The 144,179-nt window shown below is 41.1% G+C and overlaps 1 protein-coding gene and 1 long non-coding RNA gene across 3 annotated transcripts; one reads left to right on the top strand and one right to left on the bottom strand.

The window, feature by feature from the left end:
* Positions 1–33,421: 33,421 nt before the first annotated feature.
* LOC132711070 (uncharacterized) lies at positions 33,422–110,909 on the bottom strand. Of its 2 annotated transcripts, XR_015733794.1 has the most exons (4): positions 110,705–110,863; positions 40,199–40,392; positions 36,269–36,627; positions 34,727–35,953 (listed from the first exon to the last, which is right to left on the bottom strand). It is a non-coding gene; the product is annotated as an uncharacterized LOC132711070 (long non-coding RNA). The 2 variants fall into 2 exon arrangements; XR_015733793.1 differs by lacking the exon at positions 40,199–40,392 and having other exon boundaries at positions 33,422–36,627; positions 110,705–110,909.
* Positions 54,684–55,854, top strand: LOC148116779 (uncharacterized). Its single transcript, XM_087881268.1, has one exon. It carries the CDS (start codon positions 55,069–55,071, stop codon positions 55,852–55,854), a length of 786 nt encoding a protein of 261 aa, XP_087737394.1. The 5' UTR covers positions 54,684–55,068.
* Positions 110,910–144,179: the final 33,270 nt, after the last annotated feature.

The raw sequence follows: 144,179 nt of genomic DNA on the forward strand, positions 1-144,179 counted from the left end.
AAAAAAAACAATGTCCTATATAAACAGCTATATAAATATATGAAGTAACAGTATCTCTACCTGATGCAGAAATTTCTATTAATTTTAATATGTGGTCCATATGAATCAGTGGCATACTGAAAGATATTCCTTCATTGTCTCTGAAATTCATAAATCAAACTTGATATTAAAAAAAAGAAAGAAAGAAAGATAAATTTCTAGTAATCTGGCGACATTATATTCAGGTTAACTAGGAATGGAATTTTTCAAGTGCCTTTTTTCCTTAAATGAATTGAAAATCAATTTTGTTAAGTAGAATTCTGACATACTTAATACAAATATGGATTTTTACCCCCTCTCCCAGTATATATTTAGCACTTTTCTAGAGATGTTTACATTTTATTGCACAAATTATTCTCGCTTCCTGAAACTGGTGGCCTCCTTCCCCTTCATAAATCCTTGTGATAACTGTCAACATTTCACTCGTTCATAATGTATGAACAATATAAAAAAAACTCAGGGCGGCTTACAATGCGTTAAGCAATAGCCTTCATACTTTTTGTATATTTATACAAAGTCAGCTTATTGCCCCCACAAACTGGGTCCTCAATTTACCTACCTTAGAAAGGATGGAAGGCTGAGTCAACCTTGAGCCTGGTGAGATTCGAACTTACAGTAATTGCAGACAGCAGATAGAGAAGACATTTGAAAATTAAGGCAAGAGGATCCTGAAAATACTCTAAATGCAAAAATCTAGGGGTCTCAAGAATGGGTCCCCTTCCTCATAATTGATGTCTCAAGCTGATTACAGAGAGTTGCATTTGCCAATATGTATTGTCTATAGTTGACATCTAAGATTCATGTAAATTTGAGATGGTTTTATATATAAATATTTTTTGCGTTGGATTGTTTTCTTTGATTTTACTGCAGACATTTTATTACAAATTACTGATTGTAACCTGCTGAGAGTTGACTGATTGTGGCAGGCTAAAATCCAATCCAATCAATAAATTATAGACACAGTGAAAAACACTGGGGTGGTTTGTACCTGTGGACAGATGTGTGAGAATCATTAAAGCAGCAGACTCTGGTTCCAACCTCTCAAATTGATATCCATCAAAGTAAATTTTGTGGAAAGCCATTTCAATAATCATGCATAAAGTACCTGCAGTCCTTTAATAAGTTTCTGGCTTTTTTTGGAATACCCATAACATTAAGCATACATATGCAGAATTTGGGGACAAAAATGTAGTGAAAATACTCTTCCCTCCATTGAAAAACTACTCCTGGTCTTTGCATGAGCCCTAATGTTAATAACAAAAAACACTATTCATTGGATTTTGCTTCAGAATTCCCTGTATGCAATTATGCATGTAACAGGACCCATCTGGTATAGAAGTTGTATTTGCATTAATTGCCAAGAACAGAAAGCTATTATATCTAATACAAATAGCAGGTCCTGATTTTAGATTTCCCTTTTCTCTACTTAGCTGCAGAATAGCAAAAAGCACATACACTTTTCTATTTAGTGAAAATAAATGAAATTCTTTCAAATGGTCAGAAAGTGTCTTGGACCAAACTAAGAAGCTATTTGCTTTAAACTAGGGTCGTGGCATAGACAGTTGAGTTTTCCCCAGATTCTGGGCATGCCATCTGGAATCTACTTGACCTGCTAGTTGGTACAGATTTCCAGCTGTTGCTGTTTTTAAATAATAAGCCTCTGGTTGCTATTAGAATATACAGAAGTAATATATATTTCATTTCAGCAGTCTGCTTGGTTGCATCTTTCTGAAAGGCAGTGAGATTGGCACATGAAGAAAGGTTTACTATTTCACTGCCTGGTTCTTACTTTCATGTACTGATCAGAAAATCATAAAGCACACACCATTTATGAACATCCTGTCCGAAGTTTTGCTTTTACCTGGATTGTGATACAGTATTTCAATGGTATTTTGCTTAATTTTGCTCTTCCTAATTTAAATATACATCATTTTCTGGAATTATTCCCATACTCATCTTCAAGAGGGGTGAAAATAAAACATCTGCTGATGTAGCCACAAATTTTTTCCCTATCACCTTTGATGCAAATCCTCCATCTTGCTCAGATTCACAGGAGTGGAGATCCATAAGCACTCAGTATTTAAATGAAAGCTAAGCTAGTTTAATATTTTTCCCCACAGTGCCACTTGGTGGAGAATGGGAAAATAAATAAAACTACAGAGTATGCAGAGAGAGGAATATTCCTTTCCTTTATTAGACCATGGACCATCTAAAATGAATGTGAATTCATCCATAGGCATGTAAATTCATGGTTTCACTTGAAATGCTTGTAGCATTTAATTACAGATGGGGATATGTGCCTATTGTGAGGAAGTGCAGCATATTCTCCCATAAGGTAGCTGCTCTTAAAGAACAAGCTTAAAATTATTCTCTAATATACTTTGAAGCCAAGAAGCAAACTATTTGTACTTGCATTTGCAAAAGGAAATGAGCACCTGAACCTTGAATGCCACTGATATCAGTAGAGCAAACAGCATCACTTAGAAAATTTTCCTTTTTTGTGAAGAACAGAAGTAGCTTCAATTGAGGTAACATTAGCAATCCATGTGATAAACTTCACTGATTCTTTAATGTAACCAATAGCATCGTAAGTAAGTTTTTAAAATATTCCTAAGGTTTCCACCACACTTGTAAAATGGAGCATTTGCAGTATTAAAACTATGTTATTTGATAACAGTCAGCAACCACAAATATTGCATTTTTTATCCATCATGATATATTTTGATATAAAGAAAGGTGTTCACTAGCAGCTTGCATTTGAAAACATGAATATTTTTATACTTTTTCATCCATAGAAAACAGTAACATAAATGCTAAGAAAAAGATAAGATAAACACAACATTTGACAAGAATCAGAGAAAGAGAATATTTTTGTGAAACTGAGATATGTGGCCTCATTTTATGCTTATTAAAATTTAAAGGATATGTGATTCAGACTTGAAGGAAGGAAGCTATCTGGTGGGTTTTCCCCCCTTTCAATGACTTATTCTCAAGATTTACATTCACTTTATTGCATTGTGAGAATTAACAACCTAAAAGAATTAAATGACATTATCAGCATTCAAAACCATGTTCTTTTAGACCATTAAAACTTTCCATTTTCCAGCTATGAAAAGACATTTCCTAACATCTGAAGCTTGGATGCCATGTGTTCAATGCACATGATTGATTGCTGTAGAATTTATTAAACAAATGTATATACTGTTACCTACCACCCATCTCCTCCCACTTATGACTGTATGACTGTAACCTTGTTGCTAGTATCCTTACGATTTATATTGACTGTTTCCTAATATGATTTGATTGCTTATTGTACTGTATGACTATCATTAAGTGTTGTACCTTATGATTCTTGATGAATGTATCTTTTCTTTTATGTACACTGAGAGCATATGCACCAAGACAAATTCCTTGTGTGTCCAATCACACTTGGCCAATAAAGAATTCTATTCTACTATGTCACAAGACCTGGGGTTGGGGCTAGGAGTTGATGCTATCTTGCTCCTACTGCAACATTTATATTTTCAAATATGGCTCACTTTCTCATGTTCTGGCTTTCCTTCAACTAAAAACAAATTAAGTCCTCATTCACTGGCCATAAAAAGCCAATGAATACAAATTCACAATACTTTGCGGATTAGCATTGCACTGGTCAAAGGTAGTTTTGTGTGGTTTTGGGCCTGCCCTTTTTACTTTCATTCATTTTCTACTACAATTTGAACCAACAAATTTCATTCTCCCTGATTCCAACCCTTTCAAACCATCAGTATCCCCAATACAGTCAGTAGCTAGCAAAATAAATACAAGGTGGAAAATATATCGGACTCTAGCAAACACTGAAGAAAATTACAATGTTTGACTGACTGACTGACTAAACCAGATTACAACTACTTAGAAAATGCATACCCTATGACTATTCTGACACATCAACAGTCATGTCCCCAGAACCTCAAACTTTGTGAAAGAAGATTCTGAAGGAGACAGTGTCATGGCTCAGGAGACACTGACTGATCTGAAAACATGGCATTAAGGAAGGAAAGATCAACTCATTCCATTCTGCCTCATAGCATTGTTTTTATGTGCATTGGAGAAGTCCTCTATATGCTGTTTTAAGTTCCTGGAGAAAAGCAAGATATTAATCTAACAAATAAATATTGTATGAATCAAGCACTCTAGTCATCTGTGGATACATTTCAACATTCCACCCATTTAGCCTTCCTAGTATATTTTCACTGCATTGGCTCATCCAGTTCACACGGGAACCATCTTTTCTTATGAAATCCATATTTTGTTGTATTTACTTCTCCACATGCTGCATAGTCTGAAATCTTCAGAACAAATCTTTTGATCCCTTGACTTTAGTTGCTTTCACTCAGTCCAACTTTTATCACACAATTTACATGGCATAAGGTCACTGTACCATGGCATTATACAGTGATTTCCATTATGCGCTACTGACAATACACTGATGGCTGTTAGAAAGAAAAATGGAAAAAGTAGAGGATACGTGTGAGCTACTGAATTTTGAATACATTTTGCACTCCCAAGTGCTGCTCAATGAGCAGGTGACAACTGTGGCTAGGATGGCCTTTGCAAAAAAATCTCTCGTGTACTGGTTGTGCCCATTCCTGGATCAGGGGCCCCTGCTCACTGACCTTAGTCACTTCCAGTTGGATTGTTGCAATGCTTTATACATTGGTCTGAGCTTGAAAAACATTTGGAAGCTTCCACTGGTCCAGAATGCAGCAGCATATGCAGTATTGGGTGCTCCAAAGTTCACCCATATGACATCCATTGTTGCACAAGTCACACTGACTCCAGTATATTTCTGGATGCAATTCAAGGTTTGGTTAGCACCTTTAAAGCTCTACATGGCACAGGGTCATTTTATTTGTCTCTTATCTCTTTCCAAAGACATCCAATTTTTAACAAGGTGGAGGGTGTAAAACTATAGAGAGAACCTAACTCTGACTAGTGATGTAGATGGATAGATTCTAGCTAGGTTAACTGTGCAATAGAAGTGAACACAGAATCAGTGCATAGCATTTTCCCAACGTAATCTTCAGTTAAATAATCAACCCGTGTTTGCTGTCTCCTTCAGTCTGGAAGCAACCTTTACAGTAATGACTATGGTTCTGTTGTTAACTGCCACAGGAGGCAAACAAGCATACTTTATGAAAAAAAAAATTAAAGAATATTAAGCATTCTATAAATTGCTATTAATTTTTCTCTGCTTCCTAAAGCACAACATGGGTAGTAATTTCACACCTTACTTTTGATCAACTCTAAAATGCCTTTAAAACAGACATTCACTTTTAAGCTTTTCAGAAATAATGATGTCACTTATCCTTAATAAGCGCCTTTGGTTTGGAAAGTTCAAATTGCCTTCATTAGTTTTAAATCCAATTGCTCACATATTTTTCCCTCCCTGGCAGGAATTTGTTCACGCAGGGAGTCCAGCTGTAAGGCCATATTATTGTAACTATTTCTCAGAACTGATAACTTCTGGAAAAGTAAGTCATTTCAAAGCCTGAAAATGCTTCTTGTAGAGAAGCACAGCTGGTAGAAATGTCTGCTGAATTCATTTTTCCCCGTTGTAAGCAGGAACTATGAGAACTTTAAAAAATCATACTAATTCTGCTTACATCTGGAAATAAGCCTACACTTTTTGAGAGTGAAACTTGATTTCCAACCTAACTATGTTACTTGTTATGTCCCAGTAAAGTGAAGCTGGGGCTCCCTTTACAATTTTCATTACGTATTATTAACCTGACCCAGAATTTCAAAAAAGGGACTTTATTGAACGCAATATCCATGACTCAAGGCAAATATCCATGGCTTTTCTCTAGCCTCTCTCTTAGTTGCTTAGAAGGACATCCTTTTATCTGGCAAGTGAGCTGACAAAATTTATTGGGGCCACATCGGATTTTAGTTGCTTGTTCCCACCAGCAAGTTTGAATGCAAGGGCCAGAAGTGAAGGTTATTTAACGGCAGGGCTCCAGTTATGTAACTTTCTCCAGGAAAAAATTGGGCAGCCAATCTTCCACTATCCTTTCTTTTGAATCATTATCAAAGGTATGCCTGCTCCCCATTTACATCCATTTAGCTGCTCTATATACCTGTTGAAGTGGAATACAGCTGACAAAAGCTAATGGCTTTTAATAACATTTGTTAGGGAAAAAAGTGTTTCCAGACTCCTGATATATTATTACCACTATTGCCTAGAGAAGAAGACCAACATACAAATTAAATAAGTGGAAGGCTAGCCCCAGTTCTCTGCCAGTCTGAATGTGCCTGCATCACCCATTCATTTTCAGACGTTGCCTAATTTGAGCAGCAAACTTTGAAAGTAGATTTCAGGGGACATAATTCAGAGATATCCTGAATTATGAATAGCCACCCTGAGTCTCCGGAGAAAGGCGGCATATAAATTGAAATAATAATAATAATAATAATAATAATAATAATAATAATAATAATAATAATAATAATATCTACTTACATTCAAGTGAGCAAAAGTAAAGACAAAACAATATTTTAATCCTTTAATACTCAAGATCTGAAGCTGTGAGGTTGAGACATAGGACATATGAGAAACATAGCATAGGGTCAATAATTGTGTGCTCATTTCCTCGCCCCCTTGGGCTGACCCAGGTGAACATCTGAAGATGGCTATGATGTCTTCTTAAGAGCTCCATCTCAAATTGTGAAGCTCCTTTGCTAAGGAATTAAGTTCTCTTCTTCTGCCACTATAATAAGCATTGAAATGTTTTGTTTTTTTAAAAAAAATAGCAAATATTTTAACAGTTTTGTATATTATTGGCTTTGAATTATCTGCTTTTCTGTTCCCCATTTTAGATAGTGATTTTGGGGTAGGGTTAAAGCACCAAGCTGGAAGCTGGGAGAGTTATGAGTTCTAGTCCCCCACTTAGGCACAAAGTGTCATACTCTCTCAGCCCTATGATAAAAGGAATGGCAAGTAACTTCCAAAAATCTTGGGAAGAATTTTTTATGGGTTAGTCTAAGGCAGTTGACAGGAGTCAAAACTGACTTGAAGACCTATGAATATAGACAAACAAACACAAATAAATACAATTCCCCATGTTCTATTCTATTCTTTATTATTTTTACTATTTATCTTTTGAATAGTTCCGTTTGAAGAAACAAGTTAAAAACTTTCTTCTAGTTTTTAAGTGTACCAAGGTGCTTACCGTCCCTGTCCTACTGTCCCTATTTATTCGTATTCATTTCCTGTATTCATAATCATGCTTATACTTCTATTTGTTATCTTATTCATGCTCGACAAATAAATAAATAAAAAAGTAGTTAGCATGAGGCATAAATCCTTCAAAAATATATATTAGTGGCTCTCACTTTCCTTTATAGTTTGCAAAAATTATAAGATATCCTTCACTTTTGTTCTTAGTATTTGGATCAAACAAAGGACAGTGGAAATTCTATCTTTGAAATTGTTTTCTAAACTGTTCTGAACTAAAACCAGTCAAAACTCCAGGAAAGAAGGGAGGAAGGACAATTTTTAAAACATTTGTAACTGCATTAAACCAACAATAAGGAATTACAATGTAAATAACTCCATTAACTTTACTTAGTGCTTATGTGCATTATTTTTTTCTGTTTCAGAAAATAACTAATTTATTTTATGGAAGTACACACATGGGTTTAGACTTTAAGCCATAGATAATTGAATGATGCTTACTTTTTACTTCCCTGCTGGGGGCCAGAGGCAGTTTATCGAGCGAGATGCATTAAATGGCTTGATAAGGACTATACAAATATTTTGACATGTGTCAAGTAAGAGTAATAGCTATATTTTCCCAGACAACATAAGGAGATTATATAGCTCCTAGATGCTCTGCAATCTTGTCACTGGGACAGGTGAATTTATATTACAAAGGATGTCACATTTTTCTGAAAATTTGTTCGCATAAAATATAAACTGGCTTTAACCACATTAGGAACCAGGCAACTTCGCTTATACTTGATAAACAGACTCGGTGATGAAACCACAATGTACAGCAGGCCATTATGGTAAAGAAATGTCTCCAAAATCTAGCAGATAACCAGATACTACCAAGAATGAAGTCTCATGAAACGTAAGAGTTAACCAATACAAAGTCTGAATACTGCCCAAGATGTGTACAACCGATTAGACTTGCCTGAAGATACAAACAAGATCTACTCTCTCATTAAAACATACCAAAATTTCACACACATAAAAACCTTAAGGCATATCAAGATCAAAGACAAGAGCGGCCAGCTGATTCAATTTGCCAGTAGAAGCAGTATTTTGAGACAATCTGCAATGAACAGTTCTCTCGTGCGCCAGTGCTTAAAGCTGACCTGTTTCCAGTCTAACATCTGACATAACTTTTGAAGAAATGGAATTGTTGTTGTTCCACTGATTGTTTCAAGTCATTTTATTACTCAACTAAATATGTGAGTTAAGTGTGGAATTTGCTCCCTGTTTATATACAATAGCTTGCCGTGACAGTTTTGGTGGAGGTGTGGTTTTCTCCTTGATAATTTCTCAGAGTATTGTATTCTGCTTGTTAGTTTTTTTTTTATTTATTATTTTTAACATTTTATATTTTAAATTACTAACATTACAAACAACATATACAAAAGAACCATCCCTTATTTGTTAAATACAATACCTACAGTCCTAGAGCAGCACCACAGAGAGCCCAATCCCAGGCTTTTTCAAACATAAGTATCTCCAGGAGTTTTGTACTGCTCTCTGTCACAGTCAATGATTTTAGGCTCAGCGCCTGTCTTTCTGGGGAAAAGGTGATTCCAGCAAAATGAATATCCTATACAGCAAATCACAATAAGGGCAAGCACGCTCATTAAAATAAGAGATAGTATAGTTATGGCTATATATGTTTGACTTCCCATTCCCTGACAAGTGGTCAGGTTTCTTTTTTCTCTCTCTAACAAATGGAACATTGTCTTTCTCCTCCAATCTTTGGCCGTATGTGGAGGATCAGCTACCAGTGTAACACCAGTAAGGCCTCTTCTGCCCCATATGTAGCCTGTCCATTGCCAGTAGGACAGTTATAGGGGGCACTTCCTCAACCGTACCACTAGAGGTCGGGCCTGGTCCTGGTCTGCCTCCCAATACTCCTCAGCAGCTGGCTTAACTCTTGTCCAGTGAATCCAAGACTTGGATTCCAATACTTTTACTGCAAGTGGAGAACACATAACCACAGTATATGGGCCCTTCCACCTAGGCTTTACATTTTTCTCCTTTCCAGTGTTTTACCATACAATCCTCCAAATCACAACTTAATCATTTCTACTTTCATCACAATATATATTTAAAAGTATTTTAATCGTTACAATTTCCCTAATTAAATTTAGAAATGTTCTAGCTGTTATCCAAGCTACAACTTAATCCTTTTTACTTTCACCACCATATACCATTAAAGGTATTTCAATTGTTACAGTTTATACTTATTCATATTTCTGAGAAAAATTAAAAAAAGAAAAACTTATCATTGTCTAGATTTCAAAAATACAAAGACAAATATTCCAATTATTATTCATTTCATTTTTACAATCATGGTTTCCCATTTATTTCTTACTACTATTTGAATATTATGACTAGAGGTGGTCAAAAACGGTGGGCTAAGGGACACACAATATTGTTGGATTTCTTGTATTTGTTTATTTAATTCTCCCATCATCTGATTCACCCACGTGGTTCCTATCTGGCTTAGGTCTCATATATGATTTTTCAAGTTAGCATTGATAACTGGGGTCTCCCAACCATTATTTCAAAAGGAGATAATCTAATTCCTTTACGTGGAGTACATTACACAGACCAAAGTGCTAGTGGTAATGCATCACCCACTTAAGGTGATTTTCAAGGCAGTACTCCGAGTGCTGTATTGTTCTTTGAGTCAACATATAAATTAAAAGGCTTCTCTAGGTTGGGAAGTCTCATGACAGAAGCCTGAGATAATTTTGACTTTAAGGTTTCAAACGCCCCTCTTTGTTCCAGGTTCCAAACAAAGGGTTCCTTTTCCCCCGTCTGTGGGTTTTAAAATTTTACCAATGGCACTACTTAATCTCTCTCTCTCTCAACATTAAGGAGAGTGGTCATCAACTGTTCCAAGTCCTGCCAGGTAGGATTGTGGTTCTTTATAATGACTTTAAACAGGTCCACAACCTCTTGAGGTTTAGCTGTCAGTGGATAATGTTGTTTCCAATTTAATAGGTCTGTTGTAGTCAACGGAACGTACTGGAACAGAGGTTGAATCTCTGCTTGGCCCTGACCATCTATGATTCTTTGATCTACTTGACGGAGTGGGGCCAAAAACTGGCTTCTGGTTCTGGGAGAAGTCCACTGGGGCGACAGAGGAGGGAATTTATGAGAAGCCCTTTCCAACTTAGGTGTCTCCCTCTGGCTATTTCACCTTGCCCCTTCTGATGTCCCTTACCATGCATCACCGCTACTGTCTTTGGCATCTTGACAGCGGCTATGAGTCTCTCGATTAGAAAGGGATGTTTAATTTCTTTTCTTGGGGCTGTTAAGAGCCCTCGCTCCTTATAAACGGCAGCATGGACATGTAAAGTGAGGAAAACATATTTAGAATCAGTCCAAATGTTTACACTTTCATTCTTTGTCCTTTCAAGTGCCTGGATCAAAGTCCATAGTTCTGCTACTTGGGCACTAGTGCCCTTTGGGAGTGGTCCACTTTCTATGACTTGGTCAAGTGAGACTACTGCATTACCCGCATAGCGTTCCCCTATTGAGATGAAGCTTGACCCATCTGTAAATAAATTATAGTCTGCTGCTTTCAGGGGAATGTCAGTTAGGTCAGGCCTACATGAGAACCGGCTTTCGATGACCTTTTTTTGTGACTGGATCCAAACTCAATTCTTTGGCTCAAATGGATGGAATGTCTCCACTGGAGGAAGCATCTGGAACCAAGTGCTCTGCTTCCACAGATTTGAGTCATCTGTGCAGGACTAAAAGACATGAGAATGAGGTCCCCTCCCCACTTTCTGGGTGAGGAAAGGCATTGCAGGAGTAGAAAAGGGTGGGGGGTAGATAGCTTGTAGGCAGAGTTTGAAAGAACAACAACACATCAGTATTTCAGTTAAGTGAACTTAAAACGTTTCCTCATAAACTTGGGCTTTTCTTAAAAGCACAGAGAAGAAAGAAAAGTTGAACTCTGTTCTTCACCTCGTCTATATGGCCAGACCAAACTGGGTGAGTCATTTTCCTTCCTCTCAGCGCCCTCAACTCTCTTCTAATAATTTAAAATTCATATCTCTAGAGATCAGGCATTTAACAGTTGCAGTTACCTTGAAGGTACACAAAGACTTAGACATACACACTAGTCATTCCCGCCTTAAATTTCAGTTGAATTAGGGAAGGCACAGATCTTAACAAAGGTACCACATAGTTGCATAGAAGACAGAGAAAGAGACAAACAAACTAAACCCCCAACATTTTCCATTTTCTTTTTTAAGGACCTTTATTTAGCCAAATTGCTTTTTCCTGTGTCATCCCTCAGCAAAGCCCATTTCCTACATCTGTTTTTCTCTCTCTTCTTCAGGCTGGCCAGGACAGGCATCTGCCTCTCGTCCCATGCCTCAAACAAGTTTCCTGAAGGGGTATCTACCACCCTCGAGCTGCAACTTCCCATGTTTCCCCTTCTGATGTGGGGTTTCACACTTTGGTTCAGCAGGGCTACACAACATCAGTTCTGCCACTGGTTTTCAGACCCCTCTTTAAAAACAGGAATTTGGGAGGACCTGCTGCCCCCCAAAATTCTTCCATCTGGGAGTACATACCACTCTCCCAGTTTATGTCCCTTCAAATCTATGGTTGCCTGGAGTTCCTCTGCTTTAGAATATCTGGGGCTCAGTCCCCTTGGCATTTCCAATGCTACACAAGCTGTTCTATTTCACTACTATTTGTCACTCATTTTCACAGAATTTCTTTAAGTCACCTGGATTGGCCTTGGGGTCTCCATAATCTCCACTGAAGCCTTTCTTAAAATTCTTCAACATACATTGAAGAGGTGTTCGGGGAACATTCCCTTTTCCACCCGTTTTCTAAGACACTGCCACTGACCTACAGTGCTGGGATATATATGTGTATGTGGGTGTGTGTAGGTGTGTTGATGTATATAGCATTTCAATTTTTAATTGCAGACCAGGGGAACAGTATTGCTTTCATACATTTTTAAATGATTGGCTTGAATCTTCACAATTCCCATTTTCTACTCAGCTGCAGTGGCATTGCATCACTGGTATAGACCCCAAACGCACCCAAAGGCAGAACAAAAAACAACAGATGGAAACTATTCAAGAAGAGAACCAACTTAGAAATGAAAAATTTCCTGACAGTTGCAACAATTAATCAGTGGAATGACTTGCCAGAAGTTGTGGGTGCTCCACAGGTTTTTAAGAAGAGATTGGACAATCATTTGTCTGAAATGGTATAGGGCAGCGGTTCTCAACCTGGGGGTCGCATGGCCATTTCACAGGGGTCGCCAAAGCCCTCTCTCGCCCCCCCACCCACGCTTTCACTCACCCTCACCCTCTGCCTCTGTTGGATCGCCGTTCGCTTACCCCGCCCACTCCCAATCTATTGCTGCCTCCTGAGTCCCAGCTGATGGCTAGAGGGAAACAAACCTTTGAAATTCTTGACGTGGGGCTTCAAAGGGCCACCCTACAGCTGATCAGTGTTAAAAGAAAACAAATGTGAAGACCAGTGCCTGCAAAAATAGAAAAAAACAGCCCCTTTCAGCTTCAGCATAGGTTAATTACCATAAGTTGATTTGATCAGCCTCCGGACTCTCAGCTGATTTGCTCTCAGCTGTTTTGCAGAGGGCTTTGTTGCTGGTTGCAAAGAGAGGAGCAGATTTTTTCCCCCTAGCTATGCTGAAAAAACAAAACTGAAGGTAAAGCAGGGTCTTTGCTGCAACGTGACAAAATGAGGCAGAGAGAGATTTCTTTTTCTTTTTCCTCACCAAAAAAGGTAGGTGCAAAACTGCAAACAATGGGAAATTTAGGGCAAAAGAGGAGGTTCAAGATTTTAAAACACAAAAGAAAAAAAGCTCTATTTAACTAGGGAATTGTAATAATTGAGATACTATTAATTGTATATTCTGTTGAAAGCAGAAATGGTTAAGTTGTGGTTTGGAGGAATATATGGGGGAAATTATTTGATTTATTATTATTGGCAAATATAATTAATTAATTTGTAAGAAATTGGATTGCATGGAAATAATTGGAATATTCATGTTCATATTGATTAATATACAAAAAAGATAGTTATATAACTACTTGATTTATATTAAAATGTTGAATTTGTATTACACAACTGTATTACATAATTACATAATTAACCAATGTGAGGATGGATATAGATGACAATGGGAAGGGGTATAATATAGAATAGAAGGGAAAAATTGAATTTGATTAAGATTAGAGATGAGGATGAAGGGTAATATTGGTTTTTTAAAAAAATAGATGAGGAATAAATATGGCAAAAAGAAAATATAGAAATTGTAAATATAATTGAAATGACTAAACACTGTTTAAATTTGTGAACCGGCCAAATATTCTGTTCAAAGAAAATACATTGTATGTTTGTATGTGTGTTTCTAATTATTGCTATTTATTCATATTTGTTCTCTTTTATTCTTTAAAGTTTAACAATTCATTCTTTATCTTAATATCTTTATATTTGTTTGGGGTTGGTTTTCTTCCCTTTCATCTTTTTTATTGTACAGCAATCTTTCTCCTCAAACCTACCACCTCTCTCTTTTCTTTCCTTCTTACTTTCTCTTCCCCCCACCCTCTTCTCCTCCCTACTTCCTCTTCCTTTCTCCTTCTCCTCTCTTCCTCCCTCTCTTACCCTCACTCCTACTCTAATTTCCCTTCCCTTCCTTCATCCCTCTCTATTGCTGTATCCTTTTGTGCACATGGACTACTCAGAGGGCTGAAAAAGTTATTTTTGACTGGTCCTCGCACTTTTGACCAGTCCTCGAATTTACGACTGTCCTCACATTTTATGTTTTTTGCCCTATCTTATCACCATGGTGAAGAGAAGCAGTGACATGGTTGTTAAGAATGCTGCATGGGCATAAATGTGAGGATGGTTATAAGTGTGAGGACCAGTCAAAAGTGCGAGGATCTGTCAGAAATGACTTTTTTCATCCCTCTGAGTAGTCCCTATACACATAGCCATGGCCACCCGGTCACATGACCAGCTAGCCACACCCACCCAGTCACATGACCTCCAAGCCACGCCCACAAAATAAGCCACGCCCACAGAACTGATAGTAAAAAGTTTTAGAATCCACCCCTGGTTGGGGGGTCACCACAACATGAGGAACTGTATTAATGGGTTGCAGCATTAGGAAGGTTAAGAAGCACTGGTATAGGGTCTCCTGTTTGAGCAGTGGGTTGGACTACAAGACCTCCAAGGTCCTCTCAACTCTGTTATTCTGTTAAGATTGCCTTGTGACAGAAAGTCTTCCTATTCATTTGCCTTGTCCTCTGCATTTTGGACTTCTTTTTTATTTCATCTGTCACTCTGCTTTTCCACTGCTGCTCTTGCACTTTACAACTTAATTTGAATTAATGTTTCTGTGAATAAAGAGTTCAACATCAAGCAGCACTATGAGACAAAGCAGCCAACCTTCAGTCAATTTAATGGGCAAAGGAAGGAAGATGAATTTCGTAAACTTAAACTGAGCCTAGAAAAATACAATTTGGCATTCTAGCAATAAAGGGTGGAATTGAAAAGAAACACACAAGCCCACAACGTGGTGTCAAAAATGATAGCAGAACACTTGAAGCCTTTCATTGATGGAGATTTTGTGAGTGTTTGATGTTAGTTATAGACATTCTGCGCCCCGAGAAAAAAGTATATTTTCAAACATCAGTTTCTCTTCAAGAACAGTTATACAACAAACAGAAGAAATGTCAGTGGATCTGAAAAATTGTTTAAAGAACTACTGAAAAAAATTCTCCACTTCTTCTCAATAAGTGCTCAGCGAGAGAAGAGATATCAAAGACATCACAAGGCTTGCAGGGTTTTTATATGGAGTAAATTCATATTTTTGAGGAGTTTCTACACCTGATACTTATTAAGCATACCACACCAGGAGCTGACATTCTAGAAGCATTGCTCAGGTATACTGAAAACATGGAGTTGGTATGTGTCAGCTCCATCAGGTAGACCAGACCAGGAATCAATATTTTTGCTTATTTTGGACTTAGATTATGTTTTTCCACTCATTGCTTTGGTAATAGATCTCATCTATCTGTCAACCCTGTTCCTTATTCTTTACAGCACACATAACACCTAATGGAGTGCCAAACAATGATTGGATAAAAGAAAGTTGGCTCTGCTTCAAAGAGATGTGGAAGGCCTCACAACTAAACAGTCTGAAAATTGTGGTAATTTTGTGGTAATGACCATTTAAGATGAGAAGGGAAGCTTTGCTTTGTGTTCATTTACATACAGGTGATTTCAGGCTGTTTGGCACTGTGTTTGACATGGACCAGAAAATGTTCAGTGGAACTTAAGTGAGACGGAGTGCAATGAAGAGTCCACATCCAAATTTCATGCAGAGAGCTTACTTTGCTGTAGGTCTACAGGAAATGTCTTAGCAAGGCAAACTGCAGGATATTGACTTTGGGTTTTTACCCTTCATAGTCATTATGGATGCAGCCCCTCTTGACTCATGCCTGGCTGGCATATGTTGATTCTTGCCAGTGGTTTTTTTGAATCTATCTGTGCAAACAAATAAATAAAGTAACATAAAAAATAAATAAATAATAATAATAAAAAAGGGGGGGAGAGTTTTCGGTCAACAAACAGCCTCTTGTGATGTAAAAATTTATATCACAGATATATATATATCTATATGTATATATTATCACAAAAAAACAAATTACATGAATAATTAATAATAATGAATAAGGGGAGTTTTCAATTAATGAGGCATATCTATTTATCAATGCGACAAATGCATACTTACCCTTGCTCTCCTCATGTCTTCAGCATCGCCAACATGTCTGACTGCGAGCTTTCCTCCGATTTGGAGCACAGTTCTGGTCCTTCTGAGGCTCTAGTTTTTCCAGGTCCTGTATGAAAAAAGTCAAAAAAGCAGAATAAGACCGGCAATGCCACCGCTCCGGCTGTCTCAACGAAATCCCGGCAGGATTTTACCGCATTCCACACAAAGTGCATCCACCATAGCAGCTTGGGCGACTCAGGCCACCATCGCTGACATCTGCAAGGCAGCAACATGGACATCGCTGAATACATTCATCCGCCACTACAAAGTTGACTCATTTGCCTCGGTTGACGCCTCCTTTGGCCGGCGGGTTCTGCAATCTGTGTGTTCTGCTCCGGTCACGCAGGTGCAGCCTTCCATCCCACCCTAATTACAACTTGCTTGGGCATGTCCCTCGGTTTTGGATTCTCCAAGCAGCGCGCTAGAGAATGGACGTTGCTTACCTAAACGTCCCTTCTAGGCGCGCTGCTGGAGAATCCAACCTGCCCAGTCAGGCTGCTGGGAATGAACCTCTCACGTCTCCTCGAACCTTTCTTCGTGAACAAAATCTGACCCTCTGACGTACAAAGGAGGCATGGCTACAAAATTTAAAGACACCTACACTCAGTACTGACTACTGAACAGATGAATAACCCTTGCTTTTGGATTCTCCAGCAGCGCGCCTAGAAGGGACGTTCAGATAAGCAATGTCCATTTTCATCCTAGCTGTATTCACCATAAGAAAACACATTTGCTTTTTTCCAGTTTCTTATTCCAGACATGCACATTTTTTTTTTTAAAAGAACAGAGTAATGTTTTTTTCAGGGATTAAAAGAAAATCCACCTATTAATGGTTGAATACCTGGTCTTTCTCTATAAGCAAGTTTGTAATGACTTCAGATTTCAACCAGAACCGGTTTTAGCCAGTATATGCTGTTTTAAATAAACATTATTGGATTCAGTCGTAGGCATTCAGAAGAGTAAAAATGTTTAGGCATCATAAGCGATTATTTAGTTGCAAAGAGGTGAATATGTAAGCAAGTAATAAAAGATAAGCTATTGTGGGGCTTTTTTTCCCCAAGACATGGAATTTATTATTTGAACTATGAAAGTCAAAATTTTTCATCCATACAGATGGTTTATGCAGTAGCTTTGGTTTATTTGGCATTGTTTTCAGCATTTCAGAGATAAAATAAGTATTATAAATGGTTGCTCTTTTCTTGTATAATAAGCAATACAAGGCTTTATAGAGGTTGCTGTTTTCTTATCACATGCCATATGGATTTAATTGTAGAAATTTGGAGACAGTCTTGCCTGGCAATGCCCTTGATAGATGATCTTGTCCAAAAGGCATCCAGCTTTTAGAAAATGAGATATTTTCACTTATACTTGGGATACTTTTTTTCCCTCCTTTTTTTCTCTCAACACCCCTCCCTCTTTTAGTTCCTTTTTCTGCAATTGCTTGATATTTTGAAAGTAAATAACAAGCCTTAATACTTTTATTACTGGATCTGTCATTCACTGAGCGGTGACAATGGGTTTTCCATTATTTCATGGGTGGAAATCTTTCTTTAAACAGTAGAATACTTATTAGGTTTTATTCTCATACTATTGCTTTGTAAATATTATCATTTCAAGGTGAAGGTTTCATAAAATCCTTCTGAACAAATTCCTCAATATCATAGCATACATGTGCAAGCTTCCACTTTATCTGAAATTCAAATATATCAGATTTCAATGAATTTGGATCCATTAAAGTTGGCTAGGCGGGTTGTTAAACAAGTATCTGCAAAAACATGGCCATTCTCTCTCTCTCTCTCTCAGAGGTGACTGGGGGTATGAGATAAGTGGCAAAACCTGCATTATGAAACCATCAAATAAAGTATCAAGGATCTCCGGAAACAGAGTTGGGTATAAGCTGAAGGAAACAGTGTATCATGACTTAGATACTTGGGTTGAATGCAAGCAGATAAGAGTAGGAGTTGCATCATGATGTCATAGTGCATGTGCAATTTTGGCTTATTGCTGGACAATTCCTGAGCTGAGAGGAGACAAGAAATGGGGAGAAGAGAAGGAGCTCTAATTGTTCTCCTTTACACTCTCTCTTTGGAGCATTTTGGCTTCAGCTGTCAGGCACAAGCAAACAGAACCATTCCATGAATAGACCCAAGTAGACTTCATTGTTGATCATCTATATCCATGATGGCGAACCTATGGCATACATCAGTAGTGGGTTTCAATTCCCGTCGTTACTGGTTTCCTTGTGGACACACACGCACAACACTTCTGTGCATGTGCAGAAGCTTCTGCGCATGCGCATAGACATCCAGATGGGTGGGCAGAATCTCCCACTGCCGCTGCTACCGGTTCGCCCAATGCAGTTACTGTTACTTTGTTTCATGACCTACAGATAAAGTCATTTGACAAATGTACACTCTTGAGAAAACATCTACAAGCATTGTGTGAACTAAGGTCGAAAGATGTGGTCATACTAAACCCTGACAAAGGCTCTGGAGCTGTTGTGCTAGACCAGGGGTGTCAAACTCGATTTCATTGAGGGCTGCATTAGGGTTGTGTTTGAACTTGAGGGCCAGGTGGGCGTGGCCAGCTCAATGTCACTAGTGTTAGGGCGCCTGTGGTGGCCCAAGCACTCTGCCAGCGAAAATGGAGCTTGGGAGGCTGCCACAGCCTCCTGACTTCCATTTTCACTGTCAGAGGGTTGCAGGAAGCCATTGCAGCCTCCCAAGCTCCATTTTCTCTGCCAGAGGCATCACAGGACAATCCTTTGCTGTTTTCAGGGTGGCCATGCAGGCCAGATCTAAGAACCCCGAGGACTGGATTCGGCCCACGGGCCTTGAGTTTGACATCCCTGTGCTAGACAAAGAAACATATATATTGAAAGTTTTTTCTATCTTGAATGACCCGACGAAGTTCCAAAAAGTCGATAAACCTGAAAGTACCAGCATGATGGAAGCTAGAATACATTCACACTTAAGAAATGATGCTCCTGTCCAAAATTATTAATGAGAAGACCTACAGTAAATTAAAATCTAATGGATCCATGATGCTGCAATTTTATGGACTACCAAAAACGCAGAAGCCTGGAATGCTGGTCAGATCCATCTAGCTATGTCGAGTTCTGCTTACCATGAAGTTGCACATTGGGTCCATGACATCTTGGTGCCTATAAGAGAGAAGCTTATTAAAACAATAGTAAAGGATTCGCGACTACAGCGAACAGGGTGAATACCAGGGCATTCACCAAGAAAATGGCAGGACGGCTGCCATCGACAGGAACCATGCAAGGAGAGGCGCCAGAGACGAGCGGCCTACTCTCCAATCCATGCATCCCAACCAGACACGACAAGGAAAGAAAAGAACCCGAAAGCCCAGCACGCGAGGGGAACAACCTAAAAGGAAAACTCCTAAAACTCATAGACTCAGCCCAGAACAACACCGACCTCATTGCGGAACTTCGGAGCCTGGTCGACGACTGCGAAGTGGCGAGTGAGGAAGATGAGGGCGAGTCAGACTACAGCGCCGAAGATGCGGTAAGAAAAGATTGCCCCTACCAGAGACCCACCGAAAAAAATTTGCGCCCTTTTCACGGTGGCCATCTTGGACGGTGACGTTACCAAAGATGGCCGACCAATCACCAATGGATTCCCGAGATTTAAATCTCATGGCGGGAATCGGGGCCTACACCGAGGCGACCACCCAGGACCACGACAATGACTGGGGCGACCAAAAACCAAAACCCACGAGCTCGCCTACCGGGCTCGAGATCGATGGGGCAATAAAACTAATTACCGCGGCCCTCGGGGACAAGATGAGGATACCGGACGCATCCTCCAGCACCACATGAAAGCCCAGAGGGACCACCGACCCAAGGGGAGCCAGCACCGACACCAACCCAGAGGGACCAACCACCGCGGTGTGGGCCCAACACCAGCCGCGACCCATAGGGGGCCCACCCATGGAAGCACCGGGACCAGGGATGGAGTACCTAAGGCGATGGGACTACTCACCCGACCGGCAACCAGGACCAAGGCCCACGGGACCATCGGCGGGCAGGGGACTCGGCCCGACCCCAGGACACAGCCTCCGCGCCAGACCGGGCCATCCGGGACTACATGCGGCCCCAACAGGACCTCCGATCTTCACGGACGACCCGCACCGCTTTCCGGGGATCCAGGCAGCGATCTGAAGGCCCTTCGAGCAAGCAATGCCAGCCAAAGAGGAACCGAAGGCCCATCCGGACGAATGGGGCCTTCACCTGGGAACTACAGGAACGAGCTCCTCACTCCATGGCTGCTGGACTGGAATGGAGCTCGGGCATGCGCAGAATCCACCTACGAGAGAAACAGAATGGAACATAGAGACAAATCGACGCAAGAACATAGAAGCAAGTCAGTACAGACTCGCAACAGTCATCCCCCTGCCTTATTGCGAGTTTCCATATGCCCAAAACCATGGACAGCGACACAATGTAAGTAATTTAACTTACAATTCAGGGACTTTGCCAAATGACTTTCCCAAACTGAGGCTAGATGGGGATAATTTCTTGGAGTGGAACCATCAACTCCAAGTCATCCTCCTGAGGGAAAACCTGTTGTTTCTAGTTACTGATCCCACAGAAAAACCATGGACTTTTGATTTAGACTGTGCACATCACAAGGCATACTACATAGTAATTGCCAACATTACCCCCAGCATTTACTCTAGCATTAGCCATCATCTAACAGCCTCAGAGGTAATACACAAAATGCACAGCCTGTTCTATAGTCAGAGCGTAGCAAGTACCACCAGGCTCTCCAGGGAGTTTTATTCAGCCAAACTCAAGGCAGAAGCTCCCATGAGCGAACACTTATTATCATTAAATGCCACCAGGGCTGAACTAACACAAAGGGAGGAAATTATAAGTGAGAGAACCATGATTAGCATCATTGTCAATTCCCTGGATTCCAGCTGGGACACATTCATCACAGAAATGAACAATCTCAGCTTAGAAAAACTCACACTGGAGACACTAACTAACAAACTCATTGCTGAGGATAGTCTAAGGAAGGACCGCTCACTAAGCCGCAGGGAGCAGAGGCCCACTAGGAGGGTGGAATCACAGAGTAGGAGCCACAACACCACAGAGTGCTTCATATGTGGCTCAAAAAACCACTATAAGAGGGATTGCCCTAGAAACACTAGAGACAGGGATAGATCACATCGGAGGGATAGGCCAGAGCAAAGAACAAGATTCACTGACAGGCATTCGCCCGACAACAGCCACAGACGTAGGGATTCCCCCAGCCCCAGAGATAGAAGAGGTTACAGGGATAGCTCCAGGGAGAGTCAAACCAGGTCGCTGTATGGACTGGGGGACCAAGAACAATACACTGATCAGGACAAGAAAGAGGGCACATGGTTACTAGACTCAGAGGCCACCAATCACACCACATACGACCAAAAATCACTGACCTCATTCACCAAAGAAAACTTCATAATAAAGGTGGCCAACCAAAATAACGTTCAGGTGACAGGGAAGGGGAACACATACATGCCAGGGATAGGAGTGATAGAGGGGGTACTACTAGTACCAAACATACCCTACAACATCCTTGCCACCCTGAAGCTGAGCAGGGACAACAAGGTTGAGGTAACATTCAAAAAAAGGGGAAGCACAGGTAACCAGAGGAGGCAAAAGTGTGGGTAAGACAGTAGTTAGAGGAGGCCTACCATACTTTCACCCAGACAGAAACACACACCCAAAGGTGAGCACCAACCTAAGGATCAAGCCAGACACCACAGATAGCGGAGACAAAGAAAGCCACAGTAAGGAAGTAGAGAGGGTTAGCCACAAACACACAACCAACGAACCAAGAGATCACGGGTCACCTGGCAAAAAGAAACCATCAGTAGGAAAGTTAGTACATGACAATTGTGCACACCTAGTGCATAGAAAATTAGGGCATATTAGCTTTCCAGTTATACAAAAAATGATGGAATGTTCCGAAGGCATAAAAATAAAAAACTGTGAGAACTATCTTGAATGTTCTGTTTGCAAATGCTCTGAACTAAAAACGAAACCCAGGCCAAAGAAATCGGTACGCACCACCAATTCTATCTTTCAACTCATACACATGGATCTAGTGGGACCACTAAGACCCTCCATTAAGTACAAAAAAAGGTTTTTCCTAACCATAGTTGACGATTTCAGCTGCTATGGCTTTGTATACACCCTAAAAGATAAAAATGAAGTGTTCCAAAAATTCAAAGAATTCTATGCAAGGGTAGAAACACAGCATAACACTGAGATCAAACAGATAATGACAGACCGTGGGTCTGAATTTCTGTCAAGCAACTTCTCACACTGGTTGAAAACACACGGGATATTACACTACACTTCTTCTCCGTTCTCTGCCTTTCAGAATGGCATCGTAGAACGAAAAAATGGAACACTGCAAACTATGATGAGGTGCGCACTAGAGGATGCGGGGTTAGGGCAACACTTCTGGTCAGAAGCGCTCATATACTCAAATTATACAATAAACAGATTGTGGTCCAGCGTGCTGAACAAAACTCCATATGAGTTATTGTACCAGGGGAAGCCACAGGTGGCACATCTACATATATTTGGGTTACAGCTGATGTACACATCCCCAGGCAATTGCGACACAAGGGCGACAAAGTATCCAGGAGATTGAGGTTTATGGGGTATGAACCGGGGACAAAGGGATTCAGGTTCATAGATAGCAACAACAAATTCGTAATATCCCGAACGGCTGTTTTCCATGAGAACGCCAACTGGTCCAAAATACACCTCAATGAGGTGTTCCCCAATAAGGACGGACCCAAAGACAGCCAGGGGGAGACAGAACACACCACAGAAGGGACCGTAGAGCAGGGAGAGGACAAACCCAAGAGACAGGAGATACAGGTCAGAGAATGGAAGGAGAACCACCCCAACATTAAGCTAGACTCACTCACAGAGAAGGAGGCTAAATACCTACATGACACTGAGACACCACCAGCCAGACCAATCAGGGCAAACAGGAGTAAAGCACCAAAAAAATTAGAGGACTATGTCCTATCTATGCACACTAACCAACTAACCCCCAACACATACGAAGACGTGTTAAGGTTACCGGAGGAAGAAAGGGCTAAGTGGGAACAGGCTATGGAACGGGAGATGAGTAGTCTAAGGGAGCTAAAGATATACACCCCTTCTGAAGTCCCAAAGGATAAGACACCCATAGGCACCAGGTGGGTCTACAAAATTAAGACATTAGAGGGTAACAAAGTCCTATACAAGGCCAGGCTAGTGGCGCAAGGGTTCGCCCAGAAGTACCCAGAGGACTACACAGAGACATACTCTCCAGTCAGAGCTGAGAGGGTGAAATGCGCCTTGGTGATAGCATCATTACTACCTAGAAGTACATCAGTTCGATGTACAGACCACCTACCTACACGCTGAGCTTGATAAGGAGATTTACGTAAGGGCCCCACCCAGCAAAAGTACAACAAGGGGAGAAACCTGGGTCCTAAACAGAAGCTTATACGGACTAAAACAGTCAGGGAAACGTTGGTACGAGTGCTTGTCTAAAACCTTGAGATCTATGGGATTCTCAGCCACTTCAGCGGACAATTGCTTCTTCATTAAGAAGGTAAACAATTCCATTGAATATGTTCTGATATATGTGGATGATATATTGTACATCAGTGACCAGGCCAGCAAATGTAATGATTTCGCTGACGAGTTGGGGAGACACTTCTTGCTAAAAATATTAGGTAAGGTTGACAAATACTTGGGGGTACAGATCATGAAGACTGACAAAGGCTTCCAGCTCTCACAAAAGGACAAAATATTGGAACTCCTGCAGAAATGCAACATGGTTAATTCCAAAACTTGTGAGACACCAATGCAACCAGACTTTCTAAAGGATATGTATAATGAGGCGGAAGCATTCAAGGACAATACACTTTATAGGTCCACCATAGGGTCACTACTGTACATTGCGAACTGGACAAGGCTCGACATCGCCTTGCCAGTTAATTTATTATCCCGACACGTAGGTAACCCCACCCTGTACCATTGGGAGGCCATCAAGAGGGTACTGAGGTATCTGAAACATAGTGCTGACGCCTACCTATCCCTAGAACCTGATGTAACCGCAAAACCCACACTAACTTGCTACGCCGACGCTGATTGGGCTGGGGACGTGAAAAGTAGGAAGAGCACATCAGGCAACATATTCTTCCTCAACAACAGCCCAGTACATTGGTACACAGATAAACAGAACCTGGTAGCCACCTCTACGACAGAGGCCGAATACATATGTCTATCCAAAGCCGCCAACAATCTGGTCTGGTTTGATGACCTACTCACCTATGTTTGGGTCGAACCCACCTACCCAATCACTATTCATGAGGACAATAAAGCTGCCATTGAAATATCGAAAGCTGATGCAGTGGGCCAGAGGTTGAGACACATCGACATAAAACACAAACATGTCAGACAATTTTCAAACATTGGGTTCATAGAGGTCATACACTGTGATACCGAAGAACAGACAGCTGACATACTAACAAAACCTTTACAAAATAAACAACATACGTACCGAACATCCAAACTGGGCATTCTCTCAAAAACAACCTCACATGTACACACGATCCATGGTCATCCAGATCAGGCATTTAGAGGGGGTTTTGTCACATATAAATGCCTGACCTCAAGCCCAGGGCTGGATGCAGGGGGGCTGGACAGATCGACTCCCAGGATCCACCCTAACCCATTGACCCCTCCTTACCTTAGCTCCGTCCCAGGGGTACTTAAGGTCCAACCATGTGGCCCAGAGCCAGTTCCAGTTCCAGAGCTGCAGCTGTAAGAATGAGATATTAGTGAATAAAGATTTCTGATTCAAAGAATACCTGTGTAATGGGGTTATTGGGCTCGATCCTTGAACACCTTTAACAAGGCAGGCAGGTAAGGCGGCTGGAGGCTGGACTCTGGAGTGAGGGTGGAAAACGTTAAACCACATGGGAGGGGCGGGAAGCCCCAAGCCGAGCCCCAGAAGCTACGGCAGGCCGGTGCTTGGGATGGCTGGTTCCGGAGGCCCCAGGGAAATTCTGGATGGCCTGCAGAAGCATGGGCAGGGGCGGGAAGGCCCAAGCCGAGCCCCAGAAGCTATGGCAGGCCGATGCTTGGGATGGCTGGTTCTGGAGGCCCCAGGGAAGCTCCGGATGGCCTGAAGAAGCGTGGGGAGGGGCGGGAAGGCCCAAGCCGAGCCCCAGAAGCTATGGCAGGCCAGTGCTTGGGATGGCTGGTTCTGGAGGCCCCAGGGAAGCTCTGGATGGCCTGAAGAAGCATGGGGAGGGGCGCGGGAAAGCACTAGCTGAGCCTTGGTGGCTATGGCTTACCTACCGGAACCAGTTCGGGGGCATGGCTAGCCAATTTTCTTACTGGTTCTCCGAACTACTCTAGATTTTTACTACCAAAAATCGAGACTTTTTTAAAATGCCGCGGGACGCAGGACAAATTGTTAAAAATCGTGACTGTCTTGCCAAAAGCGGGACGTCTGGTCACCTTAATCTACTGCTGTTCATCTTTTAACTGCTTTGTTCAAATTGTTAAAGGGGACTAACTGCTCTAATGACATTTATACTCTTCACCTGGTTCTTAAGGGGAGCTGTTTTTACCGGTCACTTAGGATGGATAAATGGTGATTTCATAAAGTTTGGGTTGTCAGAGCATGTTTCCTAATGCTAATAACTCTGTATGCATGCAACTTTTAAAATTACACTGTCCATACTTGCTGCTTCCCCCACTCGTTTTAAAAGTCAGCTGTTACAGGGGCAGGAACCCAGAGTCATTCAAACCATCCAGGCTTCTAGACGACAGTCCACAGATAGGATATATAATTCAACCTGGAGGGCATTTTGTACCTGGTGCTCTAGAGCTGGGGCGGATCCCTCAGGGGTTTCAATGGCACAGGTCCTGAAGTTCCTCCAGGAGGGATTTGACAAGGTATTAGCGCCCAACACCATCCAAAGACAGGTAGCTGCGTTGTCTTCAGTCCTTTCATGTGGGAGTTTGGAGTCATTTGCCAAACATCCCATGGTGTGCAGGTTCCTCAAGGGCGCTTCCAACATACGACCGCCTGTGGTTCACAAGTATCCCACCTGGGATCTAACTAAGGTTTTGCAGGCACTTACAGAGAGTCCCTTTGAGCCCTTAAGGTCAGTCACTCTACGGTTCATTTCCATTAAGGTGGCCTTTTTAGTTGCAATTACATCAGCCCGAAGGATTTCGGACCTGGCAGCTCTCTCTGTAAGACAGGACCTCTGCATATTACATCTGGACAGGGTAGTCTTACGTTTGGACCCTTCCTTCATTCTTAAAATCAATTCATGGTTCAATATGGCTCAGGCGTTGGTATTAACCAACCTCTGTCCTGACTCAAGACATGCCCTTGAGCAGAGATGGCATAAGTTGGATGTGAGAAGGGCTCTTTGTAACTACATCAAACGCATGTCTTCTTTTCGGAAGACGGAGTCTTTATTTATCTCATTTCAACCATCTACACTGGGACACAGGGTCACTCCTTCGACAGCGGGCCGTTGGATTAGAACTTGCATTGCTAAAGCATACGAGGTGCAACAACTGCCAACCCCGACATATAACAGCCCATTCCACCAGGAGCATGGCAATGACTGTGGCATGGGCAACACAGTCCTCTATTGAGGAGGTGTGTCGGGCAGCTACCTGGTCCTCCCCATCTCCATTTATTCAGCACTATAAGTTACTCTTTTGCCTCGGCAGAGGCAGCGTTTGGGAGGTGTTTTCTCCAGAGAGTTCTGGACTTGAGACCAGACTTCTCCCACCTGTAAGGGACAGGCCGGCTTTGGTATGTCCCATTCCTGGATGCTCTCATACAGCTCTAGGGAGAATGGGTGTTGGTCCTACCTGAACGCCATTTCTAGTAGAGCTGGAAGAGAGCATCCAGCCCCACCCTTATTAATGCCTGGTCTGCAGTCTGGAAGGAGCTTCTGTTTTACAGGTCACAAGTCTTTCATTGCTTGCCTTCACCAAACTGGGAAACACCAGACAAGGAGAGAGTGACCAGAGATGCGAATAAGATCCCGTGCTCAGTCTACATGCAGAAGATAAATCTACTAACCATTCCTGGATGCTCTCTTCCAGCGCTACTAGAAATAGCGTTCAGGTAGGACCAATGCCCATTTGCTTTGTTACTCATCAAAGCAAGCAACCGTTTCTAGAAAGTGTCGCCATTGAAGGACTTGCTGGAAAAAATAGATCCCCATTGTACTTCATTTGAAAGACTACACTGCAAGTGCTGAAACAGCAGCAAGAAACACCAAGAATTTAAGTGAGACCACTTTTACAGTAGAACCATTAACAGAATTGTAAATCCTTCATTTGTTAACTTAATGTGCACTAAGATTACTGGGGCAGTAACACATCTTGGCTTGTTATTCACTGTTGCTTTGCAAATGCCACACCAATTAGATTTGCTCGCTTTTTAGGGTTAATTGAATTACCTGGATGGTATATGTTAAAAAAAAAACAACAACAACCTTGACTGCAGCCATTGTGCATTGGAAATTGAAAGAAACAAGTTCATCATGAAGAAACTGGTAGGATTTACATCAGAGCATTTGTAACGTTAGCTGCACCTGAAAGTGTTTCAAGGGTTAAAGAGAACCTGGCTAAAGAGAAACACACATAAAACCTACGAAAAAGAAAAACATATTGTACCTTTACAGGGAGGATACATGAGATGAGGGTGTGGCTAACTGACAAGGCCTTATAAGGCCGAAATAGATCTATCTTAGTCTCCCAATGGGCAGCAAAGGATCTGCTGGCTGCCAGAAGAGAAAAAAAAAAAGCCCAGAAACTAGTGAATTGTGATTTCACTGAACTAGGGCTGCATAACATCTTGGTTTATGTAGGTAGAATCTGGCTAAAGAGAAACACACATAAAACCTGCGAAAAAGAAATATATATATTCATATATATATGAATATATATATATATGAAGCCTGACTAGAAAATAGCGAGCAATCATTTTCTTCAAGAATACAATTCCTCTCTTGGAATGTGGCAGGATGGAGAGGAAGCTGGTGCACAGACGACTATATTAAATTTTTAAACAGGTACCAAGTAATTGCCTTACAGAAGGCTTGGGTTAGCAGTGATGAGGCCCCAATTGAGCTCCTCGGGTTTAATATTTGGCAGCTGCCAGCAAAGACGATAGCTATAAAGGGAAGAGCCTCAGGAGGGTTGTGCATCTTGGTAAAAGCTGAATTAGGATGGAAGGGAAATGAGATGTGCTCGGACCCCGGCCCTTTATTTTTTCAAGCAATCCATTTGGCATATGAAGGAAAGTCAATGGTATTTGTAAATGTGTATGTTAATCCAGCAATGGGCGATCTGTGGGAGGCACTAAAGGTAAAAATATTAGATATACGTAAAAACACCGCCCTGAGTCCTTCGGGAGTAGGGCGGTATAGAAATCTAATAAATAAATAAATAAATAAATAAAAAATTATAAAAACACCTTTAATTTTGGCGGGGGTTTTTAACGCTCATGTGGGTCCCTCGTTGGAGCCTTTTATTGAAAATGGTATAATTCCAGATGGATATTTACATAACCAACAATCATGGGACTCCCAAGAAAGGAAAAAGAATAAAGATGGGGGGAAATTTCTAACAATGGTATACAACTGTAACCTTCAAATTGTAGGTCACTACTTGGAAACTAAAAGGTACTCCATAACTTTTTTTGGCCCTAAGGCATGTAGCTCTATTGATTACTTTTGTGTTTCTCACAGCTTAGTATCAGGGGCAACTTCGGTCTTGACGTTACCAAGGCCAGAAAGTGATCATCTTCCGATTGAGATGTCCCTGGCAATCCCTTCCAACTTAAGGAAAAGGAATCAAACAATTCAACAAATAGGCTTCAATTTAGAAATAGCCCATGAGAGAAGACTAACATGGAAGAGGGTTGATAGTAAAGCAGTGACAGAATTCATGAATTCACCATGTATGGAAGCTTTAGTGCATATATGCTCAAATAGTATGGGTGAACAAGAGCTTATAGTACATTTTGCGGAAATATGCCATAAATTGAAGCATTTTTTCATGATTACCAAGCCAATGGGCCAGTTTGATTCTAGTTACTCAACATGGTTTGATAATGACTGTAAGGAAAGGAAAAAACAGCTTAGAAAATCACTTAGGAGATACTTAATCAGCCCAAACATGGAACACCTTGTAGGTCCAGTAGCAGACCAAAATGGCGGCTCCGTATTGAACGCCGAGACATGGAGGGCGATGTTTGGCATTTCGAGGCCCCTAACCTGTGGGGTGCCTCAGGGGTCGGTTCTCTCCCCCCTACTCTTTAACATCTATATGAAACCGCTGGGTGAGATCATTCGTGCTTTCGGGGTGAGGTATCATCAATATGCTGATGATACTCAGTTATATATCTCCATCCCGGGCCACCCCGATGCCCTTTCTGTCATGTCCCACTGCCTGGAAGCAGTATGGGCCTGGATGGGTAGGAACAGGCTAAGACTCAACCCTTCCAAGACTGAGTGGCTATGGATGCCGGCGTCTCATGTTCTAGAAGTTCCATCACTTTTGATGGGGGGGGAGTGCTTCCTCCCATCGAGAGGGCCCGCGAACTTAGGTGTCATCCTGGATTCCTGGCTGTCTTTGGAAGACCATCTTACAGCCGTGACCAGGGGGGCTTTCACCCAGGTTCGCCAGGTGCGCCCTTTCCTAGACCGAAATGCCCTTCACACGGTCACTCATGCCCTGGTTACTTCTCGTTTGGATTACTGCAACTCCCTCTACATGGGGCTGCCCTTGGGGTGCACCCAGAAGCTCCAGCTGGTCCAGAATGCGGCTGCGCAGGTGGTTACAGGAGCTCCCCGTTACTCCCAGGTAACACCTCTCCTATGTGAGCTGCACTGGCTACCAGTGGTCCTCCGGATCCGCTTCAAGGTGCTGGTACTTAACTTTAAAGCCCTACATGGCTTAGGTCTGGGGTATTTGCAGTCTGATTCAATGTTTCTTTCAGAATGTGAGGAAGATGAACTGTTTGCCACATTTACAATGCCCACAGATTCTCAATGGCTCATATATAACAGGGGCAGCAGTGCAACCCAATTACAAGGGACACAAGAAAGTGAATTAAAAAGTGTGGTATTTAATTTGCAGACATCACTACTATATAAAAGGACTTATTTGTTAAGGGCTGTAATAAGGGCCTATCACCAAACAATAATGTGTAAGGAAGAACTCCACTTTCATGCTATAGGTTGTCAGTATTTTAAGGGTGGCTCTACATTTTCTGTAGCAAGAATAATATCTTATGGTTTGGTGTTTCTTTCAGAATGGGATGATGATGAAATGTTTCCAGTATTTACAATGCCCACAGATTCTCAATGGGCCATATATAACAGGGGTCACAGGGCAGCCCCATTACGAGGGACACAAGAGAGTAAATTAGAAGGTATAGTATTTAATTCACAGGCGTGCTGTTTGTATAAAAGATGTAATGTATTAGGGAATGCAAAGAAGGTCTGCCGCTATACAATATGTGTGGAAGGGGTTATGTTTCATGCTATAGTCAGCATTGTTTACTGTAATAAACGTGAGTACCCAGTCCTCATTGCTGTACTTTCCTTCCATAATAGTGGAACGGTCAGATGCATGCCAAATTCCCAAGGAACAGTGCTTCACAATGTGCTCAACGGGGTGGGAACCCACAACCAAGTACATTGCACGGACCTGTGGAGGAACAGCTGCAGGAAATGGAGCAGCAGCTATCCACAACATATGGACTGGAAGAAATGGAAACGCAAGGTAGGAACTGTTATTACAAGTTTTTGCCTTTTTTTCACTCTGCATTCAATATATTATTTGTACTATAAGTAAGAATCCTAACCGTTATTTATTTGTATGCCTACAGAGATGGTGATCAGTTGTTTGCAGACGTTCCAACACCTACTGTTTCACAACGAGTTCGACAGAGTATTGAACCCCAGCCGTTCACCTCCCATGACATACAAGGTTAATTAAAATGTTCAATAATTTCTAAATATGAATGTTTGTATTCATTAAACCAGGGTCATCTCCAGTTCTGCAATAGCAGGCACCTCAGCCTCTGTACCATGGTCTGTAGATTGCTTCCATTCTGCATGCCATTACATCCAGTGCTTGCCAGCTGGGTCCTGGAAGGCTACCAGTCAGCTGTGCGGGCGATAATGCTGCCATTGCCTCCCTTGCTGCCACTTCATATTACTAAACTCTTTTTAATCTCTTTGTGGGGTAAATTTGGATAGGGCACCAATCAGCTGATCACTGCTGTGGGGCTCTGCGTCAGTGGCAGAGATGGGGCCAGGGCCAACAGGGAATGATGTGCAGACTTTGGAGCCTCCAGGGCTGACACTAGAGAGGCAGAGGAACAGGAGGAGTCTGTTCCTAGTGCACGAATGAGAAGAGCTGCCAGAAGTAGTACAGTGGTTTAATGCATCCTGTAATTAACACAGCTGCCTGCAATTTCTGCAGGTTCGAATCTTACCAGGCTCAAGGTTGACTCAGCCTTCCATCCTTTCTAAGGTAGGTTAAATGAGGACCCAGTTTGTGGGGGCAATAAGCTGACTTTGTATAAATATACAAAAGTATGAAGGCTATTGCTTAACGCATTGTAAGCCGCCCTGAGTCTCCGGAGAAGGGCAGCATATAAATAAAAAAATAAAAAAAAAGGCAGGAGCAGCTAAAGCAGAGAGAATGACTCGGGAGTAGGGCCAAGAGATTATTGGCCCCTCCCTTAAGGCTTAAAAAGACCAGCAATGGCTCTTGGCCTCTTTGCCGGAAAACAACTGTTGAGAGATTTGCTTCGTGTTTGGCTGTATTTCTTTCTTGACAGCATCCTCTGTTCCTGAACTGTTGCCAAGAAAAGCCTTTGGCAGTTTGCCTAATTATCCCAAGGTCAGAGATAAACTGAAGAATGGTGTTTTGAGGACTTTGTTTTCATTTAATTTGGAATACGCTGAGAATGAGTTAATTCTCAGCTGTTTTAATAAAATCTGTTTGTTTTTTGGAACAGTTTTGCATTTAATATTAACTATGTGGGCCTGGGTCACAACAGAGGGAGACCACAGTTGCCATATAAGGATAAATACAAGAGGGATCTAAAGGCCTTGGGAATGGACATTAATGACTGGGAAACCTTGACCTCTGATTGCTCAACTTGGAAGCTAAAGACACAGCATGGCCTTCTCCAATTCAAAGAGACACTTGTTCGGCAGGCTGAGGCAAAGAGGCAGTCCTGAAACCAGCGAAACCTGGGGGCTGGGCAGGGGACAGAATATATTTGCCCTCAATGTGGAAGGGGTTGCCACTCTTGAATTGGCCTATTTAGTCACACCAGATGCTGTTTTAGGACCTCTTTCCAGAGCATGATACCATAGTCTTTTTAGACTGAAGGTTGCCATGGCCAATGAATAAGTGCCACTATACCATTGCTGACTAATCTATTAGTCCAGTAAACATGGAGCACACCAAGAAAATGCATTTGGTGTCATGTCATCAGATGGAACCGATACAAGGACGGAACTCTACGATACTACAGCTGTTAGCCGCTTGGACGATGACATGCAGACCATTCTTCAGAGAACGGATCTAAATTGAGGATGACAAGATAAAACTATACAACACAGCGCTGCAGAGGTTTCTAAGGTTGACCAGGCAAAATGACTCTGAGAAGGACATTCTGAATCTTATCCGACTTCCAGAGGATTTTAAACAACCCCCTGCTGTTCCAGAGCTGACACCCCCGCACCCACAGAAAGATCTAACAACATAGAAGATATTAGATGGGGTGAGCCCTTGATACAAGAAAAATGCTGAACTTTTGTTGAACAGAATGAAACAGCATCAAGACATTTTGGGGTAGGATGACTATGGTATGGTTTTATACAAGGTACCCTGGTTCCTGGAACTAACATTGTAGACCTGATCAAAGGGGTTTCTCAACACCAATTGTGTACTGCGAAATATTATCCTAAGGGGTGGAATGAGTTTATATCTGCCATGGCTGAGATGAACATTCCAACAGCATTGCTAGTGTCTAGCTCTGTTAAAGAGTAATTAGAAAAGCTAAAAGAGTCCAGGAGTTTTAAGGTTGTAAGTTCTACTAAATCACCTTCTGCTATATCTGCACCTGTTGAGATGCCTATGTCAAATCCTAAAAGGTGACTGGCTCCAATTGTGAATAAATAAAACACTGTAAAACATGCAATGCTTTTAACGTTTTGTGTTTATTTTATAATGACCATACATGTAACTGTTACATGTTCCGGGCCCTCTTCCCGGCTTCATATTTACTATAAACTGTTTCACCATTTGATTATTTTTGACATCTTTTTCAGAGAACAGCTTTAAAACATCTTTGTAAGATATCCCTTTAAAATGTTTTAAGTAGATAAAACAGGCAGTGCTGCCCACAGGTTATTGCCAGGGGATGCTGCAGTTGAAGAAGTTGATATGTATACTTCTTAGCTTGCAGTTGTAAAAAATTCACAATGCCAGTGGGAAAGTCAGAGTTGTCTGGAGCTCTTCCATAAAAACTCTTCCAGTAAAAAAAATCACTATTGCTTTAAATTGGAAAGTAGAATATTGGTATACCCTATGCAATTGGACATGTGATGCGACACCCAGAAAAATACAGCATCCTTCACTTAATCCTCCAGGGAAAACTTGAAGGCAAACGAGGCCCAGGCAGAAGAACTTGGTTTCAAAAACTAAGGGACTGGTTTGGACAAAACTCAGCAGAACTTTTTCATATCGCTGTTGAGAAAAATAGGATTGCCAACATGATCGCCAATGTCCGATGACGGACATGGCACAAGAAGAAGAAGAAGAATGCAATTGGCTAAGCTGAAAAGAATCTGCAGCATTTCAAAGCACCAGAAATATAAAAAAAAATCTTGCCTAGTTCATGCTAATATCCTTAACCAATGAATTATGCAACAGACCCCTTTGTTTAGCTCAAAATGCCACGGGAACATCATTAACATGCATACTTTCAAAGTGTACCTCAACATATCTTTTCTCTCCCAATCTGATCATCGTAAGAGATATAGGTTATATGCTGCAACATTTTTAGTAGCACAGATTATTAAGTGCACATGTGAAAAGTTATAGACTTCCAAAAGAACTCATAAAGGAAGAGTTATGAATATTAATTCAAAACAATATGATGGATGTTCCCTTGATGTTTCTTTTAGGAGCTACAATCTTGCTACAAAGATTTTTGTGGAGTAGAAAAGATAAAACAAAACAGAAGAACTCTGTTAAGAAGTTGCACTTGTTACTTTATACTATTATATAGTTTATTCCCTAAGGCTCGATGAAAAATGAATTTGCTTCCCTTATTATGAAACTACTTTGTTTAAAATCAAATTTCTATATGCGGATTTCTTTTTTCCATGCATGCCATTAAAAGCTTAGCATTTCTTCTCTCAAATGAAGCTTTTTATTTTTATTTTTTGTAACATCTGATAGAAATCTGGGGCTACACTGCAGTGTTTTATTTGTGAACCTTGAAATAAGACAACCAAAAATATGAAGGGTGTCAAGTATTACACTGGCTGCTTTGGGGAATACTGGTTTCTTTTATAAAAAAAAGTTATTTTCAGGAGAAAAAGGGAAGAGGGTGAATTTGGGGTTGGTGTTATTATTTGACAGGTTTTCATAATGTTTGAAGTTGTTTGATATATTTGTAAAAGTCCAGGTACTCCTTGATTTGGTCACATAGCGACCATTCAAAGTTATGATGGACCTCCCCAGGGATACTTATGGGGAGGTCTATGTTTCATTGGCCATCCATGTGATCAGATTTTGGGCACTTGGTCACTATCCCACATTTATAGCCATTTTCTGCATCCTATAGTCAAGTGGCTACAATTTACTACTTTTTTTTTGCCAGAAACCAGCATTGACTTCTAGTTTCTTGCAAAAAAAAAACCCCACCCATTGCAGGCAATGGGTTTACTTAATGACCACTGTGTCTGTTTAACAACCGCCCCCCCCAGTGGAGAGAGAGAAGAAGATCGGATGATGACTGGAGCTATTCTACAGCTGTTGGCAGTCAGACAATATAAGTTTTGAAAGAAATGTTTGGGGCTGTTGAGTTCAGAGGCCCAGGCCAGAGTAGGAGTTGGCAGGACCCCAAGGTAGTGGCCCATTCTCCGCATGAGCCCCACCATTTTGTGTGTAAAGTGTGATAGTTGTTTTTTTGAGTTCTCTGTGACTCTGTCAGGTTCCTGCTTGTTGGACCTCAGTCACATCCTGAAAAGATTGTACATTGTTGGGTGAAAACAGAGATCCCTTCCATTAGCATTAGTTCTCAGCTACAAATCACCTTTTTTTGCAGTAGTAGCCTTTAACAGGAAGGATGAAAAGGAAAAAGACTGCCCAGTTTCTTCGCCAAGAAACCAAAACTGGCACAGCCACCATCAGAATTGGCCTTGAATGATCCAAAACTGTCCCAAGCACCCCTACTTCCACCACTTGAATTTGGAGAAAGCAGCAAGTCAAGTATTGAGTCACCCAAGACAGAAATTGAAATTAATCTTTCTCACTGCTGGACATTGCAACAGCTGAGAACCTTTAAGAAAAGTATGAGGGACTGGAAGTTTCAAACAAGAAATTAGGTTGCAAGTACTGTGCGAAATATGAGTTCGTAACAGAGAGCTGTGTTGATGTGTCAATAGAATAGAAGCATTTCAAGATTGAGGCATCTGGGAAAAATAAAGAACTGCAGCAGGCGTCTCTAAGGAAGAAAATGAGAGAACATTTCATATCAAAAGCTTACACCATTTGTAGAGACAACGTAAAACAAGGGGAGCAGCATGCCATAACGAAAGCAATGGACAAGTTGCCTGAAAAAACATTTAGGCACCACTTGTAAAATGTTCAAAACTGTTTACAGCCTGGCAAAAGCATGTAGACCAATTTCAAGCATAGAAGAATTAACAGAATTACAAACTGAAAATGGAGTATATCTGGGAATAGAATTGCATTCAAGGCCAACAGTTGTGAAAATAGTTGAGTGCATTGCGAATGAAATTAAAATCAAAATGTTTACTAGCATTATTGCACAGAATCTGAAAATGTTTGATCATTGACGAAGCCTCAATGGTATCCTGCAAACCAGTTGTGATAGTTTTCGTAAAAGTTGAGGACTCAGAGAAACCACCAACATTTTCCCTCAAGCTTGTTGAATTGAAGAAACAAGATGCAGAGACAATATGTTCTTCAGTTCTGGAAAGTTTACGTAAGGTTGGGTTTACCCAGAACTACCTGCAAAAAAAATTAATAGCGTTTTGCTCTAATGGTGCCAGCGTTATGCTTGGGAGAAAATCTGGAGTGAGCAGTAGAATGGCAAGAGTTTCCAAACATCATCATATGGCTTGAACCATCGCCTCCAACTTCTTTTAGATGACTCTATAAAGGAAATAAAGCAAGTAAATCATTTTAAAATATTTATTGATAAGATATGCTCTATTTTTCACCAATCAAATAAGAACCTAATTGAACTTGACAAAATATCCAAAGAACATGACCTCATAAAGATTGGTAGAGTTTTGGGACCAAGATGGGCTGCATGTAGTTTAAGGGCAACCATAGCTGTGTGGCGTGCTTATCCAGCACTACATCAGCATTTTCATGTGAATGCAAAATACTCAGGTATGACTGTCCATCTGGAAAATATATATTTTTTAAATGATTTGGCGTTGATGATTGATATTCTGGAAGAAATCTCACTTCTTTCAACTGCACTGCAAAGCAAGTAATACAGACATCATAAGGGCTGAAAAACTGGTGAGAAGATCAATGAAAGCATTTGAATTGCTTACAAAGAGAAAGGGTCCATACAAAAGAAAAGTTGACGGACTTCAGAAACCTTCAAAAATATAAAATTTGTACAAAATCATCGATTTGTTGGACTTCATCAAGAAAGACTTTTAGAAAGCATCATAACAAATTTGCAGAAAGGACTATGAATATTTAAAAACAGGTAGCCAATTGCAAGACACCACGAATACATTACAATTTCTAAATTTTTTGGTGCCAGAGTACTGGAATATTGCAGAAGTAGTAGTTCCATGGACCGAAGCTGAGGAACAACTGCGCACATTTGGTGACATTTTCAATTACAACATTAACATCAATGACTATAGAGATTTTGTGTAGAATGTATTAAAAGATTTGAAGAACTATGCAATTTCTGACAGTATTAAAAAAGCTAAAGTTATTGTCAGAACAATTGTTGTAAGTTCTACAGAAGTGAAAAGGGGTTTTTCGAAAATGAACATATGTTCAGGGAGCAAAAGTTGCCTAACCATTTCTAATTTAACCAACCTAACTATCAGTGTTATTTTGGCCTACATCTTCCAAAATGGGACCCTATTCCTGCAGTGAAAAAGTGGTTAAGAGAGCTTTTTACCATCACACAGCCGATGATCCGAGAATAAAGATCAAGAAAAGTGGAAGTGAGGAGAGTACCAATGAAAAAACGATGTTGAAACATCTTAAAGACTACTAACACTTTTATGTAAGTATTTGTGTACCTCTTTTATTGTTTTGTGTACTTCTTTTATTCTTTTTTTTATGTATTAAATGCTTAAATATGTATATCATGATATATCTCCTTTTTGTAGGTCATTATTATCATTGGTGCAAAGAAGTGATGTTGAAGACAACACTTTTATTACTCTTATATAAGTATTTGTGTACCTCTTATTGTTTTGTATCCTTCATTTATTCTTATTTAAGTATAAAATGCATGAAATAATTGGTATATCTTCTTTTTCTAGGTCATAAAAGCAAAGAAGTGATGTCGACTTGGCCACGGCCACCCAGTCACATGACCAAGCCATGACCACCCGGTCACATGACCACCAAGCCACAAACCTACCTGTTCACATGACCGCCAAGCCAAGCCCACAGAACTGGTAGAGAAAATTGTTGAATTTCACCATTGTATTGCATCATTGCCTAAAGGGTTGATTACAAAATGAAGACCAAATGGATGGAACCAATGAAACAGACTGTCAGCCCTAGTGCCTGGCAACCCTAGTGTGCCTGGCAACCCACAAGGCTGCCATTCCGATGGGGGAAGGAAAGCCATGTGGCTGCGCACACCCACCAAGTGCCATACCTACCGGACCAACGAAACAATGCAAGGACACCAGCCGGATGGGCGAGGACAGGCCAGACCCAGTTGCCGCTGCTGAATCCACAGCTGAACAGCTGTGAAGCAGCTAAACAGCTGAGAAGTGGGGTGGGCACCTGCGCACCAGGTATGCCTAGCCATTTGAGGCTTGATATTTCCACGTGAGGGATGGGATACACACATGGATGGTTGGGTGGGGCTGGGGAGAGGCTTAAATGGTGGAGGTGGCACTGGGCAGTTAGCCCAAACTTTATTTTCACATGGTGATCGTCAGTTCATACCGGAACTATTTGTGACGAAGATAGAACAATTGCAAACCAAGACTGTATTCTTTGCTTTCTTTCTGCAAATTACAGAACCTGACAAGTCAGGGCTCTCCTTCTGTTGTGTTTAGCAGCATGGCAGGCACTGAGGCTGGCCTGGAGGCTGCTGAACTGATGAAGCCTGGAGCTATCCTGGAGGTCCTGCTTGTACCATCAGAGGCCCCTTCACAGGACGTGCATCCCAAGGAATGACCAGTCTCCAAACACCCCATAGTCAGTCAGGGAAGATGATCCAATGGTGAGCATGGCCATTAAACCTTTTTGGATTTCAGTGGTGTTGATGGCTAGTAGGCGCCAACAGTTCAAAGCTCTGATTGATAGGGTGTATCCGTTGCCTCATGAGTACTGCCACAGCAACCAGCTTAGGGATGAGGGCACAGACACTGTCATGCCCCATGCGATTTGAGCAAATGGATCAGTGGTGGGTTGCTCCCGGTTTGTACTGGTTCGCAAGAACTGGTAGTACAAGTCTTCATAGTTCGGAGAACCGGTAGTAACATCTGACTGACCATGCCCCCAAACCGGTCCCTGGCCCAGTCGCCGCTCGCTTGCCCAGCCCACCCACCTGCCTGATGGTAGCATGCTCGCTGCTCACTCACCCATTCGAACCTTGCCCCGCCCATCCAAACACTATAGAAATACCTCTTCACCACGTGGCCCACTACTCGCCTCGTGATCTCCTTGGCAGTGTTGCAGAAAAATACAGGAGTTAGATTTCGAAATTAAGAGAAACTTTTATTTTGGCCAAAAGGTTCAGACAGATAAAATAATAATCTAACATCTGAACAGGTTCTGTCTTTAAAACATGCACTCTTATACTCTTCAGTAGTAGCAAAACAGGAAATATGTGAAATCTGCCTCTTTAGCTAGCCGGCCCCCCCTCTCCCGTTGCTTAGGCAGGAAACCTGATTCATGCTGATCCATGTGGTTTAGTTCTGCATTTTGACATGGCAAGAGAAATTAGCTAACTCTGTGGTTTGACTGTTTGAACTCAGCAACTGTCTCTTACAATAACAAGTCAAGGGACCCTTTAGAGATCATCCAAGCCAACCCCATATCAATTCACTCTTATATCTAAATTTCACTTTACGTCCTACTTTACTAGGGCTCGCTTGCACCTGTGAATTCTGCTCCTGCTTGCTGAAGTGGCTTGCTGAATTCATCTGCGCAGAGCTGCTTCATCCTGCCTATAGGTAAGCTACCTTCTTGGCCACCCAACCCAAATCCCCAGCCTGCCGTAGCATCTGAGGCTCAGCTGGGACCTTCTCAGCTGCCTGCGCGCTTTTGTAGGCGGCTGGAGCTTCCCTGGGGCTTCTGGAGCTGCCCGCTCAAATCCCCAGCCTGCCGTAGCCTCTGAGAGTCAGCTGTGGCCTTCCCAGCCACCCACGCGCTTTTACAGGTGGCCAGAGATTCCCTGGGGCCTCTGGAGCCACCCGCCCTATCCACATGTTCCGCAACTGCCTCAGATTCCCCCCAGGTGGTTTAACATTTCCACCATCCCTCCAGCCCACCTTACCTGCCTGCCTTGTACAGCTTCCATCCATTCCCCAGCCAGTCATCAGTAGCTGAAGCTCGAGTGGCTTGCAGCAGACCTGCCTGGCTGGAAGTGGAAAGCATCCACCGCTGCATCCATCTCATCGGTGAGCAACTGAGCCTGCCTGCCTTGTAACATCAATTGTGTAAGTGGCTGTTGTTGTTTTTTTCTTTATCCTTTAAAAAAAATGATTGTAATAATGTTATTTTTTTCAAAATGTTATTCTTTTTAGGAAATGTTTTTTTGGGGGAAAGTTTTTCTTTTTAGGAAATGTTGTTTCATGGGAATGTTATTCTTTTTAGGAAAAAATTTTTTGGGAAAAGTCACATCAAATTTAGTAAATTTTAGCCCCTTTCATATGTTCAGATTTGTGCAAGCTTTGTGAGATTTTGTGCGTAAGTGTGATAACTGGTTTTTGAGATTGTATAATTTTTTTGGGAGAGTTATTTTTGGCCTGATTCCCCTTATCTTAATGACTGTACTTAAGGTGGCACTTTTGCCTGGGTTTTTTTTTCAAGGGGGAAGGGCTGGGTTGAATTTCTTGGCACTGTTTTCTGAGGTTTCTGGTGCAGTGAGGTTTCTGGCACTGTTCTTTTGGGGTGTACTATACTTCCCACAATGTCTTGATGACAGTTTTTAATTCCAGTGGCTTTCTTTCTTGTCCTAAGGGTTAGGGAAAAAACTGGTTTTATCTGCAGTCTTTTGGGGGACAACTGTTGTTAGTCTTTTGGTGTTTTCCTAGCACTGTCCCAGTTTTGGGGAGGGAGGGGTTATCTACACTTTAATCATAATCAAATACTAATACTATGTGCTTATCCATTTTAGTGAGCTTTCCTTATATAATTGGTGTTTTATACTTTTATATTTCTAACTTCTGTTTCCGTTAGTGAGCCATTGAAAAAACAAACCCCACATAAAAAAGTATTCAAAGCCTTCTACTTGATTTAAATTTTTACTTTATTCATCTCTGCACATTCTAATATTGTTTTTATTCATTTTGATCTCTTTGTTTTTCCACTGTTGTGCACACAGTTCTAGCAGCTGTTAACATGTGTAAAATTAAATATGTATTGTATTCCCTTTAAAATATCCAACAAAATATTTCTGGTTTTAAATCCATATCTTGCTTTACCATTGCTTCTAACCATGGTGGGATTCAATTTTTTAAACAACCGGTTCTGTGGGCGTGGCTAGTTGGTCATAGGGACTACCCAGAGGGCTGAAAAAAGTCATTTCTGACTGGTTCTCGCACTTTTGACCGGTCCTCCCACTTATGACCGGTCATCATTTATGCCCGTTGCAGCATTCTTAACAACCATGTCACTCAGTTCACAACTGCTTCTCTACAAAATAGGGTGCAAAATGTAAAATGTGAGGACAGTCATGTGAGGACATGTCAGAAGTGCGAGGACCGGTCAAAAATAATGTTTTCAGCCCTCTGAGTAGTCCCTATGCACATAGCGACTACCCAGAAGGCTGAAAAAAGTCATTTCTGACCGGTCCTCGCACTTTTGACCGGTCTTTGGGGTGGAATCTGGGGGAGGAGTAGCAAAGTGAGGCGTGCTAGGTTTAAAACGAGAAGGGAAAGCACGATAAGCTAAGACAATATTTCACTGTAATTGCACTGGGTGATTGTTGGAGCGTGCCGAATTTAGGAAGATAAAACCTTAGAACAACATCCACCCTGTTGTCTGTGATTTATTTTCTTATCCTGATTTGGAACCTGACAGGAGTCTCTAAAAGGGGGCGTGGTTATGGCCGTGGTGGTGTGAGGACGTTTTCTCCACTTTGCAGGGCATTTTACGGAAGATAAATGTGGATTAAAGTGTTTGAAATGCACCGATAAGGACCAAAATTTTCTAAATTATATTGGAAGAGCTACTGGCCCAGCAGACTGACTTTGGAATTGGTAGATTACCCTGAACCACTCAAATTTTGAAGCTTTTCATAGCGTGGGAAAGTGGAAGGAGTGAGGGGTGACCAGATAGGCAGTTGCGATTGTGTATTTGGAGCAAATAGCTGCCTTTCGTTCTCATTATTATCGCGATCTGTGTTTGTTTTTGCTGCAGGGTAAAGGCACGGAACATCAAAAGACCAGTGGAAACGGGTTTTAATTATTGGCACAGACTTGATGTCAAATCTGTTACCACTTATTTGGGCTCAGACGAAGCCAGACACCTAGCAAGGGAAATCTCCCAATCTAAGCCCGGAGACAACACCCCAATGCCAGCTTATACAGAGCTAACTTCTACTCTTAGGAACTTAATGATCCAGAATGATAGAAAAGTAGATGGGATCTCTAGAAAGTGGTTTGATGATGATTGTCATAACTTGAGGTCAAATCTAAGAGCCGCAGTTAAGAAAGTTAACCGATCCAGACAGGATGGTGATTATTCAAATATGGTTCAACTCAGGAGAGCATACAAATCCCTCCTGAAAAACAAGAAAAGTAGCTATAACACCAGATGTGGAAAGAGGTAGAAATGGCAGCGAAATCCCAATTCCCTACGATCTTTTGGCATAAGATAGCCGGTATATTAAAACAACGTTCCCCATTTATGGACACTGATATATCAGCAGTAAAATGGGAGAAGCACTATCTTGCTTTATTTGATGGTAACAATACAACAAATGTCTTGCAATTGGATATCCTCCAGCAAGAATTAAGGAAATGTCTGGAATGGACACCAGTTACCCCTACCGAAGTTAAGCATATAATTCAATCCTTAAAGGCCAGGAAGGCCCCTGGAGAGGACTTGTTGCCTCCTGAACTCTTTAGGTCCAACATTGACTTTTGGGTACCGGTGCTGGTAGCACTGTTTACTTATATCGATAAAGTAGGGATAATCCCTGAAGGGTGAAGGTTAGCTATAGTTTTTCCAATTTTTAAGAAAGGTGAGAGAGCCGCCCCATCCAACTACTGACCCATCAGTCTTCTTAATATAATTTCAAAAATGTATACGAAACATCTCCTAAATAAAATAGAGGACTGGTGCTTGGATAAGGAAATTCTGGCAAATGAGCAGGCAGGTTTTAGATCAGGTAGGTCTACCATAGACAATTGTTTTGTCCTTTCCCACTTAATTAATAAATACAAGACCCAGGGGAAAAAGCTGTATACCATCTTTATTGATCTTACTGCTGCTTTTGATTCTATAGATAGGAACCATTTGTGGAGGAAACTACAAGTTATGGGGATGGACCCCAGACTTATTTTGTTGATCAGGATTCTCTATACTAATACAGCAATTAGAGTCAGATATGCAGCAAATGGGGCCTCAACAAACAGCATACCGACAACTAGAGGAGTGAGGCAGGGCTGCCTGCTGGGCCCTACTCTTTTTAACCTTTATATAAATGATATCCCAGCGCAGCTGGATGATCTTATGATGCACAGCCCCCAAATAGGCTCTAGATTTATTAACGTATTAATGTATGCCGATGACTTAGTGTTGTTTTCTAGAACCCAAATAGGAATGAGGAGACTTCTTGACAAGCTCACACGTTACTGTGCTGCAAACCACTTGACTATAAATGTAGCTAAATCAAAAATTTTAGTCTTTGGCAACAAGAATAAAAAGCACAATTGGCAGATTAACGACACAAAAATTGAACAAGTTACCCAATATATTTATCTTGGAATTGTTTTTTCCAGTGCAGGAGGTTGGACTCCGCACCATCAATACCTTTCTCAAAAGGTTAGAGCAGGATTTGTATCTAAATTAAGTAAACGAATCCAACCAACCTCCATTTTACCTCTTCGTAAAGTCTTTCAGGCTAAACTTGTTCCGATCATGCTCTATGGTGCTGAAATTTGGGGTCTTACAGAGGCCCCCATATTAGAGAGAACTCAAAATAATCTGTTAAGGAGGATGCTTGGGGTAAACAATTCCACTTCAGCTGCAGCCGTCAGAGCTGAATTGGGACATTTCTCACTGTACACCTATACAATCACTAGGGCCGTAGCCTACTGGCTAAAAATGACCCAGATGGATGCCAGCAGACTCCCTAAAATGTGTCTAGAGGAACAGCAGATTTCAAATCCTCAAAGGTATTCCTGGCTAACCCGGCTGTCAGAAATATTGAACCGATATGGCGTAGGGTTCCGGTTGTGTGACACACTGAACCAAGTTAAACAACGGATTAAAGATATACATGGGCAAATGGATATGGCAACCTTTTCAACTAATCATTCCCTTAAACTGCTGACAGCAGTTAAAACAACTTTCACCCTGGAAAAGTATTTATATTTAGAAATGCCATCAGTGGAGAGACAGTTATTTGTTAAGTTTAGATTCGAACTTCTAGATACCAACGTTAGATTCGGCCGTTATCGGAAAATCCCGTATGACAAAAGAATATGCATATATGGGGTAAACGTCGTGGAGGACACGGCGCATATAATATTCGAATGTAGTCTCTATCAGGAAGTTAGAAATCAATATCTGTCCCCAATTATAAATAAATTTCCCCACTGGAATATAAGCCAAAAATTAGCATTTCTGTTGAGGGCTGACTCTCCTCCCCTGGTAAGAGCGATCACTCGATACCTTAAAAGGTTGATGGCAATACGAGCCAGTTATATCAAGGAAAATTTTATCGATTGTAAAAAAGATGAGCTCAGTTAGAGAGGAGCTATCCTATTTGGGTTATCTAGTCTTCTAGTCTTGGCAACTTAGCTATTGAAATTTGATATGGTAAAATTTTAATGTCATCTATCATATATTTTTAGATTGCTATTTTTGTAACTGTTTTATCTTTTTCCCTTTTCCTTTTCTGTTTTGTTTGAAAAGGCCTTCGGGCTATTCAATAAACTATACTAATACTAATTAATTAAGAATTTGAGGAAATGACAGGTTGAAAATAAATTGATCAAAATCTGAACTATTAATGAATAATAATGGTAAGGAGTGGGAGAATATGCAAGAACAACTTGGGATAAGGATTAAAAAAACATTGAACTATTTGGGCTTTCAAAGTTAAAGAAATGAAAAAACTAAATTATGATGTGGTGATGAATGAAATCGAGAAAAAGATAGATAAATATAAAATGATAAAGTTGTCTTGGTTTGGTAGAATTGCAATGTGTAAGATGATGTTGTTGCCAAAGTTTAATTTTTTATTTGAGATGTTACCGTTAAACTTGACAGAGAAAGATATTGAAGGATATCAGAAGAAATTGGATAAATTTTGCAATGGTGGGAAAAGACCTAGATTAGTGAAGAAAATGTGGTATCAAAATCAAAAGGAAGGTGGATTAGGAATCCACAAACTACTCAATTATTATTGGGCTTATGCTATTCGGACTGTGGTAAAAATATTTAAAGGTGAAGATAGTCATTGGAGAGATTTAGAATTAAAAGACATCAAGAGATTTGGCTCAACATGGTTTTTAGATAAAGCAAAATCAAAATGTGTAATTAATAGCTATTGGTTAAAGGGACTGAGTAAAATTTGGAATAAATTTGTTAAAATTTTAATTCCAGATATAATTTTCTTAGGGAAGACAATTGAAAATTGGCCGATTAAAACTAATATAAGTCGTGATAGGGTAATGGAAGATGAAATATACAAACTATAATAGATTGGTTAAAAACTTCAGAAAATGAAAGGAGGAAAAAAGAAATCATTGAAAAATTGGGTTTAGGCTGGTTTGAAAAAATACAGATAGAAAAATGGACTAAGAAGGTAAGGGACAATTGTTCGATAAGTAGAAGTAAAACTGAATTTGAACATTTAGTATTCCAAATTATGAAAGATGAAATTGGGCTAAAGGGACTTGTTAGTAAGATATATAAGATTATAAATTTTGATGGAAAACCACAAAGGGTAATGAAGATGAATTGGGAAAAAGAACTTAATATTAAAATATCAGATTTAGATTGGAATGTGAATTGGAAGAGTAGAATTATGAAGACTTTATCTGTAAGGATTAAAGAGCATAATTATAAGGTTGTTTGGAAATGGTATCTGACTCCATTAAGATTGTCATTGATGGATAACAAAATTAGTAAACAATGTTGGAGATGTGATATGAAATTAGGGATTTATGAACATATGTGGTACAAATGTGATAAAGTTAAGAAGTTTTGGCAACAATTTCCTCATAAGACCGAGGAAAGACAGATAAAATTCAAAAAGTTTGTCTTGAAATTCTCCTATGGTGCTGTTTTAAACTCAGGTTGCAGCACGACTTTGTAATGGTTTACTCTTAATTTTTCTTTAAAGGTTTTAAATATAATAAAGTATTTTTGGATTGGAAAAAAAATTAGATAGGAGAAATACAAGAGACAATTGTTAAGAACAATCAGAGGATAAAAATAGTGGAGGAAAGAAGGGACTTCCGGTTGATGATTCATGGCGACATGGCGTGGTAAGAGTGATCGCTCCTTTCCACTGCCACTTATCGCCACGTTTTGGGGACCCTTCGAGCCGTGGGAGCTCGGAGGGCTTCGTGGACAAAAGTAAGGCATTGGCAGACTGAGTGGTGAGTTGCAAACCCACTCAGTCAGACCAATATTCACTGTCGAACCAACGCGGCGCGTCTGCCTTCTAATGGTGGACCCGAAGCTGCGATAATCAACGGGACGGGAAGCAAGAAATTCTGGTGAAAGGGGTGTTGGAGAGCACTCGTATTCACTTTCCCCCGAACACGCTTGAATTTTGTCTTAATTGTGCAGGCTGGATCGGATCGAAAGGATCTACAAAGGAATGAGCGGCGACTACGAGAGAAGGAGAAGACGACACTTGAGAGGGATCGCAGACAAGCCAGTGAGAGAGCAGAAAGGAGAGATTTGCGAAGCGGAGCAGCGCTGCTATAAGAAAGTGGATGTAACTTGCCGATCGGGTGGAACAAGAGAATTCTGAGGATTCCGAATGTGGATTTGTTGATCGAGAGAAAAGAGCGGTTGGAGATCAGAACTGGAAGTGTAACCATATTGAAAACCAACGAAAAGAACAACGAGTGGCTAGAGCGGCTAGAAGGACTACCAGGAGAAGACAAGTAGAACAATTGAGCTAAAATACTTTGATAGCTTAAGACACTAAGAGATGGGAGAAGTATAAACTGGTGAAATTTGACTATTATGTTTCCTTACCTTGGCTTTTAGAAGTGAAGATACTGAAGAGATTAAGAACAACCAAGTAATTAATCATACTGATACAAGTTTTTTACTAATTCTAGTACATTAGTGCATTTATATTTATATTATTTTCTACTAGTTTTTTACCTGCTTACATTTAGAGTATTAGAAGAACCTATTTATATAACTGTGCATAAGTTTGATTATATTAAATACCTAACTTATTGTAACTATTTATATTTAAGGCATATTCCTCCTCATAAATTAATTATACTACTTAGCATAATTATTGATAAATATTTGATTCAGAGACTTATTAATTGATTAACTGATTGTTTATTTAATTACCCATATATATTAACTGACTGTGTATATAACTACTTATATATAGATAACTAATATAAATAAGAATATATTTAATTGTCATTTGAGATTAGTTAAACTAAGTGTCACTGCCTGTTATATCTGATTAACTACTAGCAGAACTATAACTGATTTAAGTGATTGATTGATATATGATATAGGATTAGTTATCAGTAGAATTGCAATTGATTGAAGAGTGAATTAGTTATCAATTTGATTATTGGAAAGAGATTAACATCTGAATAGATATAACTGGATTCAGATAGAAGAGACCAATAGATTTGATTGAACTATTGGGGGATTGAATTAAGGGATAGATAGAGTAGGGAGATGCAGTAGATAAGAAATAATCAAAGGCACATAGTGGTCCTAGCAGATTATAGATCAAGCAAAAGGGAAAAACAAATAAATAACAACTAGTGGATGACCATCTGGAGAAATATAGAAAAGATAGTTAGAGACCAGGCAAGAGTGTTGAAGGAGATGACAAGCCTTTCATCTACAGTGACCAAAACTGGGAAAAAAAACAACTCAAAACCTATCTAATCCCACGATTATGATGTCATCACCAGCAATGCAAAAGTCAACAGAAGGCCTATCAAAGACTGAAAAATCAGCCATGATCCCCACCATGCAAGCAATGCAGTCAACCCTAACAGTAATACAAGAGAGAATGCTCATGATGCAGGAAAAGATGGCTAGTAATCATTTAGAATTGAAAACGGACATTAAAGTTATTGATCAAAAAATGAATGATATACAGCAGACAATACAAATGAACGAACAGAAAATAAATAAGATGGAGTCCAAAATTGAGCAACAAGAAAAGAACCTGGACCCAGTAGACCAAAAGTTAATGGCGCAAAACAGGGAGCTGGAGGACTCGATCACGCAATTAGAGATGGACAGAGCCTCCTTCTATCTGCGCTTTTAAACATCTCCAAAGATAAGGATGAAAACTTGGGTCAGGTTATGGCGGAACTAATAGCCGAGGTCCTACAACAAGACACAGATGAGATAATAAAAGAGCTGGACAAGGTATATAGGGTACAAACCAATTATGCCAGACGAAATAAGTTGCCTAGGGAAGTCCATATAAGGTTTGCGCGGAAAAAAGTCAAGGACATTTTCTACAATATGGTGAGAGAAGAAGCAGTTAGCTATAAAGGAAAGGAGGTGATTGTGTTGAAGCAAGTCCCGAGGAGGGTGAGAGAATTAAGAAGGGATTACAGATTCCTAGCTATTCAACTGAATAAGAGGAACATACTCTTTAGGTGGATTCTGCCGGAGGGTATGTTGATAACATGGCAAGGGAAGAAAATTAAAATAGGAAGTTTGGTAGAGGCCCAGGACTTTTTAGATCAACTGAGAGGGTCAGAGGAAGACCAAAGCAGTAAAGAGGAATTGGAAGCGACCAACACAGAAGAGGAACTCACCCAACAAAGAAGACCCAAAGAATGGACCCCGGAAGAGAAAGAGACAGAAGAGAAGGAAAGCAAGGAAGTAAGGAAGAAACAAAGACCACAGAGAGTTATACGCGCGAACAGGAATTAAAACAACACAAGGTTATAAGAATGGATGACTGGAAACTTTTATCGATCAATGTAAATGGCTTGAATGACTATAAAAAGAGAAAAATATTCTTCACCAAATTAGTTAAGCAAAATGCGGATATAGTATGTATCCAAGAGGTTCATATAAAAAAAGAAAACGGAAAATATTTGGAATTCAAAAAACTTGCAAATCTTTATACCTCCTTAGCAGGGAAAAAAAAGAGAGAGGTGGCTCTGTATATTAAGAAATAAATAAAAGCAGAACTGAAATACGCAGATTCAAAGGGTAGGATTCTAGTGGTGGAAATTAAGAGAGGTAATTCCTCAATATTAATAACAGTAATCTACGCTCCGAATAAAAATCTGAGAGAATTTTACCACAAAGTACGAGAAATATTAAGCAAAATGGACAATAACAACATATGCTTAATTGGAGATTTTAATAGAGTGGTAGACCCGAATAAAGACCATAAAAGACCTAAAGGCCAAAAGAAAAAAAGGAAATCCTTACCAAAATCTTTTTTTGATCTTGTAGATGAATTGAACTTGGTAGACATCTGGCGAACCTTACATCCACATAAAAGACAATATACCTTTTATTCAAACCCCAAAAAATCTTGGTCCAGAATTGATATGATGTGGGCAATGGGCAATAGGAATGGATATCATGGCAGCTGAGATTGCACCCAATATATGGGTGGACCACAACCCATTGGAGATCAAATGGAGGAGCGGATATAAAAGGAGGAATGTAAAATGGAGATTAAACATACAATTTCTATGGGATAAACAAAATATTGAGAGAATAAAGGGAGAACTAAAAGCTTTCTTCGAAGAAAATGAAAAGGAACCAACCAATCGAGGAATAATGTGGGATACGATGAAGGCGTTCCTAAGAGGACTGGCAATAGCATATGGAGCACATAAAAATAAAGAAAAAAGGGAGACCCAGAGGAAATTGTTGGAAGAATTGGAGAAAGCAGAGAAGGAAGTACAGCAGAACCCGGACAACGAGACGGCAAAAGAAAATTGGATGACCATACGGCACAGAATAAACATAATTGATCAGGAAAAATTGGCGTATGAAATTAAACAAACTAAACAATACCACTTTGAAAATGCCAATAAGCCGGGCAGATGGCTGTCCTATAGAATCAAAAAAGAAAAAGAGAAAGGGATTATTTACCAATTAGAAGACCAAGAGGGCCATATTATAAATAAGGAAGAAGAGAAATTAGAGATCATTCGCGAATATTATTCTACCCTGTATAAGGAAGAAGACATCCCCAAAGGAAAAGTAGAACAATACTTATTGGAAAAAGAACTCCCATTAATTGGGGAGGAAGAAAAAGAGATGCTAAATAAAGAAATCACAATGACAGAGTTGAAGACTGCGATATCTAAATTGAAAAAGAACAAATCACCGGGACCAGATGGATTCCCAGGGGAATTATATAAAAATTTAGATTTAGAGGATATCCTCCTACCGAAACTGCTAGATATTTATAATGACATCAATGGTTTAAATTCTCCAGCCAAAAGGAGACAAATTCTAGCTAAATTACAAAAGGACATCTATTGGGTCCACTGTCCCCACTGTTGTTTATATTGACATTAGAAGTCTTAAATAGAAATATTAGAGAAGAAAAAGATATAAAAGGAATGAAAATTCAAAACGAAGAATACAAATTGCAAGCATTTGCTGATGCCCTGGTCTTTATTATTGAAGAACCATTAACATCAATAAATACATTGATAGAGAATATTGAAGAGTTTGGGAAAGTAGCTGGTTTGAAAATTAATAAAGATAAAAAGAAGATTTTGACCAAAAATATGTTGACAAAGCAAAAAGAAGAATTGATGGAAATATCAAAGATGCAGGTCACTAATAAAGTTAAATACTTGGGGATATATTTGACAGCAAGGTGTAGTACACTTAAAGAAAATAACTATAATAAATTTAAGCAACAGATAGGGGCAGACTTGGTGAAATGGGAAAATTTGCAGCTTTCCTTGATTGGTAGGATATCAACTATTAAGATGAATATTTTGCCTAGAATTTTATATCTGTTCCAGACAATTCCAATTAGATTGGGGAAAGATTATTTTGAAGATTTGAATAAAATGGTGTTAAAATATATTTGGCAGGGAAAGAAGGCAAGGATAAAATTAAAGTTATTACAAGATGCTAGAATGCGGAGAGGCTTTGGTTTTCCTATCTGGGAACTTTATTATCAAGCAACAAGCCTGATGTGGATTTAAAAATGGATAACTTTAAGAAATATTAGATTATTGAATCTAGAAGGACATGATTTGTTGATGGGGTGGCATGCTTTTTTATGGTATAAAGGAACAAAAATACAGGGGTATTTTAGAAGACACCACACACGTGAGGCTCTGTTATTGAATTGGGAGAAGATTAAAAAACAACATTATTTGAAAATTCCAGTCTGGGTATCTACAATTGAAGCATTTTCATATTCAATAGTATTCAGAAGGGAACAAATTGTTAGATATAGTGAATTAATGGATGAAAAGGGTGAACTTAAAACAAAGCAAGAATTAGAAGAACAAGGTTTCAAGATGGATTGGTTTTCTTACTGGCAAATACGTTCTAGATATGAAGAAGATTCTAAACAAGGTTTTTATAATGTTATGACTAATTTAGATAAGATTTTAATGGGTTCCAATGATTATGTGATTAAAAAATTATATGGATACTTGTTAGAGGTAAAATTGGAAGAAGAACAAGTTAAAGAGTCAATGATAGCATGGGGGAAAAATTTTGGTCATAGTATTGATTTAGAGAAATGGCAAAAATTGTGGTCGCAGAATTATAAAATGACAATGTCTACCGCATATAAGGAGAATTTGTATAAGATGTTTTACAGGTGGCACCTACCCCCGACAAGGATAGCCAGAATGTTCAAGAATAAATCGGAGAAATGTTGGAAGTGTCATCAGACTCCAGGATCATATTACCATATGTAGTGGACGTGTGTAGAAGCTAAAAGATATTGGACTAAGATACACATGTGGTTAGAAAAAATGACAAAGAAACATATTGACTTTAAACCAGAGATATTTTTATTGGGGATTTTACCAGAAACAAATAACAGAGAATTGCAATATTTAATTGTGAATGTTTTAACAGTGACTAGAATTGTATTTGCTAAAAATTGGAAAGGAGAGAAGTTACCTACTGATGATGAGATTATTAAGAACATTATGGAATGTGCTGAAATGAGTAAATTGACATTTGAAATTAGAGAACAGGAAGATGAACAATATTATTTGATCTGGGATTTGTTTTATCAATGGATAGATAATAAATCATGGAATTGAAATATGAAATATAGGGTTGATGTAAAGATAAAATATGATGGGTTTTTTTCTATAAAAGATATAAATTGGTATTTTAGAAATGGATATGAATATGAACCGTTCGACTCACTGTCTGTAATTGTTTGGAATGATGATGGTTTTATGTTTTATTTTTGTTTTAAAATAAAAAAAAATCTCAAAAAAAACAAAACAAAAAGACATCTATTGGAAGCTCCTAAATTAGGAAACCTCTACTCAGCTCTTGCACTACAAAAAAAGAGAGTAGTAGTTATATATATTAAAGATTGGCTACAACCGAAATAACTTTACGTGGATGATGAAGGTAGAATCTTATTAATTGAGATAACAATAAGGGAAAAAAAGATATTGGCGGCTATCTATGCACCGAATACTAGACAAGGGGTGTTAGGTTCAGCTTGTAGCTTACTCCTAACTTGTTGGTCAGGCAATATATCTGTTTCTTTAAGAAACAACTGAGCCATGTAATCAGGGTTTGCTGAACCCTGTAATTAGGCTACAGTGCATAAATAAGAAGCGCAGAGAAGCGTTCTTTGTTCCTGATTGATCCTGTTCCTGTTGCTTCCTGCGTCTTTCTGCTGATTGATGTTAGACTGAATTGTTATATGGTACTGTATACCGAGAGTTACTAAAGTCTGTTTGCTTTGGTAAGGGAAGATACTTACTGGACTGATATTACTGTTTATGACCTTGGACTGTTTTACTTACACCGAGACTGCTTATTATCTTGTATATAAAGTATTTTTCTCACACGAGCTGCACGTTTATCTCCTTCCCTGTGTGTTTCTACTCTGCTTGTTGCACAAGCAACAAATACTTTTTACACACACCCTAACAAGGGGAATTTTATTATAAATTATATTAAAAAATAGCAGAATTGGAAAGTGAAAATATTTGTTTATTGGGGGATTTTAATTCGGTTGTAGATCCAAAACAAGATTATAGATCGGGGAAGAAAAATAAAAAACAGAGGAAGATATTACCGTCTACTTTTTTTGATATGGTGCAAGAGCTGAACTTAAAAGATATTCTGGAGAGAACAAAATCCACAAAAAAAAACCCAACATACTTTTTATTCTAACCCACATGATTCATGGTCCAGAATAGATACGATTTGGACAGATTTGGAATTTACTAAAAATATAGATGAAATAGAAATAGCAACAAATGTATGGGCCAATCACAGCCCATTGATACTAAAATGGAAATGAAGACCTAAATTAAGAGGAAGATGGACCATTTTCAAAAAGTGATAAAAGAAAAAAGCTATAATGGATGGGAAAAGAATTGGATTTCTTCTTGAAGGAGAATCTAAATGAGGACATGACCCTACAGAACATTTAAGAAATAAGAAATAGGGGGAGGCGCTGATATCACTTATTCTAAAAGATCCTACAAATACACAGCAAATCAAGAACTATAGGCCAATCTCGCTACTTAATGTGGACTACAAAATATTCATAATGATCATCGCTGAAAGAACCAAAAAAATATTAAATGAAATTATTGATTCGGACCAAAATGGATTTCTGCCAAATAGATATATAAGGAATAATACAAGAATGATTATGAATTCATTAGAATACTATTAGGCAGGGCGTGGTTATGGCCGTGGTGGTGTGAGGACGTTTTCTCCACTTCGCAGGGCATTTTACGGAAGATAAATGTGGATTAAAGTGTTTGAAATGCACCGATAAGGACCAAAATTTTATAAATTGTATCGGAAGAGCTACTGGCCCAGCAGACTGACTTTGGAATCGGTAGGTCACCCTGAACGACTCAAATTTTGAAGCTTTTCATAGCGTGGGAAAGTGGAAGGAGTGAGGGGTGACCAGATAGGCAGTCGCGATTGCATATTTGGAGTAAATAGCTGCCTTTGTTCTCATTATTACCGCGATCTGTGTTTGTTTTTGCTGTGGGATAAAGGCACGGAACATCAAAAGACTGGTGGAAGGGTTTTGTTTTTTTTTCCCCCTCTTGGAAGAATATGTGAACTTTAAGTTGATTTTTTGTTTGTGAAAGTGGCTGAGTTGAAGCAGCAAAATGCATTTCTGGCAGTGCCTTCCAACGGATGTTAGCTTTTTTTTTTAGGGAAATTACGTAAGCTGAATTGAGAACTATAAACTTTTATTGCTGGTCCTTTTGAGTGCAATAATAAGCTGTCTCAGCTTCAATATTGGATTGCTGTCCCTTAATCTTCATTACAGACCCTCTTGGCAAAAGTGGATAATTAAAACTTATTAAAAAATGGTGACCCAACAATCTTTAGAAATGCAACAAGTTGCTGTGGCCTTAACCAAAATTAGTGAAAAGATATCAGGACTGTCAGATAGTATGGATAATATGACATTGGAAATTAAAAGAATGAAGCAAGAAATGAATGAAAATTTTGCAAAGCAAACAGAAATGACAATAATTAAAGATGAAATTGAGCAGATTCATACACATGATGCAAAGATAGATCGGCAAATTGGAGAAATCTTTTTTAAAAATGAACAAAATAAAAAAATTTGTCTTTTGGAAGAAGAAGCGAGGAAATATGGTTATTCGTGGAATTCAAGAAGAAAAAGTGGTCAATTTGAAACAACGAGTTTTAAAATGGCTCAATGACTTGGATACACAAATCACATTTACAGCAACAAATCTGGCAAGTGTTTTTAGAATTGGGTTTAAAAGACAAAACGGCTTAAATAGAAATGTACTTGTCAGATTTGCAAATCTTAGTGACAAATTGGAAGTGATGGTGAAAGTGAGAGAGATGGGTGAAGCTTTGAAATTTGAGGAGAAAATTATTCACATCTTTCCGGATATATCAAGAGAAGAAAGGGCGTGGAGATTTTTTTTGAAACCAATCACAAAGGTTCTGAGAGACAATGGAATTAAATATAACTGGAGACCGCCACAGCAACTAAAAATTTTTTATAAAGGAAGAATGCAAATAATTACTTTGGAAACAGATGCAGTGTTATACTTACATGAACTTGAATTGATTGTAAAGTATGAGGACGTAACAGAGATAAAAGATCAAATGCTCAAGATGGGTGGAACATATGCAAAAACATCAACACCAGAAGAAAAAGGGGCTGCTGGAGGACAAGATCCTAAAGGACTAAAGCGGAAGGAAATCTCACCTGCGATGGTTGAACAAAAGAAAAGTCGTGATGATATAATGGGAGATGGAGCGGATAAGAAATTCAAGGATCTTGAAAAAGAATTGCAGGAAGCTGAGTGCGGGGATAAGTTACCACCCTTTTCTCTGAGAGATGAATTTAAGTAGACTACCCAAAAGAAGTGACCCGACCATTGGCACGTCCCCTCTCCCCCACTCTCTTTATAGAGGCGGAAACCAATTGAGGATGTGGGGGACGAAGATTGTTTGTTATTCAATGTTTGATGTGTTTTTTGTCCTTTTTTGTTTTGTTTTGTTTTTTATTGTTTTTTTTCTTCTATGTTGAATGTTGTTTGGAATGTGGGAGATTGGTGTTGGGATCTGGGCACAGAAAGGAAGAGGAGGGGAAAGGATTAAAAAAGTTACAGTTTAAATGGGTTTAATAAAAATAATGACATGGAATGTGAAGGGTACAGGAAATCAGATCAAGAGAAGACGATTGGAACTTAAAATTAAAAGAGATCTACCAGATATATTATTTTTGCAAGAAACCCATCAGAAATCTGAAGACTTAAATAAAATGTATATAAAGGGTATGCAAATTTATGAAAAATCTTTTGGAACTTCAAAAGCTAGAGGAGTTGCTACATTGATATCAGATAGGGTATATTTTGAAAAAGAACAAGTAATTGTGGATGAAGGAGGAAGATATGTAATAATTGTGGGAAATATTAACGAGGAAAAAGTGACACTGATTAATTTATATTTACCAAATGAGAAGCAAAAAGAATTTCTTGAAAAAATAACTAAAATTTTGGAAATCGAAAGTGTAGGGAAAGTAATTGTGGCTGGGGATTTTAATTTAATTAGAGATAAAATAGATAGTACTAACCCCACTCGTTGTGGAGGAGTAAATAAAATGGGGACCTTAAATAAATGGATGTTTCAAAACGGTGTGGTGGATGTCTGGAGAGAAGTGAAAGGAACTGAAAGAGTGTACACTTTTTACTCTAAGATACATAATACATATTCAAGAATTGACTATATCTTAGTTTCTAAAGATTTGTTGAATAATGTGGATAAGATAGATGTGGGAATTTTTAAGGATTCTGATCATGCAGAAGTTACGATGGAAATAGATTTTAATTTTGAGAAAAAAGGAAGTTGTTGGAGATATGATGAAAAACTGTATAAAAATGAGGATAAAAAATGGATATTTAAAAAATGGGAAGAATGTTGGAGATTGAATGATAATGGAGAGGTTAAATTTGAAATTGTTTGGGATGCGATGAAAGCAGTGTTTAGAGGGGAAAGTATCAAGTTATCAAGCAGAAAATATAAAAATTATAAAAATAAAATTGAAAAAGATAAAAAGCCAGATTAAGGAATTGGAGAATCAATTTTTGCTTACTAAAGAAAATTTTTTTTGGGAGGAAATAAATTTGCTAAAAAAATAAATTGATAGAAGAAGATATAGAATTGGTAAAAAAGAATATGAGATATTTAAATAGAATTTTTTTTTGAATTCAGCAATAAAAACTCTTAAGTTATTGGCAAGGATGGCGAAAAATAAAAGAGAAATTAGCTTTAAATGATAAAATGACATGTGATATTAAAATTAGAAATGGTGACTATAAAGAAGATATTTTCTGGAAAATTTGGAAACCATTTGTGGACTATGCGCTGGGAAAATTGGATGCTTCGGTACCTGTACCCCGAGAACGTGGATTTTGGCGATCATGAGGATATATCCGAAGAACCAAATCTTCCTTTCTTATGTATAGGCACAGGGTGAAATATTGTATATGTTGTGTGTAATGTTAGTAATTTAAAATATAAAATGAATAAAAAAAAAATTAAAGAAAAAATAGAATACTATTAGGCCTACCTGGATAAGCAGCTGGCATTAATGTTTGTATTAAAAACATTTGACAACCTTTTTTATTAACCAATTGGAAATCATGAATTTGGGGAGAAATTTACAGACATGATCAAAGCAATTTATTCGGAATAATCTGCTAAAATAATAATAAATGGGGAAACAACAGAGAGGATTAATATAACCAAGGGGGTAAGACAAGGATGTCCCTTGTCACCTCTTATTTATACTATAATTGGAAGTATTATTAATACAAATTAGACAAAATCAAATAATAAAAGTTGAAAATTAAACAGGAAGAATATAAAGTTTAAGCTTTCGCAGATGATCTGGTTTTTCTCATAGAAGATCCTTTGGAGACAGGAACCATCTTGATTCATGAAGTGGAAGAATTTGGTAAAGTGGCTGGATTTAAAATAAACAAGGAAAAAACTAAGATACTAACCAAGAATTGTACCAAAAGGCAAGATGAGGAATTGGAAGAGAAATTGGGGATTCAAATTGTCAAAAAGATAAAATATCTGGGAATTTGGTTAACGGCAAAATGTTCTACATTAAAAGAGGATAATTATGATAAATTGGTACAACAAATACAAAAAGACTTAGACATTTGGGCAAAATTACAGATATCTTTAATCGGTAGAATTGCCGTAATAAAAATGAATATACTATCAAAATTGTTATATTTATTTCAAATGATCCCAATAAGATTAGGCAAAGTATTTTTTGATCAGTTGAATAGAATAATAGGTAAATTTATTTGGTTGGGGAAAAAAAGCCCAAATAAAACGTAAACTTCTTCAGGACTCCAGAACCAAAGGAGGCTTCGGCCTACCCGATTGGGAACTATATTATCAAGCAGCGGCAGTAACATGGTTAAAGGATTCAGTTCAATTAAGAAATAAGAGAGTATTAACATTGGAAGGCCATGCTCTTCAATTGGGATGGCACACATTTTTATGTGAAGGAAAAAACAAAACCCACACATACTTCCAGAGACATCTAGTGCAAAATTCTTTGTTAAATACTTGGGATAATATAAGGAAAAATCACTATATGAAAGTTCCAGTTAGGATTTCAACAATGGAAGCCAAAATCTATCCCAAAGTATTGAACATAAACAAAGTAGTAATATATTCGGAACTTTTAGATGAATTTGGAACTTTAAAATCAGAGCAGGATTTAAGAAATCAGGGGATAAAAATTGATTGGTGGCTACTACAAACTAACAATGTCAGCTGCTTACAAGGAGAACCTTTACAAAATGTTTTATCAATGGCATCTGCCACCAACGAGATTGGCCAAGATGTTCATGAACAGGTCCCCGGAATGTTGGTGGTGTGGTCATAAACAGGGAACCTTCTACCACATGTGGTGGACCTGCCCTAAAATTAGAAAATACTGGTGTAAGATAAGAAGGTGGTTGGAGGGGATAACAGAAAGGAAAAGAGAGATGAAGCTAGAACTTTTTCCCTTGGGAATTCTGGAAGGGAAAATGGAAAAAAAAACTACAATATATAACAATACACATATTAACCGCAAGTAGAATTGTCCTAGCACAGAACTGGAAACAACCAGATATTCCTCCAGACCAAATTATAATAAAAAAAAATTATGATTGTGCAGAAATGGGACAGATTGTCTATGGAAATGAAGGAGAGGGATGAAACAGTACTATCAAATTTGGAACAGGAGGTATTCCAAATCAAGGTCATGTCTTTTGGGTTGCAAGGGGCCCCAGCTGTGTTCATGCAGCTCATTAATGAGGTTCTGCAGGAACACCTATATAATGCAGTGTTCTTCTACTTGGTAAACATCCTGATATACACCAGAACCCTGGATGAGCATGTGTTGTGGCTCCATTACCTGAGCCTGTGTCATCAGCAGGAGAGGACTCCGAGAGTGAAGGAGAGGAGTTAGCAAGGCCTCCCTCTCCAGGACCCTCCTCTCTGGCAGTGCCTTCGGTGTCCGCCGAAGGGCAAGAGATAGGGCCAGGGCCAAGCATGTCCACGCAGCCACAGATGGACAGTGATGAGGGTAATGAGTCTTGGCTGAATCCATGCCAGCGTCGCAGAGATAAGCGCGTGCAACAGAAGAAAAGGCATGCCCGAGATTAGGCTGAGTCACTGGACCACACCCCACAGGATATAAAAGGGAGCATGGTGGCCAGTCAAACCTTGTGACGAACAAAGCTGAAAGCTTCCACGCCATTCTGCATTGCCGGACTTTTTGCTATAGACTTTGCTGGACTTGATTGACTCCGTAATTATTGAGCTGTTTCTTTTGATGTACCAGGAGTGGGGAGAAATTATCTCTCCTCTTCGTAAATAATAAACTCTTGGCAGGCAGCCACTAGGTTGTTGCCAAGTTCCATTATCATAAGGAAAAGGATTTTGCCGGCTGGTTTGGTCTTTAACTCTTGAACGTCTGTTGGTGTGTGTGCGTGTGGGTGGGGACAGAACAGCATGTCCACCTGGTGTGTCAGGTACTAGGCAAACTGTTGGCAGCAAACCTATATGTAAAGTTATCCAAGTGTGAATTTTACAAAACACAGTTGGACTACCTGGGGTTTCAGATCTCTCCTGAGGGTGTGGAAATGGACACCTGTAAAGTGAAGGCGGTGTTGGACTGGCAGGCCCCAAAAATCCGTCAACAGTTGCAAAGTTTCTGGGGTTTGTTAATTTCTATCACCAGTTCATTCTGCCATTTGCCCGCGTGGCTCATCTGGCTGGAAAGCTGCATCCAGAGCACCCCATGCAGTGGACCTTAGCATGTCAGCAAGCCTTTGATAAACTAAAAACGATATTTGCTAGGGAACAGGTGCTAAATCACCTGGATCCCACTAAGCCATTCATGGTACAAGCTGACATTAGCGACATGGCGGTGGGAGCTGTTCTTTTGCAAACCAATGGGGAGGGGGCTACAACCATGTGCTTACACTTCCTGTAAGCTAAATGACACTGAACGCAAATGGGCTATATGGGAGGAGACCTTTGAGGTTTGGTGGGCCCTGATGACCTGGAGACACTTACTGGAAGAGGGGGGGTTGTTGTTTGAGGTCTGGACAGATCATAAAAATCTGGAAGACCTCCAAACCCCATGAAAACTATCACCCAAACAAGTCCGATGGGCATTGTACTTCAGATGCTCCCCCTGGAAGTACATTCCAGGGGGAAGGAACCTCTTAACAGATGCCAGGTCATGGAAGCCGCAGTATGCTGGTGGCCAAGAAGTGCTGGTGCAGGCCATGATACCGACACCATATCACCAGGCACAGGTGGCTCAACAGGCACAAGAGATGTCCGGACAGAGGAAGTAGATAAGAGGACATAAGCCGTTCCATCCAAGCCGCACTCCCAGCTGTTCCATGGTTCCAGGAGAACCAATGATTAGTCACCCAATGGGATGGCCTAGCATAGAAGGGGTCAAAAATCTACATACCCAGCACCCACCTCCTGACAGTGCTGTGGTGCTGCCATGAGGCCAGAGCATTTCACGTTTTTGAAGACCCTCCACCTAACGAATCAGTTTTGGTGGCCTCGCATGAAAAAAAAAGACTTAGAAGACTAGGTATGTAGCTGGGTTGAATGCGCCACCATGAAAAAGTGGCAAGGAAAACCCCCGACTCCTACAGCCAGTGGCGAGTCCTTTAGGCCAGTGGTCCCCAACCACCATCATGGCCGGGGGCCATGATCGCTGCAGCGGCCGGGGGACATGATCGCTGCAGCGGCCGGGGGACATGAACGCTGCAGTGCAAAGGCTCCTGGGCCGTGTGCAAAGGCTCCAGGGAAGAGAGCCCCGCGCAGGTACGCACGTGTGGCCCAAAGCTGACGTGTATCTGCGACCCTGCAGACGTCTCCCCAGTCTCCCTGCGGCTCTACAGAAAACGCCTCGCTCAGAAGACGTCTCCCCGGTGTTCCTGCGCCTCTACAGAGCGCTGCGGCGACAGATAAGGTCCTGCAGTAATCTACCATCCCGCACAGGCCTGCTAGAAAGGGTAAGTGAACCTGCCGGGGGTATATGTGAGGGGACCGCGGGATGAAGAAGGGGAGGCGGGCGGGGGGGGTTCGGGAGTCGATGAGAAGGACCCCGATGTTTTTTTGGGGGGGGGGTCCTGGTAATTGACTGAGGAGGTCCAAGTGTTTCCCAACCAGGGTGCCTCCAGCTGTTTCCAAACTACAACTTCCAGCAAGCCTGGAGGGCCAGAGGCTGTCTGGGTATGCTGGGAGTTGTAGTTTTGCAACAGCTGGAGGCACCCTGGTTGGGAAACACTGATATAGATAGATGCATAGATAGGCAGAAAGAGAGGACAAGCATAGCTCCATTTTTCCCAAGCAGGGTGCCTCCAGCTGTTGCAAAACTACAACTCCCAGCATACCCAGACAGCCTCTGGCCCTCCAGGCATGCTGGAAGTTGTAGTTTGGAAAAAGCTGGAGGCACAATGGTTGGGAAACACTGACATAGATAGATGGGGGGGGAGGAAATACGAACAGCACACTATAGCAGGTTTTGGTACTCTCCAAGTGTGAGCCATGGCTAGAGGCCCCAAATTATCTCTAACATTATACAGTGAAATTACATATAATTTATATTAATTCTACCAGTGTCCAAACATATAAAGTGCATAAGTGCATTAATAATTCATAATGTGTACCCAGGTGCTAGCTCTTCTCGCTTTTCACTGGTACTTTCTCATTTTTACAGTAGTTGGTGTAGGTGTATATTGTTTTTGCTCAAATTTAACCCACAAATTAGCAAAGATGAGTACGAAACAGATGTCGTCAGAAAGTTTCCTTGGGAAAAAGAAAAGGCCCAGTGAAGAGACAGAAGAAGAGCCTTCAGCATCAAAGAAACATAAAACTTTTAACAGACAATACAATGAGTCCTACTTGAAATATGGATTTATCGGGATAGGTGATTCCCACGCGCCAACCCCGCTCTGCATAGTTTGTGGTGAGCGGCTCTCTAATGAGGCAATGAAACCCTCAAAACTGCTTCGCCACTAGAATGCCAAGCACCCTGGATTAAAAGACAAACCCCTGCAGTATTTTGAAAGAAAAAAAAGGGAACACGAAGGACAGAAGATATTTCTGAGGGCCACCACAGCAATAAAGGAGAATGCTCTGAGAGCATCATATTTGGTGGCTAACCGTATTGCTAAGGCTAAAAAGCCATTCACTATCGGTGAAGAATTGATCTTGCCCTCCACTAAAGACATTTGTCGTGAACTTTTAGGAGAGGCTGCTGTAAAAAAGGTAGCAAATGTGCCTTTGTCGGCTAGCACCGTGACTAGGCGCATTGATGAAATAGCTGAAGACATTGAGACACAATTGTTGGAGAGGATTAATACTTCACCGTGGTACGCACTACAGGTTGATGAATCTACAGATATCGACAACAAGGCAATACTACTTGTTTATGTGCGATATCTTTATCAGGAAGATGTGCATGAGGATTTATTATGTGCACTATCTTTGCCAACCAACACCACAGGAGCAGAACTGTTCAAGTCACTGGATGGTTATATATCAGGACAACTAAAATGGTCCTTTTGTGTCGGCATATGCACAGACGGAGCTGCTGCCATGACCGGACGGCTGTCTGGTTTAACCGCTCGGATTAAGGAGGTTGCACCTGAGTGCGAATCTACACATTGTATCATTCACAGGGAAATGCTGGCAAGCCGAAAAATGTCACCAGAATTTAACAGTGTATTGAATGATGTGGTTAAAGTTATTAACCACATCAAAGCAAACGCCCTTAACTCGCGTCTATTTGAGCAGCTTTGTGAGGAGATGGACACAGAGCACAGATGCCTTCTCTTATACACAGAAATAAGATGGTTATCCAGAGGAAAATCACTATCCAGGGTGTTTGAATTAAGAGAGCCATTGCAAAGATTTCTCTCAGAAAAGAAGTCACCACTGGCAGCACATTTCAGTGACAAGGTATGGCTTGCAAAACTGGCTTACCTGTGTGACATATTTAGCCTGCTCAATGAACTCAATCTGTCCCTTCAGGGGAAAATGACAACTGTTTTCAAGTTGGCTGACAAAGTAGCTGCATTTAAAGCCAAACTGGAGTTGTGGGGACGGCGTGTGAACAGAGGCATTTTGGACATGTTTCAGACATTAGCGGGGATTTTAGGAGAGACTGAGCCTGAGCGTTCATTCTCCCAGTTGGTGCACGATCACCTGTCTTTGCTTTTAGAAGAGTTTGAGCGCTACTTCCCAACCCACGAACTGGTAAGGAATGGATCCGCGACCCATTTGTCAACAAACCAGATGAATGTAGCATGTCTGTACAAGAAGAAGATCAACTGCTGGAGATTGCAAATGACGGCGGCCTTAAAACTGTATTTGAGACAACAACTCTGCCGGTGTTCTGGATTAAAGTCATGGCGGAATATCCTGAGATTGCCACTACAGCTCTTAAGTCCCTTTTGCCTTTTCCAACATCCTATCTGTGTGAAGCGGGGTTTTCTGCAGTGACAGCAACCAAAGTAAAACAACGAAATAAACTGGACATAAGCAAGACACTTCGGGTGTCATTGTCTCCTATTACTCCCAGATGGAACCGTCTCGTTGCAGAAAAACAAGCTCAGGGTTCTCATTGATTCACTAGATTCTAGTAACTAGAGCGCTTAGTTAAAGTTTAACTGTTAAAATGTTAAAGCACTTTATATTTATGTAATTGTATTTTATTTTGTAAGGCATGTTTAAATACAATAAAATAAAAGTTGTTTAATCAAAACAATCTGATATATAAACAATCAATGTGTCGTCGCGAACAACGCCCCCCACCCCTGCGCGCACTCAGCGGGCCACGGTAAAATTATCAAAGGCTGATTGGTCCGCGGCGATAAAAAGGTTGGGGACCACTGCTTTAGGCCATGGGAAGAACTGGTCATGGACTTTATCGTAGATGTCCCAGATCGCCAAGGCAACAGAGTGATCTAGACAATCATAGACCTCTTCTCCAAGCAAGTCCAGTTCATGGCTTGTTCTGGCCTCCCGTTAGCCAGGAAGCTGGCGAAACTGTTCATCACCCACATATACCGCCTACACGGCGTGCCATGGAAAATAATATTGAGGGGTGCAATTCACCGTTAGGTTCTGGTGTAAGTTCCTAACCATGATAGGGTCCTACCAAGGCATCAGCTCTGCGTTCCACCCAGCTACTAACGGTGTTGCTGAGAGGACTAATGCAATGGTAGAATAGTATCTATGCTGCTATATAAAGCAACAACAATCCGACTGGGCTGACTTACTACCTTTTGCCGAGGTGGCCTAACACAGTGCACAGTAGCACCGTGTTTACCCCCTTCCAGTTTGCTACTGGGGTTGAATTCATTCCAATCCCAGAGTGCCCCCAGGAGAACCCTGAGAAGCTGGGCCTGGAGTGGATAGCTAGAATGCAATGGGTATGGGGAATGGTTAGAGAGGCCTTATGGAAATCAGCAGAGGACTATAAATGCCAGGCAGACAAGAAACAGAGTTCATACCCCCTTTCATTTCGGGCAAAAAGGTATATTTGTCCATAAAATACCTCAAGTTGAAGGTACCATGCAAGAAACTAGCCCCTAAGTTTATTGGACTGTTACCGATCGTAAAGATAATTAACCTGGTTACAGTAAAACTCCAACACCCGTGACTACCAGGGAAACCCCATCCAGTTTTCCATTTTAGCTTGCTATGTCCAGTTCGGACAGCCCCCTTAAGGGGCCCCCCTCATCAAAAACCCTCATCTATAACGGGGGGGGGCATTATGAGATCAACAAAATATTGGACGCCCGGTGGCACAGGGGCTGGCTACAATATCTCACCCTGTGGAAAGGATACCCGTTGTCAGAAGCATCATGGATGCGCAGCACAGATCTGAAGGCAGCCCAGCTGATTACTAGATTCCACTGACAGAACCCAACCAAACTGGGTGGGGGGGGCAGTTGGTGACAGGGAACCATCTCATTGTGCTCTTTGTTTTCCAGGTGCCATCTCCGTGGTGGGGGGGCGCATGTCAGCCCTGGTGTGCCTGGCAGCCCAGGGCTGCCATTCCGGTGCGGGAAGGAGAGCCAAGTGCCATACTGACTGGACCAACAAAACCACACAAGGACACCGCCCGGATGGGCAAGGACAGGCCAGACCCAATTGCCGCTGCCCAATCTGCAATTGAACAGCTGTGAAGCAGTGTGGGCACTTGAGCACCGGATATGCCTATCCATTTGGGGCTTGATAGTTTCCACATGAGGGATGGGATGTGTGCGTAGATTGTTGGGCAGGGCTGGGGAGAGGCTTAAATGGTGGAGGTGGCACTGGGCGGTTAGCCCTGACTTTATTTTCATATGGTGATCGTCAGTTCGTGCCAAAGCTATTTGTGACGAAACCAGGACTGTGCCCTTTGCTTTCTTTCTGTGAATCACTGGAACTGGATGAAGTCAAGGCCTGTATAGTGTATTGAGAAGGGGAAATCGCCAGTCATTAATGACAAGGATTCGTGATGAGATTGCTAAATCTCTGAAGAGAACAATGTCAGAATGTATCAGAAATCAATTACAAGAAAATGTCAATATAAAGCCAATGAATTCAAATAAAAGGTGTATTGAAGCTATTCAAAGCTATTATTTTTTCGTTAATGACCATTTATAACTGGATGAGTGGGGAGGGAATGATTTTGCAAAAACAGGTAACAACAAAGTACATGTTAAGAGTACAACTATTCCAATACATTTGGTGCAATAAATGTGAAGTCAACCACAGAGTGGCTGGAAATGTATCTGGCAGAAACTGACAAGAATGCTGAGGGTCTTTTAGCCAGATATCCTGCCACATTGCTCAGTAACGAAGACTTCTTCAGAGTGGACAATACTAATATAAGTATATTTATGGCTACTTTTTAAAATGTGGTATGTTGCAGATTCATGAATATTTACAACTTGTGCTTTGTGTTTATTAGGATGAGATATCAGACTCACAATAATTGTGAACACCTGTGAAAGTTATTTTTCCTTTTGCCATAATATTATTAGCAGGTCTCACCATTTCTGTAGCAATACCGATCCTTCTTTCAATGTTTTTTTCAGAATATGAGGAAGATGAACTATATGCCAATTTTACAATGCCAATAGATTCACAATGGTACAGATACAATAAAAAACACAGGGGTTGACAAGGGACACAGAGAATGAATTAGAAGATATAGTATTTAATTCACAGGCACTCCTGTTGTAGAAAAACAGTATCTGTTAGGGTTTGTAATGAGTCAGTCATCAAACAATAACGTAAGGAAGGTCTCCTACTTCAGGTTATAGTCAATAAGTTCTATTTACTGTAACAAATGGGAGAAGGCCATGTCTTGTTCTTCTTTCCTTTCAGAATGGTGTAATGACCTGTTGCATGTTAAATTCCCAAGGCATAATCTTTCACAAGGAGCTCAATGGGGTAGGGGAGCCATAACTGTCCACTTCACATGATAGGTGTGAGGTACAGGAGTAGGAAATAGAGCAAGTCGTCCACCTCATATGGGACACAAGACATGGAATTACAAGGTAGGGCATGTAATTCACATGCATATTGACTGTTTTACAAAAATATGAATTTACATTTGAAATAATTCAAATGTAAAGATGGCCTCATTTTTTTCACTCTGCATTCAATATGTTCTTTGGACTATAACAAGGCTCCTAACAACTATTTGTTTGTGTTCCTTCAGAACGGAAGAGTGATCAGTCGTTTGCAGAATTTCCAATGCCTACTCTTTCACAACAATCTCAACAAAGTATGGAGCCACAACAGTCCAATTCAGACGACATACCTGAGAAGCAAGACCCAGAAATGGAGCCACAACTATCCACTTCATGTGACATACAAGGTGAATGATTAATGACACGATTACTAAATATGAACATAGGTATTCATAAAATCCATGATGGATCTTAGGAGTGCCATTTTTGTTTATCTAGAGCCTCTGTAAAAAAAACAAAAACGATGACGAAGAACAACTTCTTGGGGACACTCAAGTTGACAGTACCAGTGAAGAGTATATCTCAGAAACTCAATCAGTAGAGGTATTCAAACACTCAGAAGACTCATTACTCAACACGCCAGAACCAATTGATTGTGCACCTGAAGAATATTCAAACATGGCAGAGGGAACTTCAACAGTACAATGCTATAGAATACTATCAACGTTACAGATTTGTAAATATTGAACGTATTCAATCATTCACAAAGGCTGTCACAATGTTATTCATTTTGTACTGTGTTTCTAAGGAGGCAAGACCCAATGATTTTATGCAACTTTGGCTAGATGCAGAGGAATTAAGCAGGCCTCTCTTAGGACGTAAGAATGACTCAAATGGTGATCAGTTCCTTAGCCATATAGAAGGTTTGTTACAAAGCAATATGGAGGTATTATGGAGGAACTCTTTAGCACTAATAATCACTATTGTGAAGAACAAGGAAGGGGGGCAGACTTAGGAAATGAGACACAGTGCTATTTAGTAAGGTGTTAGAGAAGAAAAGACAACATCTGTTTGATTTAAATGTGGAGGGAGAATTTCTGTGTTTTGCAGGCAACCTGATGTATTTGTTAGATAACAATGCATCTAACCAAGAAATTGTTACTAGAGCCAGAGAGCTCCATATATTTATACAAAAAGTGGAAAAAGAAATAGATTTCTTTTTTAAAAAGAATAAAAATGGAGTAATGTCCCTGCAAAATGTATGGGATACGGCCAGGGGTAAAATGCAGCTGGCTTCCCTACCAGCTCCGAAGTGCACAAACCATCATCATGTCATGGTTTTGACGCTCTGCGCATGCACAAAGGCTTTGCGCATGCGGTTCAAAACTGGGATGTGACGATGTCTGGGTGGGTGGGCGGAGCATCCTGCCACTAGCACTACTGGCCTGCCAAACCTCACGCCACTGGTGCTACTGGAAGTGGAAATGGTAGAGTAAAAAATTGTCTGGAGGAATTTGTGAAACTGTCAGCCCTGACATGCCAGCCAGCCCCGGCATTCGGCGGGGGGGGGGTGACCACCCCCCTGCCCAAGACCCTGCATGGCATGGCCAACTTCCTGGAGGAACAGCGGACTCACCTGACACCATCCTTTTGCTCCGCAGGGCTGTAGCGCGGCCACTGCACAGCTGAGAGGTGGCCGCGCACCAATGACGTCATCAGACAGATCGGCATGAGAGGGAGAAGCTGCTGCCGCCCTCTCTGCCGTCAGCATGAACATTCCGGGATGTTCATTCCTGCCAGGGCTGAGGGGCGGCTACTCTCCTGCCGGGTCTACTGAGTGGAGCAGTGGATGGCTTTCCTTCAAGTCGGGATGTATATGGGGGCATTGCATGGTGCAGCACTTCTGGGTTAGAGAGGAGGATACAAAACGCATGATTGGGCGGGGGGTAATAAGAGGAATAACATATAAAAGGTGGTTGGAAGCACAGGCTGTTACCCTAACAATAGTTCCTTATTGGATGTCAGTGAGTGCCAGAAAAAAAGGAAAAGGCAGCAACAAACCTAGTTTGCTTGTTTCCTTTTTTTCGTATTAGCTTGGAACCTGATAGAATTGTTAGGGCTCTCTCACAATAACCTGGCTGAAGGCAAGGTACCAGAGGTGGAGGCAGCTGACCTTGAAGAGTCAACAGATACCACTAATATTACTGTGCTGGAGGCTTCTTCTCAAGCAGAAAACATCCCTGTGGACGTTTGGCCTAAAGAACGACCAATCCAGCAGAAGACTTCAGAGGCCCAGATGCAACCATTGGAAACTGACCAAGGTAACTCTAGGGACTAGTGGTTGGGAAATACCAGGCCAGTGGATTTCAGAGCCTGTCCACCACCAGGACCCCAGCTCATTCAGTCAGGAGAGCATTTCACCCAATAGAGGGAGCCTAGAATCTCTGACGATAATTGGAGTTATTCAATGGCTGTTGGGAACCAGACTATTGATGTGTTACAGGAGATGCATGGAGCAACTGGTTTTCAAGAGCCAGGCCATTGTAGTGTTTGGCAAGGGCCTGTTAGAGGCCCACCTCCCTCCCCTGGAGTCCAGGGCCTTGAGGGTCTGCCCCAGCATTCTAGAGTGCCAATGGCAGGTACTCAATATGAGACTCAGAGTGGCCTGACTGGAGGGTTCCAGAAGGCTATCCCACAGGATCCCAGACCCGCTAGGCGTGCCTATGAACAACGCAGGGGTCATGGAGAAAGGCTGTTGTGGCTCCGTCCTCCGAGCCTATCTTATCGGAGAAAGAAGGCTCTGAACATGAAGGAGAGGAGACGGCCAGGCCTCCCTCTCCAGGACCCTCCTCTCTGGCAATGCCTCAGGTGTCTCCCGAAGGAGAAGAGATTGGCCAGGAGCCGTCGGATAGTGACGAGCCGTCAGATAGTGACGAAGAAACATTGTGGCTGGACCCACGCCAGCGTCGGAGAGACAAGCGGGCGCATCAGAAAAGGAGGCATGCTAGAGATTAAGCTGAGTCACTGGACCACACCCCACAGGCTATAAAAGGGAGTGTGGTGGCCATTCGGACTCTGTGACGGACAAAGCTAATCTCTGGCGAGGCACTTTGCACCTTCGGACACAACACCTATTTGCTGTGGATTTAATTACAAACTGGACTATTCAAACTGTGTGTATTTTTGTCTGTGTTATCGGAGTAAAAGTTCTTGGCAGGCAGCCACGGAGTTGCTGCCAAGTTCCTTATCACTGACGTTGAGTGTTTGAAGAGTTTATTTAACCCTCGGCTGGCTGGTTGGGTGTGTGTGTGGTACGGGGACAGAACAAAGGCCACAGACATTTGAAGACCGGACAGCGCCTGGCACAGAAGGGTTAGTGGGTCAGGCATCTCTAGTTATGGGCAGGTGGGATCCACCCACTATGAAGGTGTCGTTTGATGGCAGTCCAGAGAAAGTGGTGTTGTTCCTCGGCCAGGAGCTGAACCATTTTGACCAATATGGTAGACTATACACTCCCCAGTGGGATATGGTCATGGCAGTGACTACAGTCATGGAAGGGGAGGCTGCTGAGTGGGTGGCTGCCCTATATGGTGACCATGCACCTGAGCTGAGAGATGTGGGTCTTTTCTTGTGTGCTGTACAGGAGCAGTTCGAGGACAATACCCAAGCGCAGCAAGCGGAGGGGGAGTTATTAAGATTAAAACAGAGAGGGAGGCCAGTAAAAGAATACATCAGAGAGTTCCGACAGCTGGCAAGAGTAGTGAGGGGATGGCCTGAGAGACTGGTGATATATACCACTTTCGGGCAGGGCTTGATAAGTCATTGAGGCAGGCTTGTGCATGCCAGGGCATGGCACCTCAATTGGCAGCCTGGTTAAATTAGCATCTATTTGCATGACCGTTTCACGGTCATGAACGAGGACACCATCGCACTAGCGCCTTTGGACAATTATCAGAAGACCAAAAAAGTTATTCTGCTTCCACTATACAATGGCTGATGCATGTAGCACATACTGAGAAGCTCCATATTCAGCATGCTCTGCAAAGAAGTGAAAAGCAAAGAGGTGTTTACTTTTTGGATGAATCTGCTATCATAAACGGAATGCCCACAGCCTTTAACAGTTTTCCCACCCCCAGGATTGCTCTGTATAACTACAATGTCCATGACTTCAACAGCTTACTTGATTCAACCTATGGGGCACTGGCGCTCACGCACTAGGACGAAAGAATACCTCATGAGTTTTTAGGCTATGTAGTGTGCAGCATCTGGGAACATGAATGGAATGACATATTGAAGAACGATGCGGCTTTGAAGCAGTTTCTAACACAGTTTCTTCCAACACCTTTGAACCCACGAGATTGGTTTTTTGGCAGTAGAACAAATGTTACATGTCTGTACTACAAACCAGGGGAACAAATCTTATATTACAATTGCACCAATTTATACCCTTTTGTGAATAAGAACAAGGTGTACACGATGGGCCATCCAGATATCATCTGTCAAAACTTTGGTGATATAAAGCAGCATTTTAGCCTTGCAAACTTTGCTAAAGTTAAAGTGTACCCACCAAGGAGCCTCTACTTTCCAGTCGTGCCACATAAATCATAGGGAAAAATAATGTTAGTCTATGTGTAACCTGCACAGAAAAACAGCAAGTCATGTGCATAACCACAACATTGAAGAAGGGGCCCTAAAATTGAACATGGTGCACTATGGAACTGAATGTTGCTGTAGCGAAAGGCTACAGAATTGCAGAAATCTATGAAGTCCGGTATTTTGAAAGAAAGAAAAACACTTTGTTTTCTATTTAACATGCATCTCAGACAAAAACAGGGGAGCAGTGGCTATCCCGACTGGTGCAAAACAGAAGATAAAGACCATTATGTTCATGACTATGGAAAGGAGGGAGTACCCTTGCATTGTCAGCATATTTAAGTCAATCCTGCTAAAAGGCAGATTGCTAAATTGTTTTTAAACTCATTGTGGGATAAATTCATACAATGCACCAATCAGCTGATTAAGTTTGTGGTTGAACAGAACTCGAGAAATTATTCAAATATCTTTTTGGGCCCTATTATGAAGCAGTGGTGGGTTCCTCCCGGTTCGGTCCAGTTCAGCCGAGCCGGTAGCGGTGACGATATGATGTCACCGAACCGGTTCTTCCCCCCGCCCTCCCCCCTATCCCCCCACCCACGTTATTCTTACCTTTTATTTGGTCCCACCCAATCTATTGCTGCCTCCTGAGTCCCAGCTGATGACTAGAGGGAAAAAAACTGTTTAAACTCTTGCCTCGGGGCTTCAAAGGGCCGTCCTACAGTTGATCAGTGTTAAAAGCAAACAAATTAGTCGGGTCGTAAGTGCGAGGACTTGGTCGTAAGTGCGAGGACCTTCCAGAAATGACTCTGAGCAGCTAGCCACGCCCACCTAGTCACATGACCTCCAAGCCATGCCCACAAAATAAGCCACGCCCACAGAACCGGTAGTAAAATAATTTAGAACCCACCCCTGTTATGAAGTATCCTCATGTGAATTTGTGGATGAAGCAGTTGCTGTCACATGGAAATCAACCAAAAAATCAACCTAATAAATCAACATGTATCATGTTCATTGCCAGTTTTATCACAGTTTATGCCCAATTAGAATTATACCATGATACTGAGTCTATCATTTTTATTAGCAGAGAGGGAGTGTGGTAATTACCTAATTACCTTAGGTAATTATTTAGGGCAAATGACAAATGAGATTGCACCAAAGGCCTCAATAACTGAGTTTGTGGCAGCAGGTCCCAAAATGTCAGGGTATGTTTTGTCAAATGAGGCTACGATAAAAGTGAAGGGAATTACACTAAACAGCGTGTGAGAAGGAAAATTTGGTTTGATTTCAGCAGCAAAAGAAAAAACACTGGTGCTGCTTGAAGAGAGGGAAGTTTTATTTCCAAGAGTCAAAGCCCATGGAAGGTAGACTACAAAATATGAAACATTCCAGTAACAATATTTATAGTACTCAAAATCAGTTTCTTAACTGGTTTTCCTTGTTTATTTTTGGCATTCTTATTAACCTGGAAAAAGTCAATTTAATCAAGTGATGATTGGATCTTTTCCTTTAAGCTATAAGTGTTATAATTAAGTTTACATGGTGAAAATCAAGTTTTGGTTGTTTGTTTTTATAATTTAAAACAAGTATTTAATTAAATAAGCGGGCCTAGGGAACCCAGAATGGAACGGAGCTTAATCAATGGCTTGTATGAATATGTGTTGCCGCTGGGATGAGGGTGGGCTATTTTTTTATTATTTTCTTATTATTTTGTTATTTTATTATTTTTATTTTTTATGTATTTATATTCATATAAGCTGCCTTAAGTCGCCATGTGCGAGTAGGCGGCAATATAAATTTTCTAAAATAAATTATTTCTCGTTTTTGCTTAAGAGTTTAAAGGATTTCCTTTCCCTTATTGTTTGTCGGTTTAACCCCGCTCCTCTCCCCTGAGCTCCTGTCAGCTATTAGCAACTGTCAGGGTGATGAGGATTTAAAGCTGACCAGCCACTGTAAAGCTGTGGACCAGGATGATGAACTGAAGGTGAGCCAGCAGGTATTACGGAGACCTGGTTGGGCCCGGAGGGAGGAATTCCCCTCGTGGATATGTGCCCACCAGGCTTCTGAGCATTCCATCAGCCGAGAGCTCAGGGCAGGGGCGGGAGGGTGGCGGTTATTATAAAGGAAGGTCTTGATCCGAGGGAGACTACTATACCACAGATAGCCGGATGTGAGTCCCTTCTTGTGAAGTGGGGTCGTGGAGTGCAGATGGGCCTGTTGATCATGCACCTGGCTCCCTGATATGTGGCAACGGCCCTGCCTGAGCTGCTCAATGTCATAGCAGGGTGGCGGTTGATACCCCCAGACTTTTGGTCATGGGGGATTTCAACCTGCCTTCCATCGGTGAAACGGTTGAGGTGGCCCGGGAGTTCATGGCTTCCATGACGGCCATGGACCTGACTCAGTTAATTCATGGCCCTACTCACACGGGTGGGCACACTCTGGATTTAGTTTTTATCTCTGGTCAGTGGTTGAGTGGCCTTGATACAGGGGATACAGTCATTGAACCCTTGTCATGGTCTGACCACTCACTCCTTCGACTTGACTTTCTAACCGCTACACCCTGCCTCAGGGAGGCGGAACCGACCAGGTGGTTCCGCCCCAGGCGCCTGATGGAGCCTGATAGGTTCAAGATGGAGCTTGAGCCATTTCCTGAGATTCTGGCTCATGACTTGGCTGAAGACTTGGTGGCCGCCTGGGATAGTGCGCCGCTGGGGCTTTGGACCGCGTCGTGCCTTTGCGGCCTCTGACCCGGCACCGAACTCGCCTACTCCTTGGTTCTCCAAGGAGGTGAGGGAGATGAAGTGCCAGAAAAGACGCCTGGAGAGCGGTTGGAGGACGAGCTGCTCCGAATCTGACCGAACACTGGTGAGGTCTCATATTAAGACCTGCCTTGTGGCGATAAAAGTGGCAAAATCTAGCTATTTTTTCGCTCTTATCGCGTCATCAGATAATCGCCCAGCCGCCCTGTTTAGGGTGACCCCTCCCTCCTCCGTCTGGGAGCGCGGGATGATCCCTTGCAGGGTCGAGCTGAGGATTTTGTCCAGTATCTGTATGATAAAATCGCTCAGATTTGGGAAGGCTTGGCCTCTGACTGGGTAAGTCCGGACGGGATGATTGAGGCAGGTCTTAAGAGTGTTATCTGGGAGGAGTTCGATCCTGTGGCTCCTGAGGACATGGACAGGATTCTGGGACGGCTGAACACGACCACATGTTTATTGGACCCGTGTCCCTCCTGGCTGGTGTTGGCTTCCCGGGAGATTACATGAGGCTGGCTCCAGAGGATTATTAACACTTCTTTCAGTGAGGGTGTCCTGCCGGCCACCTTGAAAGAAGCGGTGGTGAGGCCCCTCCTCAAGAAGCCCTCTCTGGATCTGGCTGTTTTGGCTAATTATCGTCCAGTCTCCAACCTTGGTTTTATTGCAAAGGTTGTTGAGAGTGTGGTGGTGTGGCAGCTTCCACAGTACCTGGATGAAGCTGTCTATCTAGATCCACTTCAGTCCGGCTTCAGGCCTGGGCACAGCATGGAAATGGCATTGGTCGCATTGGTGGATGATCTCTGGAGGGCTCGGGATCCTGGTCCTGTTAGATCTCTCAGTGGCTTTTGATAACATTGACTATGGTATCATGTTGCACCGGTTGGAGGGGTTGGGGGTAGGGGGCACCGTTTTGCTGTGGTTCTCCTATCTCTCTGACCGGTCACAATCTGTGTTGGCAGGGGGGCAGCAGTCGACTCAGAGGCCTTGTTTGTGGGGTGCCGCAAGGGTCGGTCCTCTCGCCCCTTCTGTTCAACGTTTATGTAAAGCCGCTGGGTGAGATCATCCATGGCTTTGGGGTGGAGTTCCATCAGTATGCTGATGACACCCAGCTGTACATCTCCACCCCAGGCCACCCCAACGATGCCCTTGAAGTGATGTCCAGGTGCCTGGAGGCCGTGCGGGCCTGGATGGGGAGAAACAGGCTCCGACTCAACCCTTCCAAGACCGAGTGGCTGTGCCTTCCGGCGTCCCGATATAGCCAGCTGGTGCCATCACTGGTTATTGGGGGTGAGTCATTGGCCCCCAGGGAGAGGGCTCGCAATTTTGGCGTCCTCCTGGACGCATGGCTGTCTTTAGAAGAGCATATGATGGCCGTGGCCAGGGGGGCTTTTTATCAGGTTCGCCTGATACGCCAGTTGCATCCCTTTCTGGATCGGGACTCCCTACGCATGGTCACTCAAGTACTCATCACCTCCCACCTGGACTACTGCAATGCTCTCTACATGGGGCTCCCCTTGGGGTGCACCTGGAGGCTCCAACTGGTCCAGAATGCGGCTGCGCGGGGGATTATGGGAGTGACAGGGCGCTCCCATGTGACCTCTCTCCTGCGCAAGCTGCACTGGCTCCCGGTGGTCTTCCGGGTGCGCTTCAAGGTGTTGGTGACCACCTTTAAAGCGCTCCATGGCTTAGGGCCTGGATATTTACGAGATCGCCTTCTGCCACCGGTAGCCTCCCACCGGCCAGTACGCTCGCACAGAGAGGGCCTCCTCAGGGTGCCGTCGGCCAGACAATGTCGGCTGGCGACCCCCAGGAGGAGAGCCTTCTCTGTGGCGGCACCCGCCCTCTGGAACGACCTACCCCCAGAGATACGCATGATACCGGACCTCCAGACTTTTCGTCGGGCCCTTAAAACTCACTTATTTCATCTAGCCGGGCTGGCTTGATCCCATCCTTCGGTTTTAATTTGAAATTAATTTTAACTGGGTTGTTTTAAATTGTGGGCCGACATTATTTAATATCTTTTAAACTGTTTTAATTTTTGTATGCTGTGTTTTTACTTTGGCTGTCCACCGCCCTGAGTCCTGCTGGAGAAGGGCGGTATAAAAATAAAATAAATAAATAAATAAATAAATAGTCACTTTAAGAAGCTGTCTATATAAGGGAGGCCATGAGAAGGCATCTGTTGTGACCCACGGAGCTGGCAGCAGTGTCAGACAGTAAGGAGGTTTGGGAGGAACATGGGTCAGTCCTGGGGGCTGGGGAAAGCTCGAACAAGGGCTCTGCGTCGGAGGCAGAGAGGGAGCTAGACAGCAGTGAGGCAGAGGAACAGCTGGAGCCTGTTCCCAGTGTGTGCATGCGCAGGATTGCCAGAAGACAAGAACTAAGAAAGCAGAATGGCTATAGAATTAATCATATAGATGTCGAAACCACATATTTACATGCACCTTTACAGCACACTATCTATATGAAAAAGCCACTAGGTTTAAGAACTGATGAGAAGACTGATTGCTGGAGACTAAAGAAAAGTCTTTATGGCTTAAAACAGTCAGGTTATGAGTGGAATAGATGTATAGTAAATGAATTAAATGCTATGGGTTTTGTTGCTGGTATAGCAGATCAATGTTTATTTAAACGAGAGAAAGATGGTTTGGTTTCTCTTTTACTCTTGTTTACTGATGACATAACAATTGTTACAAAAACTGAACAGGAAGCAACAGAACTTATTTCTGTGTTGCAGAATAAATTCGGGATTAGAAATTTAGGTAAAATCAAGCACTATTTGGGTCTTGATATTGTAAAAACTAAGAGAGGGTACAAACTGTCATAAGCTAAGAAAATTAGCCAATTGCTTAAACGATACAATATGGAACTATGTAAGCCTACTAAGACACCAATGGGTCAGGATTTTAAGCATGGTAATATTCAAAGTCCTGTATTCGACAAGGAAATATATCAATCCTTGATTGGTAGTCTATCTTATATTAGTAATTGGTCTAGGCCAGATATATCCTATAGTGTAAATCAACTGGCTAGGTATAACTCTGAACCAACTGAAAGGAATTGGTAAGCTACTAAGCGAATACTTAGGTATTTGAAACAAACAATGCATTATGCATTATATTTGGAGCCTAGTAATGATCTTGTATTAACTGCATATGCGATGTAAGTTTTACAACTGATTTACCTACACGTAAAACTACATCGGTGTTGTGGCCCCGCCCTCTGAGCCTGTCCCATTGGAGGAAGAAAGCTCCGAGCATGAGGAAGAGGAGTCAGCCAGGCCTCCCTCTCCAGGCCCCTCCCCTCTGGCACTGTCTCAGGTGCTGGCCAAGGGAGAGGAGATTAACAGAGAGACAGGTGGCTCGGATGAGAGCGGAGGAGAAACATCATTCCTGGACGCACGCCTCCGAAGGCGTGATAAACGATTGCAGCAGCTCAGGAGGCGTGCTAGGGATTAGAACTGAGTCACTGGACCACACCCCAGAGACTATATAATAGAGGGTGGTGGCCAGTGATCCTTGTGACGAACAAAAATAACCTTGGATAGTCACTAAAGCCTCGTTCGGAACTGCTGGGAAGAATATTTATTGTTGTTGGACGTTTGGAAGCTGAGTATTTATCTTTCTGTTTTCTGTGGAAATAAAAGCACTTGGCAGATGGCGTGTATATCGCTGCCAAGTTAGAGATAAAGAGCTGGGTGTGTTCCAATTGCTTCCTTAACCCTCGGCTGGCTGTGTTTGTGTGTGTGTATGGACGGGGACAGATCAATCGGGTATTGCAATACTGTTGGGTAATGCTTTAATAGGCTGGAAATCCATTAGGCAAAAGCACTTTAGTTTATCAGCTATGGAAGCTGAGTTTTCCTGTTTATCTTTGATGTGCACAGAACTAGTATATTATAAACAATTGTTATTAGATATAGGCTTAACTGTAAAGAATTCATTTGTAGTTTATGAAGATAATCAAGCTGCAATTAAAATGGCAACTAATTTAGCTGTAAGCACACTGATATAAGATACTTGAATGTGAGACAATGTGTACAGAGTAAAATGATTCAATTAGAATACTGCATGACTGAAAATAATATTGCAGACCATTTTACAAAAGCTCAGGGTGCAATTAAGCATAAAGCGTGTTGCGAGTATTATGGTTTAAGAATGTAAGCTATTATATATTGTCCTACCCAAAGGGGAGAATGTTAGGAAATGGCTATTGCCTAACTGGTTGGGTTGGCAATATATATATATAAACCATCAATGCATGTTTGCAGTCAAAATGTATTGTATAGCTTTAAGACTGTAATGCTGTATTGCATCATACTATATTTTGTTTGGCTAGCTCTGTAGCCAACGTACTTAAGAGGAAGCTTGAATCATGGCTTATTGTTCTTATTACATTATTATTGCTACCTCTGCTCCTTTCTGCCTGTTCTCTCTGCATGATCACTGCTGGATCATTGCTACTTGTTGTTTTCTACTGTTTTTCTGATTGTTTTACTGCTATACTTGTTTGCAATTCCAAAAAGAACTGTTATTGCATATGATTACAACAACTGGTAAGAAGACTTAGTTAAATTGTCAATCCAGGGATATTCCAAGAACAATCTTTATCTGTGTATGACCTGGATTGTTTATTGGACTTTGCTTTGCTTTTTCCTAAAAGTAAAAGAATATCACAACTCAGTGTGTCTGTGCTTATTCACAATCACTCTCAGCCATTTTTCTCATGTGCACACCCTTGTTATTCAAGGGTTACTCTGTGCATATTTCTTAATATATTGTATGTTGATTTTAACCACATTATTGTAAATTTGGTACTGATGAGTCGATACAAAATGTTGCATCACCGCTGTTTGTCTTTTAATTGTAATGTTTAAATAATTTATTTCAAGGAAATAGTATTAGAATTTAGAGAAAAATCAAAATCAGCTCTCCAAAAGCTAAATGAATTAAAATAAAATTTCAGGCTCAAATTGGAATGATAAAACATTTTCAAGGTCCATATTGAACATGATGAGATCAAGAAAAGGTGGAAAGAATATACTTATACCATGAAGGTCATGTGGATCAACAACTATTTCAACCTGTACCTAATGACCAAGTGATGAAAGAAGACGTTGAAGCAACATTGAACTGAAAACTTTATCAAAGAAAAAGCACTGATTCTATTTGATAACACCAGTAATTTCATTAGAACAGAAATAGGGTTCAAATTGTTTAAATCAATAATGAAACTATAGTTATTGACTAAATGGCATATAATTGACCTGTACTGTAATGGATTTTCTCCAAGAGGATCTGTTTCCAGTCTGGTCCTTCAGGGTTTTCAATAGTGTACCTACCCCCCATTGTAATTTAGTCCATTTATATTGCTGTTGCTCTTTTCTTTCATCCTTAGAACCTTCGCCAGAGAGCTGGGTCTTTACATAATATGCCCAAAGAAAGATAATTTGAGCCTGGTCATTTGTGCTGAGTGTGACCTTTGGGTTGATTTGTTCAATGATCCATTGATTTTCTGGGCTTTCCATGGTATACTTATGTTAGATAAAACACAGTTAAAACGCATCAATGCTTGTCTTGTTTCTTCAAAATCCAAATAAAATTACAAGCAGCCAAGACATCAAATAATGAATCACCTTTGCAAAAATGTCTATGAAGCACTTAGAAAAGATCAGAAATGTTTCTTCGTCTACAAAGATCCAACTTGTTCAGATCATGGTATTTCAATATCATATGGATGCAAAATAAATAAATAAATAAATAAATAAACACTGAAGAAACAAGAGAACATAACAGACGCTTTTGAATTATGGCATTGACAAAAGATACCGTGGGCACTAAAGACTGCTGGACAAATGAATCATTAAACATTTGATGATGAAATTAAGTCCAAGCTTTCTTTAGATGTTCAAATAACAAGAATATGATGTATCTTGCAAGGAGGATGATCATGCTTGACAAGGTTGAAAAAAAGCAACAGAGGAACACAGGCAGTATGATGGGTTGATACAGTAACAGCCAAGGATGCTTCTCTTACAAACATTAATCATCTGGCTGTAGACCAAACACAATTTGGGATAACTATCAATACATTGGTTTGACTTGATGGCAACTAAGAACAAAAGGTGTGTGTGAACTCCGATGTTCCAAAAGGAAACATATTTTTGTGAAGCTCTGAAATTTTAGCCATTATAACTGCAAGTTTCACAGCCACCCATTTAGAAACGTTGGAGTAACATCAAATACTTTAGGATCACAAGTCCAAAATCTTTTTACATGAATATGTGAATAGTTGGCATTAAGCATTCTTTTTCTTGTATTTCTTGAGGTAGTTTAATGGGTGTCTTGCAAACTCTTAGAAAACAGGTGGTTGGAATGACTGGCCAATTCCCATTTGCTTTTTATCTGTGCCACCGTGTAACTGAATCGCCTGTGGCAAAATAACCCACGAATTACGAAGTGGATATTTTCTACTGACAACTGCAGACAGCAGCCACTGTTTAATGAAAGAAGGAACTTGCTGAATGTTTTGAGCAAACTGCAACTTGGAAGACTGGTGGCACCTGAGATTCTGAGTCCAACAGGAAAACTGCCAAATTTTACCTCTTGATGCCACTGGAATGACACATTATGTGGATGCCTCTGACACTGACCATATTCTTATTTTGTCTGGGATTCAGCTGCAATGCTTAATGGGCAGTCTGCTAAAACAAAGCAATGTAATGGAGTACACTTGAAAGCAAACCAGGAAGCAATTGTGGAGTCTATCTGGCAAGAACAAAGAATGCTTATTCACAGGGAAAATGCATGTGTAACGTTTGTAACAATTCTAGGTAATTAGAAAGCTGATAAAAGTAAGTGTTAGGCATCTTGCAGATCTCAGCTGGAAGTTAGGAATAAAGATGGACTAGAGCAAATAGAATGTGAATTAGATAATTCCTGAAGCATTCATTAGCCAAAGTTTAGGAATAGGGACAGCTAGAGACCAATAGAATTGTTAGGTCATTACTAAAACGTTTATTAGATATTTCTTATATATCCTGCCTTCTGCTTTAGTGAAACTGTATAAAGCTTTTAGTGAAACTTTATAAAGTTCTATGGTTTGGGATTCTTGGCATTTTGGCCAGGACCTCTTTTCTTGGAGTACTCCAATAAAAAGGGAAGCAAAACCTGCACCTCATGTCTAGCATCCTTCATCAGCCTCAGCACCAAGCTCAGACATGAATTGGGGACAACAGCTGCTGGGAAATCTTGTCTGACTATATGTAAAACAAGAGAAATAGTAATTAGAAGTGAAAAACCCCCCACCAGTTTGCATTCACTGGCAAAATTGGAAGATTGTGCTAATGGAAAAAGCCTGTTTCGAGCCAACAGCTAAGATTCCCTCAACAGGTAGATGGGCAAATGTCAAACTTCAATTTCTATCAATTTATCGTTTTTATGAATCTGTCAAGTTGTAGCTATCAAACTCACTATTGCTAAATTTTGGCTTGAAGATTTGTTTATACTTTGTTTCTATTTTCATAATAGAATGTTTTAAATTTACATGCATGCATGCATTTTTATGGAGATGCTTTCCTTCTAACAGTTTTTGACAAACTATATTGCAACAGTCAAAAGAAGTAAAATTTTTATTGTACTTTGGTTATAGTTTTTGCACAGGGTGAAGTAGGATTATTCATATTCAAATGTAAATTTAAATGATTTCATTTCCAGCTCCATTAATCGAAGCTCTGTAGCACTCATGCTTCCATGTTGTATTTAGTGGTTGCAGAGATACTTCACCATAAAATGTAAAAATGAACTAGGAAACTTGCATATATGGCAAAGAAAAGAAGAGAGAAAAGGTCCCAACAAGAAAAACTTCAGGAAGAACTTAAAAAATTAGAAGAAAACTTACAGAAAGATCCCCAGAATAAAAAAGTAAAAGAGGAATGGAGAATAATTAAACATAAACTAAGAGGTGGCATTGAAAATAAAGATGGCAAAACAAAATTACTTTGAGCATGCAGATAAGGTGAGCAGATGGCTAGCTTATAAATTAAAAAAGAAAAGAGACAAATGAGTGATACAGCATTTGAAAGATGAAAGAGGAATAATCCAAAATAAAAGAGAAGATAAGAAACAGATTATACATACTTTCTTTTCTAAATTATACACACTGGAAGAAACATCAGAAGCAGAGATTAAAAACTACATAGAGGAAACAAATGTATGTAAACTTACGGAGGAACAGCAAGAAGTATTAAATCGACCACTATCTGAAACAGAATTTGCAATTGCAATAAAAAGACAAAAAAATAACAAAATGCCAGGACCAGGTGGAATACCAGTTGAGTTGTATAGGAGTATACAAGAACAGATAGGAGGATTGATGCTGGAAATATTCAATGAAGCACTAGAGCAAACAAACACACCCAAAACCTGGACAGAAGCATTAATCACGCTCATACATAAGGAAGGTTCAGTCCAGCAATCAATACAGAACTACAGGCCAATTTCTTTGTTAAATTCTGATTATAAACTATACATGTCAATTATAGCTGAGAGGTTAAAAACAATTTTAGATAAACATTCAATTTTGGATATACATTCGGATCAAAATGGTTTCTTGCCAGGTTGACAAATTAAAAACAACACACGGATGATAATAAACATATTAGTTTTATGAAGTGCACCAAGAGAAACAAGTTTCACTGGTTTTCCTTGATGCCCAAAAAGCTTTTGACAATTTGAATTGGAGATTTATGATACACCAATTGAAAAAAATGGAATTCAGGGTTAAATTTGAAAAAATGATTGAGAAAATATATTCAAAACAGGTAAAATTATAGGGTAATTATAAATCAAGATATGACCGACAGATTTGAGATAACAAAAGGTGTGAGACAAGGATGCCCACTTTCCCCACTTCTCTTTATATCGGAACCACTCTTAAAAAAAATTAAAGACCGAGAGATAAAAGGATTGAAGATAAAAAATGAAGAATATAAACTGCAAGCTTTTGCAGACGACTTGGTTTTCATAACAGAGGAACCTCTAAAATCAGGCCCTAAATTGATTTAAAAAATAGAAGAATTTGGCGCAGTGGCTAGATTAAAATTTAACAAAAACAAATCTAAATTACTAACTAAAAACCTCACAAAAAAACAAGAGACAGAATTAGAAAATAGTATGAAAATTCAAATATTTAAAGATAATTAGATACAGGGATATTTTAAATGAGTTGGGGAAATTAAAAACAAAGCAAAGAATTGGAACAGGATTTGAATAGGGAAGTTGAATGGTGGACGTATTCACAAATATGGTCAAAATATAAAGAAGATATAAAGACAAATGAGGTACAATTGGAGCAAAATGAATTAGATAAAATTATATATGGAATGGAACAGAAATTAATTAACAAAATATATAAATTTTTATTACGGTATAAAATGGAAGAGGAAATAGTTAAAGATACTATGATTAAATGGGCAAGGAACTTCAATCACACAGTAGAACTAGGGAAGTGGGAAAAGATGTGGCAAATAAATATGAAATTAACATTATCTACGGCATACAAGGAAAACCAGTTGAAAATGTTTCATAGATGGCATTTACCACCAGCCAGAATAGTCAAAATGTTTCCGAGCAATTCACCGATATGCTGGAAATGTAAAAGCAACTATGGAACATATTACCATCTCTGGTGGACCTGTCCGGTGGCAAAGAAATTCTGGGCCAAAGTCAAAAAGTGGCTAGAGAAAATAACACAGAAATCAATAAAGAGAGAACCAGAGACATTCTTGCTCAGGAATTCATGGAAAATTATACAAAGGAAATAAAAAAATACTACACATTCTAACAGCAGCCCGCATAGTCTATGCACAAAATTGGAAAAAGGAAAACCAACCAACAGAAAAGGAGTTAATTGAAAAAATTTTAGAATGCGCAGAGATGGACAGACTGACAAAAGAACTCAAGGAAAACGAGGATACAGATTATTATAAAATTTGGCATAGATGGTATGAGTGGTTGGAGGAAAGGAAAAATGAGAAAGAAGAATAAAGGGTAGAAAAAGAAATGTTAAAACCAATGGGGAAAATTGGTAAATTACAATATAAATGATTGAAATGTAAAGGTCAAGTAAAATGTAGATGAAATGAAGAGGTCAGATAGTAATATAGAATAAGATAAAGTCAAAATCTGTATAAATGGTAAATATTAAGTAAGGATCACTACGAAAGAGCTGTAAAAAGAGTTTATGTATAGAAATGTTTTATGTTTTTGAATTGTTTTAATGTGTTGCAATAAAATAATAATAAAAAAAAAAAAAGGATTCCCGAGCCTGCCTCCACCCTTGCTGTAAATAGATAAGTACATTCATGAGAAAGGGAAAATTCAACACCAAGGCAGAGGAAGTAATTTTTGAGTAGTTTCTACCGTACTCCCCACCAGATTGAGGGCTTGGGTGCAGAAACACAACCCAGTCAAGTCGAAGGGAAGCTGAACTAGCCGAGGATTACATGGCTGCACACAGCTCACATTCTCTATAAGAATTATAACACCTCACCTAAAAAAATACTTATAAAATACCGATATCTTCTATTTACAACTGTTGTTGTCAGATCAGTACGAAGTAGTTTCTTTGAATGTTAACAAAAGTTTAGTATACCAAATACAAAATGAGGCAGAGTCTAACTGCCCACTGATAATCCACCACTAATCATAATATATTAGTCTACTTTATTTTATTTTTTTTAAAAAAATTCATGCTGGTCTGTGGCCATAATAATAAAAAAAAAAAAGATACCTGGCAGCACAGAAGCCAGAAAAGAAGAGAAAAGAAAACGCGGCGGGTAAGAGGAAATTAAGAAAACCTGTTCCAGCAATTAAGAACTTTAAGGAGCTGGAAGATGATGTTAAACTATTAAACACCACTGACAATGCTGCTGCCCTTTAAAAAGACCTTGACTTTGTGTTGGAATGGTCAAACAATTGGAAACTCCAAATCTCAACCAACAAATGCTGTCTTACACATTGGCAAAAAGAATCAGAACACAAAATACAAGCTGGGCAGATACAATTTCATAGACGACCCTCACTCTGTCAAGGACCTTAGAGTACTCATCTCTAATGATCTAAGTGCCAGAGCCCACTGTAACAACATTGCCAAAAACGCTCTAAGAGTTGTTAACCTAATCTTGCGTAGAATACCTTATGCCACCAGGCTTGAAATTTTGGGCTTAGACAACTTAGAACTATGCCCCCTTCGTGCTGACCTAAGCGTAGTACACAAAATTATCTGCTACAATGACCTATCCATCAATGACAACTTCAGCTTCAACCACAATACACGAGCACACAATAGATACAAACTTAAGGTAAACCGCTCTAAACTCGATTGCAGAAAATACAATTTCAGCAATGGAGTGGTCAATGCCTGAAATGCACTACCTGACTGTGGTTTCATCCCCAAATCTCCGTAACTTTTAACCTTAAACTGTCTACTGTTGACCTCACCCCATTCCTAAGAGGTCTGTAAGAGGCGTGCATAAATGCACCAACATGCATCCCTGTCCTACTGTCCCCATTTATTCATATCTTTTTCATGTATTCATAATCATGTTTATACTTCTATCTGTTATCTTATACATGCTTGATCAAATAAATAAAATAAATAAAAAATAAATGAACTAGCCTAGGATTATATGGCTGCACACAGCTCACATCATACTATACTGAATCCTCTATAAGAATTGATGGGCCCACTTTATAACACCTCATCTAAAAAAATACTTATAATACTGATATCTTCTATTTACAACTGTTTTTGTCAGATCAGTACAAAGTAGTTTCTTTGAATATTAGCAGAAGTTTAGTAATATATTTGTCTACTTTGTTTTTATTTTTTTTAAAAAAATTAATGCTGGTCTGTGACCATATTTTTTTTTTTAAAAAAAGATTGTTATCTGGAGCACAGAAGCCAGAAAAGGATGAGAAAAGAAGATGCGGCAGGTATGATGAAATTAAGAAAACCTGTTCCAGCAATTAAGAACTTTAAGGAGCTAGAAGACAGAAAAGGAGAAGATGTTAAGAAGCCTTTAAGCTCCTACCCAATCCATAGGAACACAATGGAAGCTCAGAGAGACCTGCAATTGTTCTACCTGTCAGGGTCCTGGCCTCAGGCTGCTTCTGTTTAATGCCAGGTCTGTTGTTAACAAGGCCCTCCTCGTTCAGGACTTAATCCCGGAGGAGGAGGCTGATTTGGCATGCATAACTGAGACCTGGCTGGGCCAGGAGGGGAGTGTTCCCCTCTTGGAGATGTGCCCAGACGGGTTTCAGGTATTGCATCAGCCACGACTCCAGGGAAGGAGTGGAAGAGTGGCAGTTATTGTCCATAAGAATCTTTGTCCTCGCAGGATCCCTGCCCCGGAGATTGTTGGGTGTGAGTCTCTCCTCTTGAGGTTGGACTCAGGGGTTCAGTTGGGCTTGTTGTTGATGTACCTACCTCCCAGCTGCGTTACAACAGCCCTGCCTGTGCTGCTAGAGGCAGTAGCCGGGCTGGTGGTGGAGTTCCCCAGACTTAGTACTGGGGGACTTCAACTTGCCATCACTTGGCGAATCCTCAGATGTGGCTCAGGAGTTCATGGCTTCCATGACAACCATGGACCTGACACAAGTAGTTCAGGGTCCGACTCATAGGGGGGGACACAAACTTGACCTGGTGTTCCTCTCTGGGCAGTGGAGATATGATCTGGAATTAAGGGGTATAGATGCTTCTCCCTTGTCGTGGTCAGATCATTTCCTGCTGAGGTTAGACTTCAGGGCGCTACTCCCCCATCGCAGGGAGGTGGAGCCGATTAAGTGGTTCCTCCCCAGACGCCTAATGGACCCTGAAGGGTTCCAGAAGGAGCTTGGGGAGATACCTGACTCCCTTGTCCACAGTCCGGCTGAGTCCTGGTGGCTGCCTGGAATATGGTGGCATCTGGGGCACTGGACCAGATTGCGCCTTTGCGACCTCTCCATGGCGGTGGATCCAGGAAAGCTCCCTGGTTTACTGAGGAGCTCCGGAAGAGAAGTGTAGAGCGACGCTAAAGGACCAGTAACTCCGAATCTGACCAAACACTCTTAAGAGCCTATATTAGGACTTATTTAGTGGTGATATGGGCGGCAAAATGCTTGCTTTTTTCCACACTTATTGCATCCGCTGATTCGCGCCCAGCCACCCTATTTAGGGTGACTCGTTCCCTCCTTAATGTAGGGGGAGTGGAGGAGCCCTTGCAGGGTAGAGCTGAGGAATTTGTGCAGTTTCTGTCAGATAAAGTCGCTCAGATTCGGATGGACCTGGACTCTGATTGGGCAATTCCAACCGAGATGACAGGGGCAGGTCTTAGTCCTATTGTGTGGGATGAATTTGAGCCTGTGACTCCTGAGGAAGTGGACAAGGCTGTAGGAGCGATGAGTTCCTCCATTTGTTTGTTGGACCCGTGCCCCTCCTGGCTGGTTTTGGCCAGCAGGGAGGTGACACGAGGCTGGCTCCAGGCTTTAGTTAACGCATCCTGGAGGGAAGGCTCCTTCCCATAACCATTAAAGGAAGCGGTTGTAAGGCCCCTCCTCAAGAAGCCTTCCCTGGATCCAGCAGAATTAAAAAACTTTCAGCCAGTCTCCAACCTACCCTTTGTGGGAAAGGTTGTAGAGAAAGTGGTGGCACTTCAGCTCCTACGGTCATTATCTAGACCCTTTTCAGTCTGGCTTCAGGCATAGCACGGAAACTGCTTTGGTCATGCTGATGGATGATCTCTGGCGAGCCCGAGATGGGGGGGTCATTCCTCTATCTTGGTGCTACTTGACCTCTCAGCAGCTTTCAATACCATTGACCATGGTATCCTTCTAGGATGACTAAGGGAGTTGGGAGTGGGAGGCACCATGTTACTGTGGTTCTTCTCCTATCCCTCTGGTCAGTCACAGTCAGTGTTGGCAGGAGGACAGAGGTCGACCCCTAGACCCCTCGTTTGCGGGGTGCCTCATGGCTCAGTCCTCTCTCCCCTCCTATTTAACATCTACATGAAACCGCTGGGTGAGATCATCTGATGATACGGGGTGGGGTATCAGCAATATGCTGATGATACCCAGCTGTATATCTCCACCCCGCGTCAGTTCAATGAAGTGGTGGATATGATGTGCCGGTGCCTGGAGGCTGTGAGGGTCTGGATGGGAGTCAACAGGCTCAGACTTAACCCAGACAAGATCGAATGGCTGTGGGTATTGCCTCCTAAAGACTATGTCGACTGTCCATCGTTGGTTCTGGGGGGGAGGAAATTGTCCCCCCTCAGAACAAGCTCGCAATTTGGGTGCCCTCCTAGACTCACAGCTAAGATTACAGCAACATCTGGCAGCTGTAGCTAGGGGGACCTTTGTACAGGTTCGCCTGGTGCACCAATTGCGACCCTACTTGGATCAGGAGGCTCTCCTCAGTCACTCATGCCCTTGTCACCTCACGGTTAGACTATTGCAACGTGCTCTACATGGGGCTACCCTTGAAGAGTGTTCGGAGACTACAGTTGGTCCAGAATGCAGCTGCGCGAGCTGTTGTGGGTGCATCTAGATACACTCACATTACACCAATTCTCCGCGAGCTGCACTGGCTCCCTATTGGTCTCCGGGCACAATTCAAGGTGTTGGTTATTACCTTTAAAGCCCTACATGGCTCAGGGCCAGGCTATCTTCGAGACCGCCTTCTACCGCATAGCTCCCAGCGATTGGTAAGATCCCACAAAGTTGGTGTCCTCTGGGTCCCATCAGCTAAACAATGCCGGCTGGCGGGCCCAAGGGGGAGGGCCTTCTCTGTGGCTGCCCCAGCTCTCTGGAACCAGTTACCTCCTGAGATCCGGACTACCCACACCCTATTGGCCTTCCGGAAAGCAGTGAAGACCTGGCTTTTTCGGCAGGCCTGGGGCCGTTGATCTCGCTGTTGCAATCTTGTGAGATCCGGCCATGAATGGTGTGCATGGGCTTTTAATGTCTTCTATGTTCATTGTTCGCATTATTTTTGCTGTATGCCACCCAGAGTCCCTTGGGAGTTGAGCGGCATAGAAATGCGATAAATTAAATTAAATTAAATTACCTGTGGCAAAAAAAAGGCCATTTGTCTAAGGTTTATAAGAGGCAGAGAAAAAAAGGGCTGCAGTAGGGGCAAGCAACTCTGGGGGGAAAAGTATGATGGACCCAGGAAAACTTAATGGGATCACTATGAGAGGCCTAGTAGATACTGAGAGTAGACTGTGAAGTTTCCGAAAGATGCCCTAATTAATTCATGAGCCACAAGCCAAACTTCAAAAGAAATAGAATCATTTATTAGGAGCACCATTTCGGCAATATTCGGATTCAGTTAGAACTAATCCTACGTGGATTTACATTCCCCTATGACTCTGGCTCTCCCCTCCTCCCTGCCATGTCATAAATCACATTCTCCAATTAACCACTTTGGCTGGCTGTGAAACCCAAAACTCTCCTACTGATTGCGGTAGAAAAGCAGCTATGGAATGTAATTTCAGTTAGGGAAATCAATCAGCTCCATCAGTTCTCCCTTCCTCCTGCTCATGGCAACTTGAAAGCTTTGCAAGTTGACATAGACAAGTGTTTAATAAAAAGGGTAGGATCTACAGGGAAAAAATTCTTACAAGTATGTTTGGGCAGACTGAAACAGACACACTGGTTAAAGCTAAAGCACACGCAAAGGGAAATGAATTGATAATAGTGACAGGAGTAATGTCTCTCTTGCCATGTAACCTAGTAATGGGAACAAGACTTTCCATTAACTGTGATGGCCCTGTCGGAAATTGGTTCACAGTAGGAAGTTGAGCTGGAACCAGGACAATTAAGACAGGGGGTGTGGCATGAATCCCCAGGAGCATCCAGGAAGTCCGGGGGCTCAAGAAGACAAATCCATGAGACTGCTGGTATCAGGGACAGCCGTCAACCATGGTCAGTCACCTGCACTAGTCAAAACAGGGGAGGATTAGTTTCTACCATACTCCCCACCAGATTGAGGGCTTGGGTACAGAAACACAACCCAGTCAAGTCGAAGGGAAGGTGAACCAGCTGAGGATTACATGGCTGCACACAGCTCACATCCTACTATACTGAATCCTCTATAAGAATTGATGGGTCCACTTTATAATACCTCATCTAAAAAAATATTCATAAAATACCGATATTTATTTACAACTGTTGTTGTCAGATCAGTACAAAGTAGTTTCGTTGAATGTTAACAAAAGTTTAGTATACCATATACAAAATGAGGCAGAGTCTAACTGCCCACTGATAATCCACCACTAATCATAATATATTAGTCTACTTTATATTACTATTATTATTTTTTTATTTTTAATGCTTGTCTGTGGCCATAATAAAAATAATGATTGATACCTAGTAGCACAGAAGCTAAAAAAGATGAGAAAAGAAGATGCGGCGGGTCAAGAGGAAATTAAGAAAACCTGTTCCAGCAATTAAGAATTTTAAGGCGCTAGAAGACAGAAATGGAGAAGTTAATTTACCCTGATATAATAGTAGAAGTGTGAAAGTCAGACCAAAAAAAAGGGTGAAGCAGGATTTCCGTTCCACAAGAGTAGCGGCAACTAAGTTTTCAGAGCTATTGATGGATCTGGAAAAGAATAACAGAATGTCACGAGTGTTTTCAGAATTGCTGTGGCTACTTGATCAGTCACAAACAGTATGGATCCAATCAAGCCATCTCCTGTTTGCAATTAACTGCAAGCCTTCCCCGCCCTAGTTAATTGCAGGTTAACTCCCCATATAAGCACGGACCTTTCTGCTTGCTATTTGGGCCTAGACGCTGTTTAGGCCTAGATGCAGAGCCAGTGCTGAAGCACCTGGATGCAGAGCCCAGAACAGAGCTGCAGAAGGGAGGAGAACTCAGCTAAGGAGTCCTGATGGCTGCAGCAGAGATAGCAGCAGAAAAGGAGCCGAAGAGCTGTGTAAAGATACTCCCACGGAGCTAGCTGCAACTGTGAGTTGAGATAGCTGGGAGCCTTTTGAAGTCTCCAATTTCGGCTTGCCTTTTGCTGAGTTGAAGTACGCAAGCCAACATCTGAACTGTTGCTGCTGTTGGAGCTACGATCGGAGGGAGAGCTGGACAGTTTCCCTCCCAGGAGTTTCAAGCCACATTTGCTGATTGAATTGTTTTTCACAGGTGACTTTTAGCTGTGAATCTTATGATGCTGCCCTTCTACCACCTCGATGATGTATCGACATCGAAGCTGTTTAATGTCATGTTAGTTTTTTCTTATGGACTGTTTCGGTATTGTGGAGAGGAATTTAGGCAGATGGCCTGGCTTCATTTAACTAAGATAAGACTTTGTTGTTAATGTGCCTTTTTAAAGATAGTGTTTTTTAAACGTTTGAAGTAAAGTATATTTTTATACAAGACTCCTCTGCTAATTTTATTTCAGTCCTAGTGTGTTTGCTTGTGAGCTGGTTCACGGTTCAGGGACAACCCTCAACCCCATCCTTACAATTGGTAGCAAAGGATGGTTTGGCGAACCTACACTCATGTGGCAATACGCTAGACTGAAATGTCTGCAATTGAATTAAAGCAGGAAAAACAGATGTTGACTAGGGCTGCAGTGAAAAGCATTGAGTCACAAAGTGGACTGTCTGGGGCTCAGGCCAAAACTGTTTTGGCTGAAAAAACCCAAACTCTAATTGACCAAGAGTGTAGTGGAGCTGCAGGTTTTGGAGCAGAAGCCTTATTTTTTGAAATGCCTAAGGCAGTGAGTAAACCACCATCACCTAAAGAAGTAGAGACTAGAAGAATGCCACTTCAGGCCTCGAAAACAAACTTAGAGGTGGATGATGAACTCAGGAAGGCAATCCTTCAAGCTTTAGGTTTGCCAGTAACAAGTGAGAACCCGATTGCTGATTTTAGCAAATCATTGAAGAATCCAGCCGTGATGACAGCTAAAGGAAAGAAGATCGAAGTCTTAAAAAACACCGGACCGGTAAAAGACTTTCAATCCTTTTCTAAAACCCCTATTTCGGACTATAAGTGGAGAATGGGGGATAACAGACTGCCTGATTTGAATGTCCCTGCTTCTTCGTTAGACCAGCATGGCCAAGTTGATACAGCGCCACCTGCTGTCAAAACCATTATAGATCAGGCCATAAAAATTCTAGCTCCCTTGATGACGTCAATGACTCCAGCTAAAAACTCAAGAGACTCTTATGTTGAGTGTAAGGTTGCAAATGCAATAGAAACACTAGCAACCATTCTAGGCGATGGTTCGCAGGCGCCATCGGCTCAACGAATAGTAGCTGCACGTACCAACGCACACCTGATGTACTCGAACTCGAACTCTTGTAATCAAACCAGAACAAGCTTTGCATCCACACAACGTGAGGTTTTAATCCTTCCCATTGGGGAGGAACAATTGTCAGAATGCCAGATGGAAGACACTGTGCTGTGTGCTTCCATTCCAATGCCTTATTGCCCGTTCCAGGATGGACCACACCCTGAACATCAATCAATGTCTGTTTCTATGTTTAACAATGTACAGGTTCTTCCTCCTAATTTTAAAAGTTTAAGTGTGGGTGGAGGAAATTTTAAGGAATGGGTTAAGAGTATTCAAGTCATCTTAATGAAAGAGAATGTTTTATCGTTGTTGTTAAAACCCCCAGCTAGACCATGGTCCTTGGAAGTTGATCTTTTACATCATAAGGCCTTTTGTATCCTATTGATGTCCATTGATCCTGCTTTATATCCCAGTATACCTTATAACCTGACTGTAACGGAAGTCTGGGTAAAACTGCATAAGTTATTTTATTTTAAAAGCTCCCATGCCACAAACAGAATTTACAGGGAGTTTTATTCTGCAAGGTTGAAGGCGGGAGTAGATATTAATGAACACTTATGTGAGTTAAACAAGTTAAGGGAGGAGTTGATGTTGAGGGGGGAAACAGTGTCTGAACAAACCCTCATTACCGTTATAATCAATTCCCTTGATTCTAGCTGGGATAATTTTATATCACAATTGGATAATGTCAATTACAACAATTTATCTCTAGAAGTGCGATCTGGTAAATTAATAGCGGAAGATAACTTGCGAAAATGTAGGGCATCTTTCCACAAGAAAGAAAAACCCTTAAGAAGGCCCGATAGTTCAGATAGAGCATATACTATAGGAGAATGCTTCAACTGTGGTTCAAGAGAACATTATAGAAGGGATTGCCCACAAAATGTGAATGCCAGGGCATGTCCAAAGACACCTTCTGGTAGTAAGTGCAAAAAGAGGTCATTCCCTCCAGGCAGAAAACCAAGTGGACATGTTCCTAACCAGAGAAGGGGTAAATTGCCAAACAGAGGCAACAAAAGGAATGATCTTAGGTTTAATGATGGTTCTGTAGGCGTAGTAGAAACCACTGAGTCGGAATTTATGAGGGAACAGCGTGAGCAACTATGGTTAATGGATAGTGGGGCTAGTAACCATGTTGTGAGTGACCGAAGGTTGTTTGTTAACATGAGAAGGCATAAATCCATGGTCAAAGTTGCAAACGGTAAAAAGGTGAATGTTGTTGGCATTGGAGATGTTTATATTCCTGGGATAGGAGAAATTAATGAAGCATTGTATTTACCCGAGATAGACCATAATTTGCTAAGCTTAATGAGGGTATGTGAGAATCCCAGAATAGAGATTCTGTTTTCAGAAGGAACAGCTGTAATTACAAATAACAAATGTGTGATTGGGGAGGTGTTGAAGATAGGTGGTTTGCCTTACTATTCCCCCAATGCGAATGCTGAGGCATTTAGTGCTAGCAATTATACTATTTCATCTGGTAGTAATAATGGATCCCAGCTAGAATTGGGTAGTGAGCATCAAGACTTTCAACAGAGGAAGTCTTGTAATAATGATTGTAAAGTTAATATTAAAAATAAAAGGTTTGTAAGTTTTAATTTAAAGTCAAATAATAAGGAACCTGAGAATGCCAATACAGTTTCTATAGGTGAACCATTGCACAATGAATGTGCTCATCTGATGCATCGCAGGTTAGGTCGTGAGTTTTCCTATAGTGAAAAAGGTAACCGAACACTCAAGGGGAACCAATGATTGTAACACGTTTCTAGATTGTTCAATTTGCAGGAATGCGAACCTAAAAGTGAAATCTGCGCCCAAGAGGTCTCAGCGGTACTCCGAACACGCATTCCAGCTTGTCCATATGGATTTGGTAGGTCCATTCGCACCTTCCATTGGCAAGAGACGGTACTTCCTTACCGTAGTTGACGACCACAGTAGATTTGGGTTCATCTTTCCTGTAACGTCTAAAAAGGAAACATTGGCTAAGTTCAAAGAGTTCTGTAGCTTAGTCGAGAACCACATAAAGTCAGGGTTAAGAAGAGCTTAACTGACAGAGGGACTGAATTTAATTCAAGTCAGTTTTCTAGCTGGTTGAGGAGTAAGGGCATAATCCATTTACGCACCGCGCCTTACTCCACGTTTCAGAATGGCGTCATAGAACGACGCAATGGAATATTGCAGACGATGATGCGGTGCACCCTAGAGGATGCCGAACTAAACTTCGCATACTGGGTGGAGGCAGTCAGATACGCAAATTACACCTTAAATCGAGTGTGGTCTAGCATGGTGCAGAAGACCCCATACGAGGTGCTATACGGCCATAAGCCTAGTTTGGCACACCTCCACATTTTTGGGGTGATGGCTGATGTTCATGTCCCAAAGGAGCTCAGGAGGAAAGGAGATCGAATCTCAGTTAAGCTGAGATTCGTCAGTTATGAGCAGGGCTCCAAGGCATTTAGGTTTGCATACCCAAATGAGAAGCTGGTTACATCCAGGTCTGCTACCTTTCATGAAGGGGCTAATTGGAGTAAGATCCATGCTAATGAGATTCTCACTCAGAACCCTTCCCGTAGTTTTGGTAAACAGACAGAGGATGTATCAGAGAACCTACCTGACGATAGGGATACATCTAGTTCTGGGAAGCGTGCATCCCATGTATCCTTGAAAGGGATATTAAAGCGTAAGATGGGGGTGGCCGGGAAGGATAGGCACCCAGCTTCAGAGACGCACTACGAAGATCACGAGGAAGATGACCCATCAGATGATTCTGATGTGAATGATGCGCCTAGAGACAGACCAGTTAGATCTACCAGAGGCAACAAACCTAGGAAGTATGATGATTTCATTACCTCAGTCAATCAGGTTTCGGCCACACCTCAGAAATATGAGGATGTGCTGGCCTTACCTGATTATGAACAACATAAAATATCGATGGCTATGTAAAATGTACTGACCGTTGATGTGCATATGTATTCAATGATGTATGTATGTTTGTTATCAAATCAAATAGCCAGAGAAGGGGATTGTCACGAGTGTTTTCAGAATTGCTGTGGCTACTTGATCAGTCACAAACAGTATGGATCCAATCAAGCCATCTCCTGTTTGCAATTAACTGCAAGCCTTCCCCACCCTAGTTAATTGCAGGTTAATTCCCCATATAAGCACGGACCTTTCTGCTTGCTATTTGGGCCTAGACGCTGTTTAGGCCTAGATGCAGAGCCAGTGCTGAAGCACCTGGATGCAGAGCCCAGAACAGAGCTGCAGAAGGGAGGAGAACTCAGCTAAGGAGTCCTGATGGCTGCAGCAGAGATAGCAGCAGAAAAGGAGCCGAAGAGCTGTGTAAAGATACTCCCACGGAGCTAGCTGCAACTGTGAGTTGAGATAGCTGGGAGCCTTTTGAAGTCTCCAATTTCGGCTTGCCTTTTGCTGAGTTGAAGTACGCAAGCCAACATCTGAACTGTTGCTGCTGTTGGAGCTACGATCGGAGGGAGAGCTGGATAGTTTCCCTCCCAGGAGCTTCAAGCCACATTTGCTGATTGAATTGTTTTTCACAGGTGACTTTTAGCTGTGAATCTTATGATGCTGCCCTTCTACCACCTCGATGATGTATCGACATCGAAGCTGTTTAATGTCATGTTAGTTTTTTCTTATGGACTGTTTCGGTATTGTGGAGAGGAATTTAGGCAGATGGCCTGGCTTCATTTAACTAAGGTAAGACTTTGTTGTTAATGTGCCTTTTTAAAGATAGTGTTTTTTAAACGTTTGAAGTAAAGTATATTTTTATACAAGACTCCTCTGCTAGTTTTATTTCAGTCCTAGTGTGTTTGCTTGTGAGCTGGTTCACGGTTCGTGGACAACTCTCAACCCCATCCTGACAGAATAACTATAAAGAAATGGAGATGGAGTTAGAGGCAAGCCTAGACCAACTATTTTGAAAGAAATCTAAAAAACCCGAAGGTTACTAGGAACCTCTCACCATATTGCTGCAACTAATTGATCAGTTTGAACAGTTTAAATGAACCAATCAGAGCACAGCTTCCTGGCTCTGAGTTTCCCGCACTTTCCAACGGTCAGTTGATCAGTATATAAGTAGCAGCAGAGCACGAGAGCAGAGCTTCCCTGCAGAGCCCAGCAGATCATGGCCAGAGACCTCACCTGAGACCTTACTCCAGAGCTGAAGTTGCTACAAAGAGCTGAGTCACTGCCTTGCTCCTGAGAAGACTGACAAAGAACGCAGAGAGCCTCCCATGCTTGGAAAGAAGATTAGAGATAATGGACTTTGCTGAGAGGATAATCTTTTAGGCTGTTGGTGCCTTCTTGTAGGTTTTGTTTTTATGTGTTTTTATTAAACTAAGTTAATTTCTCAAGACTGCTCTGTCAACTTCCATGCTTCAGTGCATTTGTGTGTGTATTGGGTCACGGTCCATTCGAATACATAACCTTTCCTTCACAAAAGGGAAGTGACTGATGCAATATTTATAAAGACTCCATAAAAACTTGTGATATTCAGAGAGGACATTAACTAACTTGAACTTGGAAATTGTACATTTATCTAGTTATTGTTTTGGAAAAAAGCTTAGTGACCTGATGGGTTTTTGGGCCATGATGGATTATAAATTTTAATCTGCAAAAAGATTTCCAAAAGGACTACAATAATAACAGTGTGGATAAATCTAACATGGACTATAAATTTGATTGCTGAAGGAAGAAACTGAGAAAGCACTTACCCTTAAGACTTATGAGTAATTAATCGAGCTGACAGAATTATTAATATTTATCATTTATTAATCATTAATGTATAGTCTAGTAGATATAATAGATATACATACATACATTCTGTTGTGTCTTGGGATCGGCTTGCCTGTGCTTCCGGGTTGCAACGGCCCCGCCCTGTGGTTATTTGTTCTACCAACAGCTGGCCGGAGTTTTAGGTCCAATCAGCTTTGCTGGTCAATTACTCCACCCAGTGGCCAGCCTGTAGCAGCAGCCTCAACAGTACATATCCTTAGTCTGTTTCTGGTTAAGCAAGCTTGTTCTAGCCTTTTACTTCTTGCTTTTATCATGTAATAAAGAGATGCTGAAGTCACTTGGAGTTGCCTGGCTCATTGGAACCCACTGTTGTGGCCCCGCCCTCTGAGCCTGTCCCATCGGAGGAAGAAAGCTCCGAGCATGAGGAAGAGGAGTCAGCCAGGCCTCCCTCTCCAGGCCCCTCCCCTCTGGCATTGTCTCAAGTGCCGGCCGAGGGAGAAGAGACAGCTGATTCGAATCAAAGTGATAATGAAACATCATTCCTGGATGCACGCCTCCGAAGGCGTGATAAATGTTTGCAGCAGCTTGGGAGGCGTGCTAGGGATTAGAACTGAGTCACTGGACCACACCCCAGAGACTATATAATAGAGGGTAGTGGTCAAGGATCTTTTGTGACGAACAAAGCAAACCTTGGATAGTCACTAAAGCCTCATCCGGAGCTGCTGAGAGAAAGATTTAAAGTGTCGGACATTTGGACTCTTGAGTATTTATCTTTCTGTCTTACTTTGAAAATAAAGTCACTTGGCAGACGGTGTGTCTATCGCTGCCAAGTCGGAGATAAGACCTGGGTGCGTTCCAAAGTGTTTCCTTAACCCTCGACTGGCTGTGTGGGTGTGTGTGTGGGTACGGGGACAGATCACCCACTACATTTCACATTCCCTTGAGATTGTGGATTTATCTTACTGTTATATTAATAGAGAGTTGAAGGAGTTACACCAGGGGGTGTGGGAAGTAATCTTCAGCCATGTAAAAATAATTACTGTTTATTATTTTGGAGAAGTGCTATTTGATTATCAGAGATGACAAGCACATCAAACATATCAAAGATAGGAAAGAAAGACTTATCTACATTGTCATCAGCAACATCATCAGATGCATCATCGATCAATTGAAAGCATGCTAGGTTTGGAGAAGTCAAGTTCTATGCAGAGTATGCAAGTGATGCTACTATCGATCCAAGAAGCCATGACCAAAACTCAGAAAGTTATGTCTAAAAACCATGAGATTAAAACTGAAATGGAGAGATGAAGGAGAAAATACGTTAAGATGAATGAAAAGTTAGGGAACTCCCAGCAAATGATAGCGAAGAATGAACAGAGGATACAGAAAATTCTTACAAGTGTGTTTGGGTACAAGACTTTCCATTAACTGTGATGGCCCTGTCAGAAATTGGTTCACAGTAGGAAGTTGAGCTGGAACTGGGATAATTAGACAGGAGGTATGGCATGAATCCCCAGGAGCATCCAAGAAGTCCAGGGGCTGAGGAAGACAAATCCCAGGTCCATTTGGTATCAGGGGCAGCGGTCGACTGGATGGTCAGTCACCTGCACTAGTCAAAGCAGGGGAGGATTGGTTGCTGATGATTATTGTCCATGAGCAGTAACAGACCACCTCCAATGAAGAATAGCTGCCATCCTCACCTGATTTGCAGACAAAGCAGAATCCTAGGGAAGCACAGAGGAGGTCAATAAGGCTACTTGCGAGGAAGCAGCCTCCGCCCTAATGAGAAATACCTGGTTTGGGGTGATTCAGCCAAGCATGGGATGTTGTGATCCGCTAGCATCAAAGTTGGACAGTGAGGAGGCTGGGGACGAACATGGGCCATTTCTAGAGTCTAGGGAAGGCTCAGATGAGGGCTCTGTGTCAGAGGCAGAGATGGGGCCAGAGTCATCGGGGAGTTATGTGCTGACTCCGGAGCCTCCAGAGTTGGACATCAGCAAGACAGAAGAACAGAGAGAGCCTGTTCCCAGTGTGCGCATGCGCAAAGCTGCCAGAAGGCAAGAACAGTTAAGACGAAAGGGGCAACTCAGGAGTAAGGCTTGGAGACAATTGGCCCCTCCCATAAGACATAAAGCAAAGGCAACTTTGTTCGTGCTGGTCGGTTTAAATTCTGAAGCTCCGTTTCGACTCTATGCTCTGTGTGGCCTTGCAAAGGTCTTTGGCAGCGTGTCAAGGGAGATAAAGGTGGGTGCGCTTCTCAGCTTTATCCTGAAGGACTGTGGCAGACTTCTGTCGGAGTCTTTACAAACTATTTGTTACTTATCACAGGCTGGGAATGAACAGAATTCACAGCCGTTGAAATAAAGAGAGGGTTTTTGGGACTAATTGTGTGCTTTTTACTACCTCAGGAAGCCTAGGTCATAACATGGGAGAAGGTACATTTGTTGGATATGACAGCTTGCTTTTGCAATGCCACATCTCTTCAACTTCATGACATTTTCTAGATGTTGGACTTTGCTCTGTGGATTTTGGACCTTGTTTTTTTCGTGCGGATTTCTAACCTTTTCCCTGTGGATTTCAGACTTTGTTCTTGATTTGTGGCTTTCAAACCTTGTTGGGTGGATTTGAGACCCTGCTCTGTGGACTTAGAACTTTGGTTTTGCCTTGTGGACTTACAAGCCTTAATCTTCTATATATTGGACCTTCTCCTTGGGACTCTGCTCTCGCAGATAGTGGAAATTCCTTGGGGAAATTGGGGCTGAACTTTACCAGCATAATGGTGTAAAGGTTTGGGGGCTGTCAGGGGAACTGTTTGATTCACGTATAGTTGTGCAAAAAACATACTATACTAACACCAGATCCCATGTGCGTGTCTCAGATCAGAACACTAACTGAAGCTTGGACTCGGAGAAAAGGAATCAAGAAAGAGGTTAAGATAGTGACAGTTAAGACTGTGAAACTACAGTCCCAATCTAAGGCAAAGACGAGGATGGGGAAGACACAGGAAGAGAAAAAACCTGGGTTTCTTTCTACCTACTAATCCTGATTTAATAGAAGTGAAGGAAAGAAACCTTTAAGAAAGATGGACAAATCTAGGAGAACCCATAGAGATAGAAACGCCTAAATGGGAAATTTATCCAGGACCTGTGAGCAGATGACCTCATACTGTAAAACCTGCCTGCTATGTCAACTATCAAGGTCAAAATAAGAACCAGGCAAAATCCCCATGTGCCATGGACATGTCTCCAGCCTCCCCTACAGACATAAGTTCTGAGGAGGATATGCCAGGTCCTGGCACCGCTGAGAAAGTGAGGATGGGAGGATGTATGCATGGATTAGGGAGCAGGGGACTCCAGCTCGATGAAGCGGCCACAGCCGGAACTACTGGACAGGTAGCAGATTGAACTGGAGTAGAGAGCTGCTGCTGCTGCAGCATGTTAACCTGAAGACTTCAGGTGAAGAATGGGAGCAGCTGCCTGCGGTTAAAGAGGAGGTGGAGTACACACCTACCCCACCCCATCCAAGGATGCGCAGATTGGAGAGGTGACAAGGACAATGCTGGTCAGCCAGGTTACTCATGAAGGGACAGCCTCGCTCACCGTGAGGGTACTCGCCAGGTATTGGCGTTACCTATTTAATCCCACCCAGAGAGGCTCAGTGCCTATGTCAGATAAATTTGATGGGACTTTGGCAACGTGACCAGACGTCCCGCTTTTGGCGGGACAGTCCCGATTTTTAACAATTTGTCCCGCGTCCCACGTCATTTTAAAAAAGTCCCAATTTTTGGAACGAATGCACAAGCTAGGGAACGGCGGGAGAACGGGAAGGGAATATACGGTTTTCGGCGGCCATGTGGCTATTTAGCCAGGATATGAGTTTTATATTATTTTTTGTTAATTTTATAATGTTAAACTTTAATAATAACAAATAATTGTTGAGAACTGATTACCGAGAACTGCTTATCAAAGTTCGCATTGTTGATCAGTTGTTAGAATTTGACCACCATTGTTTGGACTTAATGAACAATGGCATTTTTTGGGATTGGCAACGACGAAAACATTTTGTAACTGTCTCTCAGACAATACACATCATACTGCGTGCTAGTAAGCTAGTTAAACTTAAGTGATGTCATTACAAATCAGCTATTCAGATAATTTAGGTAAGTAATTTATTTATTTATTTCATAAATACATAAATTTTCTTGAATTTAGCAGACAGTACTTGTATTATTTATATTTTATAGTGGCGGCAAAAAGTCTAGCGCCGGCCTTGAAAGTGACACTTACGACTTACGTTACGGCAAATTCAGAGGAAAAATAATACAAGTTAGTATTGTTATTATTTAGAAAGAAATATAGGATTAAAATTAAAATAATTTTTAAAATAGTTACTTTATAACAATCAAATTAATTTAATTTATAAACTAACAATAAAATATGTTCATGTAATTATGTACCTACTTATTGTGTTTTTAAGCAATATGTATATAATAATTTATAATATAATTTTAAATTATTTTTAGATTTTTAACATAATCAGTTAGAAAAGAGGATGCAAATTCAACGATGATCTAAGAAGTGAATTTCCTTTTATTAAAAAAACCAAAAGTGGACTTCCGGTTTCCTTGTCTTCGGCGACGGCGGCGCTCTTTGAAGCTCCGCCAGCCCCGCCGCCTGTAGAGCCGCTTCGAGACGAAGAAGCGGCTCGAAAACTTCTAAATCCATAGGATTGAAGAAGGAGAGATCGCAGGGCACAGGTCGAGCCCCTGTAACCCCCCAGGGAAGTTTCTGGGGAGAGAACAAGCGTGGCTCCCTTTCAACCTGCTGGAACTCCGGGCGACGTGGGACGATTCTGCTTTTGCAGAACAAGCCGGCTGCAGGAAACTTAAAGCGAAAGAACCAGCTTTAATAAACAGCGAAACTACCTGAATCCGAAATTTGGAAACGCAAGTATTAGCACTTTGTTGACTTTTCAATCTGAGACAATGCGAATGAGTGAAAGTGCTTTGAAAAAACATGGCGCCTAGCTTCAGAGTTAACGAGCCAGCGAGTGTGGATTGGTGAAGTTATTTTGTTTTGCTACAAAGTTTCCAAGTTGCTACTAAGCTGCCTTGCTTGTTATAAGAGAAATAACTGGGAAATTTTTTCCCTTTTCAATATTGGACTTTGCTTTATTTTAACCCTTGTTTGATCAAATCTGGGGAACTTTTTTAGAAGTCTTTGTGCAGGAGGGAAAGGAAAAGGAACTTCCCTCTTTAGAAAAACTAGATCACGAGCCAGGATGGCTTCAAAGAAGCAGGAAGGGAAGGCATTAGGGGGGGGATCCCCCACACACAAACAGCAAACGCAACTTCCCCCTGCTCAACAGCTACAAACTCAGAAAAAAGAATTTGATGTGGGAGATTTAAAAGAATTTATTTCTAAAACTCTGGATGACAAATTTCAAAAATGTCAACAGGAGATAGATGATAAATTTCAAAAATCACATCAGGAACTTATGCAGAAAATTAATGAAGTCAAAGACATGGTGAAACAGAATCAAAATAAGGTGACCAAAAAAATATCAGAAGTGGCGTCTGGCCTGGCAGAATTTATTGGGAAAGTTGATTATAAAGTTGAAGAATTCAAATCAGAAGTTAATGTCAAGATGAAAGACAATGATTATAAAATTGATGAAGTTGATAATAAAATACAGAGAATTGATGATGAGATTGTTATGATACAATTCCGGGCGATGGAATTCGCCATACGGCTTCGGGGAATTCGAGAGGAGGAGAGACAGGATTTGAGACAAGTTTGTTCTGAAGCCTTGGCCAAGATTCTACAAGTTAATCCTGATGTGGTATTTCACAAAATAGATAAAATCTATAGAGTGAACTCTTGGGTGGCCAGACAAAGACAACTGCCTAGAGATGTGGTCATATACTTTACAGAAAGAGGAATTAGAAATGATATCCTGCAAAAATCTTTTTATACTTCTGTACAAGTGGGGGGTTCACGACTTCAAATCTTTAAAGAATTACCTCCTAAAATGCTGAAAGCCAGAAAAGAATTTGGTTTTCTTGTTAAGGAACTGAGAAATTTACAGATACCCTTCCGGTGGGACGCACCAGCTGGGTTAATTTTTAGATACAAGGGAGAAGGGTATCGGTTGAATACCGTGGAGAAGGCACAACACTTTTACACTACTATTCTTAAGGAAAGAACACCATCTCCACGTACATCCACAGTTTTGGAGATTAAAGAGAGTGAAGAGTGGCAATTGCAAGAACAGTCCAAGCAGGAATTAGAAGTAGTGCAAGGTGGAGAAGGAGGTTTTCTGAGTGAGCCCTTGTTGGATTCTTCTCCAATTTTGGATTTGATTCAGTTGACAGAAGTTAAAGATCAACGTATAACTAGAGCCCAATCCAAGCTACTTAAACAAAAGCAACAACAACAACAGGAAAGACAAGACAAGAAGGCAGTTAAGAGTACCGTACAAGAGAGTGGAGCTATGGGAGGAGCGAGATCGAAGCTCTCGGATGAACTTCAAATATTTTGCTCTGTGCTCCAGAAAGAGGCTGATGACCTTTAAGTGTCTATCTTGGAATGTCAATGGGTTGAATTCAGCACAGAAAAGGAAGAAATTATTTACATATTTGAAACAATTTAATAATGATATAATATGTTTACAAGAAACGCATATCACAACTCAAGATCAAAAATATTTGATAAATTCAAAACTAGGAGCACATTATATATCTTCAACTTCGCAGAAAAAGAATGGTGTGGTTATTTATGTAAATAAAAAATTAACAGCGAAAGTTATAGAAGCAGATCAAGATGGTAGGTTTGTAGCAATTGAATTGCTCACAGCAAATGGTCAAATTCTTTTGATTGGAATTTATGCTCCCAACCAACAACAGGATTATTTTTACAAGATGTTACATACTAAAATATTGCAATGGGACTATAGATCTATTTTAATTATGGGAGACTGGAATGGAGTAATTGATTCTAAACTAGATAAAAAGAGCTTGGCAAAGTCTAGAATTAGACTACCACAGACTTTTTTTGATATGAAAGAAGATATGGAATTAAAAGATGTTTGGAGAATACATAATCCAAATGAATTGGACTACACTTTTTTTTCGGATAGACATAGATCTTTTTCTAGGATTGATTTTATCCTGTTGTCAAATGATCTACTTGTTAAGACAAAAAGAACAAAGATTTTTCCAAGAACTCTGACTGACCATAGCCCTGTATGGATAGAAATTGAGATGGATAAGGTTGAGAGACGTTCTTGGAGATTAAATGAGAACTTGTTTAGATATGAAAAAAATACAATAGAACTTAAAAAGCACTTGAAAGAATTTTTTGAAATAAATTTGAATAAAGGTACCCCAATTGAAATTGTTTGGGATGCAAGTAAAGCTTATATGAGAGGGGTACTCATCTACATGAATTCTAAACATAGACTGTTCCGACAAAAGAAAAGATCTGAGTTGGAAATGGAAATAAAGAATAAAGAACAGTTACTTATTAAAAACCCAACAGATGAAAGAATACGAAGTGCTATAAAACTTTTGAAAGACCAATTTCAAATGCTTATGGCGGAACAAGTTGCAACAAGTTTACAATATGCGAAGCATAATACATTTTGCAACGCTAACAAACCGGGCAGATGGTTGGCTTACACATTGAGGAAAAAACAAAGTATACGGACTATTGATAGTATTGATATTGGAGGGAAAGAAATCTTTCAACAAAAACTAATTAAAGAAGCTTTTGTGGATTATTATACTAAACTATATGCCAAAGAAGAGGTGCAGAATGGACTTATAGAAAAATATTTAAAGGATAAGAGAGTTACAAAAATTACTGATCAACAAAAGGAAAGAATGAATTATCCTATAACAGAGGAGGAGATAACAGCAGCAATTAAACAGCTAAAAACAGCCAAAGCTCCTGGCACGGATGGTTTGACTGCAGTGTATTACAAAACTTTACAAGCTGAAATGGTGGGACAACTTAGAGATTTATTTTGCAATATTCAACAAGGGGGTAAAATACCCCCATCCTGGACAACTGCTTATATATCTTTGATACCAAAAGAACAAGTTGGTCCTAAAAAACCAGAGAACTACAGACCAATATCTCTTTTGAACACAGACTATAAAATTTATGCGAAGGTATTAGCCAACAGGTTGATGCCAGTAATCCAAAAGGTGATTCATGCGGACCAAGCGGGATTTATTGAGGGCAGATATATGAAGGACAATATAAGGCAAGTAATAGACTTATTGGAATATCTTGATAAGAATAAACAGATTTCTGCAGTGCTGGTTTTTTTGGATGCGGAGAAGGCCTTTGATAGAGTGGATTGGAATTTTCTACTAAAGACTTTAAAAAAGATGGGCTTTGGGGACCAATTTATACAGGCGATCTCAGCAATTTATCAAGAGCAAAAAGCACAGATTATTATTAATGGAAGTTTGACGACAGAGTTTAAAATTGAAAAAGGAACAAGACAGGGATGTCCGTTGTCCCCACTTTTATTTATTTTAACATTGGAAGTCTTGCTAAATATAATACGGGACTCAAAAATTTTGAAAGGCATAATGATAAGGCAAGAGGATTATAGAATAAAGGCATTTGCAGATGATCTGGTGGTTACCCTATCACAACCAATGGAATCAATAATCTTGATGAACGACATTATACAAGACTATGGTAGAGTTTCAGGTTTTAGAGTGAACTCAAAAAAGACTAAAATGATAGTCAAAAATATGACACAAGATCGTAAACATGAGTTTGAAAGGAGGGCAGGTTTTGAAATTGTACCTAAGGTAAAATATCTTGGAGTTCAGGTTGCAGAATCAAACATGAAATTGTTTCAAAATAACTATGAGGTGTTGTGGCGAGAGGTTCAGAAAGACATGGAGACTTGGAAAAAGCTGCAACTGTCTTTACTTGGAAGAATAGCAGCAGTTAAGATGAACATTTTGCCAAGATTTCTGTTTTTGTTTCAAATGATTCCGGTGCTTAAAAGTGATAAACAACTGAAAGTTTGGCAAACTGGACTTAATAAGTTTGTCTGGAACGAGAAAAAGCCGAGAGTGAAATTGAAAATTATGCAAGATGTTCCAGAAAGAGGAGGCCTTAAACTTCCAAACCTACAGTTATATTATGATGCAGCAGCTTTAACTTTAACAAGTGATTGGTTTGGAAGTAAAAAGGCTGGAATATTGAATGCAGAAAGTTTTGATCTTGAATTTGGATGGCATGCTTACCTATTTTATGATGACAAAGTTGATAAAGTATTTAAAAGTCATATACTTAGAGACTCTTTGATGAGAGTTTGGAAGAAGCACCGACTCAAATGGGATTATAAAATACCGCTATGGCTGGATCTTGGTCATACCTTGTGGAATACAAATATAATGTCACTCGGGGGGTTTTTATACAAAGAGGTTCTTTTTACAGATGCGGGCAGATGGCAGTTGAAGACATTGCAGACACTGTTGGACGAAGGGATTAATTTAACCTGGTTACAATATAATCAATTACAATTGAGATGGAAAGAGGACCAAAAAACTGGTATTATGTTGCATGAGGAAGAATTGGTTAGACATATAAGAGAGAAAGGTCCAATGCATATTAAAAGGCTTTACAATGTTTTGCTAGAAAGGGATTCAGAAACGGAATTAGTTAAAGATTGTATGATTAAGTGGGCACAAAATTTTGAAGAACCAGTGATGTTGGAAACATGGGAAAAAATTTGGGTTCAGAATGTTAAATTTACACAGTCGCAGAATTTGAGGGAAAATTTTTATAAAATGTTTTATAGATGGCATTTAGATCCTAAAAAGTTGTCATGTATGTACCCTAATGTTCAGCCAAAATGTTGGAGATGCGAATGTTTGGATGCTACGTATTATCATGTTTGGTGGACCTGTAGGAAAGTTAAGGCTTTTTGGATAAAAATATGGTGGGTCATGCAGAATGTTTTGAAGAAAAAAATTCAATTTTCTCCACAATTGTTTTTATTGGGTATAGTTAAGGGTTTTACACGGGGTGAAATAAAATTAATATTGTATATGATAACAGCAGCAAGATTGTTGATAGGTAAATATTGGAAGAATGAAGCTTTGCCTACTATCGAGGAATGGACTTTGAAGATGGCCAGTTTTGCAGAGATGGCGAAGATTTCAGCATATTTAAAAGATTGTTCACAAGAGACTTATGAATGGGAATGGAAAAGGTGGATAGAATATGTTCAGAACAAATACCAAACTAGAAAGTACCAAATAGCTTTTATTTGAAAACAATGTATTAGAAATATTTTAATGTAAAGAGATAAAGAGGGAAAATTATATAGGGGGAGGGATGGGTTCAGGTATATATATCAGTATTATTAGTTATGAGTACATAATAGGGAAGTCTGGGGGGGAGGGTTAGGGAGGGCTAGGGAGGACGGGAAGTTTGGGGAGGGAGGTGGGGGGGTGAAAAAAAGGGGTGAAAATGTAATTGTAAAACTTTTGCAATAAAAAAAAAACAAAACAAAACCAAAAGCGATTACATGGTAAAATGTGAGAAATGTAATGGTGAATTTTCTATTTCGCACGGCAGGAAGAATGATATTTCAAAGCACTTGGAGACACAGAAACATAAAAGATATTTAAATACTGCTGCATCTTCCTCCAAAATACAGGAATTTTTTCAGAAAACAACTTATGGAGATGAAGAAAAGAATTTAGCATTAGTAGAAGAACTTCTGTCTTTTCATTCTATTAATCATAATCATTCCTTCAGATCTATGGACTGTACATCACAAGTTGTCAAAAAGTTATTCAACAAAAAATTTGCCTGTGCTAGAACAAAATCCGAGGCAATTGTGTGTAATGTGCTTTCCCCATATGCATTTTCAGAATTAAACAAAAATCTAGAAAAAAATAATTTTATATCCATATATTCTGACGCATCTAATCATAAGGATATAAAATTATTTCCAACCATTATTAGATTTTTTGATTCGGAAACGAATAAAAATTAGAATTTTAGATTTCGTTTCGTTGCCCGGCGAAACTTCTGAAATAATTTTCAGTTCCATTATTAATATTTTGGAAAAAAAACAATTTAAAACATAAAATGATTGCATATTGTGCAGACAACACGAACGCAAATTTTGGGGGGAAAGCGAGAAGAGATACAAATAATATTTTTTATAAATTAAACAAAAACTTTAATCAAAACATTATTGGTGTTGGTTGTACAGCGCACATAATACATAACGGCAGGGGGCATGGCCAGCGTCGCGGCGACATAATGAACTTCGGGGCTCTGGAGAACTGTTGATATTCCAGCCATGTTGGGGGTCCAGAGGATCGGAGCCATCTCGTAGGGACAGTGAAAAACGGAGGCACAGGCTGGTGTGAACAGGGAAACTGCAAATTCCCTGAAGCACCAGCTAGCCTCCAACCCAGCGACTGGAAAGACTGCCATTGGAAGCTGTCTCAAAGCTGGGGTGGCCACACAGAAAGAGAATAAAAAAGTGAGGTAGATCGTCTGGGCAAGATTGAATTTATCTTGAAAACAAGATTCCTATTTTTACTTTACTCCCTGGTTTTTAAAAGTTGTAATTGAAGAACGACAAAAGTGGAAAGGGGAGGGAGTGTATGTAAGGCTGTCTCTCCACTTCTGGCAACAGAACTGACTGGCCCGGCAGCCCAGTGGGCAACCACACTAATCACACAGTGAAGTCTACTACTGGATTATGCAGGGTTTGTACCCAATTGAAGGCTACATTCAAGGACCTTGTGAAAGCCCAGACAACAAACTGCCATTTGCTTGAATTAAAAGCAGGGGAGACAGCCAGTTAAGGACTGTATCAGTGATTTCTGACTGACAAACCAGGACTTGTGCTGGAACAAGGATGCCCTTGTGTATCAGTTCCAGGAGGGTCTGAACTCTGACCTACTGGACTACCTGTCCCATATACATAAAAATAAATGGCTGTGTGTGTGTTCTAGCATAACTCTGGAACGCCTTGAGCAATTTCAACCAAACTTGGTACACAGTTATTCCAGAGAATAAATCATCTAATTCAATTCTCACTGAAATCAGGGGTCAGGGTATAGTTGCTCTTCCTATCTAATACACCATTGGGATAAATAAATACCCGGGCAACACCGAGTTATCAGCTAGTTGTCAATAAAAGCCTTTGACACTTATGCAAATGCTTGTACTTATATACTTCATTATATCATAACATCTGCATGAAGATCTTCCAACACTGGAGCAGCAGACTTTGTGAGAATTAATCTGTGTCATTCTCAAACCTTTTGGCCAGGATTGTATAGACCTTAGGGGGGCATATGATACTATCAATCTTAGCATTCGGACGCAGAAGGTATATGACATGACTAAAGATTTCAATTTAACAAACATCACCAGGAACCTACTCCATAACCGTATATATTTTGTGGAGTTCCAGGGAAGATAAAGTACATGGAGGAAGCAGAGGTATGGTTTGCTACAGGGAAGCATGCTGACCGGTTCTTTGCAATGGCTGCACAGGATAAAACATTTGAGAAAGTAGATAAATGTTTAACTGAAACATCTGGAGCAATATCAGATAAAGCCACAAAAATCCAAATATTTGACTTCTTAGAACCATGTTTGTTTCAAATTCTCAACTGGCTTCAGATTATGAACTGGAAATGTTGGATCCATATTGAATTCACCCTTAGGCCAATATAAATAAATCTGCTATACCTATATTATTTTGTAATTTGCAATTTAACAAATTGTTGGAAAAACTTCAGGAAAGTGACTGGATTAAAGTTTAATTAACTAATGTCCAAATTTACTCCAACATACCCGAAGTTGTATTTGAAACTTACACCAGTTTGGTTTAGCATAAAGTTTTGCCATGGAAAATATTAAGCATGACTTTCATTAGTCAGTCATTTTTTTAAATAGTAGTAGCCGGTCAAGTATTTTACAGCTCCAGACACATTCCTTGCATTTTTTAAAACTATGAAATAAATCCCTCACCATTTTTTAAAATTGTTATTTTTCCCCCCTACAAAGAGCAAAAATTTCTTTTTAAACATCCTGATATGGAATTGGATGATCTCTGTCTGCCACCTAGTGTTGTAGATTTTCCTGTGTTTTCATGATGTGTGTTTCTGTATGCCATTCTCTAATAAAATCTGTACAAAACAAAGCACGTATACGTACCAGTGCAGTTGTTCCATATGTTGACTACCTCTGTGTATGTTGACCATTTTCCTTCAATCCCTTGAGTAGTCAACTTTCAGTGAAGGTTCAGTGAAAGGCCAGAATTCACATCAGAAACAGAATAAAGGTAGCAGTAATAAAGATTGTTGAATCTTTCAACTTACAGCCCTCATCAGGGCTTTCCCCTTACAGGAAGGTGCTGATTGGCCCAGCCGCTAGCAACAGCAAGAGTGGGAAGTTACCAGAGGGCGGATTGGTTAATATGTATCTGACAGCGACTATTTAAGCTCCTGTCAGGAGGGTGTTGTTCTGTTCTGTTACCAGAGTGTTCCTTGTTATAACGTTGTGTTAATAAATGACTTGTTAGAAGCAACAGGCCTCCGTGTGCTACCTCTAGGATTCAATAAAGATGCTATTCCAAGTCCATCAGGCACTGTGGGGGAAGGGTATGATTGACCGGATGAACAGCCACTTGTTAACTGGCTGGCACTGATTAACACTGACGGCAACAGGGCTGCCTCAATGAGGAACAGCTGCCACTTCCACCCAATCTGCAGACACAAAGTGGAGAGACAGCAGCCTCATCCCTCCTAATGTGAACACCGGGTTGTGGATTACTTAGCCAGGCATATGGGAGGGAGTAGTTGCCAGAGACAATCAGTTTCCTGTGCATCCTCTTCATTTCCATGCTTCATCAGCTGCTTTTGGACTTAAGACTTGGATTTAGACTTGGACTATTCATTCCAGACCTGCTTCTGCGAGTTTTCCTTGTGTGGTGAGTTTACTTGGGAATTTACTGCTTCAAGCTTTGTGCCTGGACGGATTCCCTGAACTTCTTATTGCTTGGGAAGGGTTGGTGACTTCGGGGTTTAGGGGAATACTGCTGTAACAAGTTAAGAGTGGTGCAATAAATATACTCTACTGTACCTTCTGTGTGTAGGACTTGGATCAGAACAATTCCACTCATTGTGGAATTGCATATTATAAATCCCTCAGTATGGATGATCTCCTCCACTTATTGAATTTCTGCCTTAAGATGTATTTTACATTTGAAGGCCATAGGAGTGATCGCAAAGGCTGTCCTCCAGAGATTGGAATACGAGGCAATGAAAATCTACAAGCCCAAGTTTTGGGCACATTACGTCAATTACAAAGACCAGGTTTATAAGAATCCTTAATTCCATATACCCAGATATTCAATTTACAGAGGCCAATAACATGCTGGCCTTTCTGGATGTGCGAGTCAGCCGTAATCACAATGGGAGTCTTGACACAGATGTGTATTGAAAAATCTCAAGCACGGACTGCATTTTACACGAGAACAACCACCCCACCACAAATAAAGTTAGCTGCATTCGGGCATCGTTCAATAGGGTAGACACCCATTGCAGCACACTGACGGCCAAAACGAAGAAGCGGGCACATCTCTATCAGATCTGTACACTCAATGGTTTATCCGACAGTGTATTACACCTAGGGCCTGACAGCCCATTGAAGGTACAAGAGGAATATCTGCATGGACAGTGCTCCCATATGTACGGGGGGTATCCGAAACTGCCACACACATTCTTTCAGTGCATGGGGTTAAGGTTGCACACACACCAGATCAAACTCTGAGAATGAGAGTGATGCACCCAAAAGAAACATTACCCAAAGAGGCATCCTCGGTGGTTTACCGTATTAACTGCAGTAACTGCAACCAAATTATGTAGGAGAAATGGCTAAGCGGCTACAGACTATAGAGTGCATGAACATGAACTGGCTGTCCGGCGCAAAGAACAGCACTCCCAGATCTGGACACATATGCAAGAACACAATCACAGATTCAATTTTCAAGAGGTTGAAGTTATTTCCTGCGATGGAACTAAAGGAGGACGCCTATTGAAAGAAGCCTGGTTTTCCAACAATAACTCCATCAATAGGCACATCGACCTGCTACCAGTTTACCAAGCATTGAGGCACCAGGAAAGATCCCGTAGGATGAACAGAGACCGATTTCTATCAGGGAGCAGACACTGATGGCAAACACCCCCCCCTTTTTGGGCATGTAGATTTGTCCTGTGCAGGCATAGCCAGCCCGGGCCGAATCCCGAGGAGCCCGGCAGAGCAGCTTTAAGCCATAATGGACATGGAGAATGAAAAACGAACAAGGCTGGTTACAAGATCACAGGCAAAACAACGAACGAATTTGGTTGATTTATCAAATGTGCCTGTGAGGCAGAGGAGCAGTGGTGTGTGGGAAGGAGCCGGAGAGAATGCCGCCAAGGCAATATGTGACAGCTCAGCATCATTCCCTGGGGATGGGCAGCCCAAGCAGTGTGCAATAGGGGAGGAAGCAACAGGAGCTAAGCCTCCATCAATTAACTTGTCTGAAGTAAAAATGACAGAGTAATTATAGGTGGGAGGTGGGTGGATGGGCCTATCATATGCGCAATGGCCAAATTGATCAATGATGCATAAAGGTGAATATCTTCAATGGTCGTTTTTATACTCTGACAATGTCAGCAGAGGCTAACGAAAGCTAAGTGGATAAAATATTTTATATATTTTCCTTTCCTGGGCATTTCTATACAATGTCAAAAAGCAAATCAGCAAAGTATAAACTACTCCTGCTATTGATGTTTTTATTGTCATGCGGTGAGGCACACGATATTCAACGCTCATCTCAACCATAGAATATTGACTATTTCTGCCATTTGCATTTCACTCTTTGTTTGGCGGTGAACACATGACTTTCAATTTGCATAGATTATAGCCTATACCATGTATGAGAATGGCGGAGCAATTGTAGTGTCCAGGCAAGAATCACAGCATGTTGACATGCAACGACAATTCTAAAAACTATCTAAAGTGCGAACCAATGCTACAAAAGGTTACTTAGTAACCTAACGTTAGTAAACCTAAGAAGGAACCATGAGGCTATTGGCTGAATCACTGATATGTGGTAGAAAACAAAAGTTGATCTATCCTATTAGAGAAAGCATCAAGTGCCCCAGTTGTACTTCACAGACATTTGACCATTGGCCATGGAGGACATGACAGAATGTTGAAAGAACTTTCATGCAAGCACAAGAATATTATTTGTCATGCTAACTGAACTTCACATTCTCCTATGTGAGCTATGCCAGAAAAAAACCAAAGAGTTTTAAAAACTTTGTGATGAATTTGTTTCTCCTGCAAACTACGTAACATTGTCACACCCAGAAGACTCCAAACTGGTAGGTCATATTCGCTACGTGGAGAACAATTGAATCCCCAAGATGGCAATTCGACCCCTACCCAATGCCAAATGCCAAAGAGATTGCCCTCGAAATACATGGTGAAAAACATTCATGTAAGGCTTAAGATTCTAAATATCACATGGGAAGACTCTGAAGCACTTGCCCAACACTGAAAATGCTGAAAATCCCGTTGCCTGATCTTTTTTTCAGTAAGAAAGGACTGTACTTTATTTCTTTTTTCATGCTCATATACGTCTTTTCAATAAAGGCCTTTTCTATGACTCTCATTTCATACTTTGCCTAAGTAGTTCTTGTCATTCTGCATAATGTCTAGGTATTATATACAATGCATAGGGAAAATATATAGCATATTAAAAAAGTAACAGACATTTCATACTTAGCCCCAAAATGTCACATTCTGTAGATTTCCTAGGCATTCTATACAATGCCAGCTTTTTACACATTGCCGGTAAAATATATATCTTATTCTAGTTAATTTTGGTCATTTAATTAAAATTGTTTTAAAATGTTTTTTGAAAAACAAAAAAATAGTCTAAGTTGATTGTTCCATTACATTTTGGCACTGTGAGCAGCGAGATCAGTGAAAGGCCAGAATTCACATCAGAAACAGAATAAAGGTAGCAGTAATAAAGATGCTATTTCAAGTCCATCAGGCACTGTGGGGGAGGGGCATGATTGACCAGATGAACAGCCACTTGTTAACTGGCTGGCACTGGTTAACACTGACGACAACAGGGCTGCCTCAATGAGGAACAGCTGCCACTCCCACCCAATCTGGAGACACAAAATGGAGAGACAGCAGCCTCATCCCTCCTAATGTTAACACCGGGTTGTAGATTACTTAGCCAGGCATATGGGAGGGAGTAGATGCCAGAGACAACCAATTTTCTGTGCTTCCTCTTCGTTTCCATGCTTCATCAGCTGCTTTTGGACTTAAGATTTGGATTATTCATTCCGGACCTGTCTTGGAGAGTTTTTGTTATATGTTGAAATGAGTAGTTGAAGTTCTCACTCGGGTCCCCTGTTGAAGTGGGAAAATACTTCATATTCTGATTGGTTGACCGGCTGACATCCTAGAGAGGCTCTGGAGGCTGGGGACAGCAAAAAAGTCACTTCCTGTCCAACCGGAAATTGGGAAACGGGCCGTTTCTGGCCTCCAAGGGGGTGGGGAAGGCTGTTTTCGCCCTCCCCAGATGCATAGAGAAGATCTGGAGCCAGGTGAGAAAGAAAAACGGGCCTTCCCCCCCTGCCAGGCACTCCGGAGGCAGGAAACAGCCTGTTTTCCTATTTCTGATGGGCCTAGAAGGGCCAAAAATCAGCTGGCCGATGCGCGCATGCGCGCCAGAGCTGAGCTGGCGTGCCCACTGATATGGCTACACGTGCCACCTGTGACACGTGTGCCATAGGTTCACCATCACAGCTCTTAGAGTAAAACTATCATATCAGCAAATTTTAGTTAAGGCCAATTTCTAGCATAGCAGAGGCCTCTGATCCTAGCTCCTACGTACAATTCTCAGGCTTCAGCCTAGCTCATGAGATTAAAAATGGCAATGCATTTTCTTCACAGACTAGCATGTCTTCTTACAATTCTGTAAAAAAAAAAAAAAGGCTCTGACACACGTGATCACATGGGCCTTGAAAATTGCTCATCAAGACTGACCCAAAATGCCCACTGCTGCCTTTGATGTGACTGAATGAATGTCACATAATTGCAGAGGCCTCATGGTGATTGTAATTTGAGGCAAACTGCACTTTTGGGGTGCCATCAGAACTTGAACAGCCATTAAGCAACCAGTCAGTAAAGGATTTCCTGTAAATCCTTTTCTTTGCATTGGGGGGGACATACAAGAACCCTCCTCAAAGAATGTGTTATCACATTCAGGCAGTCCTCTGGGCAACAGCTTAAACTGGGTAATCCTTTCAATCCAGAAGCACCTTAGCAGAGAGATAGATACACAGAGAGATGTACACACACACACATTTTTACCTTTTATGAAAAATGTCTACCCCACAAAGGATTTTTTCAGGCCCAAAGATTATTACTATTTCCATAAGTATTGAGGGATTGTCTGCGTGCAAAGAATTGCTGCAGAATTTATGACAAAAAACTTAACTGCAATGTTTTATGTATACAGGAGATTCAGGAGATAATCATCAGGGCATATGGCTTGTAGCACAAAGGCAGCGCAGTCTTTGTGAAGCCTGACATCTAAGTTTGGTTTACTACTATATCGGAGATAAATAATATCTCTCAAAATGCTAACAACCTATCTTCAGAATGTTAATGACAAGACTGCAAAGAATATAAATCCTACCATTCAGTCAGAACTGAAGAAGTTTCTTGGGAGAGAAGTAAAATGTTTTCAAGGGGAAAACAAAAACAAGTCCAGTTTCCTTTTGGAAAGCATCTTTGGGGCAACCATGACCGGATGATTGAGAATCTCCATAGACATACTGCCCTTTAACTTTGTGAAAAATAAAACAATCCTTTCTAATATTAATGGAACTTCATCAATGTTACAGGAGTGGAAACCAGGCCTGAGGAGAGGGAGGTGCAGCCAGTACATTGTTCTGGAGCCCATGGAGCTCAAAGGGGGTCCATGCAGGGGATTTTTTTAAAAAAAAAATTACAAAACCAAATATGGCAGTTCCCAGTGCATTGGTGAAAAAGACAATGGAAATTTTCTGGGAATCATAAGATGTGTTGTCTCATTGGGATCCAATTCTCTTCACGGCCTGTCTAACACACGATGCTCAGACCGTGTTGAAAGTATAAAGCCCTTTGTAGCCCATCTGCCAGGCATCAAATTAGCATCAAATTAGCAAACCTCTTGGAGTTGAACCTAATTGCAAAAACAACAGAGATTAATGGAGCTTTGTCTTATATCACATCCTTCATTCGTGTGATAACGTCTGTTGTATGGTAGAGTATCAGTTCCAGTTGATATCTGTAACAAGGTTATTAAGTCCAGAAATGCAATGCTGGATGTCGACGTATCCAACTTAAAAAGCTTGATTTCAGAACTGATAAATCTTCGGAACAGTTGGTAAAGTATGTGGACCGGAGCTAAGCATGTTGCTTCTAATTTGTACATAGAAGCGAAACTCTGTGGAACTCAGGGTGAAGCAAAATGCAAAAGAAAGAAATTCAGACATGATACAAAAAAAAAGAGATAGAATATGTCTTTTACAAAGAACAACAAGAATTGGATAAAATATTACAGGGGATGCAGGAAAAAATAACTAAAACATATAATTATTTCTTAAGATTTAAAATAGAGGAAGAAATGGTCAAAGAGACCATGATAATTTGGGCTAAAAATTTTGGTTATAACATTGAACTAGAACACTGGGAAAAATTATGGGAGAAGAAATACAAATTAACAATGTCAGCATCCTACGAAGAAAATTTATACAAAATGTTCTATCTTTGGCATTTACCCCCGGCAAGATTGGCCAAAATGTTTCCAAATAGATCAGCAGAATGTTGGAGATGTAACCACAAACAAGGAACATTCTTCCATATGTGGTGGACTTGCCCAAAAGCTAGGAAATACTGGGTCAAAATAAAGAATTGGATAGAAGAAATTATGAAACAAAAAATTGAGTTGAAACCAAAATTATTTTTATTGGGCATAAGAGAAAACCTATACAAAAAAATTCAATATATTATACTCCATATAATAACCGTGGCTAGGATTACTTTTGCTCAAAATTGGAAACAAGGTAACATCCCTTCTGATGCAAAGATAATAAAAAAAGGTGCTTGACTGTGCACAGATGGACAGGTTAACTATGGAACTAAAAGATAGAGAAGAAACTGAATATTACAAGATATGGAATATATAGTACGATTGGCTAGAAAATAGATGCAAAGTCCACACAAAGATTATTTAAGAGTCAAATTAAAATGGGAAAATATTGTATATATTTGTAAATATTCCTACAATTTAAAGGTAAAAGGTATTAAGTATGTACATAAATATACTATAATTAAATTTATATAATTAGATTATATAATATATAGAATAGCAATCTATAAAAATTGAAAACTATGTAAATATGAGTGATACCAATATTGGATTGCTGTAAAGAGTGGAAATGTGGTGTAAAGGTTGAAATATGTTTAATAAAAAAAAGAACTTGCATTTAAACTGCCTATGGGCAGCAGCCGAGGTGAGTGACAGAAGCTCACCATCACAGTGCTACGGACTTTAATTGTTGGAGGAATTGGCCACTATATATATCTGCAGCATCCAAACCATTTGAAGCCAAGCAAATAAGACAACTTCTTTATGTGCCCGATTGGCTTTTTCCAACTTTACCATTAGGACTTGTTTAATCCTACCACATTTGCTCCAGTAGTATGCTGCAGATCCCGTTAGCCAAAGAGACTTGGCTGATGACAGTCCAGTAAGCTACAGAACATGTGAAATGGATGTTACTATTATAAACCAGAGAGGAACTTTGCTTCTGATGGCTACCTCTACGTATTCAATGGGCTGAGCAAAGTTGAGTTTTCCAATAAACATTTTGGCACTGTGAGCAATGCAAGGCCAGAATTCACATCAGAAATGGAGAAGTTATAAAGATCAACGAGCATTTCCATTGTCCCTCATCAGCAAGTGGAAGTGGCACGATTTGTGACCGGGATGAAACTTCTGTGAAATCAAACTGTCCACTTAGGTAGCAACACTGATTGACAATCAATTTCACATGCTGTTGTGCAAATGGAATAGACAACAGGTGGAAAGCATAGGCAGTTAGCAAGACATCTCCAATAAAGGAGTGGTTCTGCAGGTGGTAACCACAGACCACTTCTCAGTTCCTATGCTTTCTGGCTGATGGTTTGATCACTTTTGAATGCTGGTGGTGCCGTCACTCTAGTGGTATCATGAGACAGAGTCTACAACCCACACAAGTGGCTCAGTAGTTCATCCAGGATGGCACATCAATGCGAGCCGTGGCAAGATTTGCTGTGTCTGTCAGCATAGTGTCCAGAGCATGGAGGCGCTATCAGGAGACAGGCCAGTACATCAGGAGACGTGGAGGCGGCAGTAGGAGGGCAACAACCCAGCATCAGGACCGCTACCTCCGCCTTTGTGCAAGGAGGGACAGGAGGAGCACTGCCAGAGCCCTGCAAAATGACCTCCAGCGGGCCACAAATGTGCATGTGGTTGCTCAAACGGTCAGAAACAGATTCCATGAGGGTGGTATGAGGGCCCGACATCCACAGGTGGGGGTTGTGCTTACAGCCCAACACCGTGCAGGACGTTTGGCATTTGCCAGAGAACATCAAGATTGGCAACTTCACCACTGGTGCCCTGTGCTCTTCACAGAGGAAAGCAGGTTCACACTGAGCACATGTGACAGACGTGATAGGGTCTGGAGACACTGTGGAGAACATTCTGCTGCCTGCAACATCCTCCAGCATGACAAGTTTGGCAGTGGGTCAGTAATGGTGTGGGGTGGCATTTCTTTGGGGGGCCGCACGGCCCTCCATGTGCTCACCAGAGGTAGCCTGACTGCCATTACATACCGAGATGAGATCCTCAGATCCCTTGTGAGACCATATGCTGGTGTGGTTGGCCCTGGGTTCCTCCTAATGCATGACAATGCTAGACTCATGTGGCTGGAGTGTGTCAGCAGTTCCTGCAAGATGAAGGGATTGATGGTATGGACTGGACCGCCCGTTCCCCAGACCTGAATCCAATTGAGCACATCTGGGACATCATGTCTCGCTCCATCCACCAACACCACGTTGCACCACAGACTGTCCAGGAGTTGGGGGATGCTTTAGTCCAGGTGTGGGAGGAGATCCCTCAGGAGACCATCCGCCACCTCATCAGGAGCATGCCCAGGTGATGTAGGAAGGTCATACAGGCACGTGGAGGCCACACACACTACTGAGCCTCATTTTGACTTGTTTTAAGGACATTACATCAAAGTTGGATCAGCCTGTAGTGTTTTTTTCCACTTTAATTTTGAGTATAACTCCAAATCCAAACCCCTCCATGGGTTGATAAGTTTGATTTCCATTGATAATTGTTGTGTGATTTTGTTGTCAGCACATTCAACTATGTAATGAACAATATTTACTACGAATATTTCATTCAGATCTAGGATATTTTATTTTTGTGTTCCCTTTATTTTTTTGAGCAGTGTATTAGTTTCACCTTTTAAGTTGCATTACTGAAATAAATGAACTTTTGCACGATATTCTAATTTTTTGAGTTTCACCTATATGTTGCCATACCTGCAATTACAGGATTGTGAAAAACTATTTTGGCAGAGGCGAAACTAAATACAGGCAGCACCTTTGGACACAGTAGCCTGGATGACCTTGATTTACCCAAGGAATACAAAGTCTATTCACCAAAGGAGCATAGGCAATTTCAAAGAGGGATCTAGGAGCATCTCAATATTTGGCAGAAATACTTTTTTGTACATTCTACAGTCATCTGACACCTGGTATGTGGACGACACTTTTACAATTGCTCGCAAATTCTTTGCTCAAGGTTTATGTGATCCTAGCAAAGAAGTACAAGGCTGTGAACCCTGTGTTGTACACACTTTTGCCAAACAGCACACAGCATACATATCAGCATTCCGGAAAACCCCAACTCCAATTAAAACTCCGAGACAGACATCTTCTCAAAGTTCCCATTTATTAGAGTAAGTATACTGGCACATCAGGGAAAACCTGAATCTGAAAGTTCTGGGTTTTCGCTCAGAAAATCAAAATCCCAAATCCAGCCCCTGCACCCTGCAGTCCATCACATGGCCCAATCACCATCTGTCCCAACTTGAGCCACCACTTCAACCCCTCCTCCAGATGCAAGAACACCATGACCTTGACCGAAAAGAAGAATGCTATTAACTACAATCCCTCTACTAAATCCCCCCTCCTACTTTCCCAAGCGCAAGAAGGTGGCAACGTGGAAGCTTCCAGTGTTAATATGGCTTCCAAAGCTGACAATACGAACAGCTGTTGTGAAAAGCCTGCTGGCTAACACTCAGCTATGGTCCATTCACTGTGATTTTGAAATGACTGCCATGAATCAATGCCATTAGATTCCAAACTCTCCATCATGGCCAAGACCAAAGAGCTGTCCAAGGATGTCAGGGACAAGATTGTAGACCTACACAAGACTGGAATGTGTTGTGGCCCATCAGCAGCCTGTGCGGATTGTAGCCGATTCTGACAATGAGGAGGCTGGTGTGGTGCTGCACCAGCAGCCTATGCAGCTGGCACTTGAGTCAGACAATGAGGAGGCTGGAGAAGATGTGGTGCCAGAGGCAGGGATTCAGCCAGGGCCTTCAGAACCTCCTTTAAGTGAAGAGGACGAAGAGGAGGAGCCTCTTCTTGATGCACGGGCGTGCAGAGCTGCCAAAAGGCAGGAGTGGCTTCTCAGGAGGAGGTCTCCTCGAGAGTAAGGCTTGGGGCTAATTGGCCACTCTCTTAGCCTACCTAAGGAGGAAGGCCGACTGAAGCAATTTGTAGGGAACAACTTTAGTTCACTCTCCTTCGCGTCTGGATTCTCTGCAAATTGCTTCTGGGCTTTCTGCCATAGTAAGATTGTGATTACTTTATCTTTGGTTTCTTGTAGGCTCATAAGAAAGTTTATTAACAGCCTTTGTTTGACAAAGACTGGGTTATTTTAGTAAATTAAGTTTTGTACAGAATTTGTGTGTGCTGCGTTCTTTGGGGTCTGTAGTTGGGGCAGAACAGAATGGGCTACAAGACTATCACCAAGCAGCTTGGTGAGAACGTGACGACAATTAGTGCAATAACTTGCAAATGGAAAAATCGCAAAGTAACTGTCAATCTCCCTCGGTCTGGGGCTCCATGCAAGGTCTCACCTCATGGAAGTTCAATGATCATGAGAACGGCGAGGATTCAGCCCAGAACTACCCAGGAGGATCTTGTCAATGATCTCAAGGTAGCTGGGACCATAGTCACCAAAAAAACAATTGGTAATACTATGACATGAAGGACTGAAATCCTGCAGAGCCTGCAAGGTCCCCCTGCTCAATAAAACACATGTACAGGCCAGAGGTAGGTTTCAGCAGGTTCTGACCAGAACCGGTAGCAGAAATTTTGAGTAGTTCGGAGAACCGGTAGTAAAAATTCTGACTGGCCCTGCCCCATCTATTCTGCCTCCCAAATCCCAGCTGATTGGGAGGAAATGGGGATTTTGCAGTAACCTTCCCCTGGAGTGGGGTAGGAATGGAGATTTTGCAGTATCATTCCCCTGCCACACCCACAAAGCCACAACCACAGAACCAGTAGTAAAAAATTTTGAAACCCACCACTGGTACAGGCCCATCTTAAGTTTGCCAATGAACATCTAAATGATTCAGAGAACTGGGTGAAAGTGTTGTGGTCAGATGAGAAAAAAAATCTGTCTTTGGCATCAGCTCAACTCACCATGTTTGGAGGAGAAGGAATGTTGCCTATGACCCAAGAACACCATCCCCACTGTCAAACATGGAGGTGAAAACATTATGTTGGGGGGGGGTTTCTGCTAAGGGGACAGGACAACTTCACCCTATCAAAGGGGCAATGGATGGGGCCATGTACCGTCGTATCTTAGGTGAGAAACTCCTTCCCTCAGCCAGGTATTGAAAATGGGTCGTGGATGGGTATTCCAGCATGATAATGATCCAAAACACACAGCCAAGGCAATGGAGTGGCTCAAGAAGCAGCACATTAAGGTCCGGAGTGGCCTAGCCAGTTACCAGACCTTAATCCCATAAAAAATCTGTGGAGGGAGTTGAAAGTTGGAGCTGCCAAATGTCAGCCTTAAAACCTTAATGACTTGGAGGATCTGCAAAGAGGAGTAGCACAAAATCCCTCCTGAAATGTGTGCAAACCTGGTGGTTCCGGAGACAAAGCCGAAGACCAGAAGGCCTCTGGTGGCTGAAGAATGTCCGGGATGCCGTCCAGCTCGTCGGGAAGTCTCCGGAACCGCGGTGATTGGAAAGAACTTCATCAGAGGCCTGGCGGCCATGTTTTTCAATGCGGCTCGAAAGCGGAGCTCGATGCGGATCATCATTGGCGGTGAAATCAGGTCGCTCAGCAAGGTGTTCTGCGGCAGGTAAGTATGGTACTTTTAATTTTGGTTCTTGGTTGTCCTGTGTGGGCCTCTGGTAGTATATTTCAGGGTGTGGTTGCCAGTGCGTTTTTTCTTGGTTGGTTATTTTTTCTTCTGGTTGAGAGTTTGATAATTTGAGCTTAGCTTTGACTGCTGCGTTTAACACCTGCATGGCATTATGTATCTCTAGTTCATTAGGTTGGTTAGTATATTTGCTCCATAGTTGTTTTCTATTTATTTCTGAAATCGGTGAGTTATTTTCTTTGTAGGTTCTGTTTCCCGCTTGGTAATTTGAATTTCGCAAGTCTTTTAGTGATTGGTCGGCCATTTTAGAAGGAATAGATGTATAAGATGGCCACCATGAAAAAGGCGGGAAACTATTGCTAGCTTCATTGTTAGTGTTGTAGTCAGGAGTTGACTTTCTTACCGTGGATTTTTTATGTTCGATCTCTTCATCTGATGCTGCTCCGTGATTGTTTGCTAGGCTGTGGAGTTTCGCGATCAGACTTGAGTCATCTGGAGTCATTTTTATTAAGTCTAGTATTTTTCTTTTTATGTCACCTTCCCTGTTTGAGGCTGAGGGAGCGACTTCTGTTTCATCTATCGATTGTTTGGAGTTTGTCAGGAATTCCTTTTCTTGGAATTGTGTATATTTCTTCATTTCTTCAGTTAGTGTATTTTTTTCAGTAGTCAGTTTGGTTGCCATTCTTTTATTTATTTCTTTTTGTGATTCTTGCATTTTTAGGTTGGTTGGGCCTACCAAACCATCCTCTTGCTACCAATTTGTTACTTGTTTAATTATTCTGGTCAGGCCCAATGTAATAGACTGAAGCTTTTCTTATAACAAAGGTATTTATTTCTTGTCTTCCTCAGGATTACATTTGGACAGCAGCGGTTCTGACAGGAGCAATGACTTATATACAGAGGAGGCGGGGCAAAAGGTAAGTAGGGACCAATGGCAAAGAGCATAGTGACATCACACAATAACATATATACAAATATACATATTTACAGGAAACAAGTTAGGTATTTTCAATTGTAACACCAACTACAAGAAACGTCTGACCTCTGTGATTGCCAACAAGTGTTTTGCCACCAAGTACTAAGTCATGTTTTGCAAAGGGATCAAATACTTATTTCACTCATTAAATGCAAATCAATTTATAACTTTTGAAATGCATTTTTCTGGATTTTGGGGTTTTTTTGTTATTCTGTCTCTCATTGTTAAAGTAAACCTACCATTAAAATTACAGATTGATTGCTTCTTTGTCAGTGGACAAACACATTAACAGGTAAAGGACTAGTTTAGCAGCTACATGAATGGAACAAAAAAACTAGCTGTGTGTTGAAGATATGTTGAAAATATGGAAGGTTTACAGAAATATTGAACATTTTTCCAATTGGGTAGTTTTATTCCAGGACCATGTGTTCAGAACATTAGAGACGAAGAGTTACACGGGACATGTGCCAACCTGTAGCATACTTTTCATTTCAGTTAGCACGCATATATAATTTAGGTTTCTATGTAGGCATGCATACTTAGTGAGCCCAAATAAAGTTACACGTATAGCTCTTGGAAGTTAAAGAGTCCATTCAAAGTGAATAATGTCTTTGGTTTAAAAAAGATGACCAAAGTAAGTTTGATTTTGACACCACTATTATAGTGATGAACATTTTGTCTTAACCCTATTTCAGTGTTGGTGGATAGATGAGCTGAATATATTGTGTATGGTTACGATAAATAAAAATTTACACCACCTTATAATATTCAGTGTCGTGAGCAATGCTGAATAACTGCCAGATTAAATATGAAAAACCAAGATGCATTAAAATACAGAATATTAAAACTGAGTTGAACACAACTGAACATGTGAAATACAAAAGGTAAATTTTGATGGCACCATGGCCAATAAGAAAATAAAATCAATCCAGAAATACAAGGGTTACAATAATTTTGATGAAAATGTGGTCACCAATAAAAGTAACTGAATTAAATGATTAATACAAAAGGTTAATTCTGAAGAAATGAACTCCAATAATAAAAGGAACTAGGTGAATTGAGAAATACAAAAATTAAAATAGCTCCATATTAGTCCAATAAGAAACTAAATGAATAAAGAAATATAAGTGTAACAATATAACTTCAACAAAAATATGGTCAACCAATAATGCAAGTGAATAATGAATAAGAAAGTTTAAATAATTCCGACAAAATGGTTTCCAATAATTAGTCAGCATTGAGTTGGCCCAATTCCGGGTGTGAGGCCCCAATGGGGACAATCCCATTTTGGAAGTAAATAGACTAGAGATCACACCTCCACAACACTGGTTAGAGATCACACCTCCACAACACTGGTTAGAGATCACACTGGTGATCGATGTCAACTGGTGCTAACTTTTTGGAGATATCTATAACAATTATTGGAAAAATACATTTACTCACATACTTATTGGTTCTCCACTCATGTAAATTAGGGAATGATCCTAACGGTTTGAAATTATGTATTTTCATAACAGTGATGTTACTATTCATGATTAATGTCAATATTATTTTTAATTTATTGTATGTCTATTGCTGGTTGAGGACGGTAATAAAGTTTTATTCATTATTCACCTCCATGTTTTTGTATTGGTCCCTTTTTATCTAATCTTGGTAAACTTTAGTGTTTTAATTCTTAATGTTGAAATTTTTAATGTTTAACATCCTTTTCATTTTATATTGTTGTAAGCCACCCAGATTGCTTGACAGCAAGGTAGGCAGCATATAAATTTCATAAATCAGATGGCAGTGCAGAAGACTGCAGGTATGTGAACTCCATCTACAGTGATAATTTTAAAACTAATCTAACACTTACTGTATTTTACAAATATTGGGTATGAGTTTTTAAACTGAATTTTAAGTGACACACATAACATCAGAATCAGCTTGGCTTGACTATGTTAAACTATAGTATATGTAACATGTCCCGTATTCTTCAATGTCTGGGCTATGAGGTAGTGTGGTGAAACAAAAGCCTTTTCTTACAAAGAAAAACCCAATTACATTTTGCAAAAACAAACCACAAAGCCTGACAAAAACGTGTAAGAAAATGTGTTATAGTCTGATGAGACCAAAGTTGAACCTTTTAGTCACAATTCCAAAAAGGCATGCTTGGCACAAAAACACTGCACATTCCCCAAAAATACACCATACCCACAGTGAAGCATGGTGGTAGCAGTGTTATGCTTCACTGGGGCTTTAGGAAAAATAGAGGAAAATATGAACAGTTCCAAATATCAATTTTGACACAAAACCCTTTAGACCCCTGCAAAAATGCTCAAGACAAAGAGGAATTTCATCTTTCAATGTGACGAACCAAAGCATGCCTCCAAATCAGCAAAAGAATGGCTCCACCAGAATATCCAAGTTTTGGAATGGTCCAGCCAGAGAGGCAAGACCCAAATCCAATTGAAAATCTGTGGGGTGACCTGAAGATGCCAGTGCCCAGGAGCTGGTCTCGCAATCTGACAGATTAGGAGCACTTCGCAAGAATAAATCAAGATTCACAAAGAAAGATGTGTCATGCTGATAGGTACACCAAAACGCAGAATGCCGTCATAAAATCAAAAGGTGCTTCAATAAAATAGTTTAAGGATGTACATCTTTTACACAACATTATTGGACATATTGTATTTTTAATTTTCCCCTCCTAAAAGATTTCTCAGTTGTACAGCTTATACAATTAAGTTCGTATATATTGGAGAGGATTTGGTAAGTTCTTTGGCATTTGGCCTCTGTATACCATCACGGTGGATTTGAAATGAAACATTCCAAGATGTAAGCAAAGTGACGAATTTCTATTTTAATTCAAGGGGTTTAACAAAAGCATGGCCTTAAACATTGAGGAATTAAAGCAGTTTTAATACACCCACCCCTATTTTTATGTTATAAATAGATGACAAAGTATTTTCATGGTGAGGTGCGGCCTGTTCCCTTCAATAGTCTATGAAAAATCAAACTGATAAAAGTGTGGAGTTGGTTCAGAGTGTTACATTTGGGTTTGGTAACAACTGTTCACTGGACCACGCAACGTGAGGTCCCAAGTGTTGTCTATGCAAGTGAAAGACCCATCATTTGGTTGAAAAAACAAAATAAACTCAGATAGCCACAAACATGAGAAGTGGCCAAAACAAGGGTTTGGAACATTTTTAAAAAGGAATTAGTTGACAAATTCAGTAACACCAAAAGTCCTAGAAGATCATGAAAGACAAGTAGATGACCACAAAATTCTGTCATTGTTGAAGAAAAACTCTTTCATAACATCTAGCCAAATCCAAGAACAGCTCTTGAGATAGATACAGCTTCAAGAATGTAAATACAGAGGCTTCATAACAAGGTGCCACTGGTAACACTCAACAGAAAGACCAGATTAGACTTTGCCAGAAGACACACGCTAAAAAAAAAAAGCTTGTCTGGAATTAGGTTCTTTGGACTGATAAAACCAATATTAACTTGTACCAGAATGCTGGGAAAAGTACGGAGAAGTAACACAGTTCATACTCTGAAGCATAGCACATCAACTCTCAAAAGTGATGGAGGTAGTGTTATGGCATGCATGGCTGGCCAATGGAACTGGGTCACTGGTTACTTACTGACCTGGCTGCTGATAAAAGTATTATGGATTCTGAATTCTTAAGTGTGTAAGGACAATACTCTTGTTCAGATTCAGCCAAATGCTGCAAAACTATTTCATATTGCAGATGGATAATAACCCAAAAATTTTGATTGATCTGTAATGCCTTCACATATTTTTCCTGCTATTAGCCAACAAGAATCATATGGTTATGAATCATTGCCTCTGGAAAGTCCAAGAGAAACTAGCTTGTTCATGGTTTCAGGTAATGATATGTAATCAGCCACTTCCTCTCTATTCTACAAGATTGAAAGATGCGAATTCACCTACTTATTTGGCTAGATCTAGAGATGATCAGTTCAAGACTTCTGAAATGTCAGTTCTCAAATGAAAACAAGAGACAATACTTGAAAGGAACAGAAATGCATCTGGTTCCTTTGAAATTTCACATTCAGCTAGTTACTTGAAAGACTTGCCTATTGATGACATATTTGAAGATGCCATTACTACAGTGTTTGATTCAGACTTTGCCTGCCCCTCAACAACTCCTACAGTATATTCGAGAATGTAACAAAAGTAAGAGGGCCAGAGACTGGAATCGTAGGTTACAAAGAAGGAAGACAAACCAAGAATCAGATTCCCCCCACCACATTATTAAATACTTAAAATGGTCTTCCTTCACAAGTGGCTATCGTTGACTAGGATTAGAGCCTCATGTCCCAGAACTCTAGTTCTATGCACTGTGTGTGAAAGCCCAATGACATACACACAATGCAGTTTTTAAAAAACTATTCTGTATAGGACACAAGATCTCTTCCAAAGCGTGTGTATTCAACCTCCTTGGTCCTTTTGTTATAGGAACAAGAGTATTGTATTTGAATCAGATTCCTATTATAAGGGGTTATCTTGCCCTTCTTGGCAATTTTAGTCGTTAATCAGCAACTTGAAATTTTCCACCCATGTATACATTGTTCACAAAAATAACATGTAAACCACTATTATATTTTTTGCCATATCTCTTCCACTTTTATCCTCATCTGCCTTAACCCATGATATAGTGGGTGTTACGTATGCAAATATGGCATTGGGAGTCTTCACTCCGGTCCGCTATTTAAGCAGGAAAGTACTTTAAACTGATTGGTTAATGGCTGACAGCTCTCTATAAAAGGAGCGCTGCCAGCCAGCATGCTTTGCTATGTTCTATGCTATGAGCTGAAAAGTTGCTGTTGTATTCCTTTGAATTTGACTCCATTCTTGCCCAAAATCTAACACTGGCGACAAGGATGGGATTGAATGGAAACTGAAGCCGCTGCAACAGAATACATACCCAGTGCCAGTTGTACAGCACCTATTGCACTCTCTGGGTGAGAGGAAAGTCTTAGCTGAACTAGACCTTGCCCAAGCCTACAAACAACTTCCCGTGGATAAGGCCACAGCAGAAGCCCAGATAATAGTGACTTGAGGAGCCTTCTGATGTTGCAGACTAGAGTTTGGAGTAAGCATAGCACCAGGGCTTTTTCAAAGCCTAATGAGGCGCCTATTGCAAGGCATTCAGGTGTTATCCCATACTTCAACGACGTGTTGGTGTCAGCAGCCAATAAAACAGAGCTTCTCGACTGACTGTGAACAGTACTTCAAAGATTCCAGGAAGTGGGGCTGAAGGTGAAGAAAGAGAAGTACAAGATCACTGTCACCCAGCTCTAGTTCTTACATCCAGGAAAAAAAGAGCTCCAAGCATTCTTGGGACTTAACTTCTACAGTATATTCTTGAGGCACAAAGTGTCAGTCGCAGAAACGCTTCACAGGCTATTAGACAAGAAAGTGGCGTGGTCCTGGGGCCAGAAGGAAGCTGCAGCATTCAGTGGGGTGAAGGACCTAATCTCACAGTGTCCTAATGCAATATAATGAGAACCTCCCTCTGGTTCTCACCTGCGACACATCACCATTTGGGGTCGGAGCAGTTTTAAGCCACTGTTTCCCAAACGGATGAGGGTCTGATCGCATTCTTCTCAAGAACGCTATCTTCGGCAGAGCGGAATTACAGCCAAGCGTTGGCTGCAGTCACAGGAGTCAAAGAGATTCCATGAACATGTATACGAGAGACCGTTCGATTTGGTGACAGATCACAAGCCATTGCTGGGTTTGATCGCAGGGGACTGGCAAACGTCACAAGTCCTGTCCCCTCGAATGACACACTGGACTGTATTCCTAAAGGACTACAACTATCACCTCATACATCGGCCAGGCAAGTGGCTGAGCCACGCTGACGCCCTCAGCCAATGGCCACTCCCACTCGTGGAAGACCTGGCCCCCACATCATTAGTATTAATTGAAACTTTACCATCCGGCCCCATCATGGCGGCTGAAATCACCAAACACTCTAACAAGGACCAGATACTCGCTCAGGTACTCAACAGGGGGTGGAGGGGGTGGCCCAAGAAGCCAGTAGGCAAGGAATTCAGGCCATTCTACACCCGGCAACATGAACTGTCCGCCCAACAGGGCTGTTTACTTTGTGGACACTGGGAATGTATGTCAGCAAGCATATTTTTTTTAAATGTGAATAAAACTATTTGGGGTAGGATCTTGATGCCCTTGGGCATCAAGCCAGAGACTAAAATTGTAGATTATAAAGGAGGAAGCCAAGCGAGGAGTCAGATTTTTTTCCTCCTCCAATAAGATTCTCATCTAATTTATTTTTAGACAATGTTCCACTACCCCAAATGAAGGTACTATAGTGAAACCATCTCATGACTTGTGTATTTCTAACAGAGCTAGTGGAAGCTGGGGTAAATCTAGCCAAACAATTTACCCTCAATGAATCCACTCTCGTGTAGGGACAACTAGGGACACCCTCATACAGAGGAATTGGTCTATGATGGAAAGAAATCCTATTGGAAAAGTGCATGCATAATTTCACATAGCTGTGAGTGTTCATGAAATACAGCATGATGCAGCCATCCAACTAGGATAGTACTAACTTAATAAAAAATAAATGCAAATATACACCCTGACCAGAATGGATTTTTACCGGCAAAGCAAATAAGAGATAATACAAGAACTGTAGTGAATATATTGGAATACTATGAAGCCCATCCAGAAAAACAAGCAGCACTTGTTTTTCTGGATGTTCAAAAGGTATTTGATAATTTAAATTGGCAATTTATGATTCAACAAATTAGAAATATGAACTTTGGAGATAAATTTGAAAATATGATAGAAGCAATATACACTACTCAGAAGGCAAGTCTAATACTAAATGGGGATACCATAAAAGTGTTTCAAATAATGAAGGGAGTACGTCAGGGATGTCCATTGTCACCTCTACTCTTTATCCTGACATTAGAAATATTAATTAGAATTAGAGCGAACCAAGAAATAAAAGGAACGAGAATTAAAAGAGTATAAAGTATAGGCCTTCGCTGATGACTTGGTATTTTTTATCGAGGAGCCATTGGAAACTGGCCCCATCTTACTACAAAAAATAGAAAAATATGGAGAAGTATCGGGCCTCAAAATTAACAAAAAGTTAGTTAAAAATTTAACAATGAACCAGAAAAGAGATCTAGAGATGGAAATGGGATTACAAATTGCTAAAATTAAATATTTAGGAACCTGGTTAACAGCGAGGTGCTCTTCAATAAAAGATGGCCATTACATAGAATTATTTCAACAAATAAAGAAGGATCTGGAAAGGTAGGGGACATTTATCTCTATTAGGAAGAATAGCGACTATTAAAATGAATATTTTACCTAAATTACTTTATCTATTCCAAATAATCCCTATAAAATTGGATAAGAAGTTTTTCTAAACAAAATAATTATTTCTAAACAAAATAATTATAAAATTTGTCTGGTCAGGTAGGAAGGCACCAATAAAATTAGTTTCACTTCAGGATAGTAGAAGTAGAGTGTTGTGGCTCCGTTCTCCGAGCCTATCTTATCGGAGGGAGAAGGCTCCGAACATGAAGGAGAGGAGTCAGCCAGGCCTCCCTCTCCAGGCCCCTCCTCTCTGGCTATGCCTCAGGTGCCAGCCGAGGAAGAGGAGATTAGCCAGGAGCCAGGGGTCTCCAATGATAGCAATGGAGGCGATCTGTCGTTCCTGGATCCACGCCAACGAAGGAGTGATAAAACAGTTGCTGCAGTTGAGGAGGCGTGCCAGGAATTAAGCTGAGGCACTGGACCACACCCCAGAGACTATATAAGAGAGTGTGGTGGCTATTTAAGACTCTGTGACGGACAAAAACTAACTCTGGCTAGTCACTTTGAACAATGCTTAAATCTGCCGAAGGTTTCTTGTTTTGAACTGGACTATTTGCAAACTGTGTGTATTTCTGTTTATCTGGTGAAGGGATATTAAGTAAAAGCACTTGGCAGTCGGTGCTCGTATTGCTGCCAAGTTTCTGATAAACAAACTGTGCGTGTCAAGTGCTTCCTTTAACCCTCGGCTGGCTGTGTGTGTGTGTGTGTGGAGACGGGGACAGAACATAGAGGTGGCTTTGGACTCCTGGCATAGGAACTCTATTATAAAGCAGCGATATTAGTATGGATTAAAGATTGGATAAATTAAAAAAATAGAAGAATTTTAACATTGGAAGGGCATGACTTACAAAAGGGGTTGCACGCCTTTCTGTGGGATGGGGAAATAAGGCACATTCATATTTTTACAGATGTAAAGTAAGGGATGCGCTGTTACAAACGTGGGAAGACAAAAGAAAAAACACTGTATGAAGATCCCCGGGTGGCTATCCACCATGGAGGCAATGATCCACCCCAATACACTAGATGTAGGCAAAATCCTCAGATATAACGAAATTTTAGATAATCAAGGGAAACTCAAAAACAATCAGGAGCACGATGGATTGGTGAGGTGATTAAAACACCATGATTTCCTGGGGGAGGAACCTCGGATCTTCTCCAGATCTGGACAAATGGGAGGCAATATGGAACAGGAATATGAAACTTACTTTGCAACCCCCTACAAGGAAAATATTTATAAAATGGTCTATCGTTGGTGTTGAGTATTCAGGTTGACTAGCGCTGCCGAGTGTTGATTGGAGCAGCCGCTAGCAACAAAAGTAGCGGGAATTATCAGCTGTCGGATTGGTTACACAATCTGACAGCTAGCTATAAAAAGCCGGTTAGAAAGTTTTTCATTGCTCTCTGTTCCGTACTGCCTCTCTTACGAGACATGTTGGCCACAAGATTGTTGTGTTAATAAACAGTTGTTGCAGAGGCCTGCCTCAGTGTGTGTGCGTCCTTCCGAATACACAACAACTGGCGACGAAGGTGGGATGTCGCTGAGGCGGCCTGTTAGTTCATAATTCTGTGTTCGGTCGATTCGCTTGGCAGCCGAGGGGAAGAGCGTCCCACAGGCCATCCATCCTGAGGTAAAATGGCTTTTGCTCTGCCGCAATTTACACAGTTTGAACCTGCCTCTGAAACATGGGATGAATATATAGAAAGGTTTGAATGCTTTCTCCAGGCCAACGATCTAGCAGACCTATCGATTTCCCATAAGAGAGGCTATTTCCTGAGCTTGAGTGGCCGGGAAATTTTTAGAACGGCCAAGGCCCTGGCCGCTCCACAACCCGTTTTTTCGGTGCCGTGGGAAACGTTATTAGCCAAATTAAAAAATCATTACGCTCCTACGCCTTCTAAAATCGCCCGGCGCCATGCGTTCCACCAGCGAGCTCAAAGGGTTGGCGAGTCCGTGAACGACTACATGGCCTCATTGCGAACGGCCGCGCTTCACTGTGAATTCCGTGAGCTGGACGATATGCTTTTGGACCAGCTGGTGTGCGGCGTCAGAGACCTCAAACTGCAGCGGAGATTATTGGCTCGCCCAGACCTGACACTGCCAATAGCCATGGACGAGGCCAGAGCGGCCGAAATGTCAGCTCAATCGTCAGCTGAAATCCAACGTGCCCAGCCCACAGGGGGCCCTCCACCCGCACCCCCACACGCTGTTCACTATGAGAGCTCGGATGCTGAGGACACTGCCATGCCAGGTCAAGTGGGACGCCTCAAGATGGTGCGCAAACCCCAGCGGCGCGTCCCGCCCAAACCGTTTCTGGGCAACTGTCTAGGTTGCGGTGGCCAGCACAATCGTGCAGACTGCCGATTCAAGACAGCCGTCTGCCGGCGTTGCGGCAAGCGTGGTCATCTGTCACGCGTATGCCGGGCTGCCCTCCCCTGTTCTGAAGAGTCGGGGGAGCCCGTGCCGAAGCTGCGGAACACGAAGAGGATCGCCCGCCGGGAGAATGCTGTTGACCTGTCCCAGGACTCCGAGGTCGATGCTGTTGGCGTCAGTCACGCGTCTGCAAGACAATCAGGATCCAAAATCTACCTTGAGGTCCTTCTGGAGTCCGCTCCCTGCCGAATGGAGGTGGACACTGGCTCTTCGCGGTCACTGATTGCTTGGTCCACGCTCAAGGCTCTGGTCCCTGCCTTTCCGAGGAAACGTCTGCGACCCTACACTGTCAAACTGAAAGACTATCAGGGTCGCCCTATCCCCACTCTGGGCTGCGGGTCCTTTTCTGTGTCTTATGGTTCTTTTACAGGTTCTCTGCCATTGATCGTTGTTCGAGATAGTCTTCCCACATTGCTGGGCTTAGACTGGTTCGCTGCTCTCAACTTGGGGGTGTCTGGCGTCCATGCCACCGGCATGGACATTGCTGCGGAGCTGACCCGAGAGTTTGCTGAAGTTTTTAATGGCCAATTAGGTAAATACAAAGGGCTACCCATTTCGTTTTCCCTAGATCCCCAGATAGCCCCAATCAGACTTAAGCCTCGCAGGGTGCCACTAGCTCTGCGGGCCAGAGTTGATCAAGAGCTAGATAAATTAATAGCGCAGGGTATCCTGCAGCCAGTTGAATATTCAAAGTGGGAGACCCCTATAGTAATCCCCTTGAAATCCGATGGATCCATCAGGATCTGTGCCGATTACAAGGCGACCCTCAACAAGGCCCTGCAGGCTAACCATTACCCTGTCCCAGTTGTCCAGCAATTGCTGCACTTGTTAGGCAAGGGCAAAGTCTTCGCAAAGCTGGATCTGGCCCAAGCCTACCAGCAGCTCCCCGTTGACGATGCCACCGCCCTTGCTCAAACAATAGTTACACATCGTGGGGCGTTTAAATGTACTCGTCTGCAGTTCGGGGTCTGTGTGGCCCCGGGCATTTTTCAAAGCCTCATGGAGCGCTTGCTCCATGGGTTGCAGGGTGTCGTGCCTTATTTTGATGACGTCCTGATCGCGGCTGCGGATCAGGCTGATCTCGTCATCAAACTACGAGCCGTCCTTTCTCGTTTTAAAGATGCTAGGCTCAAACTCAAAGCGGAGAAGTGCCACATAGGGGTGCCCCAGGTGGAATTTTTAGGATTCCTTATTGATGCAGCCGGTATCCGGCCTGCGCCCTCCAAGGTGGAAGCAATTAAAAAGGCACCTGTGCCTACCTCTAAGGTGGAGCTCCAGGCCTTCCTGGGGCTCCTCAATTTTTATGCGGTCTTTCTACCGCATAAGGCTTCTTTAGCGGAGCCACTTCATAGGCTCCTAGACAAGAAGACGCCCTGGGTCTGGTCAAAGGAGGCGGCTGCCTCCTTTCGGGCTATCAAGGACGTGCTCACTTCGGATGCCGTCCTTGTACAATATGATGTCACCCTGCCCGTATCATTGACATGTGACGCCTCCCCATTTGGGGTAGGGGCTGTCTTGAGTCACATATTACCTAATGGGACCGAAGCCCCAATTGCGTATTATTCCCGTACGCTGTCTGCAGCGGAAAGGAATTACAGTCAAATTGATAGGGAGGCTCTAGGAGCTGTGGCCGGAATCAGGAGATTCCACGATTATCTGTATGGTCGTTCCTTCTTCCTTGTAACCGACCACAAACCCTTGCTGGGTTTGCTGGCCGCAGACCGCCAAACTCCACCTATCTTGTCCCCACGCATGTCAAGATGGCTGGAGTTCCTGGCTGCATATTCATACCAGCTGTTATACAAGCCCGGCAAGGCCATTGGGCATGCTGATGCCCTTAGCCGTTGCCCTCTCCCTTCCCCGGCCCAAGATCCTGCCCCCGAGGATCCTATATTCTTAATTGATGATTTCCCGTCCTTGGTGACAGCTCTGGAGATGCGGGCCCGGTCCGCGGCAGATCCTTTGCTGTCTCAGGTATTGGATTGGGTTCGCCGGGGTTGGCCGCAGATTCGCCCTAGTGATGACTTCTTACCTTTTTTCAACAGACAGCATGAGTTGTCTGTTCAAGCTGGATGTCTGCTATGGGGGCATAGAGTTGTGGTTCCTCCTGACCTACGGAAGGCTGTTCTGGCTTGCCTCCACGATGCCCACCCAGGCGTGGTGCGCATGAAGGCTTTGGGCAGGGGCTATGTTTGGTGGCCTGGCCTAGATAAGGAGATTGAGGACTGGGTAGCTAGGTGCCACTCATGCCAACAATCTAGGTCTGCTCCTCCCACCGCCCCTGTACAGGAGTGGGAGTCGCCCAGGTCCCCTTGGGCAAGGGTGCATCTCGATCTCGCCGGCCCCTTCCAGGGCCGCACCTTCCTTATACTAGTAGATGCTTACTCTAAATGGGTAGAACTGTCCCTTATGACTACCACAACCACGGAAGCCGTAATCAGGATCCTGGAAGGGTTGTTCGCAACTCATGGATTGCCAGACACGCTAGTCACGGATAACGGCCCTCAGTTTACATCTGCACCATTCCAGGTGTTTCTGGCCAGACTAGGCATCCGCCACGCGCGAACGGCCCCGTCTCATCCGGCCGCGAATGGCCAGGCAGAAAGGGCAGTGAGGTCAGCTAAAGAAGCCTTGCTGCGTTTACGGGGTTCTGATTGGCATCATAAGGTGTATCAATATCTTCTGGCTCAACACTCTACACCTACACCTACCTCTAAATTCAGCCCTGCCGAGCTCCTGATGGGCAGACGGCTTCGAATCACTCTGGACCGCCTACACCCTAACTTTAACCTGTCGGGTTGTACGGGAGTCCAGCTGTCCGCTAGATCTTTTGCTATAGGAGACCTGGTCTATGCTCTCAATGTTAACCAGGGTGAGAAGTGGCTACCAGGGCAGATTGTCCAATTAACAGGTCCCTACTCTTATAGGGTCCAGCTCTCTGATGGGAGAGTGTGGAAGCGTCACATTAACCAACTAATGAGACGTGTGGCAGATGCAGGCGACCCCCGAGAAGCATCAGGAGCACAACCTTGTCCGTCTGTCACCACGCGCGGGTGGCCAACGGCCCAATCAGATGACGCGGGTCATCCACCTCCTGACCCGCTGGCCAAGATACATCCGATTCCTGACGGGGCAATTACTCCGGAAATTCTACCGCCGGAGAGGGAGGAAGCTCCATCCGGGACTAGTACTAAAAACCCTGCCATACCTCCAGCTGTACCGGCGCTTAGACGCTCAGAACGGAGCCGACGCCGGCCGGCGTATCTGGCTGATTATGCATGTTCTGGTCCAGGTGGGAAGGAGTGTTGAGTATTCAGGTTGACTAGCGCTGCCGAGTGTTGATTGGAGCAGCCGCTAGCAACAAAAGTAGCGGGAATTATCAGCTGTCGGATTGGTTACACAATCTGACAGCTAGCTATAAAAAGCCGGTTAGAAAGTTTTTCATTGCTCTCTGTTCCGTACTGCCTCTCTTACGAGACATGTTAGCCACGAGATTGTTGTGTTAATAAACAGTTGTTGCAGAGGCCTGCCTCAGTGTGTGTGTGTCCTTCTGAATACACAACAGTTGGCACATCCCCCCGACAAGAATTGCAAAAATGTTCCCGGGAGCTTCTCCGGCATGTTGGAAGTGTGGGAACAGTAATGGGACATACTACCACCAATGGTGGACCTGCCCTAAAGCAGGCAAATATTGGTCCAACTGGATAGTGGAACTGGAACTGGATAGTGGAATTTGCAAGTTATAATGTAAAGCTGAAACCAGAAGTTTTCTTATTGGGAATGAACCCAGATAAAATAACTAAGGAAAAATGGTACTTGATCCTCCATATCACTACTGCAGCTAGGATATTATACCCGCAAGACTGGAAAAATGAATTAATACCCACAGAGAATAAACTGATTTGGAAAATTTCAGAATACGCAGAGGCCGATTGGTTAATGAAATTACTTAGGAACCAAAAAGATTCTAATTATTACAAATGTTGGAACCTATGGTATATTTGGGTGAAAGGAAAAAGAGGGAAATGAAATGGATCTTATTAGTGATCTAAAGTGTATAGGCGCATATTTGTGTACGTTCGTTGCAATAACTTTGTATGTATGTATATATGTAAAGAATTGGTTTTTTTAAAAAAATGGAAATAAACTTATAAAAAAAAACAATCAGGAATTAAAGAAACAGGGAATATTTATGGATTGGTGGCCATACCTACAGTTACAATCTAGATATAAGAAGGACGCAGAAGAATATGGATTTGATATTGAACCACAACAATTAGATAAACTGTTGGTAGGTCCAGAGGGAAAATTAATAACCAAAATGTATATATTATTTATTAAAATCTGATAGGGCGGAGGAGGTGGTGAAAGAACCCATGTTTGCCTGGGCCAAAATCGTAGGACACAACATAGAATTAGAAGACTGACAAAAAAAATCTGGAATAAAAATTATAAAATAACTAAATCTGTGGCCTATAAGGAAAACCAATATAAGATGTTTTATCGTTGGCATTTAGCACCAGCGAGGCTGGCCAAAATGTATCCAAATTTAAATCCGAAATGTTGGAAATGCAAACAGGGACAAGGTACCTTCTTTCACTCATGGTGGTCATGCCCCAAAGCGAAAAGATATTGGATGAAGATACAGGAATGGCTGCAGGATTTAACTAAGTGTCAAATAGAACTTAAACCGGAATTGTTTCTCCTGGGGATATTTAGGGCAAAATAATAGAAAGATAAAATATTTGATGTTACATATATTAACGGCGGCAAGGATTGCTTTTGCGCAGTATTGGAAGAAAGATAGTATACCGCCAGAGGGATTAGTAATTAAAAAAATATTTGATTGCGCGGAAATGGACAAACTCACATTAGAGTTAAAGGGAAAGGCTGACTCTGATTATTCTGCGGTATGGAAGAAATGGTATGGATGGATAATAGAAATAAGGAATGGAAATGTACATAAAGGAATACTGTAAAACTTTTAGAAATAGAATGTACACTGTGTATTGAATATTGATTCTAGTTGTATGAATAATGTCACAGATCTGTTAAATATGTAACACTTGTAAAGAGAAAAAGGGCAATAAAAATAAATAAATGCCATCTTGCATTGTATTGCTATTGTTGACAGTATTGATATTTCATGTTTCTAACTGCTTCCTGTCCCTATGGGGCTTATATTGTAAAAAGCAAAAGACCACCAGCAGACAGCCACCAGAAATGAGACTGCTGGGGTGCAGAGGACCATTTACTCCCCCTGCTCAATAAAAGAGGAACACCCGCTTACCCGGCATGGAATTAACCTGTGGAACTCCTAGCCATAGGATGTGATGACGGCATCTAGCCTAGATGTCTTTAAGAGGGGATTGGACAAATTTCTGGAGGAAAAGTCCACCACGGGTTACTAGCCCTGACAGGTATATGCTACCCACTGAAATACAAGAACTAGACTAGATGGGACAGTACAATTAGAAAAAGATTGAACATATATGGCTTGTTTGGAAGAGTGCCAGGAGAAAGCCTCTTCTCTCTAAAAAACATGGCAACAAATCTTAGGATTGCAAACCTCTAACAAAAACAAGCTTCTAGAACATTGTCCTTTGGACAGACGAGACCAAAGTCGAGATGTTTGGCCATAATGCAGTGCCACATTTGACAAAAATCCAAACACAGCATATCATTATGAACATCTCATACCAACCATCAAGCTCATTGGTGAAGGGTTGATGATTTGGGCTTGGCTTTACAGCCACAGGACCTTGGCACCTTGCAGTCATTGAGTCAACCATGAACTCCTCTGTATATCAAAAATGTTCTAAAGTCAAATATAGGCCACCTGTCTGACAGCTAAAGCTTGGCCAATATTGTGTTATGCAACAGGACAATGATTCTAGCCATACCATCAAATCTACAACAGAATGGCTGAAAAAGAATAAAGTTGTTGCAATGGGCCAGTCAAACTCCAGACCTCAACCAGACCTGAAATGGTGTAGCAAAGCCTCAAGGGAGCTATAAACAAACACATAAACAAATGCCCACAACCTCAATGAACTGAAGCATTTTCATCAAAATGAAATCAATTACCCTATTTCCCATAGAAATGGGTTTCCATATCAGCACTAATCAAGATTTTTTTGGTGCTGCTTTCCAGATTTACCTTTGGGGAAAATAACAATTAGAAATACTAAATTCTAAAGTATTTGAAATACTAATTGAGAATGTGAAATGATAATGCAAGAATAAAAAGAGAACACTCTTCCTTTCCCCTTAAGCTCCGTGAGCAATTCTTATTCTTCACTAAATTGGGAAGTTGACAAAATTGCCCTTTCTCTGAAAATGAGGCTCTAATAGGAGATAGCGGGGAGGAGGATTTTGCCGATTCTGGGAACAATTTCAAAAGAAACCTGGATTTAGTGGCCAAGAAATGCCTTTTAACAGCTCAGATAGTCATTGCCACTAATGCAACTAAGATAGATGAGTTAAAGGCCCTTTTTTTAACACAAATGACATGGTAAAATGGCTAAACAAACCAAATCAACACCCCCCAAAAAAATAGGTGACCGAAGGATCGCCCTCCTGCTCTATGCAGATGACGCTATGATCATCTCCACGACACCAGTAGGCCTTAAAAGAGCCTTGCAAGCCCTTCTCCAGTACTATAATTACAATAAACTGAACATAAATTATGAGAAAACAAAGATCATGGCCTTTGCAAAAAGGCCAAACTTTATTCATGGTATCTAAATGGCTACAAAATAGAGCAGGTAGCCATCTTCAAATACCGGGGGGGGGGGTGTCATTCAGGTCAATGGTTCAAGAAAAGCACATAGAGAATATGCAGCTGCCTTGGGCCAAAGATCATTGAGCACCATTCTTAATTTTTTCCGCACAAAGGGAGAATACTGTTAGGAAATTGTTATTGCCCAATTGGTTGGTCAGGAAATATATAAACCAACATTGTGTGTTTGTAGCTAAATGTATTATGTAGCTTTAAAAACTGTGTTGCTCATCATGTATCCTGATTGGCTGGGCTCTGTAGCCAATATACTTAAGGAAAGCTGAATTATGGTTTGTGTGGACACTACAATATTTTACTGATCTTTATCTCACTTTAAAGGTGTATGACTTGGAATGTTTTTGGACTATGATTTTGTTTTTCCCTAAAAGTAAAATATTATCAAAACCCAGTTTGTTTGTATGCGAACTGTTATTATCCATAATCATTCTCAGTCGCTTTTGTGCGTAAACTCAAAGGGTAATCTGCTCAATAACCCACAACATCGGTTGTGAGCCAAGAATATCCTTAACAGATACTATGTCCCTGCTGCTATTAAGCTTTTTGTGGCCAAATCCAGTGGTGGGATTCAGCCAGTTCGTACCACTTTGGGAGAACCGGTTGTTAACTTTCTGAGCAGTTTGGTGAACTGGTTGTTGGAAGAAATCATTAGGGCAGAGAACCGGTTGTTAAATTAATTGAATCCCACCACTGGCCAAACCTCTTGCACAGCTCCTTTATGGGACCTTGCTCGGACCGTCAGCTTCATGTTTTACACCATTAGAAATAGTTCAATCCAAATTCATTAGATCAATTCTCCAGATGCCATGTTGTGTCTCAAATGCACTTCTGCGCCTGGAGGCAGGATTGACAAAAATCGAAGCAAGAATCTGTATAGCGTCCTTAAATCTCTGGCTAAAAGGCTTAACTTCTTTCCACAAGGTCTTGCTCCGTTAATCCTCCAAGACAAATTCTCTTCATCATGGATCAAAGTTGTCGAGTCAAACCTTGCCAAATTAGGTTTCTCCCCAGCTTTAATACTCAAGATGGACTATGATCTAGCAAGACAAGCCTTGCAACTAAGGGTGGAGGACATTGAGAGGCAGGCAGACCTAGGGAAAGCTCCGCTGTTTCTGGTTCCAGATGCCATTAGATGTGTTGTTGCTCCTGCCAGCTATCTTAATCAGTTGGAATCAGCAAACCACTGAAAAGCATTTGCACTTGCACGGTGCCATACCCTTCCATTGGCCGTTCTGTATGGTAAATATAAAAGGATACCATTCACGGAAAGACTCTGTCCCTGCAGCTCAGGAGAGGTGGAGACTGTGGGTCACATGCTCCTTAGATGTTCCTTTTAAACGGAGATTAGGAAAAAACATATTCTGCCAATAACTGCTAGGTGTCCTGGCCGCTCCAACACTACCTATCTTCAGTGGCTGCTTAAGGATGAACAGTCCATAACTAGAGCACAGGTGGACAGATTCTGCGCAGCAGCACTGGAGATTCATCGCAAATACGTGTCTTCTTCACCATAGCGATGTTATAAAACAATTGTGGAAACTGCTCAGTTATTTCCTTTTTAGCATTGAACCCACAATGGGCCACACAGTTTAGGGATGCAACTATCATATAGTCAGACCATGTATAATGGACACTGGATTTTATTATAGATTTAGTTGTCTATTATTTTATAATAGATTTAGTTGTCTATTATTTTATACTTCTTAAGGTATAAATACTGAGTGCTTTTATTTGTTCCTGGTCTAAGACTGTAATAATAAATTGAAATTGGAAATTGAAGGCCTTGATGGAGAATTATACTTTCAAACCAATTAAGGAAACACATAGCAAATCGTACATTTTCAAAACTTGCCATACTGGTTCAAAAGTCCAAACTAGAATCGTAACAAGCTTAACAGTCTTCATAAAATTATTTGGAGAAAAAAATCTATAATTGATGTTTTAACATTATTGGCTCCCAAGAATCAGTCCAAGCAAATTTCAGAAATGCTTCCACTAGTTGATCCCATAGTGGATCCTATTTTTTCTCACATTGCAAATGGATACACCCAGTTATTACCTGCAAGCCAATGTTCTTGATAAGAGCCATGAATTGGGGCAGCTGTTAAACAATCCTCAATTTTCATCAGTTGTCCAAAGCCTACCAATTAAAAAAATGAAAGGCCAGCCCTAACTTTATCATTAGCAGTAGTTGCTGGGTTTACAGATAGTCACCAGTACCAGATTCATTTGTTCAATAGTGACCCCATGATATAGGGCAGCAATTGTAACCTAAAAGGAAACTGAATTTTATAGCAATTGTGTATATAACATAATACTGACACTTGTTCCAGCCTTAGAAACTGTTTGACTCTTCACCTTCTACCAAGACACCTTACCCAGAACCTTGTCTGAGAAACTTATAATTATAACCATACTGTATTGCATGAATCATTCTCAATAAGGTTGGCACACCGAAATTGATGTATAAAACATACTTTTCAATTTCCAAAAATCTCAAAGACAAAAATGCCTGAACAGAGAGGTATTTATACATGCAGGATTGAAACAGGACACAATGGTTAAGTAGAGGATTTAACCAAGTCCCTTCTAATGAACAACTTGTATTTGCAGAACTCCATCAATAAAAGATACAATTGGATGACAATTGGATGTGTTATAAGAAAAAAGATTGGTATCCTGGACTGCAAATTAGACCCATTAGATTTTTTTCCCACCTTTATTACTTTACAGTAACTCATGGCGATGAACATACTATTTCCTCATATTTTTCCCACAAAAATTGAGATGAGTTGGGGAGGGAGGGTAACTGGCCCAAAATCGCCCAGTCAGCTTTCATGCCCAAGGTGGACTAGAACTCAGTCTCTTGACTTCTAGGTGAGCACTTTAACCACATTATTTAGGATACTTATATTAAAAACAGCATACAAAATAACGTACCAGAAGAAACAGTAATTCGAAAAATTTTACAGTGTGCAGAAATGGATAAGATGACACTGGAAATCAAGGAGAGGGAAGAGTCAGATTATTATAGTGTGTGGAATGTATTATATGAATGGTTAGAAAAAAGGAATCAAAACAATAATTCAGAATGTTGAATTGGGTTAACTAGGAAGTGTAAATTACTTAATAGTGTTAACCTGACAGTGATGGTTGTGTAAATAGATACAATATAAATATAAGTACTTAGATGAACAATTGAATAAAAATAGAGAATATATATCCATGTTGATACAGTAAGCTGTAAAATATATGATGTAATGTTGTTTGTTATGTTTTAATGTGTTTTTGTTTTTGTTGTATTTTTCTTTATTTTGTTGTTAAAAGTCAAAAGTTCAATAATTTTTTTTTAAAAAGCAGCATATTTCATGTGCTGTCAGAATTCAAAAATCATATATAATTAATTATAATTTAACAGAGTTGGAAGGGACCTTGTAGGTCTTCTAGTCCAACCCCCTGCTTACGCAGCAAACCCTACACCACTTCAGACAAAGGATTATCCAATCTCTTCTTAAAAACTTCCAGTGTTG

Source organism: Pantherophis guttatus, chromosome 1, assembly GCF_059756535.1.
Source record: "Pantherophis guttatus breed Tessera chromosome 1, ASM5975653v1, whole genome shotgun sequence".
In the NCBI taxonomy this organism is placed as follows: domain Eukaryota; kingdom Metazoa; phylum Chordata; class Lepidosauria; order Squamata; family Colubridae; genus Pantherophis; species Pantherophis guttatus.

Bases quoted from the DNA above. Each gene is read 5' to 3' on its own strand.
- LOC148116779 (XM_087881268.1), top strand. From the start codon at position 55,069: ATGAACAAAATAAAAAAATTTGTCTTTTGGAAGAAGAAGCGAGGAAAT.